We start from the raw sequence: 144,179 nt of genomic DNA, 5'->3' as shown, positions 1-144,179 counted from the left end.
CACGGATGCACACAACGGTCGTGTGCATGAGGCCTAAAAGCTTTTTCTGATCTAAGTTTTCACTTCGTGAAAACTCATTTCCGACAGTATATTCTAACACAGAAGCGTTCCCATGGTGATGGGGACGCTTCTAGTTAGAATACACTGCAAACTTTGTACAAGACTGCCCCCTGCTGCCTGGCAGCACCCGATCTCTTACAGGGGGATATGATAGCACAATTAACCCCTTCAGGTGCGGCACTTAAAGGGGTTAATTGTACTATCATATTCCCCTGTAAGAGATCAGGGCTGCCAGGCAGCAGGGGGCAGACCCCCCCCCCCTCCCCAGTTTGAATATCGTTGGTGGCACAGTGTGCCCCCACCATCGCCCCCCCTCCCTCCCTCTATTGTATTAAATCGTTGGTGGCACAGTGTGCCAACCACCATCGGCCCCCCTCCCTCCCTCTATTGTATTAAATCGTTGGTGGCACAGTGTGCCAACCACCATCTGCCCCCCTCCCATCCTCTATTGTATTAAATCGTTGGTGGCACAGTGTGCCAACCACCATCGGCCCCCCTCCCTCCCTCTATTGTATTAAATCGTTGGTGGCACAGTGTGCCAACCACCATCGCCCCCCCCCCTCCCTCTATAGCAGTAACATTGGTGACAGTGTGCGGTCTCAACAGTAGAAGATTCATACTTACCTGCTTGCTGCTGCGATGTCTGTGAACGGCCGGGAGCTCCTCCTACTGGTAAGTGACAGTTCTTTAGCAATGCGCCGCACAGACCTTTCACTTACCAGTAGGAGGAGCTCCTGGCCGGACACAGACATCGCAGCAGCAAGCAGGTAAGTATGAATCTTCTACTGTTGAGACCGCACACTGCCACCAATGTTACTGCTATAGAGGGAGGGGGGGGCGATGGTGGTTGGCACACTGTGCCACCAACGATTTAATACAATAGAGGGAGGGAGGGGGGCCGATGGTGGTTGGCACACTGCTGCCTGGCAGCCCTGATCTCTTACAGGGGAATATGATAGTACAATTAACCCCTTTAGGTGCCGCACCTAAAGGGGTTAATTGTGCTATCATATCCCCCAGTAAGAGATCGGGTGCTGCCAGGCAGCAGGGGGCAGTCTTGTACAAAGTTTGTAGTGTATTCTAACCTGAAGCGTCCCCATCACCATGGGAACGCCTCTGTGTTAGAATATACTGTCGGATCTGAGGTTCACGAAGTAGCTCATATCCGACAGTATATTCTAACATAGAGGCGTTCCCATGGTGATGGGGACGCTTCAAGTTAAAATATACCATCGGATTGGAGAAAACTCCAATCCGATGGTATAAAAGAACTCCAGACTTTACATTGAAAGTCAATGGGGACGGATCCGTTTGAAATGGCACCATATTGTGTCAACATCAAACGGATCTGTCCCCATTGACTTGCATTGTAATTCAGGACGGATCCGTTTGGCTCCGCACGGCCAGGCGGACACCAAAACGACTTTTTTTTTCATGTCCGTGGATCCTCCAAAAATCAAGGAAGTCCCACGGACGAAAAAACGGTCACGGATCACGGACCCACGGACCCCGTTTTTGCGGACCGTGAAAAAAAACTGTTGTGTGCATGAGGCCTATATCTGTATACTGTTCACTGCTCCATTACATATCTGTATACAACACTTCGTTATATATCTGTACACACCGCTCTATTATGTATCTGTATGCAGTAGACCGCACAAAATCCGGTACAATGTATCACCAGGTGTTATCCAAATCTAATCCACTTGTATCACAGATCTAAAGACATAATGGAGCGGTGTATACAGATATATTATAGAGCTGCATATGCAAATATATAGTCTAATATTCTAGATGTACTGAATCATAATTTTAATCGATACATAAATATATGAATGTATAGTTAGTCCATTGTACAGTAGTTTATTATTTTTTATTTATTCTTAACCCCTCGAGCCCTATTTTTAACCCTTCCAGCCCCTCCTCGCCCGTGTGAAAGGGGCCTTAGATCCTATTGTAGCCATACTGAGAGTGGGGGGTAGGAAAGTTATTAGAGAATGTCCCAATTTCAAGTAATAAGATAGTTTGCTTCAAGTCAGGCGCAGGCAGTGTAGTCAGCGATACTGAGGTATAATACTGCAATGTACACCATTAGTCGATCCTTTTGTATGTACTTGCAACCTTAATGAAGGTTCAGTGTTTAGGGGATAAGAAAGTTATTAGAGAATGTCCCAATTTCAAGAAATAAGATAGTTTGCTTCAAGTATGTCAGATACACAATCAATATTATTGCATTCATCTGTTTTTTTTTATCCTTTAAGTGTATATTGTTTTGTATCTTGATGGAGTTTTCCATATTTATTTTTATTTATTTGTTTTTCTCTGAAGTAGTGGATACAGAGTGTATTTATTAGCTATGTTCCTATAGTGGCTGAATGTTAATACAGTATTTATATTATATGTAAATTTACATACAGTATAATTAGTGTAATATTGTATAATTATTTATTCCATGATCCATATGAGGTATGGTGATTTAGATATAATGTATTGTACAGTATAATGGACATATATAGATAACCTCTGTATTAAAAAAAATAATTATACAATATTACACTAATTATACTATATGTAAATGTATATGTAATATAAATATATAAAATATATTTACATATAATAAATCAATATAGCAGCTAAAATAATGACCAGCAATAAAATATAGCAATGAATAAAAAATAGCAATAAATTTAAAATAGTGATAGATCCAGGAGCATACACAAACAAATAAATTAATATCCCATAAATATCATAGTTTATGTAGCAGAGTTAGATAGTTTTCCAATTCACAGAGGGGAATAAGACACTTCCATATTCTAATATAATTGTAGCAGCATAGAATAGGAGAATATATATATATATATATATATATATATATATATATGTATCAAAGTTCGCAGCAATTTGTTGCAGTACAGACAAGGTGTCAGTAGTTGGTAAGTAACAATCAATGTCAGTGCTTCGATCTTTTAATGGAATTTGCCATATAACAGAGACAGCAGGCAGTTAGTGAAGGACCTACAGTATTTATGGGATATTAATTTATTTGTTTGTGTATGCTCCTGGATCTATCACTTATTTATATGTATTGCTATTTTTTATTGCTGGTCATTATTTTAGCTATTGTCCTGATTTTAGTTAATAAACACGTACTCCACCAGAAGCGCAGTGAAAAGGTCTCCAGCCAGAAAATAACCTGCACTTTCAGCCTGCAGACAATACCCCCCTTCCCCCAAACAGGGAGTTCCTTTTGTCTATGGGCTTTCAGTGAATGGGAGGGCAGGGCATCAGTGTGTAGAAAGATGGCGTGCGATCTCATTCACAGACTGCCTGTAGGGGGAGGGGGTATGGGGTGCAACCTTATTCAGAGCCTCAGTAAAGTTCATTTGATATACATTTGCTAATATAAGCTTAAGTCCCCAGAAGTTTTTTGTTATATTTATATCCAGTGCAGCAGTATATTGTGTATATACATAGTTTCACTACCAATCGCAATGCATGACTGCATAGAAATGTAAATACTGATATTATTGATAACTAGCAATGCATTTTTTACAAATATAAAAATATATTACAAGTTATATTATAATATAAATAATAATTCTAATATATTTATATACACGCACATATACATGTATATAAATTATTCATTTTTATTCATAAAGTAAAGTAACACCATATGCAGTAATATATATTTGTACTGTATGTATTTTTATTTATTTAATTAGGGATTAGGCTATCTTTCTATGCAAATTTTTGTCTCACTCTGCCGATTTGGCTGCGTGCAGAGCAGTAGTTATGATAGCGATATTATGTCCAAGCTCTTCCCCCCCCCCCCCCCTCCACCCTGGTGTAACAATCTGAATATACAACTGGGACATAATATCGCAATCATAACTACTGCTCTGCACACAGCCGAATCGGCAGAGTGAGACGTGGAGCCGGACACTGCGCTGCAGTATGTGCCGGTAGTATATAAGTCTTTGTCTTTGCTGTGGATAGTAGGGTTAGGACGGGGAGGTGACTTGGATTGACAGCCTGGGGAAGCAGCCCTATGCTGGATGAAGGAGTGTGAGAGCGGAGGAATGTAATTACCTAGTTAGGTAGCGATGACACAACTGTATAGCATTACACTGGTTTACTATGGTTGGCTTCAATGGCTTGGTAGAATTAGCGAATATGACGAATATATTCGTTATATTCCACAAAACGAAGATAACGAATGTATTCGTCATATTCCACAAAACGAAGATAACAAAGTATTCTGCATCTTCGTTTTAGCTACCTATTCATCAACTTCGCTAATTCTAGCAATCATATAGGAAAGTTTACTATAGAGACAGCTAAGTTTAATTCACTATGCGATTATATTACTTTGCTTTTTTTTTATAAATAGAATAATTATAATAATTATCAGGTATTATAATTATTCTATTTGTTTTTTTTTTTTAAAAGCAGTCATATAATCGCATAGCGAATTAAACTTAGCTGTCTCTATAGTAAACTTTCCTATATGATTGCTAGAATTAGCAAAGTTGATGAATAGGTAGCTAAAACGAAGATGGAGAATATTTCGTTATCTTCGTTTTGTGGAATATAACGAATACATTCGCCATATTCGTTTTGTGGAATATAACAAATATATTCGTCATATTCGCTAATTCTACCAAGCCAACCATAGTAAACTAGGTCCAAGTTGAAATCGCAATTCGATTAATTCAAGTTATAATAATCGAATTTCGATTTTAACTTAGCACTGCTATATTCCATATTAGGCTAGAATTAACGAATATGGAATATAGCAGTGCTAAGTTAAAATCGAAATTCGATTATTATAACTTGAAATAATCGAATTGCGATTTCAACGTAATTCTCAAATCCGACAGTACATTCTAGTATATGGAGACGTTCCCATGGTGATGGGGACTCTCCATGAGCACGGAAGTCAGCAGAAACGGCAACGGGCACTGACAGGAGCAGCCAGGAAGCCAGGAATCCAAAGGACAGGTAAGAACAACTTTAGGGAAGTGGGAAAGAAAAAAATATTAAAAAAAAAACAAAAAAAATGAATATTCGAAATATCGAATTTATATCACTATATTCGAAATATTCGCGAATTAGCGAAGTGCTGATATTCGTGAAAAAAATTTGATATTCGAATATTCGCGCTCAACACTATTGTCTGATATAGCTGGTTATTAGATATACCATTGATTTTATATAAGCATTATTATGCCAATATATATTGTAGTATAATTTATAACATTGTTTATTTAGAAGCTACTCAAGATTTTATGTAATTGATTATACTGCACATTTTGCATATTTTTCATGGCATTTGATACTGTTAATTGATTGACATGCCGCCGGACAACGGAAGTCCGTTTTGGTTCTGGGGTAAAAGTTATTTTATACTCGTGTACTACGGCGGTGTTTGTACCGCAGCCCCTGAAGAAGCTAATTGCGAAACCCGGGTTGGGCATCCTTATGTGCATGTTAACATCGAGGGTACTGCACCATCTTTCTGTCCATTTGTGAAGGTATTTTGACCCGGTGGAATCAGCGGTCGGTGGCTCACGGCGGGATCTGAGGAACAGCTGGAGGTGTATAGCAGCTTCCCTGTATGTGAATAACGTACTTGTGACTGTTACTTCCGAAAGCTGGATGTGAATTCAGTTCCCCATCTTTACAGGATTCTGACAAACTACCAATACATAGCACGTTTCCCGTATTTACTGTTTTACTTTGTACTTGAATGTAGTCTTCCCTCCAAATGATCAGTGTCTGAAATATCTTCAGAGAGTAATCTTTCAGTTTAGTTGGAGCTCGAAAAAGGATAAATTGTACCTGCATTTCTTTTCCCTGTGCTTCAGGATGATTAAAAGAACTGAGAATTCCTAGTCTTTTTTCCTAAAGTATGCAGCAGGACATTTGTTTCGGAAACGCCAATGGATACAAATTCCTTTAACAGTGCCAGTGTTGCTTGTTCCACCAAGGCAATATGTATTAATTGAGAAGATCATTCGACAGTACTCCCTAGAGAATTGTGAAAGAGACTGTTTGGATAATGCAAAAATAATGCAACATCTGAATCTTATACACAAGTCTTTTGGAAGCTGTGTAATAGCGGTTACCTCTCGAACTGTTTAAAAGACTTAGCCTGGAAGGTAATGCAGCATTGTCTACCGACGAGAGCCTTTCAGCACAGGAGAGGACTGGTGTCAATGTGTCCAAGAAGTGTCCAAGAAGTGACTGCGTTATGGATGAAACCTCTCTGAAACCATGTTATGTGGAATTGTAAGTATGCACAGAACCTATGGAGGAGGGTGGGTATGTTGCTGAAGCATACTTGTGATCTGGGCTTCTTGAATCACAAACTGGTAATGTATGGACTTTGTACTGTGCTGCAGACAGGTAAGAAGCAGGTATTGTGAACTGCTTGAAAAATGCATTGTGGAAAGTTTGTAATATTTTGTTGTTTAGGAGAGACTTGATTGATGAAAAAGAATGCATCAAACGGAATGAGATTTATGTTTTCCATTTACATGATAGAAAATGTTTAGGTTTTAGAGCTGCTACATTGTGGAATATTAACATTTAGAATATGCTTCTTGAGTAACTTTTGATGAAATAGTTTTTTGTAAGTTTTTTTGTAAGGTGCTGCCATTGTAAGTTATGCTGACTGTACCTGTCTCATGGATAGGTTGTTGGCTTGCACATACCCGGCTTTTGGTATACAGCCTTTGTGTGATTGTCTGTTATATGCTATTAATTGTGAGTTATAGGTAATGATTTATTTTAAAAATAAAATATAGCATCTATAAAAAGAAATTGGACAGGTAGGAATAGGTATGGAAAATGGCATAATAAAGATTAAGAGAAGCTATATACAATAAGTGAGAAAAGATCATAGGTTTATCTAGTGATAAAAAAATATCTAGAAAATTCACTATTACAAAGATATTCGAGATAAAAATTCTCAATTAGAATATTCACGCTCAACACTACTGGCAACGGGAGTGCTGGTAGCTCTGTTTGCCCTGCTCTAGGCGTCCGAGCTCTCTTTGCTTCCTGTCTGCAGTCTTCTGTTCCTAACCTTTGGCTAGCCTTCAGAGGGTATTTAAGGTACCTTGCTCTATGGGGGGGCACCTAAAAAAGGGTTTCCTAGCTTGCTTAGTCCCTGTTAGTTTTTTTTTTTGTGTTTTCTGATATTCCATGCCTGACCTTTGCCTATTGATCATGTTGTATCTGTTCCACCTGCAGATTATACTGACCCTGTGCCTGCTGACTCCTCGCAAAATCCTTTAACCAATAGCCCCCGTGATTCTATGTTTAGGGCAGAATACATTAAAGTGTACTGCATCTTTGCAAGTGTTTCCTGTTATTTTCGTGCCATGTATTCTGTTGGATATTTCTTTGTCTTTCTATTTGTGATAAGCTGCTGCGTGAAAAAAGCTAATTGAAATAATACAGCATCGAAATACAATGACATCTTTAATGTATACAGCAATTGTAATAGGTCATTCCAGTCCCTCCATCACATAGATGCTACTAATGACATTATAAAACATCATAAAAATAGTTACTCTCACCACTTTGTTCTAGTATATCTATTTGGCTAGCACAAAAGGGTTGTCACTTCTGGGACATTTAATGGCTAAGTGCTGGCCCCACCTGTTGAATTTGCTGCCATCTCCATAACTGAACCTCTGCACATGCGTGGCTAACTTACATTCGCCACTCTGGGAGTTCTGAATATTGCTGAGCTCCTCTTGCTTTTCATTCACTGCCACAGGAGGTCCAAAAACAGCTGACCATGCTCGATCCTCTATTTTTGGAAGTTCCATAGCAGTGAATTGTGAGTGATAGGAGTGGGTTCCAAAGGTGACATTCACAACTATCTGACATTTATGGCGTATCCAAGTGATACTGTATGCTATAAATATGATACTATGCTGTTGCACAAACATTTGTCTGGAAAATAATTGTACCACTGATACAATTACACATGCACATTTTATAAGTCCATATTGGCTGTCCTACAATCTGGTCATACATGTACATTGACTCCAGGAGAAGGACAAAGGATCTTTCACTGGATGAATAATTTTATTAATAAAGCAGTCTTTCATATGTTGGATAGCATTTTTAAGCATGCTGGTAAACCTGTCATCAGTAGGCTAAAATGACCATTCAGCTTTACAGTTTCCACGAAAAAAGGTCAGTTTTAGTTGAAATCAACAACATGCTCCATCTAATTATAGCTATATACTGTATGTCAGTGTCACTTTGACATTAATAATGCTGCCTTGTCGTTAAAGATCTTGAAAGGGATTGAATATGGTCCTAGGAGACCCTAGAGCACGATTTTTCAGGGCAACTGGGGGACTTTCAATTTTGGTTAAATTGATTCAGACCCTATCAAATTTCCTGGCAGATTAGATTGGAATCATAATACGGGAACTTAACTGTTTACTTTCAGAGGCTAACAGGCTCAACACTGAGAAATTGCTGTAATTTTCATCTAGTCTAGGCAATCTTTTATGAGCTAGATATGTACAGTATTTTTTGAGCTAGATACAGTGCATTGTACTTACACTTAATTGTCAGAGTGCACATGCAGATGGAAACTTTGATGCAAACTTAATAGATAATGGGGTCATATTGCTTGCATTCACCAGGGTTGTGTTCTGGGACTAACTCCTATCTCCTGAATAGGGCCCCCGAGAGATTCTGCAGAACAGCTAATTAGACTTTTTTAAAGTCATTTTTCTTGTATTTCATTTAAACGCAAATGTATTTTAACACTAGTGCACTGGACTCAAACCTGCAAAAGTAGGAGCAACACTTCATCAGCTTCTGTTACAAATCATTCAAAAAGTTAAATAAATAAAAATTCTACCATAGATTTTTCTCAAACAGTGAATCTATGTTAATTAGAAAGGAGAGGCGTTTAGAAAGGAAGCAATAGCTTAAAGGGATTCTCTGCTTTGGACAGTTTCTAATTATTAGTTAAATTTGTAGACAGTGATAAAATTATAAATTCTTGGTGCAAGCTATCAGCTAAACATTATGGAGAAACTTAGCCAAAAGTGTTCTGTTTATCTGCAGCGCCACCAAATTGGAAACTAATCATTTATACACATTTTGTTCCATTCAATGTATTGTCTATGTAATGTAGGCTCTTGTAAGTGTGTATCAAAGGGGGGGGGGGGGGGGGGGGTAGAACGGAAAATTCTCCAAACCCCACAGTTTAACCACCTCAGCTCCCCTAGCTTAAACACCCTTAAATGACCAGACCACTTTTTACAATTCTGCACTACACTAATTTCACTGTTTATTGCTCGGTCAATAAACCGTCAATAAACCACCCAAATGAATTTTACCTCCTTTTCTTCTCACTAATAGAGATTTCATTTGGTGGTATTTCATTGCTGCTGACATTTTTACTTTTTGTTATTAATCGAAATTTATTAAAATTTTAGCAAAATAATGACATTTTTCACTTTCAGTTGTAATTTTTTTTTACAAAAACTAGATTTCTATATAAATTTTTCTCTAAATGTATTGACTACATGTCTTTGATAAAAAAAAAAGGTTTGGGTAAAAAAAAAAAGGTTTGGGTAAAAGTTATAGTGTAGCAAACTATGGTACAAAAATTTGAATTTCCGCATTTTGAAGCAGCTCTGACTTTCTGAGCACCTGTAATGTTTCCTAAAGTTCTACAATGGCCAGACAGTAGAAAAACCCCACAAATGACCCCATTTCGGAAAGTAGACACCCTAAGGTATTCACTGATGGGCATAGTGAGTTCATAGAACTTTTTAATTTTTGTCACAAGTTAGTGGAAAATGATGATTTTTTCTTTTTTTCTTTTCTTACAAAGTCTCATATTCCACTAACTTGTGACAAAAAATGAGAACTCCCATGAACTCACTATGCCCATCACCAAATACCTTGGGGTGTCTTCTTTCCAAAATGGGGTCACTTGTGGGGTAGTTATACTGCACTAGCATTTTAGGGGCCCTAATGCGTGAGAAGTAGTTTGAAATTCAAATGTGTAAAACATGTCCTGTGAAATCCTAAAGGTGCTCTTTAGAATTTGGGCCCCTTTGCCCACCTAGGCTGCAAAAAAGTGTCACACATGTGGTATCTCTAAAAGACAACTTTTTCCATTTTTTAATACAAAAGTTGTCAATTGACAGAGATATTTATCTCATCCAGCATGGTTATATGTAAAAAGACATCACAAAACACATAGCCCTACTTCTCCTGAGTACCTCGATACCACATGTGACACTTTTTTGCAGCCTAGGTGGGCAAAGGGGTCCACATTCCAAAGAACACCTTTAGGATTTCACAGGGCATTTTTAACACATTTGGATTTCAAACTACTTCTCACGCATTAGGGCCCCTAAAATGCCAGGGCAGTATAAATACCCCACAAGTGACCCCATTTTCAAAGGAAGACACCCCAAAGTATTCAGTGAGGGGCATGGCGAGTTCCTAGAATTTTTTTATTTTTTTGGCACAAGTTAGTGGAAAATGATGATTTATTTATATTTTTTTTTTCTCACAAAGTCTCATATTCCACTAATTTGTGACAAAAAATAAAAACTTCCATGAACTCACTATGCCCCTCACGAAATACCTTGGGGTGTCTCCTTTCCAAAATGGGGTCACTTGTGGTGTAGTTATACTGCACTGGCATTTTAGGTGCCCTAATGCGTGAGAAGTAGTTTGAAATCCAAATGTGTTAAAAATGCCCTGTGAAATCCTAAATGTGCTCATTAGAATTTGGGCCCCTTTGCCCACCTAGGCTGCAAAAAAGTGTCACACATGTGGTATCGCCATACTCAAGGGAAGTTGGGCAATGTGTTTTGGGGTGTCTTTTTAAATATACCCATGCTGGGTGAGAGAAATATCTCTCTAAACGACAACTTTTCTCATTTTTTTATACAAAGTTGCAATTATAGAGAGATATTTCTCTCACCCAGCATGGGTATATGTAAAAAGACACCCCAAAACACATTGCCCAACTTGTCCTGAGTACGGTGATACCACATGTGTGACACTTTTTTGCAGCCTAGGTGCGCAAAGGGGCCCAAATTCCTTTTAGGAGAGCATTTTTAGACATTTGGATTCCAGATGCCTTCTCACGCTTTAGGTCCCCTAAAATGCCAGGGCAGTATAAATACCCCACAAGTGACCCCATTTTGGAAAGAAGGTATTCAGAGAGGGGCATGGCGAGTTTTTTGTCACAAGTTAGCGGAAATTGATTTTTTATTTTTTTTCTCACAAAGTCTCCCTTTCCGCTAACTTGTGACAAAAAGTTTAATCTTTCATGGACTCAATATGCCCCTCAGCGAATACCTTGGGGTGTCTTCTTTCCGAAATGGGGTCACATGTGGAGCATTTATACTGCCCTGGCATTTTAGGGGCCCTAAAGCGTGAGAAGAAGTCTGGAATATAAAAAAATATAAAAAAAAATTATGCATTTGGATTCCGTGAGGGGTATGCTGAGTTCATGTGAGATTTTATTTTTGTCACAAGTTAGTGGAAAATGAGACTTTGTTAGAAAAAAATAAAAAATAAAATCAATTTCCGCTAACTTGTGCCCAAAAAATTAAAAATCTTCTATGAACTTGCAATGCCCCTCAAAAGTGATCTTTTTATAGCGCCACAGCGATTTTACGGTGTTTATTGCAGTGATCACGCAAGTGTGCGCACAAGATCAGGCCTGATCAGGCGAACACTGACTTTTTTGTAGAGCCTATAGAACATGTCCTATTCTTGTCCGCAATTGCGAACAAGAAAAGTCATTTTCTATATAGTTCTGGCAATGTGCGGATACGCAAAATGCGGAACGCACATTGCCGGTGTCCGTGTTTTGCGGATCCACGGATCCGCAAAACACATACGGACGTCTGAATGGAGCCTTACAGGGGGGTGATCAATGACAGGGGGGTGATCACCCCATATAGACTCCCTGATCACCCCCCTGTCATTGATCACCCCCTGTAAGGCTCCATTCAGACGTCCGTATGTGTTTTGCGGATCCAATCCATGGATCCGCAAAACACATACGGACCTCTGAATGGAGCCTTACAGGGGGGTGATCAATGACAGGGGGGTGATCAGGGAATTTATATGGGGTGATCACCCCCCTCTAAGGCTCCATTTAGACGTCCGTATGTGTTTTGAGGATCCGCGGATCCATGGATCGGATCCACAAAACACATACGGATGTCTGAATGGAGCCTTACAGGGGGGTGATCAATGACGGGGGTGATCAGGGAGTCTATATGGGGTGATCACCCCCCTGTCATTGATCACCCCCCTGTAAGGCTCCATTCAGACGTCCGTATGTGTTTTTCGGATTCGATCTGTGGATCCGCAAAACACATACGGACCTCTGAATGGAGCTTTACAGGGGGGTGATCAATGACAGGCGGCTGATCAGGGAGTCTATATGGGGTGATCATCCCTCTGTCATTGATCACCCCCTGTAAGGCTCCATTCAGACGTCCATATGTGTTTTGCGGATCCAATCCATGGATCCGCAAAACACAGGCTCCATTCAGACGTCCGTATGTGTTTTTCGGATTCGATCTGTGGATCAGCAAAACACATACGGACCTCTGAATGGAGCCTTACAGGGGGGTGATCAATGACAGGGGGGTGATCAGGGAGTCTATATGGGGTGATCACCCCCCTGTCATTGATCACCCCCTGTAAGGCTCCATTCAGACGTCCATATGTGTTTTGCAGATCCGCGGATCCATGGATCTGCAAAACGCGGACACCGCGGATCTGCAAAACACATACGGACATCTGAATGGAGCCTTCCAGGGGGTAATCAATGATAGGGGGGTGATCAATGACAGGGGGGTGATCATGGAGTCTATATGGGGTGATCAGGGGGTTAATAAGGGGTTAATAAGGGGTTAATAAGTGATGCACAGACTAGAAGAGGTATGTGTCTTGTACTGCATCGCTGACAGCAGAATGGAGATAAATATAGAGTTTATTATTTTTATTTGGCAGCATGGTGTTAGGCCACAGTGGTGTGGGGGTTATTATTTTGTAACTGAAGAAAGCACTATGGGGACATTGCGACTGTAAAAAGGAGCATTTTTGCACTGGCACACACTATAAGGGGGTTACTATGGGACAATCATTCTACTGGGGGCACTAAAAGGGGGTAGTTTTCTTGTACTGACCAAATGTTATAAGGGAACATTTTTTGTACTTAGCACACATTATAAGGGAACATTTTTGTACTGGCACCCATTCTAGGGTGGCCACTATAGGAACATTTATTCTACAGGGGACACTAAAAAGGTTTTCTTTTTGTACTCTGGCACATGCTATAATGGAGCATTTTTTTACTGTCACACATTGCAAGGGGAATTATTTTACTGTTACAGGAGGCCTAAGAGGGTATTTTATGTACAGGTTGTAATGCCGTGGTCTCCTATGACCAGTGTTGAAGAAAGCAGGGACACAACAAAGTCACTTCAATACGGTTTATTGCTTGATCCAGCCAACTTACAGTTTAGTATATCCGGATCGCAGCTGAGTCAGATAATCAGTGCATGACATCCAAAATAAAATAATGTAGGCTTTGGTCTCCTTTAGATCTGTCCACAGGCCAGTGTTTGTTTCACACTTGCCTTGCAGTCTGTGAACTTTAGCCTCTCACTCTAAGGCTGAATGCACATGGCCGTGTTCTGCGGCCATGAGCGGTCCGTGGCATGCCGGCCTGGATTCCTGCTGACAGCAGGAGCATACGGCGTCATTGGTTGCTATGTCGCCGTGCGCTTAATGCCACCGCCGCACTACAGTAATACACTTGTATAATCTCATAGACACAACCTGCTTCATGCTGCTGACTTTTAAACACAATCGTGGACATGGGCCACATATAAAACCTGGAGTGGATCGTGGGGAGTAAGCACCCACCCAGCTCTTTGCTTACTACCAGTAAAAGTCAGGTCCGGATTAGCTGAAACCAGCTATACTAGTTAACAAGTTCATCCACTATCTATCCTAGTGGACACATAGGCTAACGGCTTTTACACCATCAAGGCTGGGTACCTTGGTGGCATGTCTTAGATGCACCACAGTAAACCACAATATACATCTCTTTAATATGTTTCCTGCACCATTCTCAGAGATGCATACCATCCTTCATAAGGTACACAAGGTACACATTATAGGGGGAATTATTACTTCTGGGGGCAATATTACTTCTGGGGGCCAAATTATTATTATTACTACTGTTACCACATAGTTATTACTAATAGTGGGACTTTTGGGAGGACTGTTACATTAGCAGGCACCCATACACAGTATCAGCTTAGCACAATTATTTTTGGAGGACATTGTTTATGCCAATATATGTTTCAGGGACACTATTTGATGGGTAGATGTCACAAGGGTGTCACGACCTATCGCTGACCCTGTTGTGCCTGGGGTCAGAAGGTCTTAGTGGGTGGCTACTCATTTAGTTTCTCAAGAGATCACTCCATTACGAAGTGGTGGAAATGGAGTAGCTTCTGTAGCTTTTCCTTTCAGCTGTTCTCTGTCAGCCAGCTACTATATATTCTCCCTTTCTACTTCCCTTGTTGCTAGATATAGACCTTCTTTCCAGATCTTCTATGCTGACCTCTTGTGGAGTTGGATTTGCTGTGGAGGTGTTGGAACTGGTGCTGTCGGTTCTCCGGTTCTCTTTTGTTTGCTACCTCACTTCAGGGATTTTGTGGTGGTTGTGTTGTTTGTCCTTTCCCTGTTGTTACCATAGGTGTCAGTGGTGAGGACTAGTGCTCCCACCACCCTACTCACTACCTAGGGATTATTTCAGGGTAAGCCAGTAACGAGGCATGTGATCGGTGTACGGGTTAGCAGCACGTACAAGGCACCGTTAAAATAAATGAGCGCACCGCCAGCAATTCAGCCTGGTGGAGAAAAAGCACCATACAAGAGTTGCTCACACAGAGCTACAGGCAGCCAAGCTGGGCTTAGCTTTGGCATATTTTAGACCTAACCCACTCGCAGCATCAGTGGCATCACCATATCTAGAAGCAGATATGGCCCTGGCTGTTCTTTGGGAGGTATGTGGCCTCTGCTCTTCATTGCTGCCGCCACTGCTCTTCTCCAACGATATTAGCTCCTCCTCAGCCCCCCGATCCGGCTCCCAAGTCCTGTCCACCACACAGTTAACATCGGAGTGCTCACCCTCCCTGCCACTTTTATCAGACTGTGAGATATCATGGTAGGCTCCTGGGCTATCCTCCCCTGCTCTGCATTTCACAGACTGTCAATGATGCGGCACTCATCGCCAATGCTGTTGCTACAGGTACAACTCTTACCACCACCAACACAGGTATCCATGGGGTCCCTAGCCTCCTCCCCAACCTCCCCCTCAGGGCAGCCCAAACGGTGACAGCTCTCACAAAATTCATTAACAAGAAGACTCTCTTGACTATCTGCTATAGGTTGTGCTGGGGTTTTCATGCCATTTCTTAGGTAAATGTAAGCTACCCCACTAGAAATGAACAGTGCAGACTGATAGGGCTCCACTGAAAGCCTTCTCTGGGACTGAGAGGAGGAACAGAAGGAGAGCTGTGCCCTTGGCTCCATAGAACAGTGTCAGACTCCAAAGTCACCTCCACCTCCATCCTGTTATGACTGAGAGGACGAGTGAGCCATTCAATCCACAATCTCATCCTCTTTCTCCTCAACAATAGTATTGCCCCTTTCTGAAGCCAGCAGGGACAACTGTGGCCTACTACTACTGCTACTACTTCTGGCCAGATAGCTGGTGCTGCGACTACCCACATTATGGGTTTTTCATTTAGAACTTGTCCGCTGCCCTGGCATTTTTGGGCCTCTCAGATAATTTTGTACGTTATCCTGTGTATTGGTGTAGTAATCATGTATGTGTGTGTAATAAATCATGTATGTGTGTGTATAAAAAGTCTACACACCCCTGTTAAAATGTCAGGTTTCTGTGATAAAAAAAAAAGAGACAAAGATAAATCATTTCAGAACTTTTTCCACTTTTTAATGTGACCTATAAACTGTACAACTCAATTGAAAAACAAACTGAAATCTTTTAGGTAGAGGGAAGAAAAAATATAAAAATAAAACAATATGGTTGCATAAGTGTGCACACCCTAAAACTAATACTTTGTTGAAGCCCCTTTTGATTTTTTTTACAGCACTCAGTCTTTTTGGGTATGAGTCTATCAGCATGGCACATTTTGTCTTGGCAAGATTTGCCCACTCTTCTTTGCAAAAACACTCCTCCCACAGATTTTCAATCAGATTCAGGTCTGGGCTTTGGCTGGGCCTTTCCAAAACTTTAATCTTCTTCTGGTGAAGCCATTTCTTGATTTCGATGTATGCTTTGGGTCGTTGTCATGCTGAAAGATGAAGTTCCTCTTCATGTTCAGCTTTCTAGCAGAAGCCCGAAGGTTTTGTGCCAATATTGACTGGTATTTAGAACTGTTCATAATTCCCTCTAGCTTAACTAAGGCCCCAGTTCCAGCTGAAGAAAAACAGCCCCAAAGCATGATGGTGCCCCCACCATGATTCACTGTGGATATAGTGTTCTTTTGGTAATGTGCAGTGTTGTTTTTGTGCTAAACATATCTTTTGGAATTATGGCCAAAAAGTTAAACCTTGGTTTCATCAGACCAGAACACCTTTTCCCACATGCTTTTGGGAGACTTCAGATGTGTTTTTGCAAAATGTAGCCTGGCTTGGATGTTTTTCTTCGTAAGAAAAGACTTTCGTCTTGCCAGTCTACCCCATAGCCCAGATATATGAAGAATACGAGAGATTGTTGTCGAATGTACCACACAGCCAGTACTTGCCAGATATTCCTGCCGCTCCTTTAATGTTGCTGTAGGCCAGGATTTCTCAATTCCGGTCCTCGGGACCCACCTACCAGTCATGTTTTCAGGATTTCCTTAGTATTTAGCAGGTGATATAATTAGTGTCCATGCATCAGGACTTACCACAGGTATTTATTCTGTGGGATATTCTCAAATCCTGACCGGTAGGTGGGTCCCGAGGACCGGAGTTGAGAAACCCTGCTGTAGGCCTCTTGGTAGCCTCCCAGACCAGTTTTCTTCTCGTCTTTTCATCAATTTTGGAGGGACGTCCCGTTCTTGGTAATGTCACTGTTGTGCCATATTTTCTCCACTTGATGACTGTCTTCTATGTGTTCCATGGTATATCTAATGCCTTGGAAGTTATTTTGTACCCTTCTCCTGACTGATACATTTTAACAATGAGATCACTCTAATCCTGTGGAAGCTCTCTGTGGACCATGGCTTTGGCTGTGGGCTGCAACTAAGAAAATTTCAGGAAAGACCAACTGAAGCAGCTGAACTTTATTTGGGGTTAATCAGAGGCACTTTAAATGATGGCATGTGTATGCTGACATCCTATTTAACATGATTTTGAATGTGATTGGGGATATAGCTGTGTTCAGAATTAAGCAGTTATAAGAGAGTGTGCACACTTATGCAACCACATTATTTTATTAATGTTTTCTTCCCTCCGCCTAAAAGATTTCAGTTGTTTCTGAAATTATTTATCTTTGTCTCATTTTTTTTTACAGCACAGAAACCTGACATTTTAACAGGGGTGTGTAGAATTTTTATATGTATATGATTGATATATATATATATATATATATATGTGTAAAGCAATGCGTGCATTGCTGTATTTGTGCGGGGGGAGGCGGGGCCACATAGGGTTAAAAAGGCAGCAGCCGATACCTGCTGCACGTTCGCTCCTCCGCTGGCACGTCTGACGTCTGGGGTCATCAGTGAGGCGAGGCACTTCCGGGTCGTATCTTCACAGGCTGGGCAGCGTGAACGGTCGCAGCGTCGCGACTTCTAAGTAAGACGGGGGCGAGGGGGGATGGTTGCTGGACGTGGCGGCGATGCTAGCAGAGACCGGCGGCTCACGGCTCCACTCTCCTCGGCGGCGGGGGCGGCTGCATACCTCAGGTTGCAGTCCCCGGCCGCACCACTCAGCCGGCGAGTCGAACCACAGCGCCACCTGGTGGCCACTTGCATGGCAGCAGGCAGGGAACTGCCTTGTGCTACAGGGGTTGGAGGATCACAAATTGCTGGGTTCATTCATATCTTACAAGTCCATTCCAAAGAATGTCAAGTGATTACTGCATACTGGTAGTCTGGGTCCTCACATGCTGGGATATAGTACTGTTTCAACAGGAATGTTTTATGTTCACAGGAGTTTGCATCCGCAGGTTGTTCAAATGCATAAATGGTCACCGGAAAAAAAAAAAAAAAAAAAGGCGGTGGTACACACAGGGGTGGGATGTCGCAACCAAGGCAACAGTCATGCCACTTATTACGGGGGTCACACGCAGCCACTCGTCTGTTCACGCCTCTCGCAGGAACAGGCCACAATCAACAGTAAACATAGAATATGTCGGCAGATAAGAACCATGTGGCTCTTCTAGTCTGCCCAATATACTAAATACTGGGGAGAAAAAATAAAAATAAAAAAAAAAATTTTTCATGTTATGTTTTCACAGTTCGTGTCACCTTCCGTGGCACCTTAGGCAATAAACGGCAACAAGGTACGTATCAGCTTCCAGCGCAGCCACAAGCAGTCAGACATCCATGGCGCCACGCCGACGGTGGAAGGGTGCCCCACACCCCATAAAAAAAAAAAAAAAAGTCTGTCACGACCTCAGACTCACATAAGTCCTGTCACGACCACGGGCATTCATTCGCGTCTGTCACGTCTTCAGACTTGCTATACAATCCTGTCACGACTACAGGCATTCGATAAAGGAAAAAAAAAAAAAAAAGGCTGGGTAACAGTCCTGTCACGCCTACAGGCACACCACCTACGCATCCACATGTCCTCACGTCAGCACGAAGTCCTGTCACGACCACAGGCACACGTACCGGGATGTCATCTCAGTCAGGGTCACACCACAGGTGCCACCTGGTCAAATCTGTCACACCTACAGACACTGCTCCCACCAGGGGTCGGGCACTCGGGTAGAAGGTCACAGTTCACAGCTCGGGAATAGGGGGGGTATTAATGGCTCTCAATTAATGACCAGTAGGAAGATGTCGCAAGAATTTATGCCTGGAGGCTCTTCCGCGTCGCGGGATAGCGGGGACACCCAGTCGGAGCGAAGCGTGGGACCATCTTTACGTTCCTGGACCATCCCGAAGTTGTCCGCCGAGCTGCGCCGAAGGGGCATCCCCTTTCCAGCATCAGCAAGGAAAGCAGAATTGTATCGCCTGTTGATGGCAGACGTACCACCTGTAAGCCAGGACGAGGTGTCCATGGGTACCATCCAGACTTCACTCACCCAACTACACGCCATGATCAACAGCATGGCGTCATCCATGACGGACCTTCAGACCAGGATGGAATCAGTGGAAGCCAGGCCTGCGGCGGCAGCATTGACGGCACCAACACCCGCGTAACCTCCAGCAGGGCAATCCAGTGCTTCTGGTGGGTCATCCCAGTTTCCCACAATCGCCCCATCCCATTTCATTCCGGCCAATATCAGACAGGACATATTGGAAGGCAAAGATGTAAACCTAGCATCTCTGCTCATTGCTACACATGAGGCCCCGGACAATAGAACCATTGCATGTGGGGAGGTTTCGGTCATCCTGAAGTCTAAAGATGCCAGGCTTAACAGAAAACTGAACGTCACGGAATTTGTCCTAGCATTTAGCTTATACCGGGATGTGATTTGCACAGCCAACCCGCATAGGAGGGCCGAGCTAGACTTGTACATGTACAAGGTGGTCGAATTAGGATACAAATATGGCGGCACAGCATTCTTCGACTACCATCGTTCTTTTTCGGCCAAGGCAGCAGCTGCCCTGATACAGTGCCAGCACGTTCTGGATTGGTCCAACATAGACACGGAATTGTTCTGCCGCAATTTTGCAGGGCTAAAAGCCCCGACGTGCATGATCTGCAACTCCTACTCCCACACTACGGGTTGGTGTTCCAATACAGGCCACGTAGCAGATCCAGCACAACCTAATTCTGGCCCAGGTCCATCAAACATCAAACCAGCTTCCGGGGTCGACAAGCTAGGCCGTCCCATAAAATACCTTGGTCGAAGCCAGATATGCAACAATTACAACTACGCCATTTGTCATTACAATCAGTGCAGGCTACTACATCTGTGTGCGATCTGTTTCAGGGCCCATCCACGCGCAGCATGCCCTCAAAGGAACCAAGGCCCGGCGTGACTAAGCGTGATTGACGTGGATCTGCTGGCATTGTTCTTGTCTGAACATCCACACCCGGCCTGGGTGCAGTTCGTCATCCACGGCTTGACATACGGTTACCATACAGGGCTGCTCGCGCTCCCTCAAACCACATTCGAATGTGATAATTTGCAGTCGGCAGCCAGAGACCCAGAGGCGGTTACGCAGTTGATCCAGACCGAACTAGACCGGGGGTACTTAATAGGGCCGTTCAATCAACCTCCCTTCGCATGCTGGAGAGTCAATCCAGTTGGCATTGTGACTGGCAAATTCAACAATAAAAAACGCCTAATCTATGATTTGTCCGCCCCACATTCTTTACATATACCAAGCTTGAACTCCTTAATTCCATCCGAGGAGTTTTCCATGAGGTATGCGTCAATAGATGAGGCCATACAGGTCATCATCAAATTAGGCAAGGGCACCTTCCTGTCAAAAGCGGACATCACGGATGCTTTCAAATTACTACCCATCCATCCTGAGTTATGGCAGTGGCATGGCATGAAATGGCAGGGTGCTTATTATTTCGCCAGCAAGTTGACCTTCGGGTCAAAGTCCAGCCCCTGGTTGTTCGACCAACTGGCCAGCGCGCTGCATTGGGTTTTGACCAACACTTTCCGGGTAAATCACGTCATCCACTACCTGGATGACTTTCTCCTGCTAGAATCCCCAGATCAAGTGCCTCTAGATCTACAGGTCCTGCGCACGGCTTTTTCAGACCTCAAAGTTCCATTGGCCTCGCACAAGGTGGAGGGACCCAGCACAGAGATCACGTTTTTAGGCATTTGCTTGAACACAGTGGACATGAAGGCCAGTCTGCCTCCAGACAAGCTGGCCAGAATCAAGTCTGTTGTTCACAGACTAGCACAAGTGAGGGTGACCACCAGGGCAGACCTTCAGTCACTCCTTGGCATGCTGAACTTTGCTATGCGTATCATGCCACAGGGTAGGTCCTTCATATCAAGGCTCCTGGCACTTCTCCCACAAGCACCCTGCCAGGACAGCCCAGTCCAGCTGGACCAGAACGCAATTGCTGACTTGCTGATGTGGGACAACTTCCTCTCCCAATGGAATGGGGTCTCCCTGTTCATTCCAGTGGTATCCAGTGATTCCCCTGTGGTCCACACAGACGCCTCGCCCGCGGCCGGCTTTGCAGCCATACATGGCACCCATTGGTTCGCCCAACCATGGCCGGCAGACATCACCAGCATAACAGGCTTTTCAAGGAGTTCCTCACTCTTTGAAATATATCCCTTAGTGGCAGCGGCAGTAACATGGGGGGCTCGGTGGAGAAACCAGACAGTCCTGTTCCTCACAGACAATGAGGCTCTCGCTGACATCCTAATGAAGGGGAGGTCAGCCTCCAGGCACAGCATGGCGTTTGTGCGGAAGCTCGTGTGGCTGGCCCTGCAAAATAATTTCAATTTCATTTGCACACATATAAGTGGGCAACGTAACATCGCAGCCGATGCTCTATCTCGCTTTAACTTTCCCCTCTTCTTTCAGGTCTTTCCAGAGGCAGATCTCTCCCAGACACCCGCCCCGTCTCATGGCCAACTATTGATGGAGTAGCACCATTTCTCGAGATGGCCAAAAGTCTCATGTCTGATTTTCTGTCCAGCAACACACGAAAGGCGTACACGACGGCCTGGCGGTTGTTCAACAGATTCAAAGTCACATACCCTCCGGCTGGTGAAGGTCCTATCACATACCTGCTGGCGTTCACAGCTTTTTGCCACTCACAGCTAAATCTATCCTTCAGCACCATCAAGCTGTACCTCGCTGGCATACAGCATCATTGGTATGTGCAGTTTCCGGACCAACCATCACTGTTCATGGCTCATCCAATCAAATCCTTGTTGAGAGGCATCCAGAAACAGTCCATCAGAAGAAGACCCACTAGGCGTCCGTTCACCGGCAACATGGTTAGGACCGTGTCCGACGCTCTGGCTAATCACCCGTTCGGGCAGTACATCAGCTCTCTTGTCCGGGCGGCATTGTATCTGGCGTTCTACGGGTTCCTCAGGCCAGGCGAGTTCACCTGTGCTAAATCATCAAGCAAGTTCTTGCGGAGGAACCAATTGCGTTGGGACGGCACGCTGCTCACCCTCAGCTTGGACTCCAGCAAGACGGGCCGACCTGGGGAATCCGTGCAGGTGAGGTACTTTGTCACCAACAACAAATGGTGCCCAGTAATGGTCCTACGTGAGTGGTTGCAGTACACCGGGAACGGGCCCGCGGAATCCCCCCTGTTCCAATTGGATGGGTTTCCCTTGAACATCCAGACTTTCCTCAAGTACGTTCGCCTACTAGTCTCCTCTTCGGGGGTCAACCCATTAGCAATTACGGGGCATTCATTCCGCATAGGTGCCGCCTCCGCAGCCTCCAAAAATAATGTTCCGGCTCACGTCATCCAGAAATTGGGCAGATGGAAATCTGCATGCTACGCACGGTATGTTCCTGACCCGCAACAGGAAATGTCACTTGCATTCAATCAGCTGCTGTCATAAATATCACCTAGAATACACAGAGTTAAATCCTTCCCTGCATCCGCGTGGTTTTTGGCCCCTTCAGGCTACCCTTAAGACGGCAGTTCCGGCATAACTCTACTGCTTCAGGTAGGTACAGTTAGGTTGTTCTCCTGCAGCCGATCCTAGCACAAGTGTAAAGCAATGCGTGCATTGGTGTATTTGTGCGGGGGGGGGGGGGGGCACATAGGGTTAAAAAGGCAGCAGCCGATACCTGCTGCACGTTCGCTCCTCCGCTGGCACGTCTGCCCACCCCCCCCCCCCCCCTCTTCACATACAATCCTCACTGGGGTAGCCCCCTTCAGGCTACCCTTAAGACGGCAGTTCCGGCATAACTCTACTGCTTCAGGTAGGTACAGTTAGGTTGTTCTCCTGCAGCCGATCCTAGCACAAATATATATATATATACACACATATATATATATATATATATATATATATATATATATGAAAGCGGACAGCACATCCAGTAGAAAAATACAAAAAGTTTATTCAGCCACAGTGGCAGAGTTAGGCGACGTTTCGGCTCAAAACACAGAGCCTTTCTCAAGCTCTGTGTTGAGAAAGGCTCTGTGTTTTGAGACGAAACGTCACCTCACTGTGCCACTGTGGCTGAATAAACTTTTTGTATTTTTCTACTGGATGTGCTGTCCGCTTTCATCTACATGCTTTGGGTAAGCAGTGATAACCCTGGACATAGCACCCATTCTATCTCTTTTGTACTGGTGCTGCCACACTTTTTCCTTTATTTATATATATATGATCAGGCATCCATCTCGGCTCGCAGCTACCTCCGCCATATGGCTTTAGGACTTGATCAGAGAGATCAACTCCTCCCATATACCGATTGTAGTCGACGATACAATCGGGATTGAGGACCGTTGCCGCAGTCCCTTGCACAGGGACAGGGGTGATGCCGTACCGTGAATTGTGGACAGTACAAGGACATCCGTCTTGTCCTTATATCTGACCAGAAACAGGTTTCCACTGGTAAGGGCACGGGTTTCAACCCTGGGGATAGGTACCTGGAGGGGGTAGGTAGGGAGGCGGCGTTGATTTTTCCGCAAGGTCCCACAAGCGGACGTGAATCTGGCGGCGAGGGACTGGAACAAGGGGACACTAGTATACAAGTCATCCACGTACAGGTGTTAACCCTTAACTAGCAGTGGGTGCATAAGGCCCCACACAAGTTTCCCGCTAACACCCAGAGTGGGGGGACATTCTGGGGGTTGAATCCGGGAATCTCGCCCCTCGTACACACAAAACTTGTAAGTGTACCCTGAGGTACTCTCACAAAGTTTGTACAGCTTCACACCATACCTCGCCCGCTTAGAGGGAACATACTGGCGGAAAATGAGTTTCCTCTTGAAAGCAATGAGAGGCTCATCAACCGCGACCTCCCTTCCAAGTACATAGGCCTAAAAAAATTTGGCCCCAAAGTGATCAATGACCAGCCTGATTTTGTACAGGCGGTCATAGGCAGGATCACCTTGGGGGGGATATGCTGCATTAACTGCATAATGCAGGCATTTCCGGATGGCCTCAAACCGGGTACGTGTCATGGCCGTACTGTAAAGTGGGGTCTGGTAGAGGACGTCCCCACTCCAGTAATGCCTGACACTAGGTCTTTTGACTAGGCCCATGTGCAGCACGAGGCCCTAAAATGTCCTCATCTCGGCTGCACTGACCGAAGTCCAGCCACCAGCCCTAGCCAAAAAGGAGCCCTAGTGTTGAGCAACGAACTGTTGGGCAGACAGGTTTGTTTGCTCCACCATCAGATTTACAAAGTGGTCACTGAAAAAAAGACTAAAATAGTCATATTCAGTGAAGCCCACTGTGGAAATCTGGATTCCTGCATGGCCTACAAAATCAGGAATCGTGGGCTCAAAATGCTCTGGGGGTACACCAGACAAGTTCACCGGTAGGGGGCTCAGGTGGACTTATCTGGTGGGCCGCAAAACAAAAAAAAAGGTACGAGCCCCAGAACTGCTCGTACTAGTGTGGGCCACAGGGTCCCTATCATGTCGGTCCCCTTGCTCCTCCTGGCGGCATCTCCGCCGCCTTGGGGGCTCATCATCATTACTAGATGATGAGGAGGATGAGGATGACAAAAGGAAAGTGGGGTCATCCTCACTGGGGCTTTTGGACTCGGAGGCAACTGGGCGTATGCCTCCTCGGCTGAAAATATCCGGCGGGCCATAGGGGAGCGTGTGTGTGTGTGTGTGTGCGTGCATGTTAAGCTTTATTTGGTTTGTGTGTGTGTGGGGGCACGGGTGTTCACGAACTTACCCTAAACCTAACAGACCAAAAAAAAGGGCAAAATTTTTTTTTTATTTTTTTTTTATTCAAACTCGCTGATCAGCCGCCCAAAGCTTATCAGCGGTGGGGTGTGCGATGCGCTAAAAGTGGCCGGACGCTAAGAGTGATGGCCACAGTCAGCGTACGCAGAAAAAATAAAATAATAATGCAAGGAAGGGGGGGGTCTAGGGTCACACAGCTGTGCTGTGGACCCCCAGACATCCGATTTAGGGTGATGCAATCAAAAACGCTTTTATTTATTTTTTCTCACTAACTTTCCCTGAATATCCATGCCTAACCTAACCTGTCCCTAACCTTTCCCTAAATACCTTGGTGAAGGTGGTGCTGGGGCACAGATGGGGGTGCTGGCAATGACGATCCCTGCAGCTGGCTCTGGAGATCGTGCAGCGCTCCTGTCTCCTCGGCTCCCGGACTCAAAAGGAGGAAGAGAGGAGCGCTGCAGTAATTTGAATGGCCTGCCCGCCCCAGCTGACCAATCAGAGACGATCCTGAGAGATGATGTCACCATCACCTCTCAGGATCGCAGGATGGTGATTGGTGGTGTATTATCACACCACTGATCACCATTCTGTTCCGGGTTATCGGGTACCCAGAGACCCGAATAACCTGGAAACGCAGCAAACCGCAGGTCTGAATTGACCTGCGGTTTGCTGCGACCGCCGAACACACAGGCCCCCTCGCTGCATTGTCCCAGGGTGCCTGCTTAATGATTTGAGCAGGCACCCAGTTCCGATCACCGCCCTCCGCGCGGCGGTGATCGGAACTACACAGGACGTACAGGTACGCCCTGTATCCTTAAGTACCAGGACATCAGGGCGTACCTGTACGCCCTATAGCCGTAACAGGTTAAAGGGGTTGGCCACTCTGTTAGCACTTATTAAAACTGCATAGAAAGTAGGGAGATATTACACTTACAAATATATCTTCTTAAGCAGATCTGCATGATTTCCTTGCTATTGTAAGCCACGCCCCCTCCTGGCCTGCTCTCACGGTAGCCCCCCACCCCCACCCCTCCTTTTCCATCCCTTCAGGTGCCATGGAGGAGCTACCTCGTCCATGTCTGAAGCCTGTGCTGCTGACTGGGTCCTAGAAGCACCCTGCTTGTATCAGAGGTGCCTTCTGGCACTCCTGGCTGTGCAGAGCTGAAGGGGCTTAGGGTACTTTCACACTTGCAACAGGACGGATCCGACAGGCTGTTCACCCTGTCGGATCTGTCCTTCCGCTATTTTCGCCACGCCGCCGGACCGATGCTTCGTCCCTATTGACTATAATGGGGACAGGGCGGAGCTCCGGCGCAGTACGGCAGCTCGCGGTAAGAGGCCGCCGGACTAAAAAGTCGGACCTGCAGGACTTTTAGTCCAGCGGCCTTTCGCCGTGCACTGCCGTGCTGCGCCGGAGCTCCACCCCCATCCCCATTATAGTCAATAGGGACGAAGCATCGGTCCGGCGAAATAGCTAAAGGACAGATCCAAAAGGGTGAACAGCCTGTCGGATCCGTCATGCCGCAAGTGTGAAAGTAGCCTGAGCAGGAAGGAATGTTAAAAGCTGAGATAAAGCAACTTTTGCAGAAGGAAGGGGGACTGATATCAGCTCACTGACTGTAGACTCCACCCCCTCTGTGGTGGATACAGAATGCATAGTACAATAGGGCTGGAGGGGTTAAAAAATAATAATAATAATTTAACTCACCTTAATCCACTTACTCGCGCAGCCGGCATCTCTTCTGTCTTCACCTGTGAGCAATAGGACCTTTGATGACGTCACTACGCTCATCACGTGATGGATCATGTGATGGACCATGTGATGAACGCAGTGACGTCATCAAAGGTCCTATTGCTCACAGATGAAGACGGAAGAGAAGCCGGGCTGCGCGAACAAGTGGATTAAGGTGAGTTAAATATTTTTTTAACCCCTCCAGCCTTATTGTACTATGCATTCTGTATTCATAATGCTATTATTTTTCCTTATAACCATGTTATAAGGGAAAATAATACAATATACACTACAACTAACCCAAACCTGAACTTCTGTAAAGAAATTCGGGTCTGGGTACCACAGTCGTTTTTTTATCACGCGCGTGTAAAACACATTGCACCCACGCGATAAAAACTGAACATCGGAACGCAATCGCAGTCAAAACTGACTGCAATTGCGTTCCTACTCGCGTGGGTTTGCTGCAATGCACCGGGACGCATCCGGATCTAATCCGGACACGCCCGTGTGAAAGAGGCCTAAATGTGTGCCCTCTCCTTTCTGCATACTTTATATAGCGATATGTGACCCCCCCTTCCCCATACAGTGATATGTGACCCCCATTAATGTATAATGTATATAGAGATGTGTGACCCCCCTGTATACAGTGATATGACCCCCCACCCACCGTACACTGTATATAGAGATGCGAGACCCCCTGAACTGGAGGGTCACCTTATTATCATTATACACAGTATACAGGAAAGGCCGGTGTCACATCTCATACAGTGTACAGGTAGGAAACATACAACTATATACTGTTTATAAGGTACCCTAGTACACGGTAATGTTTGACCCCAACCACTGTATATAGAGATCCGTGACCTCCTGTACACTGTATACAGTGATGTTTGACTCCCTTTATACTGTATATACAGATGTGTAACTACACTGATTTCCCCAGGTGAAGAGTAGTCATATATTCATAGTTAATTTCCAGGCTGTCAGCTGGGAGCAGGTCGTGTGACGATTGATAGGAGGCTTCTCGCTATGTGAGCAGAACGATTTGTATAAATGTATTCATCACAGTTCTTCTCCTCGGCAACTCAAAATCGGAAACATTGGTGACCGACAATGGGAAGAAGGCGTCTGTGCTGCGTCAAGTAGGGCTGAGCCATGCACCCTGCATGACGCACATGTTCAATCTGGTTGTAAAGCAGTTCCTGAAGTCTTCACACCATCTGCAAGACATCCTGAAAATGGCCAGGAAACTTTGCATGCACTTCAGCCACTCGTACACCGCAAGGCACACCCTCCTTGAGCTGCAGTGGCAGAACGGCATCCCCCAATATAGGCTGATATGTGACATTTCCACTTATTTGAATTTCACCCTCCATATGTTGGACCGATTATATGAACAGAGAAAGGCCATAACCAATTTCTTGATGATACAGTTGGACAGAGGTACTCCCCTGTGTAACTTCAATGTTAGCCAGTGGCAGCTAATGCATGACACCTGCCGTTAGCTCGGGCCCTTTGAGGAAGCCACTTTATTTGTCAATCGCCAGGACTACGGGATGAACAACATCATTCCACTGATTCATTGACAGATGCTGCTAAATCTGGCTGGACAGGGGACAGGAGACTTGGCAAATACATCTCATGGCCACATGAGCCCTGTGGGGGCTGAACTAGAGGGGGAGGAGGAGGACATTCGAACACAAGCAATGTGTAGAGAAATGGCTGTTATTTCTATACAGGTGACAGGAGAGGAGGAGCAGGAGGAGCAAGAGCAGCTGGAGGAGCTACAGCGCAATGAGGAAGATGAGGCAGATGACCCAGACACTCCATGGCAGTATGCAGTGGAGATGGAGGCAGGGAGTCCCTCCGTGTCACTTGCGCAAATGACTTGATCATTGCTCGGTTGCTTGCATAGTAGCAGCTGAATTTTCACCATTCAGCAGAGTGATGACTACTGGCTCTCCATCATGTTAGACCCTCGCTACCGGTACAAAATGGGGGCCTTATTTACACCTGCTGAGAGGGAGGACAAACTGAACTACTATAGAGACATCCTATGCAGTCATCACCGATCCTCACGCTGGTCTGAATCCTCTGCACTCATGTTTCACTGCCATGGCTGCTGGGGGGGCAAGAGCAGTACCAGCTCAATCAGTAGCAACTTGAGTCTAGAGTCGCTGTTCAGCAGTTTTCTTCACCTGCCTACTGAAGAAACTACTCATCAGCAGCAGCAGCTAGACATAGAGATGAACCTGACCCAGCAGGTTGTGGCATACTTGGAGTGCACCCTGCCACCCCACATTGAATATCCCCTGGACTACTGGGCAGGGAAACTCAAAATGTTTAACTGGCAGAGTTTGCCCTGGACAATCTTTCCTACCCGGCCAGCAGTGTGGCATCAGAGCAGGTGTTTAGTGTGGCGGGTCAAGAGACCTGTTTCTTCTGATTACCTGCTTGAGCTACTATTCTGATGCTGCCAATCACCTGATGCCACACCTGCTACCAGGTGCTACTACTGGCACCCACCATCTTCAGCTGGTACTGGTATTGCCTCCCACCTCCCAACTCTGTTACTAGGCCACTCGGTGTTCTCCTCATGCTGCTGCCACCTCACCACTCTGTCACTGTACCACTCTGTGGTCTCCTCATGCTGCTGCCACCTTACCACTATGTCACTGGGCCACTCTGTGGTCTCCTCGTGCTGCTGCCACCTCAACACTCTGTGGTTTCTTCATGTTGCTGCCATGTCACCATTTTGTGTTCTCCTCATGCTGATTTGTAATAATGCAAAAAATGCGCAGTTGAAACGTTCTATAGTTGGTGAATAAATCTACTCATTTTTTAAGACAGTGAGTGCTGCAGTTATTTATCTACTCTCCTCATGCTGATGCCACCTCACCACTCTGTGGTCCTTATGCTGATGCTACCTAACCACTGTCACTTGGCCACTCTGTAGTCTCCTCATGCTACTGCCACCTCACTACTATGTTCCTGGGCCACTCTGTGGTCTCCTTATGCTGCTGCCACCTCTCCACTATGTCATTGGCCACTCTGTGGTCTCCTCATGCTGCTGCCACCTCACTACTCTGTCACTGGGCCACTCTGTGGTATCCTCATGCTGCTGCCACCTCAACACTATGTCACTGGGCCACTCTGTGGTATCCTCATGCTGCTGCCACCTAAACACTATGTCACTGGGCCACTTGGTGGTCTCATCATGCTGCTGCCACATCACCACTCTGTGGTCTCCTCATTCTGATGCCACATCACCACTATGTCGCTGGGCCAGTTTGTTGACTCCTCATGTTGCTGCCATCTCACCAGTCTGTCAATGGACCACTCTGTGGTCTACTCATGCTGCTGCCACTTCACCACTCTGTCACTGGGCCACTCTGTGGTCTCCTCATGCTGCTGCCAGGCCACCACTATTTCACTGGGCCATTCTGTGTTCTCATCATGCTGCTGCCACATCACCACTTTGTGGTTTTCTCATTCTGCTGCCACCTCACATCTCTGTCACTGGGCCACTTTGTGGTCTCCTCATGCTGCTGCCAGCTCACCACTATGTTACTGGGCCAGTTTGTGATCTTGTCATGCTGCTGCCACCTCACCACTCTATCACTGTGCCACTTTGTGGTCTCCTCATGCTGCAGCCACCCTTCCTACTCTGTCACTGTGCCACTCTGTTTTCTCCTCATGTTTCTGCTACCCTTCCCACTTCATGACTGGGCCACTATTTTTCCTTTTTGGCCTGGTTGACATTGTCATTTATTTGACCCCTCTTATGACCTGTCAGAAGGAAGGAAAAATGAGACGCACAATGGATCCTGACTATGTAGCAGCTATAATGCAATGCCTGCATGACATGGTCCCTATTTTGCCGGAGTGAGTACAAAACACAGAAGACATGCAAATATTCCATTCACGTGTCATCTCTGTTTTGGATCCACTTCTGTTTTGTTTTTTTGGCTTTAGCAATACTGATAGATTACTGACCAAATGCTGACCAAGTGAAAGTGGATGCTTAACAGACAGGATCCGTTTTTTTGGGGGTTATGGTTCTGACGGATCAGAGGAAGGGCAGATTAATCAGTGACATCAACACAAACTTACTGCTGACACCCTCTCCACTCTGTCAGGGGGGCTCTACTTGTATAGGCATTTAATAGAATAAGTTCTGTAGAAACCTACGTGGAATCAGCTGACGACTGTGTAAAAGGAATGCGCTCTTTCATGCTAATATAGGATCTTGGGCCTCTGCACGGTTCTTTATACTTGGCATTAACATTTACCTATAAGGCTGAGTTCACACATGAGTTATTTAATCAGTTTTGGCCACATAAATGTCCAAATAAGTGAAGTGTGCAGTAATTCTAAGAGCGATGCCTGTCATCTGCTTGTCATACTCACAGCATTGTTTTACTACCACAGCAGAATCCCTATGCATGTTCCTGCAAGTCACAGTGTTCTACAACACTATACAGGCTCACTGCAGCCAGGAAATAGCTGTTTTTTAAGGCGATTCGCCACAAATAAATTCTGATCGAATCTTTTGGAAAATTCAGAGAACCGACCAAATCAAATGTTTGAGAAATTCACTCATCTCTTATTTGAATATAAAATAAATTAAAACAGGCCTGATGTTCAATTTCACGTTAACACTCACAGGTAATTTTCTGCCCTAGCCTGTGTATTAGTGTACTGATCAACTATATGCTTGTTTTATTAAATTAAACAATCCAAATCTAGGCTGTCTGTCAGCCTGGAAGCCAGTCAGGGCAACCCCTCCCTCCCATTTCCTCTAGGGGTCATGTGAGAACACTTATTCTTCCTCCCTAGTGCTTTTTTCCATTGATGTGCACAAAAATAACTATACACCATTTTAGCTGATTCATTTGATACTAATCTGAAGATATTTGGGTTTGTCTGGCGTCCGAAAGGTTTGGTCCAAACTGGTTTGCTCATCCTTACTACAGAGTATCCAGTCTCTGCTAAAGGTACTTAAAGATGACTTGTCACCTCTCCAGACTGTAATTACTTGCATCCCCAATGTAATAAAAATTCTATGGCATCTATTTTTATGACTTTATGTTGTGCCATTCCATTATTATTCCTACTAGAAGTTATGAATGAATTGCTAGCAGCTTGCAGTAAAGGTACAGATGGGTGTTACCAGTTGGGAGTGTGTCCCTGTGCAGTCTGACAAGATGAGCATTGATTGGACAGAGTCAGACACATCAGCTACTGGTAACACTCAGCAGTACCTTTACTGTAGACTGCTGGCAATGTATTTGTAAACTTCTAACAGGAATAATACACGACTGGCACATCAGAGTCATAAGAATAGATGCTCCAGAATTGTTATTACATGGGAAATGCAAGTAGTTACTACAACTGACATATCAGGAGAAGTAACAGGTCCTCTTTAAATAAATCCAAAATAATATGCTCAAGTAACCAACCAATATCTGTCATTTTTTAATTGAAGACATTAATATAAAAAACATTCATGACTGATCATCTTGTTCTAGAAAACTGACCCATGACAATCCAAGGGAAATTATAGTTTTCAAAGAACATTCACACTACTCTGGATTTAATATTATAAATGAGTTCTGTAATAAGGTTTTAATTCATTATATAAGTCAATTTCTATAATATGTTAGTACTTTTCTAATAGCTCTAAAAGAAAAAAAGATGTCGACAAAAATTACAGCTAAATTCTTCATAACACATTTCAAAGGAGGAGAGTGATATAATCATTTGTAAAATGACCTATAATTACAGTATGTCCAGAAAGGACATCTTAGTATTCCATTAACAGTAATGAGAGAAGATAAGGGAAATGTATAAGTAATTTTTCATTTATGCATAAAATGCACAGCATCTTATTAATGCTCCCTGTGTGACTATTGTCATTGATGATGTTGTCAGGTTAATGGTCATCGTTTATGCACGAAAATGGAGGAATTATTAGTCAGCTCCACAAGTGAAAGATTACTTGGATAAGGAATGGAGATGTAAAACATTTTCTCCAATCAGACAGTCTTGATCCAAGAACACCATCCATGCACAGATAATGCCTAAAGTAGCACCAACCCATTAGGAAAATTATATGTATGCGGCATGCCAGGCATGCCAGCAGTGGAATATCTAAGATAGAGGCAGGGTATAGATCTACAGTACTATGGTGTCTGTGGTGATAGGGCCATGACAATAAACAAAGTTCCCTGTTCCGTGACATGTAAGTCATTTAGGCTCACTGAATGCAGATTTAAACAAATGTCATTGAGTTTAGAGTTAGCAATATAACTGTATATGCCATTAGCGCCTCCTAGTGGTAGCATTTATCAAGCAAAAAGTTATAAATAGATTTGACAGAAGAACACATTTTTTTCTATATAAATTTGATATTAATCAGCACAGATTTTGGATGTAAAATACTGACAGATGGACATTAGCATTAGGAAGGGTAGCGTACAATAAAATCATATAATAATTAATGTTGAGCGAGCATGCTCGGCTAAATACCAGTTCGGCTAGCGCATCGCTATGCTTGGCACATGGCGCTACTCGGCCAAGTACTGCATGTGCTCGAGCACAATGCTCGAGTCTCCTCCCTGCACGTTTCGCGGCTGCTAAGCAGCCAATAAACATGCAAGTAAGTACTGCCCTCACTGTAATGCCAGTAGCAATGTTGGCTACTGGCATTACAGTGATTGGCTGGCCGGAACGCATCATCGGGTGCTATATAGCACCCGATGACTTGTGTTCGGCTCATTCTAAGTCAGGGAGAGCTGAGCATAAGAAGGGACAGAGAGTGTAGGGAGTGTAATTGAATTTAATTTTTCTACAAAAACATTTCATAGACCCAAATGTCCTTTTAAGGAGTATTGTGTGTGACAACAGCAATATAGGTTTGTAGTGCAACCTGGGCTAAATTGCTCAGTGTTAGGACTCATGCACACGAGCGTGCCGTTTTTTTCGGTCCTCAAACCATGGCGCCCGTGTTGCCTTCTGCAATTTGTGGAAATTTTTTTGCACATACACTTACAAAACCTACGCTACTGTATGTGTGACATACTTTCAAGCATATATCACATTTAAAATGAAGAAGGCGAGCAGTAAGGGACGGGGAAGTGGCCGTGATGCTGATGGTGTACGCAGAGGCCGTGGACTTGGTCGTGGAGAAACAGTGCCTGCTGCCAGAGCACAAGAAAAACAATCATCCAAGATACCTAGCTTCATGTCCCAGTTTGCAGGGCGGCGCAGGACACCACTCTTGAAGACAGAGCAGTGCGACCAGGTGATCAGTTGGATTGCAGCAGATAATGCTTCCAGTCAGTTAAGCACCACCATGTCTTCCACAAAGTCCAATCTCAGTAGCCAGGAGTCTGGTCAACACAATCCTTACCCTGATCCTCCTTCCTTAGTCTGGCCAAACAAGTGATCCCACACTTGGATATTCCGAGGACCTCTTTTCATCACCATTTCTCATCTTGAGCCCTGATTCCCAACCTCTTGAACATCCACAGTCACAAGAACATGATGGCGGGGAATGGCAATTAGTGTTTAATAAGGAGAATGATGATGAGACACAGTTGCCAATGAGTCAACGGCAATTATTGTCTCAAGAGATTGATGAAGAGGATGAGACACAGTTGCCAATCACTGAGGTTGTGGTTAGGTCAACAAATCAGGAGGATGATCAGAGTGAGGAAGTGGAAGAGGAGGTGGTGGACAATGAGGTCACTGACACAACCTGGGAAGGTGGAAAGCCAAGCGAGGACAGCAATACAGAGGGGGAGGGATCTGCAGCACTGCAACAGTCTGGAAGAGACAGTTGGGTGGCAAAAGGGAGAAGGCAGGTCACACCACACAGGCCCGCAACTGTTCCACGGAGCAACCCCTTACGGAAATCTACCTTGCCAAGGAGTAGATGTTCCGCAATAAGGCGCTTTTTTTAGGAAAGTGCAGACGATAAAAGAATAGTAGTTTGCAACCTGTGCCATCCGAAAATGAGTCGGGGTGTGAACAATAGAAACCTCACCACCACCTGCATGATCCACCACATGGCATCCAAGCACCGTAATAAGTAGGATGAATGCCTGGGTCCACAATCTGTGTCTGCGGGTCACACAACTGCCTCCTCTTCCCCTGTGTTATGTGCGGGTCAATCCCCAGTTGAAGGCGCAGGTGTGGATGCATCCAGCCCTGCACTTGGACCTTCACAAGCACCATCAGCGACCACATTCACTTCCGTGTCCCAGAGCAGCGTACAAATGTCCTTACCCCAGGCATTTGAAATCAAGTGCAAATACCCAGCCATCCACCCACAGGCCATAGCACTAAATACACAACTTTCCTAATTACTGGCCCAGGAAATGTTGCCATTTTAGGCTTGTGGACACTGAGGACACAGACTGAGCTGTGGCTCTCGCCACTCAACCTAGAACCAGGCATGGTTGTGTCTGATAATGGCCGTAACTTGGTGGCGGCTTTGGAGCTCAGCAAGTTCAGACATATCCCATGCCTAGCCCACGTGTTAAACCTTGTGGTTCAGCAGTTTCTCAAAACCAATTTGCCTGAGCTACTGGTGAAGGTGTGCCACTTGTGTGCACATTTCAGCAAGTCACCGACAGCTTCAGCCGGTCTGTCAACGCTGCAGCAGCACTTGTAATTGCCAGCTCACTGGCTGTTGTGCGACATGACACGCACTGGAACTTGATGTCCCACATGTTGGCCAGGCTTTGTGAGCAGCAGAGGGCAGTAGTGGAATACCAGCTGCAACACGGTCGTCGCCTTTCCAGTCAGCTTCAGCTATTCACAAGCGAGGAGTGGGCATGGATGTCTGACATCAGTGAGGTTTAAAGAATCTTTGAGTAATTAACACAGATGGTGAGCGGCGATAACACTATTATCAGCGTAACCATCCCACTTCTGTGTCTACTCAAACGCTTGCTGCTCACAATTTAGGACGACGCTTTGCATGTGGACGTGGTGGAAATGGGGGAAGACATTACAGTTCATCTTCTCAGCGCAAATTGGACGATGAGGAGGAGCAGAAGATGGTTGTCTCCGCTACAGAGGGTAGTACCCATGGAAGTTTAACTAAAAATGCTGCCAGGTTGATTCTTATAAAAATTAACAAGGCCTGGCTTGACCATGACTTCTCTACTCCACCAGAGGAAAGTGGCTGAAAATAAAGGCACTTTAAATGTGTTGTTTATAATGTACTGAATACACTGTATTCCCATGCACCCTTTCCACCACAAGCAAGGGTATATGGTTGAATCTTGCTTTTCTCATCATCCTCCTCCTCCTCCATCATATCAACATGCTTATTCATCACATATAATGCCCTGGCATATATGCCCTTTGCATATAATGTTTTACAGGGTCAGCTCACATACAGGCCCTCGCATATAATTTTTTTAGAGGGTTAGCTCAGCTGAAGGCCCTTTCATATAATTTTTTTAAAGGGTAAGCTCAGCTGCAGGCCCTCGCATATAATTTATTAGAGCGTCAGCTCACCAGCAGTCCCTCACGCACAATATTTTACAGGGTCAGCTCACCTTCAGGTCATCGCATATAATATTTTAGAGGGTCAGCTTACCAGCAGGCCTTCACTACAATCTTTTACTAGGTCAGCTCACCAGCAAAGCCTGCACATAAAATCTTTTACATGGTCAGCTCACCAGCAGACCAGCACCTCAAATCTTTTACAGGTTCAGCTCACCAGCAGGCCCATGCCTCAAATCTTTTACAGAGTCAGCTCACCTACATGCCCTCGCATATAATGTTTTACAGGGTCAGCTCACCTGAAGACTCGCACTTAGAATCTTTTACAGGGTCAGCTCACCAGCAGGCCCTCGCATATAATTTTTTACAGGGTCAGCTCACTAGCAGGTCTTCACCTAAAATCTTTTACAGGGTCAGCTCACCTGCACTCCTGCACCTAATTATACCTAATAGTTAAATTGTGCGCATGCTGCCTTGCTTGGATGTGGTAGCCATAGCTGTTTCTCAGGCTCCCTCTCCGGAATGGAACCATAATTCCCCCGTTACCAATGGTCTACATGGTTTAGGCTGAAAATAACATTGAAAGTTGATATGGCAGACATCCGAATGTATTGTCGCCATCCATGGGATGTGCAATCGTCCCCAGGTTATGTAGCGTCACCAAAGCAGCAGCAGGCCCTTTGCCCATAATGTTTTAGATGATTAGATCAGCAGGCCCTTGCTACAAATGTTTTTGAGGGTCACCAGCAGGCCATCAATCATAATTTTTCAAGACTGTGTATGATGCCCTCCTTTATGTGTTGCAAATTGACGGTTACTTGTAATTTTTGTCAGCCCTTTCACTTAGTGCATACTGATTGTAGGAGTGCAACTACTTGAACAATTGTACCACAATGTTAACAAGGCCCTCTTTTATGTGATTTACAGGTTGTATTGGAATGCCTTTTCCTTGTAAGTTTTGGCAGAACTTGCACTTGATATACAAGTAAATATACAGGAAAATGTTTCCTATCAATTTTTCCTCTAAAATGGATTTATTTTTCTTCAGTTTTGTGCGTATTATTGTCAGTCTGTAAAAGTGGTGTACTATTCGGACAACATCGTTCCCAGCAGCAACCTGCGAGTACAAGATGCATCCAGACACCCTCCCCATGCTGTTCCTGAACCATTTCAGTGGTGTTTCTGACCTTTTCCTATGAACCAGGCACTCTCCCCTCTTCAGAGCAGGGGGTACCTGGTTTAATGCTCGGGTTCTCCCATTGACTTCCATTATACTCGGGTGCTCACATCCCGATGTGTTCTGCCTAAGCCCCCGAGCACCCGATCAACACTAATAATAATTTAGTATAATATAAATATATAAATAGGGTTACTCCAAATTAGATTTTATTTTTGAATCTATATCATGTATCAACCAGGGTTGCAAACCTAAAAATAAAAAAAATCTCTGGACAATTTCTCCAAAAATCATGGACAGCCAACATTTTTTAACGGACAAATTGGAAAACTATAACAAACTATAAAGATTATAAGTAATACATGTATATACTAATACTGAACAAATTAGCAGCATTTACTGTGAGATTGTAAATGCTACGAATAGAGTTGAACGGACACCTGGATGTTCGGGTTCGGCAGGTTCGGCCGAACGTGAAAAAAAAAAAGTCAATGGGGACCCGAACTTTTGAGCACTAAAATGGCTGTAAAAATGTCATGGAAAGAGCTAAAGGGCTGCAAAAGGCAGCAAAATGTGCTTAAGAGCATGGCAAATGCTCTGCAAACAATTGTGTATAGGGAAATGAATAAAAAAAACATAAAAGACCTTAAAATTTAAAATTAGGAATAATGTAGAAAGAAGAGGTTGAGGAGGCGGTGAATGGGTGGATGTGACCGTGTAGGCTCATGTGGCGGTCTAGGTGGAAGCGGCGGCGAAGGAGGAATAGGTAGCCAACACAGATGTGTGTTATTTAGCTTTTTTACATAGGGGTATCCCCCAAAATATTGGGACATATAAAAAAAAAAAAAAGGAATAAGTGCACTTGAGTACAAGGATGGATGGTTGAGGCTGTTAGAACTGTCTATTCTGCACAAGGTACAGACAAGTCCTGAGGGATCCAAGCCTGGTTCATTTTAATGAACGTGAGCTTGTCCACGTTGGCTGTGGACAGGCGGCTGCGTCTGTCTGTAATGACGCCTCCTGCCGTGCTAAATACACGTTCAGAGAATACACTGGCTGCAGGGCAGGCCAGCACCTCCAAAGCATACAGGGCAAGCTCTGGCCATGTGGACAATTTGGAGACCCAGAAGTTGAATCATCAGTCAGTACGTGTAGTCGTGTGCACAGGTACTGTTCCACCATGTTGTTGAAATGCTGCCTCCTGCTAACACGCTCCATATCAGCAGTTGGGGCCAGTTGTTGCGGCGAGGTGACAAAGCTTTTCCACATGTCAGCCATGCTAACCCTGCCTTCTGAGGTGCTGGCGCTGACACAGCTACGTTGGTGACCTCTTCCTCCTCCCCTGCCTTCGCCTTGTGCTTCCACTTGTCCCCCAGCGTCAGTCGGGAATGCTCTCAGGAGCGCGGCTACCAGCGTGCGCCTGTAGTTGCGCATCTTCCGATCACGCTCCAGTGAGGGAATTAAGGACGGCACATTTTCTAAAGGAGACATAGAAGTGGTATTGTTACGCTGATAATGGCGTCATCGCCACTGGCCATGTTGGTGGAGTACTCGAAACAGCGCAACAGTGCACACAGGTCTCGCATGGAGGCCCAATCATTGGTGGTGAAGTGGTGTTGTTCCGCAGTGCGACTGACCCGTGCGTGCTGCAGCTGAAACTCCACTATGGTCTGCTGCTGCTCGCACAGTCTCTCCAGCATGTGCAAGGTGGAGTTCCACCTGGTGGGCACAACGCAAGGCGGTGAGCGGGAAGACCGAAGTTATGCTGTAGAGCAGACAGCCAAGAGGCGGAAGGATAAGAATGCCGGAAGCGCGCACAGACAGCCCGCACTTTATGCAGCAGCTCAGACATGTCGGAGTAGTTGTGAATGAATTTCTGCACCACCAAATTCAGCACGTGCGCCAGGCAAAGGATGTGTGTCAAACCGGCTAGTCCCAGAGCTGCAACGAGATTTCGCCCATTATCACACACCACCAGGCTGGGCTTGAGGCTCACTGGCAGCAACCACTCGTCGGTCTGTTGCTCTATACCCCGCCACAACTCCTGCGCAGTGTGGGGCCTGTCCTCCAAACACATGAGTTTCAGAATGGCCTGTTGACGTTCACCCCTGGCTGTGCTGAAGTTGGTGGTGAAGGTCTGTCGCTGAGCGGATGAGGAGGTGGTAGAAGAGGAGGAGGAAGCCGAGTAGGAAGAGGAGGCAATAGGAGGCAAAGAATGATGCCCTGCGATCCTTGGCGGCGGAAGGACGTGCGCCAAACAGCTCTCCGCCTGGAGCCCAGCTGCCACTACATTTACCCAGTGTGCAGTTAGGGAGATATAGCAGTGCTTATTGGTCCACGTATCTGTGGTTAGGTGGACCTTGCCACAGATGGCAATGAGCAGTGCACACTTGATTTTATCTGATACTTGGTTGTGCAGGGAGGGCACGGCTCTCGTGGAGAAGTAGTGGCAGCTGGGAACGACATACTGTGGGACAGCAAGCGACATGAGCTGTTTTAAGCTGTCCATCTCCCCCAGCCTGAATGACAGCATTTCAAAGGCCAGCAGTTTTGAGGGTGGCTAGGTGGGAATTTACACTTTCTCTCAAAGGTTTGTGAGATGGAGAGCTGAACGCTTGCGTGTGACATGGTGGAGATGCTTGGTGACTGAGGTGGTGTTGTTGGGGGCACATCCTCTGTTTGCTGGACGGCAGGTGCCAACGTTCCTCCAGAGGCGGAGAAAGAGGCCGAGTCAGCAGCAGAAGAGGGAGCAGGAAGGGCCTGAGACCTTTCTGGGTTTTGAAGGTGCTTACTACACTGCAGCCCGTGTCTCGCATGTAGATGCCTGGTCATGCAGGTTGTGCTAAGGTTAAGAATGTTAATGCCTCGCTTCAGGCTCTGATGGCACAGCGTGCAAACCACTCGGGTCTTGTCGTCAGCATATTGTGTGAATAAGTGCCATGCCAGGGAACTCCTTGAAGCTGCCTTTGGTGTGCTCGGTCCCTGTTGACGGTGACCAATAGCAGGCAAACAGTTTTGGCGACGGCTGCTCTGCTTTTGCACCCAGCTCCCGTTTTTGCTACGCTGTTGGCTTGGTCTCGGCACTGCCTCTTGCTCCGAACTCTGAAAGTCAGTGGCACGACCTTCATTCCATGTGGGGTATAGGACCTCATCGTCCCCTGCATCGTCTTCCACCCAGTCTTCCTCCCTGACCTCCTTTTCGGTCGGTACACTGCAGAAAGACTCAGCAGTTGGCACCTGTGGTTCGTCATCATTAGAGACGTGCTTAGGTGGTATTCCCATGTCCTCATCAGGAAACATAAGTGGTTGTGCGTCAGTGAATTCAATGTCTTCCTCCCCTGGGGAAGGGCTAGGTGGATGCCCTTGGGAAACCCTGCCAGCAGAGTCTTCAAACAGCATAAGAGACTGCTGCATGACTTGAGGCTCAGACAGATTCCCCGATATGCACGGGGGTGATGTGACAGACTGATGGGCATGGGTTTCAGGCGCCACCTGTGCACTTTCTGCAGAAGACTGGGTGGGAGATAATGTGAACATGCTGGATCCACTGTCAGCCACCCAATTGACTAGCGCCTGTACTTGCTCAGGCCTTACCATCCTTAGAACGGCATTAGGCCCGACCAAATATCGCTGTAGATTCTGGCGGCTACTGGGACCTGAGGTATTAGGTTCAGTAGGACGTGTAGCTGTGGCAGAACGGCCACGTCCTCTCCCTGCACCAGAGGTTCCACCAACACCACGACCATGACCGCGTCCCTTATGAGATGTTTGCCAAATAGTTAGCGTTTACAAAGCAAAGTAAAAAGTGGTTAAGTCTGTTAAAAATAATTAACCACCAATAAAAACTCTAATGTACGGTATTGCACTCAAATTTTATTTTTTCAACTCTATATGACAGCGGTATTTGTATCCTAAATGTGACACTCACTTATACATGTCTTATCCCAGATATGCAGTATATCAGAGGTTTTTTTCACCCCAGTAGCCAAAAAGCCGTATTTCTGGCAAAAATGTGACAGTCACTTATGCACGACTAATCCCAGATGTGCAGTATATTAGAGGGTTTTTTCATCCCAGTAAGCAAAAAGATGAATTCTGGCCTAAATGTGACACTCATTTATGCACGTCTTATCCCAGATATGCAGTATATTAGAGGTTTTTTTCACCCCAGTAACCAAGAAGCCGCATTTCTGGCCTAAATGTGACAGTCACTTATGCATGTGTAATCCCAGATGTGCAATATATAGGAGGCTTTTTTCACCACAGTATGCCAAAGCCGTATTTCTGGCCTAAATGTGACAGTCGCTTATGCACGTCTTATCCATTTCTGGCCTAAATGTGACAGTCGCTTATGCAAGTCTTATTTCAGATGTGCAGTATATTAGAGTTTTTTTTCACCCCAGTAACCAAAAAGCCGTATTTCTGGCCTAAATGTGACAGTCACTTATGCTTGTCTAATCCCAGATGTGCAGTATATTAGAGGGTTTTTTCACCCCAGTAACCAAAAAGCTGTATTTTTGGCATAAATGTGACACTCACTTATGCATGTCTTATCCCAGCTGTGCAGTATATTAGAGGGTTTTTTCACCCCAGTAACCAAAAAGCCGTATTTCTGGCCTAAATGTGACAATCACTTATGCACGTGTAATCCCAGATATGCAGTATATTAGAGTGTTTTTTCACCCCAGGAAGCAAAAAGATGTATTTCTGGCCTAAATGTGACAGTCACTTATGCTTGTCTAATCCCAGATGTGCAGTATATTAGAGGTTTTTTTCACCCCAGTAACCAAAAAGCCGTATTTCTGGCCTAAATGTGACAGTCACTTATGCATGTGTAATCCCAGATATAGTTTCGTGCTCTCATTAAGAGAAACAAAATAAGAGTATTGCAGGTTTGATACCTGTCTCAAAAAACCCTTGGCCTGCTTCCATTTCATTGATGGCATCATAATAATCTGGACCGACTCTGAACATGAACTGATAAAATTTCATGAACAATTCAACAAATTCCATCCCATCATAAACCTGACCCTCAACTATTCTCACACAGAAGTCAGCTTTCTAGACACTATCATAAAACTTCAAGACAGCTCAATTCAGACATCCCTGTATCGGAAACCTATTGATCGGCCTACATACCTCAAATGGGACAGCGTCCACCCCAAACATATTAAAAAGTCCATCATCTATAGTCAAGCCGTCAGATATAACCGAATCTGCTCCAGCCCATTAGACAGGGATGAGCATTTACAATATCTGAAAAGGACATTTTTACACCAGGGCTATCATCCTGCTTCGATTGAAGATCAGATCACAAGAGCCACCAAGATCCCCAGAAGTCAAGTTCTCCAATACAATGAAAAGAAACAGAACCAGCGCATACCTCTGGTTGTGACCTACAACCCACAACTAGAGGTACTGAGGAAAACTGCCAAAAAATTGCATCATGTACTACGTAAGGATTAACAACTAAAAACAATCTTCCCAGACCCCCCTTACTAGCTTACCGACAACCTCCAAATCTAAGGAACATTCTGATCAGATCAAGTTCAAGGCCATGTACCACAGAAAAAGGAACCCATCCCTGTAATATAAGAAGATGCAAAACCTGTTCCCATATAATGACAACAGATAAGATCCGGATCCCCAACACACAGCAGGAATATAGGATCCCTGGGACATTCACATGTTCTACATCTAATGTTGTTTATCTGATTCTCTGCACTAAATGTCCTGTTAGAGGCCTCTACGTTGGAGAAACAGGACATAGAGACTCAATGCAAGGATGAGGTTCCACCGCCACACAATTAAAGAGAAGATGCTACACTTTCCTGTGGCTAAGCATTTCTGTAGCCCAGGACACAATGTAGAACACATGAAAGTTCTCATATTAAAAGGTAACTTCAAATCCCAAAAAGCTAGAAGAATTTGGGAATACAAATTTATAACACTGCTTGACACTTTGAATACTGGACTGAATTTGTCCCCAGGATTTATGAGACACTACAAGATCTAAAGAGTCTTCTATAGACATAGTCGGGGCACCAGGTGTCACGGACGGTGTACAGGAAACAAGACAAAGCAACATGCATATATGACTCACTGGATCCAAAGCTAAGGAACCAAAAGGGAGACCCCTGCACAAGACCTAGCACTTTCCCTGGCTGCTCAGCCTATGCAAAGATCCCAAAGGTGGATGGTTGCATATCCACGTACCTCGACTATATAACCCCTGAACACCCTACAATAGTGAGGGGACACGACCACCGGCTCCCTACACCAGACACGGTGGGAGTCAGGGTCACCTGGGATCCAGCAAACAGAAAATAACAGATAAAATGTACAGCACTTAACTTTGTAGCAGACTGGGAAACAGGATCAGCATGCACACACACTCCAGGAAGAAGTATAAGCCGCCCAGTAAAGCAATATGGGGAGGAATTTAAAGGGAAGCAATCAGTCCAACTACATGACAGCTGAGAGAGGCTAACGAGATGAGGAACTGAATACCACAACAAAGAAAACTCGAGGAGGTTCTGAAAGGCCTCTGTCAGAGCTTCTCAGCTGTCTGGTTGGGACACCAGGTCTCTGAGATAACATCAATTTAGAGGTTTTTTTTACCCCAGTAACCAAAAAGCTGTATTTCTGGCATAGATGTGACACTCACTTATGCATGTCTTATCCCAGATATGCAGTATATTAGAGGGTTTTTTCATCCCAGGAAGCAAAAGGATGCATTTCTGGCCTAAATGTGACAGTCACTTATGCTTGTCTAATCCCAGATGTGCAGTATATTAGAGGGTTTTTTCACCCCAGTAACCAAAAAGCCGTATTTTTGGCCTAAATGTTACACTCACTTATGCATGTCTTATCCCAGATGTGCAGTATATTAGAGGGTTTTTCACCCCAGTAAGCAAAAATATGTATTTCTGGCCTAAATGTGACAGTCACTTATGCACGTCTTATCCATTTCTGGCCTAAATGTGACACTCACTTATGCATGTCTTATCCCAGATGTGCAGTATATTAGAGTGTTTTTTCACCCCAGTAACCAAAAAGCCGTATTTCTGGCCTAAATGTGACAGTCACTTATGCAAGTGTAATCCCAGATGTGTAATATATAGAAGGCTTTTTTTCACCACAGTATGCCAAAGCCATATTTCTGGCCTATATGTGACAATCACTTATGCATGTGTAATCCCAGATGTGCAGTATATTAGAGGGTTTTTTCACCCCAGGAAGCAAAAAGCCGCATTTCTGGCCTAAATGTGACAGTCACTTATGCTTGTCTAATACCAGATGTGCAGTATGTTAGAGGCTTTTTTCACCCCAGTATGCCAAAGCCGTATTTCTAGCCTAAATGTGACAATCACTTATGCGCGTGTAATCCCAGATGTGCACTATATTTAAAAGATGTATTTGTTTAACCCCAGTAAGCAAAAGGCTGTATTTCTGGATTTGCAGACATGCAGATAGCCTGTGTTGGTGCACTATTGTTGCATAAAATGGATGCCGATTATGTATTGATATTGACTAACTGAAGAAAAAAAAAGTTTGTTTTCAGTAGTAGTTGGCTCAGTGCAGGCTTAAAACTATTGTGCACTGCACCCACAAAACACATTTGCTGTAGATCGCTGAGTACAAAAAACTGTTCTTGATAAGATTTCTCCCTGATCTCTCCCTCACAGCAGCTGCAGCCTCTCCCTACACTAACAGGCAGCGCTACGTGACTCCAGCTTAAATGGAGGCTGGGTCAAATGCTGCAGTTTGCCAATCACAGCCATGCTTTGCAGCCTTTCAAAAAGCGGCATAAAAATTGCCGAACACCGAACCCTAACTTTTACGCAAATGTTCGGGTTCGTGTCCAGGTGCCGAAAACCCTACAGTTCGGGTTTGCTCAACTCTAGCTACGAATTGCAATCAATGTGACCTGCTCAAGTACCACAAGCCTAAAAAAAAAAAAAGTGATGAATGCAAATAATTTTTTTTCACGGACATTGGAAAAATGTCCCCTATTTTATAGACTTCCAGGAATTTCTGGATGGTTGGCAAATCTGGTATTGACTGCTGTTCCTGTTCTTTTTCAATCATCTTCTAAGAGATACTTCTTATTGACCCAGCAAATATCTGGAGATTTCATTCAAACATATTAGGCTACTTTCACATTAGGGTTTTAAATTCCGCTTTTGAGATCCGTCATAGGATCGCAATAGCAGAAGAAAATGCTTCCGTTTTATTGCCAATGGGGGCAATACTGAACTGAACAGAATGGAATGCTCCAAAATGCATTCCGTTACATTTGGTAGCGTCCCCATTGCGTACAGGAAAATGCTGTCCGCGATGTGGTGCAGAGCAAGATGGATAAGTCCTGACACACAATGTAAGTCAATGGGGACAGATCCGTTTTCTCTGACTTTCAATGGTGTTCAAGACGGATCCGTCATGGCTATAGAAGACATAATACAATTGGATCAATTCATGACGGATCCGCAAAAAACGCTAATGTGAAAGTAGCCTTAGAGGATAGCCACTGTCCATGAGCTAAAAATGCTCTCCAAAGAAAAGAGAGACAATTTGAGATGGATACTTGAATCAGTGATGGTTGGCTTTAATTGCACCAAATGATGATACGATGTTATGAGGTGAAATGTATTGAACTAGTCTCATTATGGGACATATGGGACAGAGGGAGCTCTCTCAGAACCTCTACACCATCTATAGTTATGTCTCTGTACTAAGTTTTTCTGAAAGTTTAGAAAAGGATCGTCTAAAGTAATATTCTCAACAACATACCAAAATGTTTTTGAAACGTTCAGTAGACTAATTTTGATGCTAAACCAGTTGTTCAGTTTAGGCTACTTTCACACTAGCGTTCGTCGGTCCGCTCGTGAGCTCCGTTTGAAGGGGCTCACGAGCGGACCCGAACGCAGCCGTCCAGCCCTGATGCAGTCTGAATGGAGCGGATCCGCTCAGACTGCATCAGTCTGGCGGCGTTCAGCCTCCGCTCCGCTGGCCTCCGCACGGACAGGCGGACAGCTGAACGCTGCTTGCAGCGTTCGGGTGTCCGCCTGGCCGTGCGGAGGCGTGCGGATCCGTCCAGACTTACAATGTAAGTCAATGGGGACGGATCCGTTTGAAGATGCCACAATATGGCTCAATCTTCAGGCGGATCCGTCCCCCATTGACTTTACATTGAAAGTCTGGACGGATCCGTACGAGGCTATTTTCACACTTAGCTGTTATATGCTAAAATAATGCAGACGGATCCGTTCTGAACGGAGCCTCCGTCTGCATTATTATGATCGGATCCGTTCAGAACGGATCCGATCGAACGCTAGTGTGAAAGTAGCCTTAGTTAGTAATACGTTAAGTCACCATGTCTGGGTTTTGATGTTACTAGATAATTTTAGCACAGCTGATCATGCCCGCTGCTATCCCCCAGGTGAGCATGGGTGCCACCTTACTCATCCTGTGCAGCAGCCCAGACCCACTAGCCCTCCTCTTCCTCACCCACAGCGGTCCCAACTGCAGGTGTCTTGTTCCTCTCATGCAGGCCACAGCCTGTTCTTTTCTGTCCGGCCTGTTCTCCCAATCAGTAAAGTGTGGGTGCTTCCAGACTGTTAAAGCGGCCAGTGCACACATGCCCTAAATCTTCCCCAGGCTATGGTTGTCTGTCTGGGGGTACGAAAGTTTTAGGTTAACTAACTTGCTAGTTCCAATTGAAGGCATGTCATTTCTGTTTGTGTACCAACCTCTGCCTTTTTACCAACTCTGACAGTCCGCTGCCTGACATGACCACAGCCTGTTTACCGTATTAAAAATTTTCTTCCTGTTCTGACCTTTGATTAGTTTAATGGACTCTCACAAACTCTGCCTGCACTGATCTTTGCCTGTTTCCTGACTATGAGCATTGCCTGATCCTTCGCTATTTTGCACTGGTGTCTCTGACCCCCGTGGGTCAGCAGCAAACCACATCTGGACTATTCCAAGAGCTAGCAGCATGGTGGCTTCCCTGCAGTGAATTCTCGATCCTTGTACTGGAGTTAAAGGTTGAAAACCAGGGGACTGCCAGCATAGTGCCTTTAGAAATAGCCTAAAGTCAAACTAGTTGGCTTGTACAGTAGTTCCACAAACAGTGTCCAAAACAATGATGCCCAGGAATACAGCCAAAGTTCTAGGGGCTTTTTGGCTGAATTGTTGAAAGGTTTCATCTAATGGAAAGACTGCACAACATATCTTAAAAAATATTGTTAGTTAGGAAAAATGTTACAATGCAACTCCATGGAGTGCTGCTTCAACTTTTTCTTTTTGGATGTTGCATTTGGGATGAGTTGGACCCACATTTATATTTTTTCACATGGCCTACTTGGAGTGCCATTCATCCATTTAAAATGTTGACCCTTAAGAAGACAAAAAATAAAAATAGTAAATGGTGAAAAGATGTACAGCAAGCTTTATCTGATCTCTTTTCCAAGTCAGACATTTCTAGTACTACAAATAATCATGGCCCTACTAGCCTTAGTATTCAAATCTCAATCTGCAAATGTGTTTTCCTGTTGGGTTCATTGCATAATGGAATGCATGCTGAGATTCCCACACACTCATACAGTCATGTTAGGGTACTTTCACACTAGCGTTTTTCTTTTCCGGTGCCGAGTTCCGTCCTAGGGGCTCAAATCCAGAAAAGAACTGATCAGTTTTATCCTAATGCATTCTGAATGGAGCGTAATCCGTTCAGTATGCATCAGGATGTCTTCAGTTCAGTCTTTTTGACTGATCAGGCTTTTCAGAAAACCGTAGCATGTTGCATTTTTACCTCCGGCCAAAAATCCTGAACACCTTCACTGAACTCCGGCGGGCAGTTCAGGTGTCGGAATTGAACGCCGGATTTAAACGCTAGTGTGAAAGTAGCCTTACCCTGTCAAATCATCCCAATGCATTCACTACTGTATAAAATACCATATCCTGAGCTTTATACAATTCATTCTTAACCTTAAATATGCTATGTGAAAGCAGTAGATGCAAAAGCATGCAGGAAAACAAATAGCAACAATAGACAAATGTTTACACACAGATTTTTATTTTTATTTTTTATTTTATTTTTTATAGCAAATGAAGAATGACTAGAAAAGTGGGTTTTATCAACCTGCAAGTGTCTAACAGATGGACAGGGGCTGGTGGCATGGGCAGAGTAAATCAATTTATGCCCGAGTTCTATAGTAGAGATGAGTGAAATTCTTGATTCCCTTACGTCCTACCAGCAGCACAGACAGGGTTAACTGCCCCCTGTGGACTGGTAGGACCGGTGGAATTTTTAATGAGCCCAAGAACCAATAACAAAGTTTCCACTCCTTCAAAAGGAGGGAACTACCCCCTCCTTTTGAACAGGTGGACTGGCATGTAGCTCCCCCCTTTTATCTTTTTGTTTGGGGGGAGCAAATAATGGGGGGATATGGTTTCCTCATATATCTTTCCCCTTGTATTTATTTATCTTTAGGGCTTCTTTTTGCGATTGCCTGATTTTTCTTAATGTGGTGTATTGTTTCTTATTTGCTGAATAAGATTTTAATCCTCCTCTTTTTTTCGCAGTCATGTCTTCTCCGCGAGACTCTGAGCAGTGGAAATCCACCACCAAACGCAAGCACTTGGCCTGTTTCGAGTGTAATATCCCCTTAGACGACAACTGCCCGTATTCAAGATGTGACATGTGACAGCTGCCGTTCCCGTACCACTACTGAGCCCATGATGCAGGAATTTTATCAGTGGGCTAGGTGTAATGTGGATGACTCAATCAAGGGGGTAGTCAAGCTGTTGAATGAGAGGATGCCGGGACCCTCCCAAACCCCTATGGAGGTCACCGCACCAAGCGAGAGACCCGCTGTCTTTTCTGTGGGCTCATCATCCTCTGACGAAGAGGAATTAACCTCATGTTTATTCCCTCCAGAAAAAACTCAAAAACTTTTGAAGTCCATCAGGTCGGGGGACCATGATGTTGACGTTGGGGACTCCTCCGATCCCACCGGTCGGGCACAGCATGTCTTTAAGGCGGATGAGACCCTCCGTTCAGTCATGCATACTGAGTGGAAAAAAACGGAGAAAGGATCAGTCTTGACTCGCAAATTCAAGATGATGTTCCCGATGGCGAAACCCTTGGTGGAATCGTGGGGTTCCATTCCCAGGGTTGACATGGCCATAGCCAAATTGTCTAGACGCACTCTGGTGCCTGCAGATGATGGGTCGAGTCTGCAAGACCCTCTTGATAGAAGGGCGGAGTGCACATTAAGAAGAGGTTATTCAGCCGCAGCAGCTTCAGCATCCACTGCCAGCAGAATCCGAAGTGTCGTCCTTCTTGAGGAATAAGCTGAATCAGATCCAGACTGACGTGGATCAGAGTGTATCCTGTGATGACATCCTGGCTGCCTTTAAAACGGTGAATCTGGCTATGGACTTTCTATGTGATACTACGCAAGTACAGCTAAAACTTGCAGCCAAGACCATGGGCTTAGTCTCTGCAGCTCGTAGACTGTTATGGCTGAAACCTTGGAAGGCAGATAATGCCTCAAAATATAATTTGTGTGGGCTTCCGTTTGAGCCCGACCGGCTTTTCGGTTCCGAACTGGACAAGATCATGGAGGGCCTCTCCAGTAAGAAGTGCAAGAGTCTTCCTCAACAGCCCTTTCGAGGATGCTCCACACAGCATGGGAGGGGCAGACAGGGCCATCAGTCTACTTCCCGTAGAAACTGGGGGGGGGGGGCAGCGAAGATCTTCGAGGCACCCCGCAGACCCACTAAGGAGGCCAATCCCTCCTGACTACGGGCCTCCCAGATGCTCTTGCTTTCCCCCTGCTGTTCCTGCCGTCACGCCTCTGGCTTTTCCCGTACCCTCTCCCCAGATCCCCGTGGGGGGGCGTCTTTCCCATTTCAAGGAGGTTTGGACCCGGGAGATTGCGGATCTCTAGGTTCTAAGCATCGTTTCCTCTGGGTACCTTATAGATCTCGTCTCTCTCCCCCAAGAAAGATTCGTTATCAATCGAGGCTTTCAGCCTGCCAAACAGAGGCTTTTAGAATCCTACATCCAAGACTATATTTCAAAGGGTGCTCTGGAGGAAGTTCCGGCAGGGGAGCAGGGCCTAGGGATCTATTCTCCAGTTTTTCTGGTTCCCAAGAAAACAGGCGATCTCCGGATGATAATCGATTTGAGATTCCTCAAACGATTCATAAGAAGGCCAAGGTTTCGTATGGAAACCATAAGGTTAGTCAGCCACATCCTCAGACTTGGAGATGTGATGGCCACTCTGGATCTCAGGGATGCTTACCTCCATATTCCGATCCATCCCGTTTCTCGGAAATACCTCAGGATCGCGGTCCAGATTTCTAGGGTTCTCAGGCATTTTCAGTTTGCCGCCCTTCCCTTTGGAATCTCATCCGCCCCCCTTATCTTCACCAAGGTGGTGGTAGCAGCTCTGAGACTTCAAGGACTGACCATTGTCCCTTACCTGGACGACTGGCTCCTTTTGGCGGCCACCGTACCAGTTCTGACCCACCATCTTCATCTGGCAGTTTCCTTTCTGCTCTGCCTAGGGTGGATCATCAACTGGCAGAAGTCGAATGTAAGCCCTTCGACTTCAATACAGTATATAGGTTTCATAATCGACTCTGTGGAGATGTCCCTTCAGTTGACACCAGAGAGGAAAACCCGGGTACAAGACCTGGCAAGGTTCCTATCGGTACCACGACGAGTATCCATTCGGACTCTCATGAAGATGCTGGGGCTCATGTCAGCGGCTGCGGATGCAGTCCCTTGGGCATTATGGCACCTCCACCCTCTTCAAACAGAAGTTTTGAACAAGTGGGACGGCAGCCCTACGGGGCTAGATTCCCTATACTCTCTATCCTCCTAAACTCGGAATTCCCTGAGATGGTGGTTCCATCTCCCTGCAGGGAAGTCTATGACCCAACCATCTTGGCTCATATTGACAACAGATGCGTCCCTAGTAGGCTGGGGCGCTCATCTAGACTGTTCCACAGTTCGAGGAACTTTGTCTCCCATGGAGCGGCGTCTCTCCTCTAATCTCCGCAAGATGCAAGCTATCCAGCTGGCCCTCCTTCACTTCGCCCCTCAGATCCGGGGCAAAGCGGTGAAAATCATGATTGCAGATCGTCCAAGTCGCGGATTACCGACTATGGAGTGGTCTTTTGCATCCGGAGATCTTCAAGCAGATAGTCCTCAGATGGGGATTACCAAAGGTGGATCTCATGGCAACCAGGTTCAACGCCAAGGTACAGAGGTTCTGTTCTCTATACAGGGAGGACAACCCCCGGCGATAGATGCTCTGTCGATACCGTGGAGGTTCGGGCTGGCTTACATCTTCCCTCCCTTTTCCATGATACCGAGCGTATTGATGAAAATCTGTCAGGATCAGGCCTCGGTAATAGCCATCATTCCGTTCTGGCCCAAGAGATCCTGGTTTACCCAGCTCATTCAGATGAGTCGGGGACAATACTGGAGACTCCCCCGGAGCAGAACCAGGTGTCGTGGGACACACATCTCTTCCCAGATCTGCACAGATTCAACCTGAAAGCCTGGAGGTTGATCAGTCTCTTCCCAGAGTAGAAGGACTCTCTGAGGCAGTCCTGAGAACGTTATCACATTCAAGAGCGGAGTCCACTAAGAAGGCCTACTCCAGAGTGATGAGAATCTTCACCTAATGGTGTGATTCCAACCAGGTGGCGTCTGCAGATCCGCCACTTTCCGCCATACTACAGTTCCTTCAGGATGGGCTAGACAAGGGCCTTGCTCCGGCCACTTTGAAGGATCAGGTCTTTGCCATCTCGGCCTGTCTAAACAAGCCATATTCTCAGGATCCGCTCATCAAACGCTTCCTTAAAGGAGCCGAAAGATTGAAGCCTACAATACTGAGACCCATTTCTCAGTGGGACATTTCAGTAGTGCTCAATGGGTTAGCATCTCCTCCCTTTGAGCCATTGGAGTAGGTCGGTTTCAAGTTTGTCACCTTAAAGACTGTATTTTTGCTAGCTGTGACCTCAGCTAAGAGGGTTTCGGCGTTACAAGCCTTCTCGGCTCTGCATCCGTATATCACCTTTTTGCAGGACCGAGTCCTCTTAAGATTCTTACCCTACTTCAGACCTAAGGTTTTATCTTTTCAGAATATTAACCAGGTAATTTCTTTACCAGTTTTATTTTCTTCCGCCTCCTCCGCTGCTCCTATCAGACATTCTATGGACATATCGAGATGCCTCCAGATCTATGTGGATAGGTCCAAGGAGTTCAGGTTTGATGAGAATCTCTTCATCCTGTTTTCTGGTAAGTCTAAAGGCTGCAAAGCGTCTAACGTCTCCATTAGTCGCTGGATGAGAGAAGCCATTAGAGAATACTTTGTGTCTCAATCTTTGGACCCTCAGGAGTTTGTTAGGGCCTATTCTACTAGGGCCGTTTCAACCTCTGTGGTGGAAATAAATCATCTTCCCTTAGAGTTGATCTGTAAATCGGCATCCTGGAGCTCTGAATCGACCTTTATCTGGCACTACAGAGTTGGTGCTAAGTTTGCAGAGTTTTCGGCCTTTGGGCAGACGATTCTAAATTCTGCCAGGCAGGAAGGCCCTCCCTAGGGGTTTCTTCTTGTTATCTCCCCATCTGTGCTGCTGGTAGGACATAAGGGAATTGTTAATTTCTAACAATAATTTGTTTTCCCTTAGTCCTAATAGCAGCACACAAATTCCCCACCCTAAGTACGTATGCTTGCTGAAAACACGGTGGCTGGGGGGTAGTTCCCTCCTTTTGAGGGAGTGGAAACTTTGTTATTGATTCTTTGGCTCATTAAAAATTTTGCCGGTCCTACCAGTCCACAGGGGACAGTTAACCCCATCTGTGCTGCTGTTAGGACTAAGGGAAAACAAATTATCGTTAGAAATTAACGAAAAATAAGTACATGACCCTCTGAGGTCTCCTAGGAGATTTTTGGTAGTTAAGGGCCCTTTCACACTTGCGTTGTCCGGATCCGGCATAGAGTTCCGTCGTCGGGGCTCTATGCCAGAAGAATCCTGATCAGGATTATCCTAATGAATTCTGAATAGAGAGAAATCCGTTCAGGATGCATCAGGACGTCTTCAGTTCCGGAACGGAACGTTTTTTGGCCGGAGAAAATACCGCAGCATGCTGCGCTTTTTGCTCCGGCCAAAAATCCGGAACACTTGCCGCAAGGCCGGATCCGGAATTAATGCCCATTGAAAGGCATTGATCCGGATCTGGCCTTAAGCTAAACGTCGTTTCGGCGCATTGCCGGATCCGACGTTTAGCTTTTTTAGAGTGGTTACCATGGCTGCCGGGACGCTAAAGTCCTGGGTGCCATAGTAACACTGAACGCATTTTGAAGACGGTTCCGTCTTCAAATGCTTTCAGTACACTTGCGTTTTTCCGGATCCGGCGTGTAATTCCGGCAAGTGGAGTACACGCCGGATCCGGACAACGCAAGTGTGAAAGGGCCCTAACAGAAGTGCAGTTAAATGTGACCTGCTACAAACACACAGACGGATCTCCGTACAGCATTAAACTGAAATTTTGAGTGAAGCAACTTTGGAAACAAGATCTGAAGCTCACTTTGCTCATGGATAGATTATGCTGTGATGGGGTGGTTTGGACTATACAACTCAGCCTGTTTCCACTCAGTCAAGTATTAACGGTCCTTTAATTTGCATGCCACAGTATTCTTTTTATATATTTATATTATATTTGTATCTACTTTTATTGCATTCACTAAGGGGGAGTTCACATCAGCGTTTCATTTTCTGTTTTAACAATCCTTTCAAATGTGATTTTAAACAGAATTGCTAAAATGGAAAGCAAAACAGAACACTTTTAAAGGTGTTCCATTTTGATCCGTCTTCATAGTGTTCAATAGGGGAAAAAAAATGAAAAGCAGCATTCCATCAGATTTCCATTGTTTCGGATGGAAAAAAAGTCCTGCGCATATGCAGAGGTACAGTAAATGCTGCATGCACCTCCATTTGAGCCCTAGCATGTGTAAGAAAGGTTAACTATAAACAAAATGATTTTCCAGGACTTGTTTGGTGAAAATATAAAATCCACAATGTTTAATTCATTGATTTAAAAGCAGCAAAAAGCATACCCTAGGGAGGAAAAAAAGCTCTTATGCATTTCAAACTCTCCCCTCAGGGTTGTTAGTCATACCCTGATTCTCTCTTCCATGGGACTTCCAGTTAAACCACCTGGCTGCCAGTTACATGCAACTGCTATTCAGGAAAGATTATCTCCTTGTTATACACATGCCATTTTATCAGCTATGTGTCATACCATTTACATAAATCAAATATGGCTTCACAATGTGGATTAAAACAAATATAAATCCCATAGTAAACCAATTAACCAAATACTCTGACAATGCAATCAGTATATATATATATATATATACACATGAGGTCTGTCCTATGAATTAGTGCTATAGGAAATCAGATTTCTAATTTAAGAAGATATAGATATAGAAGCATTCTGAATCAGGCAAATGTTACCTGATGCATTTTCTGAACTGCCAGGTAATGTTGCCTGCATATTGTATCTGTTATAAAATGCAGTAAATGACATACACTTCAAGTATAGAGCTGCAGTGGGGGGGGCGGAGCTAGCGCTTGCAGTAGATGGCTGTGTGAAGCTGCTGCTCCTTGTATAAAATCACCCACTAAGCCTGTTCTTATTGCCTGGTGAACCCAAAATGGTAAAGATTGGAGGATCTAAAGCTGGAGACTCCTCTAGTCACCCTAAATCGTCCACTAACGGGGTGATATGGATAAATTCATCAAGAAAGCTGCCTCCGCCTATGTGGCACAAGAGACAAAGAGTCAATATCCGCAAACAGACTGAACTGTCGGATCAAGCACAAGGAGGTGAGGACGAGCCCGGTGATCTCCCCATATCTCGTACTTACTTGAAGGAGGCTCTGACTTCTTCCCTAGCCTCTGCACTCGAGCCGCTGAACTCTGATCTAGCGGCAATTAAACAAGATGTCCAACACATTGGGAGGAGGATAGAGTCCCTAGAGGAATCGCAATCTACCCTGATCCACCACTAAACCGCTGTGTCTCAGTGAATGAATACTATCCAGACCAACCTAAATTCACTATATTGTGCCCTGGAGGACCAGGAGAACCGCGGACGACGCAATAACTTACGCTTTAGAGGCATTCCTGAAACGGTGGCGGCAGGTGATATCTCTAACACAGTGGTCCAAATCTGCCTCTCTCTGCTGGGCCCGGACTCGGTCCACGAAGTGATCCTAGAGAGAGCTCATCGAGCCTTAAAACCTAAGCCAGCTAATAATGCCACACCTAGGGATGTAATATACAAGTTACTAAGCTTCCCTGTAAAAGAAGCTGTCACGGCTGTAAGTGAGCAACAAGAGCCTACACAGTGAAAAGCAACTGACCGGACCCAAACTAGGGAGGATAAAGGGTGACCCCTGTCAGACCCTAAAAGCTCTCCCTAACTTGCTCAGCCTATGCGAACACCCCAATGGTGGATGATCGCATATCCTCGTCCCTCGACTATATAACACCTGAACACTCTACAATAGTGAGGGGACACGACCACCGACTCCCTACACTAGATACAGAGGGAGTCAGGGTCACCTGGGATCCAGCAAACAGAAAATCACAAATGAATGTACACTTAACTGAAGGAGCTGCGGCTGCAGTGAAAACAGATCCAAAGTCAGCAGACAATATCCGAAGTACTTGCTTCAGCAGAACACAGATCCAGTGAAAAGATATCACACAGGTGAAGATACTCAAGCGAGAGATACAGCTCAAATGAAAAGTATAATCCGCACCTCTACAAAGGAGGAGGGGTGATTTAAAGGCAACAAAATCAAACACAGGAGTGACAGCTGGGAGGAAGGAAACAAAGTATAGACCTCATCACAGGGGCGGAGAAACAGGGCAGAGGGAACTCCTCCAAGCTCTAGTAGTGACATCATCACAGGGGTGGAGAAACAGAGCTGTGAGAACGTCTCAAAGCTCTGGTAGTGACAGAAGCCATATTATCCAAGGCAAAAGAAGCCAGCTCCATAATATGGGATGGACATGATATCTTAGTCTTTCAGGATTTGGCCCAATCCACAAAAAAAAAAAAAAAAAAGGAAAGCACTGAAACCTCTGACTGATTGGCTAAGGTCACATACACATGGTCTTTCCCCTTTGGCCTCTCCTTCATGTATGAAGGCCAGAGGATGTCCTTGAATACGCATCTGGACCTGGATCCAATATATGAACACCTACAAATTAAACCACTGGACATACAAAATTGGTATCCCATTCAACATTTCTCCCAGCACTTCCTCCATTTGAACCCTGGAATAGACAAACCACCCCACATAAACCAAGAAGAGGCAATATGGGAGCCACTCCTAAGAGACTACCCATGGGAGAGTGAGGAAAACCCTCGATTGTGTTCTCTTATGAATATGCCCCAGGGTATATAGTCTTGTTTTCAGCAGATCCTTTCTAACCTTCCCGCCAAGCCTTGATAGCGCTGTTAATATCTCACCTTTGCAAAACACAACTTATCCCTCCTGATTTCTATTCTTCTAATGGTTCATCACCTATGCAGGGTGATTAATCACACTATACTTACCCCTGTACTCTCTCTACCTATTCCACCTTGACGGCATAGATATGCCGTTACTACTTTCAACACCTACTCTGCATTTGTTGTTATGGGTTAAACATAAGTTTTATTGTTTTATGTTTAATGGGAAAGCCCCCTTACGGTACAGCTAAGGAATATTTATATCAAGATTGGAAAATTACCTCTATCATTATGATAGTTCTACCCAGGGCAAGCTTGGTATGTTACTTATAATAAGGGTTAGGGATGGCTAATTTACAGATAGCCTAATTTAATGTTAAGGGCTTTAAAGCTCCCTCTAAGAGATGTCAAATCTCTTAGACGCACTTTAAGTTTAATCAATACCCTAACCTTTCCCACTCACACTTCCCCTTATGGTATCACTGTGGGTCTAACTCTTCGGCCTCCAGGGGAGTGAGTGTGGGATTTTATAGAGGTACTCCATTCCAATACTGTGCACACTAACAAGATGTGGAGGGTAGATAATTTCTTCTCAAAGGTACTATAGCGAACCAAATGTACACGTTTATTAACATATATGCTGCTAATACCGCTAAGTTATATTTTTCTTGCCATAATACAAATTCTAACAGTCTATTCAGTAGGACTATCAGCTGTGTATCCACCTGACTTCTCCACAAGGCAACTGATGGTCATAACCCCATTTATAAGGCAAGAAATCCCACTTATTAAACCCGACAGGGCACACCTGTGAAGTGAAAACCATTTCAGGTGACTACCTCTTGAAGCTCATCAAGAGAATGCCAAGAGTGTGCAAAGCAGTAATCAAAGCAAAAGGTGGCTACTTTGAAGAACCTAGAATATGACATATTTTCAGTTGTTTCACACTTTTTTGTTATGTACCTAATTCCACATGTATTAATTCATAGTTTTGATGCCTTCAGTGTGAATCTACAATTTTCATAGTCATGGAAATAAAGAAAACTCCTTGAATGAGAAGGTGTGTCCAAACTTTTGGCCTGTACTGTATATCTACGCCTCGGAATCGGTGCTGGTGAATGACACTATCTCCAACCCATTTCTCATCAAAAATGGCACTAGACAGGGATGCTCTTTATCCCCTCTAATATTTGTAATGGTAATGGAGCCATTGCTTCAAAAAATCTGTCAAGATGATAATATAAAAGGTGTTAAGCTAGGTAACCAAGACCACAAGGTTGCAGCCTTCGCGGATGACCTTTAAATCCTCACAACTAATCCAACAAAATCTCTGCACCTCATCTATTAGAGAAATTTAGTCCCCTATCCAACTTTAAAATAAATATGAAAAAATCATATCATGAGTCTCGTAATTAAAACATCAATTAGACTTGAATTAGCTAAAACATCTCCATTTAACTGGGATGCCCCTTATATCACATATCTAGGTATTAAGATATGCCTGGATCTCTCTAAGCTCTTTGACTTGAATTATATACCACTATTACAGGCTATACAAGACCAAATGGAAGGTTTACACTCTCCCACACTGTGGCGGAACCTGCCTCGCCACTGGGCATTGGAGAGGCCTGGCTTCCCGCCTCCTACCTGCTGACTATGGCCCCTGGTAAATTTGTACGTTTAAATGCAATTTGGGCATGTGGTATTTTATATTGCTGCTACTGGCCCTTTAAGGACCATCCGTGGACATATTATGACTTTTAGGAACAATGCCCTTTAATACTGTGTAGCAGATTGCATTGAGGCTGTCTTAAATATTATGTATGTTATTATGGGTTCGGTTAAATTGTATTGCGATGTATTGTAAACTGTATATATCTAGCTCTTACTGTAATGTTTACTATGTTAAAGGCATTGCTGTTCTGTGCCTCTTCTCCTCCCCCTTTTTCCTGTCCCATTGTTTCCCCAGCAAGGTGTTGTCTCAGGGACACTGGGAGACCAGTTTAAACCAGCTGCTCTGTCCCTCCTCAATCTCCCATCAGCCCTTGCTATTGTCTGGCCCCACCCTTCCTTGTACCGTAGTCCTCCATGTGCCCTATTGTATTTAAATGAGGCTGTGGGGGGGGGGGGGGGGTTAAAGTAGGTGTGCTATGTCTAAATAAAGTCAGTTCCTGTTTTAATCCTCAAAGTGAAGTGTCGTCTCATTCTTGGGGGAGGATTTATGGTATGCTGTTCCAGTTTGACTGCTAGGAGCGTAAACCTATTCGTATGGTTTCCTATTCAACTGTCTACAGCATTCATATGCTTGAGAGCATTGAAGCTCTCAAGCATATGAGATTTATATGCTTCTTCGGTTCGGTGATGGTGGTGTCTGCCAGAGTCCTTGGAAACCTCAGGAAACGCTAGGAGCATCCATCAACGGAGGTACTCAGTCGGGGTGCCAGGTGATCCGTTACACACATTCTCCTGGTTTAGGCGCAAAAACCTGTTTACCTCACTAGTATTACCAAGACTAACCTATCTGCAACAAGTCTTACCCCTACCTGTCCCCATCTCTTATTTTTACAGGTTAGCCAAAAACATACGCTCCTTCATATGGGGAAAGAAAAAAGCATGTATTGCTCTAAACATACTACAAAGACCAAGGGCATTTGGAGGTATCGGCCTACCTGCCCCCATTCTATATAATAGAGCAATTTTACTTTCAAGGGCCATAGACTGGTTTAGACAGACACCGCATAGATCGTGGGCAGAGATGGAGTCCTCAATGTCGCAATCATCCTTCAGAGGCCCACTAGTGAAAACTTATAAAGCTTCCGGTACCACGAAGGCTACATGTCCAACAATTAAAGCCACTATTGACGCTTGGAGGTGCAACAGAGTCTCCCGACTTTAATACGTAAATCGGAAATACCTGTTATCTCCTTGTTTGATGATAGGGGAGTAATAAGGGACAATCAGTCCATTATCTCAGCAATACCTTGAGCTGACCTATACCCCAGTCTAACTTCTTTCATTCGCTCCTTTACTTTAAAACACATCCCTTTTCAATCACTTCTCAGACGACTCACATGGTTTGAAAGCTTAATAACTCAAACTAATCCCCCATGTAAATTGATCTCCCAGCGCTACAAAAAACTTAGCTCCCTTATCCTGATGCCGAAACCCTCCTTTATTGGTCATTGGGAAAGAGATCTACAAACCCAGTGTCACGGACGGTGTACAGGAAACAAGACAAAGCAACATGCATATATGACTCACTGGATCCAAAGCTAAGGAACCAAAAGGGAGACCCCTACACAAAACCTAGCACTTTCCCTGGCTGCTCAGCCTATGCAAAGATCCCAAAGGTGGATGTTGCATATCCACGTACCTCGACTATATAACCCCTGAACACCCTACAATAGTGAGGGGACACGACCACCGGCTCCCTACACCAGACACGGAGGGAGTCAGGGTCACCTGGGATCCAGAAAACAGAAAATAACAGATAAATGTACAGCACTTAACTTTGTAGCAGACTGGGAAACAGGATCAGCATGCACACACACTCCAGGAAGAAGTATAAGCCGCCCAGTAAAGCATTATGGGGAGGAATTTAAAGGGAAGCAATCAGTCCAACTACATGACAGCTGAGAGAGGCTAATGAGATGAGGAACTGAATACCACAACAAAGAAAACTCAAGGAGGAGGTTCTGAAAGGCCTCTGTCAGAGCTTCTCAGCTGTCTAGTTGTGACACCCAGTTCTCACTGGAAGACCTTTCCAAAGTACTCACAAACCCTCATACTTAATCAAGATCTGTTAGAGTACAAGAAATTGGTTATAAAGTGTTGACAAGGTGGTATAAGACTCCTGATAATACACAGATATGACAAGTCCAAGACAGACATGTGTTGGCGCTGAGGGGAGGAGAGGAGTACTTTCTACCATATATGGTGGCAGCTCACCTTCTACTACCGCGACACTGGTCGTCACCTGATCTCCCAGCAATTGATCACTGGATCAAGAAGATTGATTTCCTATATAGATTTGAAGAGATAGCTTCTATGGAAAGTCGCACACACTCCAAATTTAAAATTAAATGGAAAAACTGGGAACAATTTAGGAAAACCTAATTATGTTTTTAATCTGATATGTAATTTCACTGATATGTTAATCAAGATGTCACTTTCAAATCAAATGTACAGTCATGTTTAGAAAATGTATATGTACGGTTCTTTACCGTTGTTTACTGTACATAATACTTTCTGTATGTACACTGAAAAAAAAAGTATAGAGCTGCAGTCAATATGTTATACTGTTGCTGTGTAGGGTTGCTCATATATGGGCATGATCCACACCTTGATGTACCCTTGGTAGATAGCCACGTTTTATCTTGGTTTTACCTGATAGAATAATTGCTAGGAGGAGCTATATTTCCAATAGTTAATGGAATTTGTACCAAGTATGAAAGTTATCCCTTATTCAAAAGGACAAGGTATAACTAACTGGGAACATCACTAGGGTTGAGCGAACCTAAACTGTACATTTTTGACCCCGAACCTGAACATTTCTATAAAAGTTTGGGTTTGGGTTCGGTATTCTGTGATTTCTTGGTGCTTTTTGAAAGGCTGCAGAGCAGCCAATCAACAAGCGTTTAACTGTGTGCCTTTAGAAGCCATCACAGCCATGCCTACTAAAGGCATGGCTGTGATTGGCCAGTGCAGCATGTGACCCAGACTCTATATAAGCTGGAGTCACGTAGCTGCACGTCACTCTGCTGTGCTTAGTGTAGGGATAGGATGCTGCTGCTGTGAGGGAGAGAATAGGACAGAATCTTTAATCAGAACTCCTATTGAACTCAGCGATCTACATAGATTTAGTTGTGTGGGTGCACAGCACAATCTTTTACCCTGCCCTGAGCCCAGTGACAAAGAAAAAAAACTTTTATCCGTCTGTTAGGTGGGCGGCAGCGGCCATTTTGTGCAAGCTCAGAGCACCAGCACTGCATATGTGCTTTTGTGACATTCAAATCCAAGTTTGAAATACTGCAATAATAATCTGGTTTTAAAAAAAACAATATTGGCAATATACTACATCTGGTGCTTTTGCAGCATTAGTCAGTGTGCAAATTAAGCTAGAAATACAGCTATAATTTTATGTTTTTAAAAAAAACACCCCTTTGGGCAAAATATACAATTTTACAGCCCTTGCTGCATCTGCACGTGTGAAATTCAAGCGTTATATACTGCTTTCATATTCTGTTGGTAAATAAACACCCTTTTTGGGCAAAATACTTAATATTGCAGCCTTTGCTACATCTGTGAGTTAAAAACAAGCATGAAATACTTCTTCAATAATTTTCTGGCTTTGAAAAACGCCTATTTTTGGCACTAACCTTCATCTTGTGCCTCTGCCGCATTAGTCAGTGTGCATTTTAAGCTATAAATATAATTTTCTGGGTTTTAAAAAACACCCTTTTTGGCAAAATGCACAATTTTAAAGCCCTTGATGCATCTGCACATGTGAAATTCAAGCGTTATATACTGTCACATTCTGTTAGTAAAAAAAAAAACACCCTTTTTGGGCAAAATTCTTAATATTACAGCCTTTGCTGCATCTGTGACTGTTAAAATCAAGCTTGAAATACTTCAATCATTTTCTGGCTTTGAAAAAACAACTATTTTTGGCAATACCCTCCATCTGGGGCCTCTGCCGCCTTAGTCAGTGTGCATTTTAAACTATAAATACAGCTATAATTTTAGGGGTTTTAAAAAACACCCTTTTTGGGCAAAATATTACATTTTACAGCCCTTGATGCATCTGCATGTGTGAAATTCAAGCTTTACATACTGCTCTAATATTCTGTTAGTAAAAAATAAAAAATAAACTTTTTAGGAACAATACTTAATATTGCAGCCTTTGCTGTATCTGTTATTGTTAAAAACAAGCTTGAAATACTCCAATAATTTTCTGGCTTTGAAAAAACAACCAATTTTTGGCAATACCCTCCATCTGGGGCCTCTGCTGCATTAGTCAGTGTGCATTTTATACTATAAATACAGCTATAATTATTCTAGGTTTTAAAAAACACCCTTTTGGGGCAAAATAGACAATTTTCCAGCCCTTGCTGCATCTGCACATGTGAAATTCAAGTGTTATATACTGCTGTCATATTCTATTAGTAAAAAAAAAAAAAAAAACACCCTTTTTGGGCAAAATACTCCAGCCTTTGCTGCATCTGTGATTGTTAAAAACAAGCTTGAAATACAGATGTACCATGGTTAGCACTTCCGCTGTTAACTGACATTTCTTAACTCATTTCCTTATCTTGAGACAAGAGCCATTGAAAAGCAATTGAAGGTGTTTGCATAGATTAGAAAGCCAAACTCAGAAATCTCTGAAAAAAGGAGTGCTAACCATGTGACATCTGTACTTCAATAATTTTCAGGCTTTGAAAAAACACCCATTTTTGGCAATAACCTTCAACTTGGACCTCTGCCGCATTAGTCAATGTGCATTTTAAGCTATAAATACAGCTGCATCTGTGCGCGTGAAATACACCCTTTAGATACTGTTGTTTATTCTGCTATTAAAAAAAACACCCATTTAGGGCAAAAAACTTAATTTTGCAGCCTTTGCTGCATATGTCATTGTGAGATACACCCTTTAGATACGGTGGTTCTATTGTGCTATTATAAAAACACCCATTTAGGGCAAGATCCTAAATTTGAGAAATATGAGGAGAGCGTCAAGTAAGGCACATGGCCCCGGTCGTGGTGCTGTTGGTGGAGCTCCTGTTGCAGGGAGAGGACGTGGTCGATCTGTGTCAGCTACATGCACAAGTGAAACACCTTCCTCAGGTGCGAGTAGGTAACAGAACCTTCAACGGTTTTTGGTCGGGTCTAATGCGGCTCTACGAATGGTGAGGACAGAACAAGTACAGGCGATAGTAGATTGGGTTGCTGACAGTGCCTCTGGTTCCTTCACATTGTCTCCCAACCAGTCTCCTGCTGAAAAATCTGAGTTGGCACCTACAGCCGATGTCCATCAGTCTTTCACCTCACCCCCTTGCAAATCAGCCAAGCAGTCTGAGCCCCAAATCATGCAGCAGTCTCTTCTGCTTTTTGATGACTCTGTTAGCAGGGTTTCCCAGGGCCATCCACCTAGCCCTGCCCCAGAAGTGGAAGAGATTAAGTGCACCAATGCCCAATCACTTATGTTTCAAGATGAGTACATGGGAGAACAATCGCAGCACGTCTCGGATGATGACTAAACACAGGTGCCAACTGCTGGGGCTTTCGAAAGTGTGCAGACCGACAAGGAGGGCAGGGGTGAAGACTGGGTGGAAGATGATGTGGAGAACAATGAGGTCCTCGACTCCAAATGGAATCGAGGTCATGCGAGTGACCTGTGTAGTTCGGAGGAAGAGGCAGTGGTCGCACAGAGCCACCTGCACAGCAGAAGAGGGAGCAGGGTGCAAAAGCGGAGCGGCCGTCCCTTAGACAGTACGCCTGCTACTGCCCACCACAGCAAGGGACCGAGCACACCAAAGCCAGCTCCAAGGAGTTTCCTGGCGTGGCAGTTCTTCAGACAATGTGTTTTAAACGACAAGACACAAGTGTTTAGCATGCTGTGCTATCAGAGCTTGAAGCGAGGCATAAACGTTCTCAACCTGAGCACAACCTGCATGACCAGGCATCTAAGTGCAAAGCACGAGCTGCAGTGGAGTAGACCAAGAAAGGTCTCTGGCTCCTCCTGCTTCCTCTTCTGCTGCAGTCTCGGACTCTTCACCCACTTCTGGAGTGACAGTGCAACCTGCCACCCCGCAAACAGAGGATCTGCCAGCAACACCACCATCTGAGACACCAAGCATCTCCACAATGTCCCACGGAAGCGTTCAGCTCTCCATCTCCCAAATACTGGAGCGGAAGAGGAAGTACCCCCCTACCCACTAGAGCAGTGTTTCCCAACCAGTGTGCCTCCAGCTGTTGCAAAACTACAACTCCCAGCATGCCCGCACAGCCAAAGGCTTTCCAGGCATGCTGGGAGTTGTAGTTTTGCAACAGCTGGAGGCACACTGGTTGGGAAACACTGCACTAGAGATCCCTGGCCCTGAAAGCCAGCATTTCAAAATTACTGGCTTTTAAAATGCTGTCATTCCATCTGTCATTTTTTAGGCTTGCCATCCCTTCCCTGCACAACCAAGTGGGGGACAAAACTGCGCAACGTCATCTGTGACAAGGTGCACCTCACTACAGATACGTGGACCAGTAAGCAGAGTCAGGGACGTTATATCAAGTGGTCAGCGTAACACCTTCACCACCAACTTCAGCACAGCCAGGGGTAAATGATAGCTGGCAGTTTAAAAACGTATCTGTTTGGGGGACAAACCCCACACCGCGCAGGAGCTGTGGACGGGCCTTGAACAACAGAATGATGAGTGGTTGGTGCCAGTGAGCCTCAAGCTGGCCTGGTGGTGTGCAATAATGGGCGAAATCTCGTAGCAGCTCTGGGACTAGCCGGTTTGATGCACATCCCTTGCGTGGAGCATGTGCTGAATTTGGTGGTGCAGAGATTCCTTAAAAATTACCCCGATATGTCAGAGCTGCTGCATAAAGTGCGGCCGTCTGTGCGCGCTTTTAGCGTTCTCACCCTGCTGCTGCTCGCCTGTCAGCGCTGCAGCGTAACTTCGGCCTTACTGCTCACTGCCTCATATTTGACAAGCCCACAAGGTGGAACTCAACCTTGCACATGCTGGCCAGACTGTGCGAGCAGCAGTAGGCGATAGTGGAGTTTCGGTTGCAGCACGCATGAATGAGTCGCTTTGCGGAACAGCACCGCTTCACCACCAATGACTGCTGGCGATGATAAAAGAGGATGTGGCACAGGAGGAGGAGGAGGAGGAGGAAGAGGGATTATTTCGTAGGGTTTCCGGCCAGTCATTCACAAGTGGCTCCGTGGATGGGTTCCTGCACCCACAAACGCCAGGTACACAATTGTCCAGCCAGGGAACAGTTATGGTGGATGATGAGGTGGAGGATGAGGAGGAGGAGGAACCTTGTTCACAGCAGGGTGGACCCAGACCAGCTCATGGCCATCACTGGTGTGTGGCTGGGGGTATACAGAGGACACAGACGATGCACCTCCCACACAGGACAGCTTTTTGTTGACTCTGGGCAGCCTGGCACACATGAGCGATTACATGCTGCAGGGGCTCCGCAACGACCGCCGAGTTGCCCACATTCTAACTTGTGCTGATTACTGGGTGGCCACCCTACTAGATCCCCGTTACAAGGACAACGTACCGTCCTTAATTCCGTCACTGGAGCGTGATCGTAAGATGCGTGAGTACAAGCACACGCTGCTAGACACACTGCTGGTGGCATTCCCACCTGATAGTGAGGGCACAGTGTAAGCACAAGGCGAAGGCAGAGGAGTAGGAAGAGGTTGCCAACGTAGCTGGGGCACTGCCAGCACCTCAGAAGGCAGGGTTAGCATGGCCAAAATGTGAAAAAGCTTTGTCAGCACGCCACAACTACCAGCACCACCAGCTGATATGGAGGCAGCATTTCACCAACATGGGGGAGCAGTATGTGTCCACACGCCTACACATACTGAATGACGGGTCTGCCCCCTTCAACTTCTGGGTCTCCAAATACGGCACATGACCTGAGCTTGCCCTTTACGCCTTGGAGGTGCTGGCCTGCCCTGCAGCCAGTGTATTATCTGAACGTGTGTTTAGCACGGCAGGGGGCGCCATCACAGACAAGCGCAGCCGCTTGTCCACAGCCAATGTGGACAAGCTCACCTTCATTAAAATGAACCAGGCATGGATCCCACAGGACTTGTCCGCACCTCGGGCAGAATAGACACGTATACCGGCCTTAACCAGTCATTGTTATACTACCGCGCAATTGGTCATTCTTGTTTTTTGCTCATTAGAGTGTACCCAAATAATAAAATAAAACAAATTAAACCAAAAACCAGCGTTGGCTACCTCGTCCTCCTCCACTGCTGCTTCCACCTACACCTATCACGATCGGCGTAACTGTCACATACGTGACACGGAGGGAGGAACAGAGGGAGGCCCTGCCCTAGTGAGAGGGAAGGTGGTGACCCCTGACTCACCTTGCGTCTGGCACCTGGCTGCCCTGTCGTCCCTAGACGGGTTCCTCACCCGTACGCCGATCACGTGCCTAAAACCCTGGCTTTCCCTAGGATGAGCCCTAGATAGTGAACAGGGCGGTGGGAACACTAGTCCGCACCACTAGCTCTAGAGGAAAACACCAAGGGGAGGACAGACAATACAGACTAAACATATACTCCCAGGTGGGCGGCAACAGGAGACAACAAAAAGCCCAACAAGGATCCGGAGGGTAGCACTCTGGAACAACAACCAGGATTCACAGCTCCAGTGGGTCAGTATAGATGTCCAGGCAGGAAGCTCTATAACTGGCAACAAGAGAAGTGTGAGAGGAGAATATAAGGAGTTTGGGAGTGGCAGACAAGAAACAGCTGAGGAGGAGAAGCTACGGATCCCTGAGTGAGACAAAAAGGATAGCAAGGCAAACACAGAAAACAAACACTAAGAAACACCGTGATCTTTAGGCATAGAGCGCGCAGCCACCCGCTGCGACTTCCTGACCCCGGGTATAACGGAGTCAGACGTGGCTCTTGACACCCTCGTGACAGTACCCCCCCTTTCACGAGGGGCCTCCGGACACTCAGGACCAGGTCTCTCCGGATGAGAGACATGGAAAGCCTGAATCAACCTGTTGGCGTTTACCTCTGACGCTGGAACCCACATTCTTTCCTCGGGACCGTAACCCCTCCAATGCACCAGATACTGAAGAGAGCGGCGGACCCGACGAGAATCAACAATTCTGGATATTTGAAACTCCAGATTACCATCCACAACAACAGGAGGAGGTGGCAGCGGTGATGGTTCTAGAGGTGGAACATACTTCTTGAGCAACGACTTATGGAAGACGTTATGGATCTTAAAAGTCTGAGGTAGCTCCAGGCGAAAAGCCACAGGGTTAATGACGGCTACAATTTTATAAGGACCAATGAACCTAGGACCCAGTTTCCAAGAGGGAACCTTCAACTTAATATTCCTAGTAGACAACCACACATAGTCATTCACTCCTAGGTCCGGACCTGGCGACCGTTTCTTATCGGCCATGCATTTGTATTTACCACTCATATTTTTCAAGTTAGCTTGCACCTTCTGCCATACCGATGAAAGAGATGAAAAAAAACGTTCCTCTTCGGGAACCCCAGAAGACCCCCCCTCTTTGAAAGTACAAAATTGGGGATGAAAACCGTATGCACCAAGAAATGGTGACTTGCCAGTGGATTCCTGACGGCGATTATTTATGGCAAACTCGGCTAACGGTAAATATGATGACCACACCTCTTGGTTTTCAGACGCAAAACACCTTAAATATGTTTCTAGGTTTTGGTTGGTACGCTCAGTCTGTCCATTCGACTGAGGATGGAAAGCTGAGGAAAAGGATAAGTGTACCCCTAAACGGGTACAAAAAGCTTTCCAAAACTTAGAAATAAACTGGGTTCCCCGATCCGAAACCACATCGGAAGGGACCCCGTGAAGCTTCACGATTTCACTGATAAACACCTGAGCAAGAGTCTTAGCATTAGGAAGTGCGGGTAGCGCAATAAAGTGTACCATTTTGCTAAACCTGTCTACTACTACCAAGATAACTGTTTTACCCGCAGACAAAGGTAAGTCAGTGATGAAATCCATTGATAGATGTGTCCATGGTCTATTGGGGATGAAAAGTGGCAATAAAGACCCTGCTGGACGTGTATGAGAGACTTTCGCGCGTGCACAAGTAGAACAAGTAGACACGAAATCTATTACATCCTGACGCAACCTTGGCCACCAAAAACGACGAGACAATAGCTCCAAGGTTGCTTTACTACCTGGGTGCCCAGCAAGTGCCGAATTATGATGTTCCTTCAATAACTCAAGACGCAGGTTTAACGGTACAAACAATTTCTCTGAGGGGCAAGAGGCCGGGGCGTCCCCCTGGGCCTCTAACACCTTTCCCTCTAGAACAGAGTGTACAGCCGAGACAACCACTCCTCTTTGTAAAATAGGTACCGGATCACTAACATTACCCCCTCCAGGGAAACTACGAGACAATGCGTCTGCCTTGGTATTTTTTGCCCCAGGACGATAGGTGATTACAAAGTTAAATCTGGTAAAGAATAGCGACCACCTAGCTTGTCTAGGGGTGAGACGCTTAGCCGATTCTAGGTACAGAAGGTTTTTGTGATCCGTAATTACCGTGACGGGGTGGATTGCTCCCTCTAAGAAGTGACGCCACTCTTCAAACGCCAGTTTAATCGCCAACAGTTCCCTATTTCCAATATCATAGTTCTTTTCTGCTGCAGATAATTTTTTGGAAAAGAAAGCGCAAGGACGCCATTTGCCAGGAGACGGACCCTGAGACAATACAGCCCCCACTCCCACCTCCGACGCATCAACTTCAACAATAAAAGGCTGGGAGACATCAGGTTGAATTAGAACAGGTGCCGAGGTAAATCTCTCTTTTAGAGAGGAAAATGCAATTTTAGCGGCGTCAGACCATTTAAAAAAATCAGTCCCCTTCCTAGTCATGTCAGTAAGGGGTTTAACGATCACTGAATAATTTTTAATAAACTTTCTGTAGAAATTTGCGAAACCCAAAAACCGTTGTAGAGCTTTAAGGTTCTCAGGAAGATCCCAATCTAAAATTGCCTGGACCTTCCCAGGATCCATACGGAAACCTGAAGCAGATAATAGATATCCCAGGAATTGTATTTCCTGAACGGCGAAGACACATTTTTCAATTTTCGCATATAATTTATTCGTCCGTAGGACCTGCAGTACTTGCCTGACATGTACTTCATGTGTTTTCAGATCAGCCGAATAAATTAAGATATCATCTAGGTATATGACTACAAACCTGCCGATGAGATGACTAAAAATATCATTAACGAAATGTTGGAAGACAGCAGGGGCATTGGTCAGACCGAAAGGCATGACTAAATTTTCGTAATGCCCCTCAGGGGTGTTAAAAGCTGTCTTCCACTCATCCCCTTCCTTGATACGAATCAGATTGTAGGCCCCCCTAAGATCAAGTTTGGAGAACCACCTAGCACCCGCAATCTGATTAAAAAGGTCAGGAATGAGAGGAAGAGGGTATGGGTCTCGGACGGTTATCCGGTTTAGCTCACGGAAATCTAGGCAAGGACGCAGGCCCCCATCTTTCTTTTTAACAAAGAAAAACCCTGCAGCCACGGGTGAAGAAGAGGGTCTGATGTGTCCCTTGGCCAGACTCTCGGAGATATAATCTTTCATGGCTTGTCTCTCGGGACCCGAAAGATTATACAACCTGGACTTGGGTAATTTTGCACCGGGAATCAGGTTAACCGGGCAATCATAAGGACGATGAGGTGGTAGCTTCTGACAACCCTTTTCAGAAAAAACGTCCTCAAAGTCCGAAATAAATGTAGGCAGGGAAGCTATGGAGGCGATTAAGCAATTGTTATTTAAGCAATTCTCTCTGCAATGCTCACTCCACTCCAATATCTCCCTGGCCTGCCAATCCACCACTGGATTGTGCGCTACCAACCAGGGAAGACCCAATACCACAGGAGAGGGAAGGCCCTCCAGAACGTAACATGAAAGACGCTCCTTATGGTGGTCCCCTACCCGAAGATGTAAGTTATGGACAACGTGAGTGAGGTTTCTCTGAGACAGAGGAGCAGAGTCAATAGCGAATATGGGAATGGGTCTCTGCAGCGTACAGAGAGACAAACCCATAGTGCGGGCAAAATGGGCATCTATCAAATTTACCCCTGCACCACTGTCTAGAAAAAAAGAAATAGACTCCGTCTTAACACCAAAAACAATAACCGCTGGCAACACAAATTGAGATGTTCGTATGGAGGAAACGTATACCCCCCGGCTGACATCCTCCGCACAGCCTGGGGTTAGTAGTTCCGACGGTCTTTTGTTTTTGGGAAAGGAGGGACAGACATTAATGAAATGACCCTTCCCCCCACAGAAAAAACAAGCCCCCCACCTACGGCGAACCTCAGGAGGACGGACCTGACGAGAAGTTCCTCCTAGCTGCATAGGCTCATCCAAGTCCGTACAGACTAACTGCTGCTTGGGAGGGGTTACCGATTGCTCAGGAATTTTCGATCTCTCCCTAAGACGTCTATCTATCCTGATAGAGAGGGACATAACAGCATCAAGGGAAAGGGGGGTCTCATACAGCGCCAGCGCATCCTTAACCCTTTCAGATAACCCAGAGCAGAACTGACTCCTGAGAGCCGGGTCGTTCCACTGAGTATCCGTAGCCCACCTGCGGAACTCTGAGCAATATTCCTCTGCTGGCCGATCTCCTTGTAGGAGTCTCCGTAACTTCGACTCAGCCAGGGCGACACGGTCAGGGTCATCATATATGAGACCCAAAGCCCCAAAAAATCCCTCCACTGACCGGAGAGCCTGGGAACCAGGGGGTAACGAGAACGCCCAGGATTGCGGGTCCCCCTGAAGCAGGGAAATAACAATCCCCACCCGCTGTTCTTCATTACCTGAGGAGTAAGGGCGCAGCTTAAAATATAATTTGCAGGCCTCACGGAACAACACAAATTTGTCCCTTCCCCCAGAGAATCTGTCAGGAAGAACAACCTTGGGTTCTGTAACAACCTGGTTACCCATAGCAACCGCTGGGCTTACGGTCTGCTGCATTTGCTGCTGCTGTTGGAGGACAGACGCCTTCAATCCTGCCACCTCCAAAGACAGGCCTTGAAGCTGTTTTGCCAAAGCAGCAATAGGATCCATATTGGATTCTAAGTAGAGAAAAAAAAATTAAATAATTTTTATTTATTTTTTTCTCAAAAAATAAGGGCCAGTTATAATATCACGATCGGCGTAACTGTCACATACGTGACACGGAGGGAGGAACAGAGGGAGGCCCTGCCCTAGTGAGAGGGAAGGTGGTGACCCCTGACTCACCTTGCGTCTGGCACCTGGCTGCCCTGTCGTCCCTAGACGGGTTCCTCACCCGTACGCCGATCACGTGCCTAAAACCCTGGCTTTCCCTAGGATGAGCCCTAGATAGTGAACAGGGCGGTGGGAACACTAGTCCGCACCACTAGCTCTAGAGGAAAACACCAAGGGGAGGACAGACAATACAGACTAAACATATACTCCCAGGTGGGCGGCAACAGGAGACAACAAAAAGCCCAACAAGGATCCGGAGGGTAGCACTCTGGAACAACAACCAGGATTCACAGCTCCAGTGGGTCAGTATAGATGTCCAGGCAGGAAGCTCTATAACTGGCAACAAGAGAAGTGTGAGAGGAGAATATAAGGAGTTTGGGAGTGGCAGACAAGAAACAGCTGAGGAGGAGAAGCTACGGATCCCTGAGTGAGACAAAAAGGATAGCAAGGCAAACACAGAAAACAAACACTAAGAAACACCGTGATCTTTAGGCATAGAGCGCGCAGCCACCCGCTGCGACTTCCTGACCCCGGGTATAACGGAGTCAGACGTGGCTCTTGACACCCTCGTGACAACACCGCTACGTCCACCTGCTCCTCAAACTCTTACTCCATATGGACCTCCACCTCATAAATCAAATTTTTAATTTTTTTGTACGTATTTTATTTGATGTCATTTCACTACTTTGCCTGTTACATTTTTGGGTGAAATTCACAAATTTTTGGGTGTGATGTACCACTGCTATACCTAGTAGACAGGTTAAAAAAAAAAAAACACAAATTTGTCTGTTACATTTTTGTGTGAAATTCACCAATTTTTGCGTGTGATGTACCACTGCTAAACCTATTCACTAATTTTTGGGTGTGATGTATCACTGCTATACCTAGTAGACAGGTTAAAAAAAAATTCACAAATTTGTCCCACATTTCCGACGTTGACCTTCCTTGGATGAGGTCTCCCTTTCTCACGCTCCCTCTCCGGCGTGGCACCCTGATTCGCCGATAATCATGATCAACATAGTAGGCTCAGAACAGAACATCGAAAGTTGATGGAGAAGATATCCAAATGGATTGTGGATGTCACGGGTCACCTCTGCATAGGTGACATGAACATAAATCGTCTGTTACATTGTCAGGTGACATTTTACAAATTTTGCCGGATAGAAACCCCTGCTCTGCATAGGTGACAGGGAATAAAATTTTAGAAATTCATCTTTAATTGATGCGCACCACCTCCTTTTATTCAATGTTTTAACTTTAACAAGTTGTCCCACATTTGCTCTTCAATAATTTGTCCCACATTTGCGCTTGGATGTGGTCTCTTTTTCACGCTCAAGCGTGGAACCCTGATTCGCCGATAACAGTGATCAACATGGTAGGCTCAGAAAAGAACATCGAAAGTTGATAGAGAAGATATCCAAATGGATGGCGGACGTCACAGGGACGTGCAATCAGGCAGAAGTTATCTAGAGTCAACAAAACGGCAGCAGGGCCTCTCCTGGTTAACGTTTCCAAATCCAAAATACCCCAGTGACATTCCCTATAATTTTTTATTAATCATTCCAATAACACGGCATCTTAAGAGTCCTGTATTGTTATTTATCGTCACTACCTCCCCGAGTCGGGAGTGGGTAATTGCCGCGCGCCCCCTCCTTTCCTTCAATTCTTTTGTTTTAATAGCTTCTCCCACATTTCTGCTTGATCACAATTAAATTTCTTGCATTGATCTCCCTTGGATGTGGTCTCTCTTTCTTACACTCCCTCTCTGGGGTAGAACCCTGATTCGCTGCTAACCGTGATCAACATGGTAGGCACAGAAAAGATCATCGAAAGTTGATAGAGCAGATATCCAATTGGATCGTGAACATCACGGGGAAGTGTGACATGGTGGGGCAGTATGTTTGCACACGCCTACACGAACTGACTGATGGTTCTGCCCCCTGCAACTTCTGGGTCTCCAAATTGGGCACATGGCCTGTGCTTGCCCTTTAGGCCTTGGAGGTGCTGGCCTGCCCTGCATCCAGTGTATTGTTTGAACATGTGTTTAGCATGACTGGAGGGGGTTATCACTGGTTATATTTTCCAATGTTTTGGTGTCTACCCAAAATTAAAACAAAAATAATAATAAAATTAAAACCAAAATCAAAAACCAGTGTTGGCTACCTCCTCCACCACCTCTTCCACCTACACCGCCACATCCACCGCCTCCTCAACCTCCTACTCGATATGGACTTCATCCTCCTAGATCAAGATTTTATTTTATTTTTTTACGTATTTTATGTTATTTAAAGTAATTTCCCTAACCAATTTGTTTGCAGAGCACTTGGCATGCTCTTAACCACATTTTGCTGGCATTTCCAGCCCTCTAGCCCTTTCCATGACATTTTACAGCCATTTTAGTGCTCAAAAGTTCAGGTCCCCATTGACTTCAAAGGGGTTCGGGGTCAAGTTCGGGTCAAGTTCAGGTCCCGAACTCGAACTTTTTTGTGAAGTTCGCCGTACCCGTCGAACCCAAACATCCAGGTGTCCGCTCAACTCTGGCATTATCATAGCCCATTAGCCCATGAGGTTTATCTGAGGTATGATTATTGCTAGGTGTTTCAGTTTCATAGTGCACAATGCTGCTATTGTAAGGTATGCTGACTGTCCCTGTCTCATGGATAGGTTGTTGGCTTGCACATACTGTACCTGGCTTTTGGCATACAGTCTTTGTGTAAATGTCTGTTATATGTTGTTTATTGTATATTATATGTAATGATTTGATAATATAACATCTATAAAAATAAATTATTAATGATAGGTTAAAAAAAAACACTTCTAATAAAAGTTTATTAACCACTTTAGGACCACAGGTTTATACCCCCCTAGTGACCAGGCCCTTTTTTTACAAATCGGCACTTCACACTTCACAACGGTTTTTTGCTCGGTCATGCAACTTGGTACACAAATTAATTTTACCTCCTTTTCTTCTCACAAATAGAGATTTTTTTTTGTTGTATTCGATTGCTGCTGAGATTTTTTGTTTTTCTGATATCAAAATAGACCGCAATTTTCTCAAAAAAAGTGTACTTTTATCTTTCTCTGGTTAAATTGTTCAAATATAATTACATTTCTATACAAGTTTGTGTCAGAATATATTGTGCTACATGTCTTTGATAGTGGTGAGTTTATGTATGATTACATTTTTTTTTCACAAGTTAGCGGAAAATGACACTTTCTGAGAAAAAAAATATATAAAGTTTCCATTTCTGCTAACTTCTGGCAAAAAAAAAAAATCTCTCACGGACTCACTATGCCCCTCAGTGAATACCTTGGGGTGTCTACTTTCTGAAATGGGGTCATTTGTGGGGTGTGTTTACTGTTCTGGCATTTTGGGCGGGGCTAAATTGTGAGCAAACCTGTAAAGCATAAAGGTACTCGTTGGACTTTCGGCCCCTTTACGCACCTAGGCTGCAAAAAAGTGTCACACATATGGTATCGCCGTACTCAGAAGAAGTAGGGCAATGTGTTTTGGGGTGTATTTTTACATATACCCATGCTGGGTGAGAGAAATATCTCTGTAAATTGACAACTTTGTATAAAACATTTTTTAAAGTTGTCATTAAGGCCTCATGCACACGACAGTATTTTTTCACTGTCCGCAAAACGGGGTTCCAATGGTCCGTGATCCGTGACAGTTTTTTCGTCCGTGGGTCTTCCTTGATTTTTGGAGGATCCACGGACATGAAAAAAAAGTCGTTTTGGTGTCCGCCTGGCCGTGCAGAGCCAAACGGATCCATCCTGAATTACAATGCAAGTCAATGGGGACGGATCCGTTTGACGTTGACACAATATGGTGCAATTGCAAACGGATCCGTCCCCATTGACTTTCAATGTAAAGTCTGGAGTCCCTTTATACCATCTGATCGGAGTTTTCTCCAATCCGATGGTATATTTTAACTTGAAGCGTCCCCATCACCATGGGAACGCCTCTGTTAGAATATACTGTCGGATATGAGTTACATCGTGAAAACTCATATCCAACAGTATATTCTAACACAGAGGCGTTCCCATGGTGATGGGGACGCTTCTAGTTAGAATATACTGCAAACTGTGTACATGACTGCCCCCTGCTGCCTGGCAGCACCCGATCTCTTACAGGGGGCCGTGATCAGCACAATTAACCCCTCAGGTGCCGCTCCTGAAGGGGTTAATTGTGCGTATCATAGCCCCCTGTAAGGGATCAGGGGCTGCCAGGCAGCAGGAGGCAGACCCCCCCTCCACAGTTTGAATATCATTGGTGGCCAGTGCGGCCCCCCCCCGCCCCCCCTCCCTCCCTCTATTGTAATAATAGCATTGGTGGCCAGTGTGCGGCCTCCCTCCCTCTATTGTAATAATAGCATTGGTGGCAGTGTGCGCCCCCCCTCCCTCTATGGAATTAACATTGGTGGCAGTGTGCGCCCCCGCCCCTCCCCTTCCTCCCTCTATTGTTTTAATACATTGGTGGCAGTGTGCGGCCTCCCCTCTCCCCCCCCCCCCCGATCATTGGTGGCAGTGGAGTAGAAGCATCATACTTACCTGGCTGCTGGCTGCTGCGACCTCTGTGTCCAGCCGGGAGCTCCTCCTACTGGTAAGTGACAGGTCTGTGCGGCGCATTGCTGTCACTTACCAGTATGAGGAGCTCCCGGCCGGACGCAGACATCGCAGCAGCCAGAAGGTAAGTATGATGCTTCTACTATTGCTAAGGCTAAGTAACCATGGCAACCAGGACTGCAGTAGCATCCTCATTGCCATGGTTACCGATCGGAGCCCCAGCGATTAAACTGGGACTCCGATCGGAACTCCGCTGCCACCAATGATCTGGGGGGGGGGGGAGAGGGGAGGCCGCACACTGCCACCAATGTATTAAAAGAATAGAGGGAGGTAGGGGGGGTGGGGGGTGGGGGGAGGGCGCACACTGCCACCAATGTTAATGCAATAGAGGGAGGGAGGGGGGGCCGCACACTGTGCCACCAATGCTATTACAATAGAGGGAGTTTGGGGGGGGGGGGCCGGGGGGTGCACACTGTGCCACCAATGTTATTAATACAATCGAGGGGGGGGGGCGCACTGGCCACCAATGAAATTTAAACTGGGGAGGGAGGGGGGTCTGCCCCCTGCTGCCTGGCAGCCCCAGATCTCTTACAGGTGGCTATGATAGCACAATTAACCCCTTCAGGTGCAGCACCTGAGGGGTTAATTGTACGGATCACTGCCCCCTGTAAGAGATCGGGTGTTGCCAGGCAGCAGGGGGCAGTCATGTACACAGTTCGTAGTTTATTCTAACTAGAAGCGTCCCCATCACTATGGGAACGCCTCTGTGTTAGAATATACTGTCGGATCTGAGTTTTCACGAAGTGAAAACTCAGCTCTGAAAAAGCTTTTATGCAGATGGATCTTCGGATCCGTCTGTATGAAAGTAACCTACGGCCACGGATCACGTACGCCAATCTTGTGTGCATCCGTGTTCTTTCACGGACCCATTGACTTGAATGGGTCCGTGAACCGCTGTCCGTCAAAAAAATAGGACAGGTCATATTTTTTTGACCGACAGGATACACGGATCACGGTCTCGGCTGCAAAACGGTGCATTTTCCGATTTTTCCACGGACCCATTGAAAGTCAATGGGTCCACGAAAAAAAACGGAAAACGGCACAACGGCCACGGATGCACACAACGGTCGTGCGCATGAGGCCTTACAGAGATATTTCTCACACACAGTATGGGTATATGTACCGGCACTAATGATGTGCATATTTTTTGCGCACTACTTCACATTTTATCAGGTCTGAGTAGATATTACTGATTGTGACATCACAGCACTGTGTCTGTAGCATGTATGTATGGACAGCAGAGAAACAGTAATTCCTATCACACTACCTAACACCCTGCACTGGAACCTATCAGCTACACTATATCACTATCTAACCTACACTGACTATCTCCCACTAACTATCTGCATTATATATATATATGAGCTAACTAACTATCTAATGCAATTGGATAAATAATAGGATCCAGGTGAAAGCACAGAGCACAGCAATGTCACTGCTTTCTCTTTCATAACTACAAAAAAAAAACAGCAGAAAAAGGCTGCTGGGGAGTTTCTTATATAGTAAAGGGCAACTTTGCTATTGGTTGCAAGCGATGTTGCTAAGCACTTACAAAGATATTGCAGCCTTCTCATTGGCCCACAAGCAAGAACGGAGGTTACTGATGAAAAAAAAATAATAATCTAGAATATTCATGATTACAAATATATAGCACAATATTCTACAACTTCATGAATATTCGCGATCAACACTAATCAGTATCAGATCTGCGGGGATATGACACCTGGGACCCCCACCGATTATCTGTTAGAAGAGGCCATGAGCATGCAGCCTCTTCCTAGGCCTGTGACATCACTGTACATTAGTCCTATGACCTAGTTGCAGCTTAGCCGCATTCAAGTCAATGGGACTGAGCTCATAGGCGTGCGCAGCCTATTGCATTAGGGTGTGCACCCTAAAGTACAAACACACATGCCCCACGCATGTGTGCATGTGTATGTATATATGTATGTATATATGTGTATATATATATATATATATATATATATATATATATATATATATATATATATATATACATACACACACACACAAACAGGCCGGGCCTCACCCTAGCGTTGCCGTGACTCCACCTCTGCGCAGTGGCGACTCTAGGAACAATATATAGGGGGGGCACATAAGATACCACAGTCAAAAATGGGGGCGGGGGGGTCACTTTAAATTTTTTAACCACTTAATCATACTACTGAAAAAAAAAAAAAGAAATAAGTATATAAAAATAAGATTACAAAATACGAGAGTATTGCGGTATGCAGGGATATCTTTTTATTTTACTATCCTAATACTTAAAAGACAAGCTTTCAAGAGTTTTCCTTTCTTCCTCGGTATTGCTTCAGACCTGAGAAAGAGAGAAACACTCTCCAAAACTTTTCTTTAGAGTTTAAAGCAGTTTCAGCACTAAAATAAAATAATTTACTTACAAAAGAAGCTATTCAGTCTGCTGTGCTGTCCTCTGCTTGCTTCCACGGATCTTCCCCTGCTTTCAGTCTCTCCTCAGTGCGTAGGTGCACACACTGTTATGGGGGATTGGTGGATGACACACTGTTATGGGGGATCTGTGGATGACACACTGTTATGGGAGATCTGTGGATGACACACTGTTATGGGAGATCTGTGGATGACACACTGTTATGGGAGATCTGTGGATGACACACTGTTATGGGGGATCTGTGGATGGCACACTGTTATGGGGGATCTGTGGATGGCACACTGTTATGGGGGACCTGTGGATGACACACGGTTATGGGGGCATCTGTGGATGACACACTGTTATGGTCAATCTATGGATGACACTGTTATGGGGGCATCTGTGGATGACACTTATGGGGGCATCTGTGGATGACACTACACTGTTATGGGGGCATCAGTGGATGACACACGGTTATGGGGGCATCTGTTGATGATACTGTTATGGGGGCATCTGTGCACTGTTAAGGGGATATCTGTGGATGGCACTGTTATAGGGGCCATCTGTGGATGATGCACTGCTATTAACAGTGCATCATCCACAGATCCCCCCCCCCATAACAGTATCAGCCACAGATCCCCCCATAACAGTTTCATATTCCACACAGATGCCCCAATAACAGTGTCATCCACAGATCCCCCATAACAGTGTCATATTCCACAGATGCTCCCATAACAGTGTAATCCACAGACCACAGATATCCCCTTAACAGTCTACTAAGGGGATATCTGTGGGTGGCACTGTTATGGGGGGCCGGGGGGGAACTGTGGATGACACATATATAGCAGCATCTTCTACTATATATGTGTCCACAGATCCCCCCCCCCCCCATAACAGTGTCCCTGACAGTGATCCCCAAAAGGGGGGGTGGAGGCCTCAGGCCGGCAACTATAGACCCCGCCGCGTTCCTTTGGTAAAGTGTTGTAAACTTGTAGTTGTACTACTATTATTAACTTACTGGGACAGTGGCACTCCCTCCAGCTAGTATTCACACAGGCACTGGGCGGGCTCTCAAACACGTGCCTGCTCCTCCCACTTTATTAATGAAGCAGGCGGAGCAGGCGCGTGACGTCAGAGTGAGTGACGTTATGCAGCCGGTCGCCTGGACACGGAGCACAGGACTCCCCAGGAGCAGTCGAGCAGATGTCATTGAAGCTGTGCGAGTGTGCGGGGCGCCGGGGTTTAAGAGGCAGCTGCGCAGGCGGCGGTGAAGGAGAATAGAGGTGTGATTAGGGTGTGCCCAGGCACACCCCGCACACCCCGTGCGCACGCCTATGACTGAGCTGCAATACCAAGCACTGCCATTATATGATGTACAGGGCTGTCCTTGAAAAGCTGCCAGGAACCTGCATCGCTCACCATAGCTTCAGTGAGCGCAGGAGTTCCCTGAGACAGCTGATCAGCACGGATGCCAGGACTTGGACCCCTGCTGATTTAATGATGGCCTATCCTGAGGATAAGTGATCGTTTTCTTTTCCAGGATAACCCCTTTAATCTGGACTATGATAGTCTTCTTAAAAGGGAACCACTCCCATAACACTGCACTGCAGGTCTGTACAGAACAACCATGTTATGGCAGTTCAAATGGGACTTGGATCCAGTGTGAGGCACAGCCACTTATGTGCAAGAGCCATTGTGTATTGCATGTTGGGTGTTAGAACGGAAAAGCCCACTCAACAAACCTATATGGACGATTCTAATGATGGTCTATCAGTCGTCAAGTACTAGCTAACCCTTTTAAGAGGAAGTTCTGCTCTTCATATCTGTTTTGCTTCCATGAATAATCCATAATCTTACATGCTACATGAAATATTGCAGTAGTCAGATTACAGATAAACTTGGACAGTACATGATTTCCTTCTGAGATTTCATATGCACCGCTGCTTCTCACAACAAATGCACAAAACTGTTCATACTGTTCGACTACCGCTCACTTCATGCCTCTCTTTTTCACGCTCAAATCTCGCCCTCGGGCTCTGCAGCTGGCTCAAGGTTATTGCACTTGGGAATAACTGGTGATAGTATCTCTGTAATGAAAACAGCAAGCACATCCTTTATACACACAGCAACTCAGTGTCTTCTTTTATCCCTTATGGCAAGAACTAATTTAAGCGACAGTGTTCGAAATTCCCAAGAAGACTGCACTTTGTGCTGTTGTATTAGTGACATACAGCATAGTCCTTGTAATAGAAGGATGTTGAACATATAACATTGTTTGCCCTTCGGGATCTTGAGCATAACACACTACACATATTCTACATATCTGAATATTCTTCTAATACAGTTATACAGATATGGTGCCATAGCAACTGGCTCTACCTGACAAAGCTGTTTCTGGCAGCATATTTACAGAGGAATCAGTGTCCTCCCCATTACCACTCGATTAAGGTACTGCTATTAGTTTACTTATTCTTGACCTTGATTGTGACCTTGCCTCAGGATTCTGCTCCTGTGTTACTCCTTAAGATTTATCCCCTGGTACTTAAAGTCCAGTCTCCTGATTTTGACCTTTGCCCAACTTCTGATTAGGTTTTTATCTCATCCCGATTGTTTATGTCTGGTGATGACCCTTAGCTTCAGTACTGACTTTGCTGCTGGTTCTGTTCCTGACATTTCTAGCAGTGTGCCAACTGCTAATTGGTGACTACACTGCAAATCCATTTGGGAAGGTTAATACCTCCTTGTGGGGTATAAGGTGGAAGAGCAAGGAGTATCCTTAGACTGTGCACCACAGTGCCAAAACAATTGTGGTTCTGGGGTCCACTTCTCCAGTGAGAATCACCGTATGGAACAATCTGGCACAAGCAGCATGGGAGGGAGATACTAGAATGCTGCTTATGTTGTGCACCATCCTTACTGTGAACCCTCCCATTCCATTGACAGAATTAGGGTACCAGAACAGCTGGAATAAAGGATCAGCCAGAAGAGGTAAACAGTATAGATTCTGATGATTATTTTGGGGAACCCGTTAATAGTAAATTAATAGCAATTGCTGGATGCAATATATTGGATGTAAATATGAATTTACAGTATTACTGGTACAGGGATTTATAAATAAAAGGTCAACTAAGTATCTAATTAGGGGACAAACACAAGGAATATACAGATAAGGGGTAGGGAAGGAAGTGCCTAACTAACTATCTGTGTACAGTTTTATATATATACTAGCTGAAGGACCCGGCTTCGCTTGGGTATATTTCATTTAATGTTTGTGTGTGTCATAAAAAAAAAAAAAAAAGATATCGACAGTATCCCTCCATTAAAGTGACATTTACAGCAACCCACCACTTTAACAGTGACCTCCAAAGCCCCCCACCCCTTAACACTGCCCTCCCCCACAATTCCCCGTCTCCTTAAAATGGAACCTCCACAGCAGCTCACCACCTTCACAGCAGCATGCCCCTTTAACAATGAGTTTGACAGCACATCACCCCCTTGGAAATGACCTCCACAGGGGCCCGCCCCCTTAACTGTGGCCTTCATAGCAATCTGCCCCTTAACACTGACCTCCATAGCGGACCATCCCCTTAACTGTGACCTCCACAGCAGCCAGTCCCTAGGGTGGCCAAAGGTCCAGTTTTAGGCCGGACAGTCCGACTTTCAAACTCCATGTCCTCTGTCTGGCGCAGGGCCTGGACAGACACAGGGATGTTCTTTTGAATAGCTTACTCTCAGACAGCAGCACAGTGCTGTCTGAGCGTGAGCTGAAGGGAGAAAGTCACCCTCACTCCCACCCCTGCAGCTAACAGAAGTAGATATTTTTTGTAACTAAATTTTTTCAATCCCTGTCGGCTAAGGAGTGGAAGAGGACATGGCCTAACCGGATCGTAGGCGTGGCTTAATGGCACCTGAAGGCAGGGTTTTAAGTTCGTCTTTTCAGGGTGGTCTGAATGGCCACCCTACCTGCCCCCTGAATTGTGACTTCCATAGCACTCTGCTCACTTAACAGTGTTATCCACAACTCCCTGCCCCATTAAAACTGACCTGCAGAAGTGAAGAAAAATGGCTGTGTTGTTATGGAAACCTGGTGTAAAACTGTGTAAAACTGCAAGCTTCTATTGGCTAAGAGACATGTGACCGTATGTATGGCAGTTAGGATATGAAGTTGGGATCTGAAGAGAAAGACCTGCAGGCTTCTATTGGCTAATTAAGGTCATGTGATGTGCCATATTTGCATTTTTGGGGAATATCTCAGGAACAGTACGTGCTAGAGAGCTGAGACCCAGTCTAAAACCTTCCCGGACACCTGATCCCCTTATGTACCTGTGTGCTAAATTTCATGATTTATATATATATATATATATATATAGTGGGATGCGAAAGTTTGGGCAACCTTGTATAAATAGTTTGTGGTTACGATAAAAAATTTCAGTTAAATATATCATATAGGAGACACACACAGTTATTATATTTGAGAAGTTAAATTAAGTTTATTGGATTTGCAGAAAGTGTGCTATAACTGTTTAAACAAAATTAGGCAGGTGCATAAATGTGGGCACCACCAAAAAGCAATGAAATCAATATTTAGGTAGATCCTCCTTTTGCAGAAATGACGGCCTCTAAACGTTTCCTGTAGGCTCGAATGAGAGTCTGGATTCTGGTTGAAGGTATTTTGGACCATTCTTCTTTACAAAACATCTTTAGTTCATTCAGGTTTGATGGCTTCCAAGCATGGACAGCTCTCTTTAAGTCACACCACAGATTTTCAATTATATTCAGGTCTGGGGACTGAGATGGCCATTCCAGAACGTTGTACTTGTTCCTCTGCATAAATGCCTTAGTGGATTTTGAGCAGTGTTTAGGGTCGTTGTCTTGTTGAAAGATCTAGCCCCGGCGCAGCTTCAGCTTTGTCACTGATTCCTGGACATTGGTCTCCAGAATCTGCTGATACTGAGTGGAATCCATGCGTCCCTCAACTTTGACAAGATTCCCAGTCCCTGCACTGGCCACACAGCCCCACAGCATGATGGAACCACCACAATATTTGACTGTAGGTAGCAGGCGTTTTTCTTGGAATGCTGTGTTCTTTTTCCTCCATGCATAACGCCCCTTGTTATCCACAAATAACTCAATTTTAGTTTCATCAGTCCACAGCACCTTATTCCAAAATGAAGCTGGCTTGTCCAAATGTGCTTTAGCCCACCTCAAGCGGCACTTTTTGTGGTGTGGGCAGAGAAAAGGCTTCCTCTGCATCACTCTCGCATACAGCATCTCCTTGTGCAAAGTGCGCTGAATGGTTGAACGATGCACAGTGACTCCATCTGCAGCAAGATGATGTTGTAGGTCTTTGGTGCTGGTCTGTGGGTTGACTCTGACTGTTCTCACCATTCACCGCTTCTGTCTATCCGAGATTTTTCTTGGTCTGCCACTTCGAGCCTTAACTTGAACTGAGCCTGTGGTCTTCCGTTTCCTCAATATGTTCCTAACTGTGGAAACAGACAGCTGAAATCTCTGAGACAGCTTTCTGTATCCTTCCCCTAAACCATGATGGTGAACAATCTTTGTCTTCAGGTCATTTGAGTGTTGATTTGAGACCCCCATGTTGCTACTCTTCAGAGAAAATTAGAAGAGGAGGGAAACTTACAATTGACCCCCTTAAATACTCTTTCTCATAATTGGATTCACCTGTGTATGTAGGTCAGGGGTCACTGAGCTTACCAAGACAATTTGAGTTCCAATAATTAGTTCTAAAGGTTTTGGAATCAATAAAATGACAACAGTGCCCAAATTTATGCACCTGCCTAATGTTGTTTAAACAATTATAGCACACTTTCTGTAAATCCAATAAACTTAATTTCACTTCTCAAATATCACTGTGTGTGTCTCCTATATGATATATTTAACTGATATTTATCGTAACAACCAACGATTTATACAGGAAAATCATGACGAATAACAAGGTTGGTCAAACTTTCGCATCCCACTGTGTATATATATATATATATATATATATATATATATATATATATATATATATATATACACAGGTCCTTCTCAAAAAATTAGCATATTGTGATAAAGTTCATTATTTTCTGTAATGTACTGATAAACATTAGACTTTCATATATTTTAGATTCATTACACACCAACTGAAGTAGTTCAAGCCTTTTATTGTTTTAATATTGATGATTTTGGCATACAGCTCATGAAAACCCAAAATTCCTATCTCAAAAAATTAGCATATCATGAAAAGGTTCTCTAAACGAGCTATTAACGTAATCATCTGAATCAACTAATTAACTCTAAACACCTGCAAAAGATTCCTGAGGCTTTTAAAAACTCCCAGCCTGGTTCATTACTCAAAACCGCAATCATGGGTAAGACTGCCGACCTGACTGCTGTCCAGAAGGCCATCATTGACACCCTCAAGCAAGAGGGTAAGACACAGAAAGAAATGTCTGAACGAATCGGCTGTTCCCAGAGCGCTGTATCAAGGCACCTCAGTGGGAAGTCTGTGGGAAGTAAAAAGTGTGGCAGAAAACGCTGCACAACGAGAAGAGGTGACCGGACCCTGAGGAAGATTGTGGAGAAGGACCGATTCCAGACCTTGGGGGACCTGCGGAAGCAGTGGACAGAGCCACCGTGTACAGGCGTGTGCAGGAAATGGGCTACAGGTGCCGCATTCCCCAGGTCAAGCCACTTTTGAACCAGAAACAGCGGCAGAAGCGCCTGACCTGGGCTACAGAGAAGCAGCACTGGACTGTTGCTCAGTGGTCCAAAGTACTTTTTTCAGATGAAAGCAAATTTTGCATGTCATTCGAAAATCAAGGTGCCAGAGTCTGGAGGAAGACTGGGGAGAGGGAAATGCCAAAATGCCTGAAGTCCAGTGTCAAGTACCCACAGTCAGTGATGGTCTGGGGTGCCATGTCAGCTGCTGGTGTTGGTCCACTGTGTTTTATCAAGGACAGGGTCAATGCAGCTAGCTATCAGGAAATTTTGGAGCACTTCATGCTTCCATCTGCTGAAAAGCTTTATTGAGATGAAGATTTCATTTTTCAGCACGACCTGGCACCTGCTCAGTGCCAAAACCACTGGTAAATGGTTTACTGACCATGGTATTACTGTGCTCAATTGGCCTGCCAACTCTCCTGACCTGAACCCCATAGAGAATCTGTGGGATATTGGGAAGAGAAAGTTGAGAGACGCAAGACCCAACACTCTGGATGAGCTTAAGGCCGCTATCGAAGCATCCTGGGCCTCCATAACACCTCAGCAGTGCCACAGGCTGATTGCCTCCATGCCACGCCGCATTGAAGCAGTCATTTCTGCAAAAGGATTCCCCACCAAGTAATGAGTGCATAACTGAACATAATTATTTGAAGGTTGACTTTTTTTGTATTAAAAACACTTTTCTTTTATTGGTCGGATGAAATATGCTAATTTTTTTAGATAGGAAATGTGGGTTTTCATGAGCTGTATGCCAAAATCATCAATATTAAAACAATAAAAGGCTTGAACTACTTCCGTTGTGTGTAATGAATCTAAAATATATGAAAGTCTAATGTTTATCAGTACATTACAGAAAATAATGAACTTTATCACAATATGCTAATTTTTTGAGAAGGACCTGTATATATACAGTACAGACCAAAAGTTTGGACACACCTTCTCATTCAAAGAGTTTTCTTTATTTTCATGACTATGAAAATTGTACATTCACACTGAAGGCATCAAAACTATGAATTAACACATGTGGAATTATATACATAACAAAAAAGTGTGAAACAAATGAAAATATGTCATATTCTAGGTTCTTCAAGGTAGCCACATTTTGCTTTGATTAATGCTTGGCACACTCTTGGCATTCTCTTGTTGAGCTTCAAGAGGTAGTTGGACAGCACTCCAAGACTTGAAAAAACGTGATGTCTTTATTCACCCATGTGGAACAATTGCCAGTATAATATATACACTCACCTAAAGAATTATTAGGAACACCTGTTCTATTTCTCATTAATGCGATTATCTAGTCAACCAATCACATGGCAGTTGCTTCAATGCATGTAGGGTTGTGGTCCTGGTCAAGACAATCTCCTGAACTCCAAACTGAATGTCAGAATGGGAAAGAAAGGTGATTTAAGCAAAGTTGTTGGTGCCAGACGGGCTGGTCTGAGTATTTCACAATCTGCTCAGTTACTGGGATTTTCATGCACAACCATTTCTAGGGTTTACAAAGAATGGTGTGAAAAGGGAAAAACATCCAGTATGCGGCAGTCCTGTGGGCGAAAATGCCTTGTTGAAGCTAGAGGTCAGAGGAGAATGGGCCGACTGATTCAAGCTGATAGAAGAGCAATGTTGACTGTAATAACCACTCGTTACAACCGAGGTATGCAGCAAAGCATTTGTGAAGCCACAACATGCACAACCTTGAGGCGGATGGGCTACAACAGCAGAAGACCCCACCAGGTCCCACTCATCTCCACTACAAATAGGAAAAAGAGGCTACAATTTGCACAAGCTCACCAAAATTGGACTGTTGAAGACTGGAAAAATGTTGCCTGGTCTGATGAGTCTCGATTTCTGTTGAGACATTCAAATGGTAGAGTCCGAATTTGGCGTAAACAGAATAAGAACATGTATCCATCATGCCTTGTTACCACTGTGCAGGCTGGTGGTGGTGGTGTAATGGTGTGGGGGATGTTTTCTGGGCACACTTTAGGCCCCTTAGTGTCAATTGGCCATCGTTTAAATGCCACGGGCTACCTGAGCATTGTTTCTGACCATGTCCATCCCTTCATGACCACCATGTACCCATCCTCTGATGGCTGCTTCCAGCAGGATAATGCACCATGTCACAAAGCTCGAATCATTTCAAATTGGTTTCTTGAACATGACAATGAGTTCACTGTACTAAAATGGCCCCCACAGTCACCAGATCTCAACCCAATAGAGCATCTTTGGGATGTGGTGGAACGGGAGCTTTGTGCCCTGGATGTGCATCCCTTAAATCTCCATCAACTGCAAGATGCTATCCTATCAATATGGGCCAAAATTTCTAAAGAATGCTATCAGCACCTTGTTGAATCAATGCCATGTAGAATTAAGGCAGTTCTGAAGTCAAAAGGGGGTCCAACACCGTATTAGTATGGTGTTCCTAATAATTCTTTAGGCTAGTGTGTATATATATATATATATATATATATATATATATATATATATATTTAGTGGGGGTCAGCTCAATAGTAGTAGGCGCAACAGTCAGAGACAGTGACACAATGTCACAGTTCACACAGGGGTTTGCCTGTTTTCTTTATTCTCATCCATAAAAAAAAAATAAGGCCTTTACATTCAGGCAAAAATACAAAATAAATTCCTGCTCGGCTGAGCATTAACTAAACATAAAATCACCTTTTCTCTACGGGCGGCCTACTACTAGCCACACGACACAATTCAAAATAAACTCAGTGTCCTTTTTGTTGCTTTAGCAGACTTCTGCAGCAATGGTGAAAGCCAGTCAGTTCAACCAGTCCCCACCCAGACACGCTCATAGTGCAAACCTTTATAGCCCAGAAATGAGCTGATCTCCATCACCTGGCTGAGAGCTCTATATGAAACCTGTTCTGGACAGGAAGGGAATGAGGAGCCCCGCTACCATCCTGCATCCTCATTCCATTAGAATCCAGGCCCGACAACACCATTTACCAAAGTCCTCAGCAAACTATGCTTTGCTAAGGCAGACCATCTTTTCCTGGATTTCTTATGTCTCACCCAGGTTTCCTAGTTGAGATATCCACCTCCTGTAGCATAGTACATGGTATATGAAAGAAACCTAGGCGAAATATAACAATTCTCTACTACTTTTCCAGTCACTCTCTCACATACCCTCCCCCTTTGTTCGAACCTGTGGGGCCGAACACTTTTACTCACCAAACAGTGTGTTCTGGATAGGGCATCGGCATTCCCTTGCAGTTTGCCTGACCTGTGCTCAACCAAAAATTTAAAGTTTTGCAAAGTCAGAAACCACCTTGTGACTCTCGCGTTTTTCTCCTTGGCCTGACTCATCCATATAAGGGGGGAATGATCTGTCACCAACCTGAACTGTCGACCCAACAAGTAATATCTTAGATTCTCTAGAGCCCATTTAATTGCCAGACATTCCTGTTCGACAATACTATAAATTTTTCTCCGCAGGAGTACGTTTTCTACTCAGGTATGTAACGGGGTGTTCTTCTCCCCCAACTTCCTGTGACAGGACTGCCCCTAAACCAACATCAGAGGCATCAGTCTGTACAGTAAACACCTTTTTGAAATCTGGGGTCATCAACACTGGTTGTCTACAAAGGGCAGACTTTATCTCCTGAAATGCACTCTCAGCTTCTGTGCTCCATTTTACCATGGCTGACTTACTTCCCTTGGTGAGATCTGTCAAGGGTACTGCTACACTAGCAAAGTTTGGGATAAACCTACGGTAATACCCCACAATTCCCAAAAAGGCACTCACTGTTTTTTGGTTATGGGCCGGGGCCAATCTTGGATGGCTTCTACCTTATTCACTTGAGGTTTTATTACACCTCTCCCAATTATATACCCTAGATAACGTGCTTCCTCAAGACCTAAAGCACACTTCTTAGGGTTTGCTGTTAATCCGGCTGCCCGGAGGGAATCCAACACCGCCTCCACTTTTGGTAAATGACTTTCCCAGGCATCACTAAAAATGATGATATCATCTAGATAAGCAGAAGCATATCTACGATGGGGTTTAAGGATGACAACCATTAACCTTTGAAAGGTTGCTGGAGCCCCATGTAACCCAAAGGGCATGGTGACATACTGAACAAGGCCTTCTGGAACGACAAAAGCCGTTTTTTCTTTAGCACTGTCAGTAAGGGGCACTTGCCAGTACTCCTTGGTTAGGTCAAGGGTAGAGAAATACCTTGCATGGCCAAGTCTCTAAATTAATTCATCTACTCTTGGCATTTGGTATGCGTCAAACTTTGACACTTCATTTAATTTTCGGAAATCATTACAGAACCTCACTGTACCATCTGGCTTTGGGATTAGGACTTTGGGATTGGACCACTCACTTTGCGACTCTTCAATCACCCCAAGTTCTAACATCTTCTTTACTTCTTCAGCTATAGCTTGTCTCCGAGCTTCAGGTACCCTATATGGTTTCAAGTGAACTCGTACCTGCGGCTCTGTGACTATGTCATGTTTGGTAACTGAAGTGCGCCCAGGCAAATCTGAGAACACATCAGTGTTTCTTGAGACAAATTCTTTTGTCTCCTGCATTTGAAACTTGGACAAGGACTCTGAAATATGCACACCTACAGTATTATTACAAGGGTTGTTTATCTTATTTGCCGACAACTCTGGGGCAACACTGCCAGGGGAACTCACTGCTGACAGAGTCTCTCTGTCCTTCCAGGGTTTGAGCAAATTTATATGATACAACTGTTCAGGCTTTCTTTTACCAGGCTGGTAAACTTTATAATTTACCTCTCCCACTTTTTCTATTACCTCGTATGGCCCTTGCCACTTAGCCAGGAATTTACTTTCTACAGTGGGCACTAGCACCAACACTCGGTCACCGGGGTTAAAGGTTCCAACTTTAGCTGACCGGTTGTAGACACAACTTTGTGCCTCTTGAGCCTGCTCTAAGTGTTCTTTGAAGACGGGCATGACAGCAGCTATTCTGTCTTGCATGAGAGCAATATGCTCTATTACACTTCGGTACGGGGTGGGTTCCTGTTCCCAAGTTTCCTTAGCAATGTCAAGGAGACCACGTGGGTGTCTGCCATATAACAGCTCAAATGGGGAGAAACCTGTTGAGGACTGCGGTACTTCCCAAAATACAAACATCAACTAAGGTAATAAACAATCCCAGTCCTTTCCATCCTTGCTAACCACTTTTTTTTAACATGCCCTTCAGTGTCTTGTTAAATCTTTCAACTAGGCCATCAGTTTGAGGGTGATACACGGAAGTACACAGGTGTTTAATCTTCAAGAGCTTACACATTTCTTTAGTGACCTTGGACATGAAAGGAGTCCCCTGATCCATAAGGATCTCCTTTGGTATGCCTGTGCGAGAAAACATGTAAAAAAGCTCTTTGGCAATAAGCTTAGCAGAAGTGTTTCATAAGGGCACTGCCTCAGGATAACGTGTGGCGTAATCTAACACTGCAAGTATATGTTGATGTCCCCGTGCAGACTTTACAACAGGGCCTACCAAATCCATGGCCACCCTTTCAAATGGTACTTCTATAATGGGCAAGGGTACCAAAGGACTTCTAAAATGTGACACAGGAGAGGTTAGTTGACACTCTGGGCAGGATTCACAAAACCTCTGTACCTCTGAAAAAAATCCCTGCTCTAGCTAGAACGGCTAGAGTAAAATTATCAACTTCGTCAGTGGTCACCCCTACTGTGGGAACCTCAGAATCTGGTTCATATGGTTCAACGGTAACCTCAGTACACACATTATCAGTCAGACTTTCTCCACAGATTACATGTCTGCTCTGCCATAAGTCCCAGAATAGGGAAAAGTCTCTTCCCAGTATCACACTATGCATTAGTGATTTAACCACACCCACTTCATGACATGATACACCACATGGCGTTTCTATTGTGACCCGAGCAGTTGGGTACTCTCTGGTTTTTCCATGTATGCATAGTACCCCAACAGTATGTCCACTGTATGTCCCAGGGTTTACCAGAGAGCCATGTACCAAGGTCACCAAGCTTCGAGAGTCTAACAGCACCTCAGCTGTACAACCTCCTATGGACACAGAACACATTTGAGGTTCTAACTTAGACACAGTTTCTGCAGAATACACAGGTTGTGCAAACAGAGAAATACATCTGGACATATTGCAATCCATTGGCTCAAGCATTTCTCACGTCTCTAGCAATTGGTACAGTCTTACCAGTAGACGTCGGTGACCTGCTGTCCCTGGGGCTGGCATACCTGGAAGATGCTTGGGGAGGGTCCTCTGTTGCACTGTACTGCTCCACAATACTCACCAATTGGTCAGCAGTTGTAGGTCCTCCTTGTCCAACCCAGCACTGGATCTTGAGAGGTACTGACCTGATGAACTTATCCAGGACAAATTTCTCCACAATTTGACCTGGGGTACTTTCCTCAGTCTGCAGCCATTTCCTCACAACATGGATCAGATCGTGCATCTGAACGGGGTGGCAAGCTCTCAGAGAAAGTCCAGTTGTGCACATGGCCTGCACGCACATGCATGTTTACTCCAAGTCAAGCAAGTATCTCACCCTTAAGTTTTGCATAATTTCTCGAATCTGGCTCACCCAAATCATAGTAGGCCTTCTGCGGTTCCCCAGTTAAGAAAGGCGCCACGATATCCGCCCACTGATCGACTGGTAACTTTTCACGCTCTGCTACTCTCTCAAAGACCATGAGATAAGCTTCCATGGCATCTGTAGGCGTCATCTTTTGGAGTGAACTTTGTACCGCAGCCCGTGCTGTTGATAACGCTCCCCGGCTTCCTGGCACGGCAGCATTTTCACCGGTAAGTCGCAAAGCCGCCATTGCCTCACTCAGCACCGCCATTTTCTCCATTAATTGGCGATTCATATCATCCTGCCTGGCCTGTGCCTGGTGCAAAGGTTTGCTGCTGCTGCAAAATCAGCTGTTGCTGTTGAAGAATGGCTTGTCCAAACTGTTTGCCAAAGTCCTCCATTACACCAGCCGTGAAGTGAACTGGCAGGTCTGTGCAACAAACTTTTTAGGTGTCTGTCTCTTTAAGACTGCATTTTTGGATCCAACTGCCCGCATCCGACACCATATGTGGGGGTCAGCTCAATAGTAGTAGACACAGCAGTCAGAGACAGTGACACAATGGCACAGTTCACACAGGGGTTTGCCTGTTTTCTTTATTCTCATCCACAAACAAAATATAAGGACTTTACATTCAGGCAAAGATACAAAATAAATTCCTGCTCAGCTGAGCATTAACTAAACATAAAATCACCCTTTCTATACGGGCAGCCTACTACCAGCCACACAACACAATTCAAAATAAACTCACAGTGTACTTTTTGTTGCTTTAGCGGACTTCTGCAGCAATGGTGAAAGCCAGTCAGTTCAACCAGTCCCCACCCAGACATGCTCACAGTGCAAACTTTTATAGCCCAGAAATGAGTTGAGCTCCATCACCTGGCTGAGAGCTCTATATGAAACCTGTTCTGGACAGGAAGGGAATGAGGAGCCCCACTACCAACCTGCATCCTCATTCCATTAAAATCCAGGCCCAACAACACAATTTACCAAAGTCCTCAGCAAACTATGCTTTACTAAGGCAGACCATCTTTTCCTGGATTTCTGATATCTCACCCAGGTTTCCTAGTTGAGATATCCACCTCCTGTAGCATAGTACATGGTAAATGAAAGAAACCTAGGCGAAATATAACAATTCTCTACTACTTTTCCAGTCACTCTCTCACAATATATATATTAGCAGAAGAAGCCAGCTTTGCACGGGTATATTTCATCTATTTTATTTAATGTTTGTGTGTGTCGTTAAAAGATATTGACAGTATCCACTATAACAGTGACATCTACAGTACCTCCCCTTTAACAGTGACCTCCACAGTGGTTTTTCCCCTTAACAGTAACATCCACAGTGCCCTCCCCTTTAACAGTGACCTCCACAGTACCTAGTCTCATTAACAGTAATTTCCACAATAACCCGCACCCCTAACAGTGACCTCCACAAAGCTCCATTTCCTTAAAATGTGACCTCCACAACACTCCACCCCTTAACAGTGACCTCTACAGCACCATATCCATTAACACTCACTTCCACAGTGGACCATCCCTTTAACTGTCACCTCCACCATTCCCATCCCCCTTCACAGAGACCTCCACAGTGCCTGCCCCTTTAACAATTACCTTCATAAAATCCCGTCTCCTTAACAGTGACCTCCACAGCAGCCTGTCCCTTTAACAGTGACCTCCAAAGCATACCGTCCCCTTAACAGTGACCTCCACAGCAGCCCGCCCCTTTAACAGTGACCTATACAGCGGCCAGCACTTTATTAGCTACCTCCACCCACAGTACCCCATCTCCTTAACAATGATTTCCACAACACCCCATACCTTTAATAGCAACACCCCATCCCCTTTAAAGTGGCCTCTACAGCGATCTGCCCCTTAACACTGACCAACATAGCAGACCGTCCCCTTAACTGTGACCTCCACAGCAGCCTGCCCCTAGGGTGACCAGAGGTCCAGTTTTAGGCCGTACAGTCTGGCTTTCATACTCCCTGTCCTCTGTCCAGCATAGGGCCTGGACAGACACAGGGATGTCCATTTGAACAGCTCACTCTCAACCAGCAGCCCTTATATGTTAGCCATCAGCAGGGCCGTCTTTAATGTTGATTGGACCCTGGGCAAAACTTTACTTGGGCCCCCTGGATCCTGCCTTCCCACACCTTAGCATGCAATCACGCCTTCCACCACAACACACACACAAAAAATCCACACACCTGGTAGAGTACAGTGATATAAATACTTCCAGTTCTGAAGACTCCAGCGGCTCAGGATCAGTGCTCTGGGCAGCTGGGCACCGCTCTGCAGGAAGGAGACCAGGGCTCGGCTCACCCTAGTGTTACAGTGCACCCTAGCACCCCACAGTATGCAGTATAGCACCCTATAGTATACAGCACCACACAGTATGCAGTATAGCACCCCACACTATACAGTACCCCACAGAATATAGTAGAACAGTATAGCAGCCCACAGTATAAATCACCCCACAGTATACAACACCTCACAGTATACAGTAGAGCAGTATAGCACCTCACCGTATACAACACCCCAAACTATACAGGATACAGCCCCCCACACGATACAGTACAGCAGTATAGCACTCCACACTATACACCACCCACAGTATACAGGCCCCCCACAGTATACAGGCTCCCCACAGTATACAGGCCCCCCCACAGTATACAGGCCCCCCACAGTATACAGGCCCCCCCACAGTATACAGTCCCACACAGTATACAGCCCTCCCACAGTATACAGGCCCCCCACAGTATGTAGTAGTCCCACACAGTATACAGTCCCACACAGTATACAGGCCCCCCACACAGTATACAGGCCCCCCACACAGTATACAGCCCCCCTCACAGTATACAGCCCCCCACACTATACAGGCCCCCACACTATACAGGCCCCCCACAGTATACAGGCCCCCCACAGTATACAGTCCCCACACAGTATACAGACCCCACACAGTATACAGCCCCCCCACAGTATACAGGCCCCCCACAGTATACAGTCCCCCCACAGTATACAGGCCCCCCACAGTATACAGGCCCCACAGTATACAGACCCCCACACAGTATACAGCACCCCACTATACAGTAGTTTACAGTATATTAACATAACAGCCCGTCACCTTTTTCTGATGTAATCTTCACACAAAAAAGCGCCACAGTTAACTTCTGCAACACTCCTGCTAGGACCTGTGATGACCTCATAGCCATGTGACCAGTAATATTGCTAGGTTACTGGTCACATGGTGATGATGACATCTAAGGTCCTAGATCACATTCACAGCTCTAACACAGTACGATGCCTGGACTCAGTGCCGGCAGGCATGGCATGGCAGCACCCCCTGTGTAGCTGACAGCCTGACACCCGAAGCAGTGGCTAGCAGGGCTCAAGAGGCAGCTGCCTTGGGCCCCCCAGGAGAAACTGGGCCCGGGGCAGCTGCCCCTTTTGCCCCTTGGTAAAGACGGCCCTGGCCATCAGCCCCTATATGTCAGCCATCAGCCCCATATATCAACTCCTATATGTCAGCCATCAGCCCCCAGTGCAAATAAAATAAAATAAAAACTCACTCACCTCTCCTGCTCCTTGACGCCACCACTCCTCACCATGGTGATCCTCTTCATCCTGCTGTGTATTGCAGTGCACAGTTTGAGGTCACAAAGCACCCTCACGCTGTATGCAGCCATGCACATCCGATAGCCGATCGGAGGACCACTTGGGGGGGGGGGGGGGAAGGAGTGTGTCTTATGGGGTGAAAAATACAGTATATATATTTTTTAGTTTTTCTACTTAGTTTTGCTACTGCCACAATAAAAGCATAAAAAAAAATTTATCACTATTTACTGGTCGTCATTTGTTTTATTTTTCTGGCGATAGTCTATTGTGAGGGCTTATTTTTTGCGGAGTAAGGTGACTTTTTCATTGGTACTATTTTGGGGGACATAAGATTTTTGATAGCTTGATATTATGTTCTTTGGCAGGCAAGGTGGCAAAAAAAAGTCTGTTCTGGCATAGTTTTTTTTTTTTGTGGCATTCCCCTGACGGTAGTTTTCGTGTGATATCTTTATATAGCAGGTCGTTATGGATGTCACAATACCAGATATGTCTATTTTTTTTCTTCTTTTTCTATTTTTACAATGATAAATGGCTTCATGAGGGGAAGGGGGCTTATGTTTTTTATAAAATACTTTTAAATTTCTTTTTTATTTCTTATGCCTCCATAAGGTTATATAAGATATTTGGGTGCATCATTTAAATTTTTATTTTTTTGTAATAGTAGCCCCATTTACAGTGAATCACAGCCCCCATAGAGGTTGTACAAGCCTATACAGTGCTTTGCAGTCTCACTACAGAGCTAATCAGACAGACTCCAGTTACCCTACAACATGGATGTCAAACTCGTGGCCCTCCAGCTGTTGCAAAACTACAACTCCCATCATGCCTGGGCATACTACAGCTATCAGGGAATGATGGGAGTTGTAGTTTTGCAACATCTGGAGGGCCATGAGTTTGACATCCATGCCCTACAATCACATTACTGCTGGGGCCAGAACAGGAAGCAGCATAGTGCTTACTGATTTGTATACACATATACTTGTTCAACACTATGTATACAATTATAGGGAGGGCAAGGACAGTGAAAAACCATCTCTGCCTTCTCTATGGGGAGCCCTGATGTCACTGACCACAGGCCCACACTCAGCAGCTATACGATTAGCCTGCAGCTACAATCTCTGAATAGCTGTTTTAAAAAGTCTGTTCAGAAGTTGGTCCAGACCACCAGAAGTTTTAGTCTATGGGCAGTCAGGCACTGGTTAATAATGTGTCAAGACTTCGAGGGAGAGTTACACAACTGGTGCAAAGAAAAACTGGCTTAGTTGCCCATCACACACTATCTTATTGATCCTTTCATTTTCAAAAGGCACTCTGGAAAAAGAGAGCTGGGATCTGATGTGTTGAAAGCCAGTTTTCCTTTACACCAGTACACTTTACAGCGTTCACATACACCATACTCACAATGTACAGCCAATAACTCATTTACTTCTATGGGAGAGTTTTCTAGACATTATGTGAACTGTAGAGAGTAGGAAGTAGATATGTTGTGACATCACCTGTCTTGAATGCTGGATCCTGTGTTAACTATATATACATTTTAGCGTATATTCTAATCTTGCCTGTGATGATAATGGGATGACTTCTGAAAAGTGATCTCTACAGAAAAGGAAGTCTCAATGTATTATTAGGGTTAGTAGTCAGTGTGAAAATTGCATGATTTTTATATTTAAAAAAAAAAAGGAAAATAAACATGATTTAAACTATAGGTCATTTTATGAAGACCCATTCCCTTTAAACTAAAATCTTTCCAAACTATTCCACGTTTATAACTAATTGCTCATCACCTACAACCAACTATTTTGATGAAGCTTCTCTGAGGCGAAGAAGCCATGAATGCAAAACCCAGGGTCAGACAATATTCAGCGAGTTGCTGACAAATGCTGGAAGGGTGTTAGGCGAATGATATGAGTGGCCTTCTGAGTATAATAAAATTGTCATTTTCTAAATTATAAGGTGATGTTACACAGTCCTTGGCAGATTCAACTGCAGATATACCATCTTGTGCTGCGGAAATACTGTGATATAGGAGTTTGTGGAGTTTTATAAAATTGGATGCTGCTTCTTGGATTATTCAGATTAACACTTCACATACCTGATGACTTGGTAAAAAAAAAAATTGGCACTATACTCCACCTTATAGAGATGGTGAGGCCCCACTATGACTTTATAAAGAGGAAAACTTACCTAATTTTCTGCCAAGAAAGTTATTTGACTGACCACAGATCATTTCTTTTAAAGGGAATCTGTCACACTGATTTTAGATTATCATCTACAGAAGGGATGTATTAAGGCTACTTTCACACTAGCGTTCGGGCGGATCCGTTCTGAACGGATCCGCTCATAATAATGCAGACGGAGGCTCCGTTCAGAACGGATCCGTCTGCATTATTTTTAGCATAGAACAGCTAAGTGTGAAAATAGCCTAGTACGGATCCGTCCAGACTTTCAATGTAAAGTCAATGGGGGACGGATCCGCTTGAAGATTGAGCCACATTGTGGCATCTTCAAACGGATCCGTCCCCATTGACTTACATTGTAAGTCTGGACGGATCCGCACGCCTCCGCACGGCCAGGCGGACACCCGAACGCTGCAAGCAGCGTTCAGCTGTCCGCCTGTCCGTGCGGAGGCGAGCGGAGCGGAGGCTGAACGCCGCCAGACTGATGCAGTCTGAGCGGATCCGCCTCCATTCAGACTGCATCAGGGCTGGACGGCTGCGTTCGGGTCCGCTCGTGAGCTCCTTCAAACGGAGCTCACGAGCGGACCAGCGAACGCTAGTGTGAAAGCAGCCTAACTAGTTCATGATTCGGGCTGAACTTCTCAAAAAGCTGTCTTTTCCTCAACAATATATGCATTGTCTAAGGATTACTCTTTCTCATTATGGAGAGACCCTAGTATGCCAAGTATGAGCGCACAGTATTGTAGTATTTTAGTGATGCGTTTTTTGGAAAGATATTTAAATTAGCTTTCCTAAACATATCTGATTCTGGTAGTTGTTAAACATGATAATTTGCATATATTTCCCCAGAAATCAAGAGGAGTGTTGCCTAGCCGTGTTGCCTAGCCTTCAATAGTCATCACAGATATCAACTGGTCTCCTTAATAGAAATAGTAGCCACCAAAATGTTCCACCTAAGGCCTTGCAACTAGACAAGCTGTTCTCATCAGCTTTTCTCTGATGAAAAACTTTTGTTCACTTTTGTTTAGCTAGGTTTTTGCTTTACTGCATACAGTATGCCTGTTTAAAAAAGAGAGAGACATATGTGCTATGTCAAAATAATACAGCTGCTCATGTACAATACTCATGTTGCTGCTATGTTCTTTTTACTGTTTACTTACTTGCTGTGCTGCAACAAGTAGGCATAATTATAGCTTCTGCTGTCTCACTTCAATTGGATGGCTTCTTTTTATTCACTTGATACAGTACATCATCTGTATAGCAAGAACAGACATCACCTTTAGCAATTTTACTTCACCATTTTTTTTTTTATCAACTTCACATGGACCAGAAAAACCTCCAAAGTAAGATTCAACTGAAAGTATGACAAAAGAACTACAACATCACACAAAACTTACACCTCTCTCAATGAAACATACAAGATGTCGACAGAATTTAGTTTTACATCCAGCATAATGGAAACCAGATGGATCCGTTATGCTTGCCCATATACTTCTATTATGATGGATAGAGTTGAGCGGACACCTGGATGTTCGGGTTTGACGGGTTTGGCCGAACTTCACAAAAAAGTTAGAGTTCGGGACCCGAACTTGACCCCGAACCCCATTGAAGTCAATGGGGACCCAAACTTTTGAGCACTAAAATGTCTGTAAAAATGTCATGAAAAGGGCTAGGGGCTGCAAATAGCATCAAAATGTGGTTAAGAGCATGGCAAGTGCTCTGCAAACAAATGTGGCTAGCAAAATGACTTTAACTAACATAAAATACGTACAAATTTAAAATAATAATCTTGATCTAGGAGGACGAGGTCCATATGAAGTAGGAGGTTGAGGAGGTGGTGGATATGGCGGTGTAGGTGGAAGCGGCGGTGGAGGAGGAGGAAGTAGCCAACACTGGTTTTTGGTTTTGATTTAATAAAAAAAAAATTTTGTTTAAATTCGGGTACACCCCAAAACATTGGGAAATGTAACCTGTGATAACTCCCTCCAGTCGTGCTAAACACATATTCAGACAATACACTGGCTGAAGGGCAGGCCAGCACCTACAAGGGGTAAAGGGCAAGCTCAGGCCATGTGCCCAATTTGGAGACCCAGAAGTTGCAGGGGCTGACCCCTGTCAGTCAGTTCGTGTAGGCATGGGCACACATACTGCCCCACCATGTCGCACGTCCCTGTGATGCTCATGATTCAATTTGATATTTGCTCTATCAACTTTCGATGTTCTTTTCTGCGCCTACCATGGTGATCACGGGTGGCAAGGAATCAGGGTTCCAGGTCGGAGAGGGAGCCTGAGAAAAGCATACCACATGCAAGGGAGGTCAATGGATGAAATTGAATGTAATCGAGCAGAAATGTGGGACAAAGTATTGAAGCATAAGCTTCCAAGTTAAGGAGGGGGCGTGCAGCAATTACCCACTCACGACTCGGGGAGGTAGTGATGATAAATAACAAAATAGGACTCTTAAGATGCCCAGTTATTGGAATGATTATTAAAAAATAATAGGGAATGTCACTGAGGTATTTTGGATTTGGAAATGTTAGCCAGCAGAGGCCCTGCTGCCTCTTTGTTGACTCTAGATAACTTCTGCCTGATTGCATGGCCCGGTGACGTCCACCATCCATTTGGATATCGTGTCTATCAACTTTTGATGTTCTTTTCTGAAACTACCATGTTGATCACAGTTATCGGCGAATCAGGGTTCCACCCCGGAGAGAGAGCCTGAGAAAGAGAGACTACATCCAAGGGAGACAAATGGATGCAATTTTATTTTGATCGAGCGGCAATATGGTAAAAGTTATTGAAGTGCAAATGTGGGAAAAATTATTGAAGCGCAAATGTGGGAAAAGTTATTGAAGAGCAAATGTGGGACAAATTATTAAAGAGCAAATGTGGGACAACTTGTTAAAGTTTAAGCATTGAATGAAAGGAGGTGACGCACATCAATTAAAGAGGAATTTCTGACATTTTATTCCCTGTCACCTATGCAGAGCAGGGGTTTCTATCCGGCAAAATTTGTAAAATGTCACCTGACAATGTAACAGATGATTTTTATTTATTTATGTTCATGTCACCTAGGCAGAGGTGCCCCCGTGACGTCCACCATCCATTTGGATATCTTCTCTATCAACTTTTGATGTTCTTTTCTGGGCCTACCATGTTGATCACGGTTAACGGCGAATCAGGGTTCTACGCCGGAGAGGGAGCGTGAGAAAGAGAGACCACATCCAAGGGAGATAAATGGATAAAATTTTATTTTGATTGAGCGAAAATATGGTAAAAGTTATTGAAGTGCAACTGTGGGACAAATTATTGAAGAGCAAATGGTATAGCTAATGGTATAGCAGTGGCATATCACACCCAAAAAATGGTGAATTTTACCCAAAAATGTAACAGACAAATTAGTGAATTTTTTTTAACCTGTCTACTAGGTATAGCAGTGGTACATCACACCCAAAAATTTGTGAATTTCACCCGAAAATGTAACAGACAAATTTGTGAATTTTTTTAACCTGCCTTAAAGGTATAGCAGTGGTATATCACACCCAAAAATTGGTGAATTTCACCAGAAAATGTAACAGATACATTTGTGAATATTTTTTAACCTGTCGACTCGGTATAGCTGTGGTATAGCACACCTAAAAATTGGTGAATTTTACCCAAAAATGCATCAGACAAATTAGTGATTTTTTTTCAACCTGTCTTCTAGGTATAGCAGTGGTACATTACACCCAAAATTTTTTGAATTTCACCAGAAAATGTAACAGATACATTTGTGAATATTTTTTACTTGTCTACTAGGTATAGCAGTGGTATATCACACCCAAAAATTGGTGAATTTCACCCTAAAATGTAACAGACAAATTTGTGATTTTTTTTTACTTGTCTACTAGGTATAGCAGTGGTACATCACACCCAAAAATTGGAGAATTTCGCCCAAAAATTAGTGAACTTTTTTTTAACCTGTCTACTAGGTATAGCAGTGGTACATCACACCCAAAACATGGTAAATTTAACCCGAAAATGTAACAGACAAATTTGTGATTTTTTGTAACTTGTCTACTAGGTATAGCAGTGGTACATCTACATCACACCCACAAATTGGTGAATTTCAACCAAAAATGTAACAGACAAATTTGTGAATTTTTTTAACCTGTCTACTAGGTATAGCAGTGGTACATCACACCCCAAAATTTGTGAATTTCACCCAAAAATGTAACGGACAAATTAGTGATTTTTTTTTAAACTTGTTCTCTAGGTATAGCAGTGGTACATCACACCCAAAAATTGGTGAATTTCACCTTAAAATGTAACAGACAAATTTGTGAATATTTTTAACCCATCTACTAAGTATAGAAGTGGTATATCACACCCCAAAATTTGTGAATTTCACCCAAAAATGTAACAGACAAATTTGTGAATTTTTTTAACTTGTCTACTTGGTATAGCACTAGTACATCATACCCAAAAATTGGTGAATTTCACCTGAAAATGTAACAGACAAATTTGTGAATTTTTTTTAACTTGTCTACTAGGTATAGCAGAAAATGTAATAGACAAAGTAGTGAAATTACATAAAATAAAAAACGTACAAATCAAAAAACAAAATTGATTTATGATGTGGAGGTCCATATGGAATAGGAGTTTAAGGAGGCAGTGGATGTAGCGGTGTAGGTTGAATCAGCATTGGAGGAGGATGTGGTAGCCAACACTGGTTTTTGGTTTTATAAAAATAGTGTACACTCCAAAAGAGTGAAATTTTAATGAACTTTAGCTTGTCCAACTTGGCTATGGACAGGCGGCTGCACTTGTCTGTAATACACTGGATGCAGGGCAGGCCAGCACCTCCAAGGCATAAAGGGCAACCTCAGGCCATGTGCCCAATTTGAAGACCCAGAGGTTGAAGGGGGCACACCCGTCATTCAGTACGTGTAGGCGTGTGCACACATACTGCTCCACCATGTTGCTAAAAATGCTCCCTTCTGCTAAGACGTTCCATATCAGCTAGTGGTGATGGTTGTTGTGGTGTGCTGACAAAGCTTTTCCACATATCGGCCATGCTAAACCTGCCATCTAAGGTGCTGACGGTGCCCCAGCTGTGTTGTCGACCTCGTACTCTTACTCAGCCTTCGCTTTGTGCTTCCACTGTGCTCCCGCTGTCAGGTGGGAATGCCACAAGCAGTGCGTCTACCAGCGTGCGCTTGTACTTGCGCATGTTACGATCACGCTACAGTGACGGAATTAAGGACGGTACGTTGTCCTTGTAATGGGGATCCAGCAGCGTGGCCACCCAGCAATCAGCACAAATTAGAATGTGGGCAACTTGGTGGTCTTTGCGGAGATACTGCAGCATGTAATCGCTCATGTGTGCCAGACTGCCAGAGGCAACGAAAAGCTGTCCTCTGTGGGAGGTGTATCGTCTGTGTCCTCTGTATCCCCCAGCCACACACCAGTGATGGCCATGAGCTGGTCTGGGTGCCACCCTGCTGTGAACAAGGTTCCTCCTCCTCCATCTTCTCCTTCTCATCCTTCATCTCATCATTCTCCAGAACTGTGCCCTGGCTGGACAATTGTGTACCTGGCGTTTGTTGGTGCAGAAACCCACCCTCGGAGCCACTTGTGCATGACTGGCCAGAAACCCTATGAAATGATCCCTCTTCCTCCTCCTGTGCCACATCCTCTTCCATCATCGCCAGCAGCGTTTTTTCAAGGAGGTATATAAGTGGGATAGTAACGCTGAGAATGGCGTTATCAGCACTGGCCATATTGGTGGAGTACTTGAAACAACGCAACAAGGAACACAGGTCTTGTATGGAGGCCCAGTCATTGGTGGTGAAGTGGTGCTGTTCCGAAGAGCCACTCACCGATGCGTGCAGCAGCTGAAACTCCACTCTCGCCTGCTGCTGCTCGCACAGTCTGGCCAGCATGTGCAAGGTGGAGTTCCACCTTGTGGGCATGTCGCATATGAGGCGATGAGCGGGAAGACCAAAGTACCGCTGCAGCGCTGACAGGCGAGTGTCACGACCATGTTTATGGCCGTGACTCCTTGGGAGCCGCATACAGTTGCCCGCGGTTTGGGTTGTAGTGTCAACCGCAGCAGGAGGCATATTAAGTGTGGTTGCCGCGGACAACAGCTATGTGTGCGGTTTCCTTGGAGTTGTGTGCGTGTTTGTATGCACTTTGGTATGTCTGTGTGCACTCTGTGTTATGTGTGGTGTGCACTCACATCTTCCCCTCACTGTGGTTGCCCGTGGCAACGTTTGGTCGTTGTGTACATGTGGTGGCAGTGTCCCGGCCTTCGGGCTGACTCCCAGGACATGAGTGCCACCCATGTCCTTGCCGGCGGCCACAGCCACAGTGTGTGCTGGTTTTGGACACTTCCCCTTTAAGTTGTGTTTTCCCTTCTGTGGTATTGGAAGGGTTAACTCCCTTTCTGTGTTTGTGAGTCACGGGGTGTGTCTGACCGTTGGGTCTGGCCTCTTGGCCCTATAAAGCCTCAGTTGTAGGCAGTAGCCAGAGAGGGTGCTTCAGCTATGCTGGCTGGAGACATCCTCCTTGTTACTTACCAACTGCCAGTGGGGGCCATCCTTCTGGTCATAGCAAATATAATGTTGTTTGGTGTCTAGAAGATGTGTTTGGTTTTATGCTTGTTTATTGCACCTATGGTCCTGGGTTCCCGTGTGGTGTGTGTGCGATGAGTCCTTTTGTTTGTGGACAGCAGTACTTCCACATGGGTTCCAGGCTTTGTGTCTGTGGCAGGTGAGTGTTATGTTTGTGGCAAGTACCTGCCATTGCCATAGGTTGTACTTGTTCTCCCTTCCTTGCAGCTTGGCCAGTGAGACTCCTGTTCCTCCGTATCCAGAAGGAACAGGTTGTCTTACCCTGACTCCTAGTCCAGGGATCGGTCGGAGGGTGAGTTAGGGCTCCGAGGTTCCTGAACATGGGTCCTCCTACCTTAAAGGTCGGTTCATGCAGCTAGGAGTTAGGGTCAGGTTAGGGACGCGATAGGAGGTGACCTGCTCCCTAATCCTGTCGTCCTGGTCAAGCAGCGACCATCTTCCATCATCGCACGGCTGAGGGTTTCCCCCATCCTCAGCCGTGACAGCGAGCAGCAGCAGGGTGAGAACACCGATAGTGCGCACTGACGGCCTACACTTTAAGCAGCAGCTCTGAAATGTCAGGGTAATTTTTAAGGAATCTCTGCACCACCAAATTCAGCACATGCAAGAGATGTGCATCAAACCGGCTAGTCCCAGAGCTGCTATGAGATTTCGCCCATTATCGCACACCACCAGGCCGAGCTTTAGGCTCACTGGCACCAACCACTCATCGGTCTGTTGTTCAAGGCCCGTCCACAGCTCCTGCGCGGTGTGGGGTTTGTCCCCCAAACAGATAAGTTTTAAAACTGCCTGCTGTTGTTTACCCCTGGCTGTGCTGAAGTTGGTGGTGAAGGTGTTACGCTGACCGGATGACGAGGCGGTAGAGGAAAAGGAAGCAGAGTAGGAGGAGGAAGCAACAGGAGGCAACTGAAGAGCCCTGCAATCCTCGGTGGTGGAAGGACATGTGGCAAACTGCCATCCGCCTCAGGCCCATCCGCCACTGCATTTAACCAGCATGCTGTTATGGAGATACAACGTCCCTGACCGTGCTCACTTGTCCATGTATCCGTAGTGAGGTGCACCTTGCCACAGATGGTGTTGTGCAGTGCACACCTGATTTTGTCCCCCACTTGGTTGTGCAGGGGAGGGATGGCTCGCTTGGAAAAGTAGTGGCGGCTGGGCACGACGTATTGTTGAACAGCCACCGCCATAAGGCCTTTAACACTCTCTGTCTTCACCAGACGGAATGATAGCATTTCAAAGACCAGTCATTTTGAAATGCTGGCCTTTAGGGCCAGGGATCGTGGTTGGGTAGGGGGGTACTTCCTCTTCCGCTCCAGTATTTGGGAGATGGAGAGCTGAATGCTTCCGTGGGACATTGTGGAGATGCTTGTTGACCCAGATGGTGGTGTTGCTGGCAGATCCTCTGTTTGCGGGGTTGCAGATGGCACTGTCACTCCACAGGTGGATGAAGAGGCAGAGACTGCAGCAGAAGAGGAAGCAAGAGGAGCGAGGCACCTTTCTTGGTTTTTGAGGTGTCTACTTCACTGCAGCTTGTGCTTTGCACTTAGATGCCTGGTCATGCAGGTTGTGCTCAAGTTGAGAACATTTATGCCTCGCTTCAGGCTCTGATTGCACAGCATGCACCACTCGTGTCTTCTCGTCAGCACTTTGTCTGAAGAACTGCCATGCTGGGGAACTCCTTGGAGCTGGCTTTAGTGTGCACATTCCCTTGCTGCGGTGGGCAGTAGCAGGCGTACTGTCTAGGAGACGGCCGCTCTGCTTTTGCACCCGGCTCCTTCTTCTGCTTTGCTGGTGGCTCTGTGCGACCACTGCCTCTTCCTCCGAACTACACAGGTCACTCACATGACCTTGATTCCATGTGGGGTCGAGGACCTCATCGTCCTCCACATCATCTTCCACCCAGTCTTCACCCCTGCCCTCCTTGTCGGTCTGCACACTTTCGAAAGCCCCAGCAGTTGGCACCTGTGTCTCGTCATCATCCGAGACGTGCTGCGATTGTTCTCCCATGTACTCATCTTGAAACATAAGTGGTTGGGCATCGGTGCAATCAATCTCTTCCACTTTTGAGGCAGGGATAGGTGGATGGCCCTGGGAAACCCTGCTAACAGAGTCATCAAAAAGCAGAAGAGACTGCTGCATGACTTGGGGCTCAGAATGCTTGGCTGATTTGCAAGGGAGTGAGGTGAAAGACTGATGGACATCGGCTGCATGTGCCAACTCTGATCTTTCAGCAGGAGACTGGGTGGGAGACAATGTGAAGGAACTGGAGGCAATGTCAGCAACCCAATCTACTATCGCCTGTACTTGTTCAGGCCTCACCATTCGTAGAGCCGCATTAGGCCTGACCAAATACCGCTGCAGGTTCTGTCGCCTACTCACACCTGTGTGTAGCTGGCACAGATTGATCACGTCCTCTCCCTGCAACAGGAGCTCCACCAGCAGCACCACGACCTGGGCCACGTCCCTTATTTGACGCTCTCCTCACATTTCTCAAATTTAGGATCTTGCCCTAAATGCGTGTTTTATTAATAGTAGAATTAAACCACAGTATGTAAAGGGTGTATCTCACATGTACAAATCCAGAATAGACCAAAATTAAAGATTTTTGTCAAAAAGGGGTGTTTTATTAATAGCAGAATAGAACCACAGTATCTAAAGGGTGTACCTCACAATGACATATGCAGCAAAGACTGCAAAATTAAGTTTTTGGGCCAAAATGGGTGTTTTTTAATAGCATAATAGAACCTTAGTATCTAAAAGTGTATCTCACACCTACAGATGTAGACTAGGCCGCAATTTAAGATTTTTGCCCAAATTGTGTGTTTAATTAATAGCAAAATAGAACGACAGTATGTAAAGGGTATATCTCACACGTATAGATCCAGACTAGGCCGAAATTAAAGATTTTTGCCCAAAAGGGGTGTTTTATTAATAGCAGAATAGAAACACAGTATCCAAAGGGTGCATCTCACAATGACATATGCAGCAAAGGCTGCAAAATTAATTTTTTTGCCAAAAATTGGTGTTTTATTAATAGCAGAATACAATCACAGTATCTAAAGGGTTTATCTCAAAATGACATATGCAGCAAAAGGCTGCAAAAGAAAAAAAATTGCCCAAAATGGGTGTTTTTTTTTTTTAAACAGAATATGACAGCAGTATATAATGCTTGAATTTCACATGTGCAGATGCAGCAAGGGCTGTAAAATTGTGTATTTTGCCCAATAAGTGTGTTTTATTAATAGCAGAATAGAACCACAGTATATAAAGTGTGTATCTCACACGTACAGATGAAGACTAGGCCGCAATTAAAGATTTTGCCTAAAATGGGTGTTTTCTTAATAGCAGAATAGAACCACAGTATCTAAACGGTGTATCTCACAATGACATATGCAGCAAAGGCTGCAAAAAATTTTTTTTTGCCCAAAATGGTTGTTTTTTAATAACATAATATGACAGCAGTATATACCGGTAACGCTTGAATTTCACACGTGCAGATGCAGCAAGGGCTGTAAAATTGTGTATTTTGCCCAAAAATTTTGTTTTTTTAAAACCCCAAAAATTATAGCACAAATTGCACACTGACTAATGCGGCAGAGGCCCAAAATGAAGGTTATTTCCAAAAATGGGTGTTTTTTCAAAGCCACAAAATGATTAAAGTATTTCAAATTTATTTTTTTGCCCAAAATGGGTGTTTTTTAATAACAGAACATGACAGCAGTATATAACGCTTGAATTTCACACGTGCAGAAGCAGTAAGGGCTGTAAAATTGTGTATTTTGCCCAAAAAGGGTGTTTTTCAAAACCCAGAAAATTATAGCTGTATTTCTAGCTTAAATTGCACACTGACTAATGCTGCAAAGGCACCAGATGTAGGATATTGCCAAAAAAGGGTGTTTTTTTAAAACCAGATTATTATTGCAGTATTTCATGGTTGGATTTGAATGTCACAAAAGCACAGATGCAGTGCTGGTGCACTGAGCTTGCATAAAATGGACGCCTCTGCCACCCACCTAATTAACAGACGGATAAAAGTTATTTTTCTCTGTCGCTGGGCTCAGGGCAGGGTAAAAAGATTGTGCACTGCACCCACACAACTAAATATATGTAGATTGCTGAGTTCACTTGGAGTTCTGATTAAAGAATCTGTCCTATTCTCTCCCTCAAAGCAGCAGCATCCTCTCACTAGACAAAGCACAGCAGAGTGACGTCCAGCGCTACGTGACTCCAGCTTATATAGAGGCTGGGTAAAATGCTACACTGGTTAATCACAGCCATGCCATTAGTAGGCATGGCTGTGATGGCTTCTAAGGTCACACAGTTAAAGGCTTGTTGATTGGCTGCTCTGCTGCCTTTCAAAAAGCGTTAAGAAATCGCCGAACACCGAATCCAAACTTTTACTGAAATGTTCGGGTTCGGGGTCCAAAAATCCTAAAGTTCGGTACGAACCCGAACTTTAAAGTTCGGGTTCGCTCAACCCTAGTCATAAGGTCACTCCACTCACAGCTACTTACCCCCACTGTCTCCCTTCATACAAATACACAGCTTTTCTGTAACTCAACAATCCATTCACACACAAATATTCAGGGAGAAAGAAACATATTAAAAACGTAATTTCTGGATAATAATGAGCATTCTTCTTATCTTCCCTCTTACAAACAGAAACATAAAACAGATACAAATCAAATCATTCAAGACAAAACCTTAAAAAAATGCATATAACAGGATAAACAAAATTAATACAATGCCACATGGACTTACTGATATATATACACTCACCTAAAGAATTATTAGGAACACCTGTTCTATTTCTCATTAATGCGATTATCTAGTCAACCAATCACATGGCAGTTGCTTCAATGCATGTAGGGTTGTGGTCCTGGTCAAGACAATCTCCTGAACTCCAAACTGAATGCCAGAATGGGAAAGAAAGGTGATTTAAGCAATTTTGAGCGTGGCATGGTTGTTGGTGCCAGACGGGCCGGTCTGAGTATTTCACAATGGGCTCAGTTACTGGGATTTTCACACACAACCATTTCTAGGATTTACAAAGAATGGTGTGAAAAGGGAAAAACATCCAGTATGCGGCAGTTCTGTGGGCGAAAATGCCTTGTTGATGCTAGAGGTCAGAGGAGAATGGGCCGACTGATTCAAGCTGATAGAAGAGCAACGTTGACTGAAATAACCACTCGTTACAACCGAGGTATGCAGAAAAGCATTTGTGAAGCCACAACACGCACAACCTTGAGGCGGATGGACTACAACAGCAGAAGACCCCACCGGGTACTACTCATCTCCACTACAAATAGGAAAAAGAGGCTACAATTTGCACAAGCTCACCAAAATTGGACTGTTGAAGACTGGAAAAATGTTGCCTGTTCTGATGAGTCTCGATTTCTTTTGAGACATTTAAATGGTAGAGTCCGAATTTGGCGTAAACAGAAGGAGAACATGTATCCATCATGCCTTGTTACCACTGTGCAGGCTGGTGGTGGTGGTGTAATTGTGTGGGGGATATTTTCTGGGCACACTTTAGGTCCCTTAGTGCCAATTGGCCATCGTTTTAATGCCACAGGCTACCTGAGTAGTTCTGAAGGCAAAAGGGGGTCCAACACTGTATTAGTATGGTGTTCCTAATAATTCTTTAGGTGAGTGTGTATATATATATATATATATATATATATATGGGATATCCCAAACTATATGCAAACATCATCATTAAAATTACTTATTAGTTAGGTATACATATAAAAGTACAGTTGTCTTTTTTTTTTTTTTTTCACATGTTGCACATTCCCCTTAAAAAGAATTAGAAATTAGGAAAGAAATTATCAATCTCTACTCTGATTCTTGTTTACACTCTATAGTAAACAATTCTAAGACAATTCATAGCCATCACTTCAAGCCTCAGTTTAGTTATTTCATTCAGTATACATACATCCACCTTTCCTACTCTCTGTTAATATTTTGTCTGGCAATATAACTCTTTTGATCCCTGGACACTTCCTGTTCTGTCTCAGTCCAATCCCAGGATTTGGGTCTGGCTTACAAGGCACTTTAACACCCCAAATCCTAAATTACATCACTTGCCGGCCGGGCTTCCCCTAGGTCCTCCTCCCTTGGATTATAATCCTTCTGGTATACCTAGTCAAGATGTACTCTAGGTCCTCCTCCCTCACAGTCCTTCTGGTACACTTAGTCAGGACTTACTCACAGACTACTTTGGGGGACCCACCAGGTCTCTTAACTTCAGTAGGGGGTGTCCCTTTAATTTTTCCAGCCAAACAACAAAATTATCAGTACATACTATACTATAGTGACTGTCTATACTTCCTCTATTACTATTTCAGACTTACTCCTATCCTTACTTCTATCCTTCCCTAGATCTTTTCTATATCTTCCTGGGGATGTTTTATAATCTACAGTTGTCTTACAGTTTTGCTCTCTGATTTGGGAATCCCTCTCTTTACCAAACAGACACTCAGGCCGCACAACTCTCAATCCTATTCTTTCGGATTGTCCCTAACTGCTATGCTGGATCCTTTCATTCATGTGCCACTGATGAGTCTATGGTGTGTTCATGATAAAATCTCTTTTGACACCCTTCTTCGTGGAAGGTTCCCTTATCAATTTCCAACAACTTCACCACATCCCCAGTGTACTTTCTCACCATGGAAATTTCCTACTGGTTATATTTCTCACACACATCCCTCTCCTTCTGTCTCCTAAGTGAGACAGACTCATTTTGTCACATAGAAGACGTCACACCTACTGGAATCCCTCATCACTCAAGAACATACTCTTTTGTCCCTCATAGATCATTCACACCTTCTCATTTAGGGATTCTCATAACACACCATGCAGTCTATATCTTTTCAAATGGAGATTAATAGTGTTGATTGCAAATATTCTAATCGCGAATATCTAGAATATAGTGCTATATCTTCGTAATCACAAATATTTTAGATTTCTTTTCATCAGTACCCATGATCTCTCACTGCTTATTGCACGTGGGCCAATGAGAAGGCTGCAATATTATTGACTTTAGGAGTAGTGTTGATCGCAAATTTTTATTGCAAATGTTTTATCGCAAACTTTCCGATTGCTGATTTTTGCAATCAAGAAAATAATGACTGGAGATCACAAATTCGCAATTTGCGAAAATATGACGAATATTCACCCAATTATTCTTGAAATATAGCAAATTTGAATATTGCCCCTGCGCCTCATCACTTAAGATTGCCTGACTTTATAGATTTCTTTACCACTATTACATTGCAACCCACTAACAAGATAAAGAATTCCTATTTACATTACAATGTAGAGCTCTAACTGATGTCTTACAAAACTGACAGCAATATACAATGTATACAGCTGGATTGTTAATTCTGTTATTAGGCTACAATGCTTGCTGGACTCTGGGAACGCCCAGAGTCACTTACCAAAATGTAGCCATGAGACACGCAGACCAGTTGCCCGTGACAAACCCTGGTCTGTGGAGACTGTCTCAACTCCACATTGGCAGCATAGCATCACAGTTCTTTGGGCAGGACAATTATAACATGTAAGGCTCACCCAGATATTAGCAGTCAACACAGGGAGGGACAGAGGGTCATTTTGTAAGAAAAAAAATTCTTACCGTGTAGCTGCTTTATGGTCTATCCATTCCAGTGGAGCACATGCCATTGTTGATCCGAACGAATTGCCTTACTAGATGTCCTGTCCCTGTATGGGCGCCAATTTCTGTTGTCGCAAACCGACATTTCTGATGTGATGCAGTGTCCTAATTTTTCTGAAATTGACTGAGTCGGCTTTAGGTCAAAACATAAAGACACAGCAATCTGTGTTTCTCATAATGGCCTCTTTATTGAAATGAGCAGTGCACATATTTATAGACATACCGACACATTAGAAACGCTCCTATTGTTCACAAGCTTTAAGTTTCTATGTTTGGTTTCAGATAAAAAAAGAATGGTCAGCACAGGGGGAGTAGAGGCCCACTGTGGAATTTGTACTCTTGCCTCCCAAGACTAAATCCCCCTCTTTGTAAGTGCAGGTTTAACATAGATATAAAATCAATATCTATACAAAATGGACACCTTATAATTTCCACACTGATGAATAGCTTTCTTCACCCGCATAGTGAAGAAACTACTCACCATCGGCAGCAGGTAGTGGTGGTGGCATACTTGGACAGCACCCTGCCAACCCACATTAAAGATCTGCTGGACTACTGGGCAGCCAAACTGGATTTGTGGCTGCAACTAGCAGAGTTTGCCCTGGAAAAGCTGTCCTGCCCGGCCAGTAGTGTGGCATCAGAGTGGGTGTTTAGTGCGGCGGGGGCCATAGTTACCCCAATGAGAACTTGCCTGTCCAAAATGTGGAGAGACTGACTTTTGTCAAGATGAATCAGGCGTGGATCAGTCGGAATTTCCAACCACCAATTCCTGAAGCATCAGACTAGATCATCCATGGTGCCACACCAACACTTTGATAAAAGAGACCAGTTTATTCTGACTACCCACCTCAGCTACTACTCTGATGCTGCCACTCGCCTGATGCCACACATCTGATGCCAAGTGCTCCTTCTTTCAGCCACCTTCATCAGCGGGTACTGGTATTGACACCCACCACCCCACTCTGTCACCGGGTCACTTTGTGGTCTCCTGATGCAGCTGCTGCTGCGATCTCCACACTATGTCACCTTGCCACTCTGTGGTATCCTGATGCTGCTACTGCCACTGCTGCTATATCCACACTATGTCACCCTGCTGCTCTGTGGTCTCCTGATGCTGCTACCATTTCTACACTGTCACCTTGCCACTCTGTGGTCTCCTGATGCTGCTGCTATCTCCACACTATGTCACTTTGTGGTCTCCTGATGCTGCTGTCATATCTACACTATGTCACCTTGCCACTCTATGGTATCCTGATGCTGCAGCTGCTGCTACTGCCACTGCCATCTCCACACTATGTCACCTTGTCACTCTGTGGTATCCTTATGCTGTTACTGCTACTGCCATATCCATACTATGTCATCTTGCCACTCTGTGGTATCCTGCTGCTGCTGCCATCTCCACATTATGTCACCTTGCCACTCTGTGGTATCCTGCTGCTGCCATCTCCACACTATGTCACCTTGCCACTCTGTGGTATCTTGATGCTGCTGCTGCTGCTGCTACTGTCATCTCTACACTGTCACCATGCCACTCTGTGGTATCCTCCTGCTGCTGCTGCCATCTCCATACTATGTCACCTTGCCACTCTGTGGTATCCTAAAGCTGCTGCTGCTACTGCCATCGCCACACTATGTCACCTTCCCACTCTGTGGTACCCTCCTGCTGCTGCCATATCCACACTATGTCACCTTGCCACTCTGTGGCCTCCTGCTGCTGCCGCCATCTCCACACTATGTCACCTTGCCATTCTGTGGTATCCTGATGCTGTTGCTGCTACTGCCATCTCCACACTATGTCACCTTGCCACTCTGTGGTCTCCTGATGCTGCTGCCATCTCCACACTATGTCCCCTTGCTACTCTGTGGTCTCCTGATGCTACTGCCATCTCCACACTATGTCCACTTGTCACTTTGCCACTCTGTGGTATGCTTATGCTGCTGCCATCTCCACACTATGTCACCTTGCCACTCTGTGGTATCCTGATGCTGCTTCCACCTCATCAATATGTGGACTTCTCATGCTGTTCCCACCCTCCCCTCTTCATGACTGGGCCACTATTTTGCCTTTTGGCCTGGCTGACATCATGATTTATTTGACCTTTTTTCTGATCTGTCAGAAGGTAGGAAAAATGGGACGCACAATGGATCCGGTCAGAATTGGCGTATGATTTGGTAGCCAAAAGCAGGTGTGGGTACAAAACACAGAAGACATGTAAATATTCCATTCATTGCTCAATCATCTCTGTTTTACATCCACTCCTGTTTTTTTTTTTTTAGCATTAGCAATACTGATGGATTATTGAGCAAATGCTGACCGAGTGCAGGCATATGTTCCATAGACAAGATCCTTTTTTTGTGGGTTATTGTTATGACGGATCAGAGGATTGGCAAACTAATCAGTGACATCAACAGAAACTTACTGCTGACACCGTCTCCACTCTGTCGGGAGGACACTACTTCTATACGCGTTTAATAGAAAAGGTTCTGTAGACATCTACGGTATATGGAATCAGCTGGCGACGGTGTAAAAGGAGTGTGCTTCTTCTTGACCCTAACATCAACCTGTAAGGCTAAGTTCATACTTGAGTTATTTGGTCAGTTTTGGCCCCGTGACTGCCCTAATAACTGAAGTGTGCAGTTATTATAGGAGCGGCACCTGTCATCTGCATGTTATACGGACTCACAGTATAATTTCACTACCAAAGCAGACCCCTATAAATAGCCATTTTTTAGCGTAATTCGCTGCCAATATATTCGGATCAAACCAAATTTTTCCTGAAAATAATCTTTAATTATAACCATGTTATAACAGAAAGCCATAACGGAATACATAGCGGTGATGTGAACAAGCCCTAACTAGTTCTATCAGGATTAATACTCTGTATCAGAGAAAAGCAGATAAGGGTGAGTTCACATTACAGTTATTTGGTCAGTTATTTCCATCAGTTATTGTAAGACTACTTTCACTCTGGCGTTTTGGTTTTCGTTTGTGAGATCTGTTCAGGGATCTCACAAGTGGTCCAAAACGGATCAGTTTTACCGTTAATGCATTCTGAATAGATAAGGATCCGCTCAGAATACATCAGTTTGGCTCTGTTCTGCCTCCATTCTGTTTTGGTGTCCGTCTGACGAAACTGAGCCAAACTGATCTGCCCTGACACACAATGTAAATCAATGGGGACGGACCCATTTTCACTGACACAATATGACACAATATGAACGGATGTGTTTGTGCAGATACATGACGGATCTGCACCGAGTGTGAAAGTAGCCGAAATCATAACTAGACACATATCTAAAACACAGAACAAGTGAATATTAGTGATAAGCGAGCACCAAAGTATTTGTGTGCTCAGCCGAGCACCTGAGTATAATGGAAGTCAATGGGAGACAACCAGGTACCCCCTGCTCGGAAGAGAAGAGAAGAGACTGTCTGGTTCATAAAAGAAGGGTTAGAAATTGATGGAAACCCCATCAAAATGGTTTGGAAACAGCATTAAGAGGATAGCTGGATGCGTCTTAGACTCTTATTATGTACAACATACAATAGACAACCGCACAAAGGCTGTATGCCAAAAGCCAGGTATGTGCAAGCCATCAATCTATCCATGAGACAGATGACAGGCTTAGTCAGCATACTTTGAAATGGCAGCCTTGTGCACTATGAGATATTCCAAACCAACTCTCATCTGACTGAGAATCAGTAAACCTCAAAGGTATTTTGCATTTGTTGGATGGCTTGGGTGGACCGGCACACCTAGATCAATATCATTCTGGAGACAAAAAGTTTTCTGATTGTCCTAACATAATATTCAATAACCTTTCTATACAGTTTTGTTATGTAAAAATTAATTTTCATAAAAATGGGAATATGGGAAAGACATGCAAATTAGCAGAATCTGCCTTGTTTTTCAGCTGTCATAAGACTATGAAAACCAATAGATGGCGCTATTGAGTTATGAACAGTGCCCTCTAATAGTTTCACAGTCTTATGACAAGCCAAATATTCTTGTCAGAAGACTATGAAACCAATAGAGGGCGTTATTGAGTTATAACAGCGCCCTCTATTAGTTTCACAGTCTTATGACAAGTCAAATATTCTTGTCAGAAGACTATGAAACCAATAGATGGCGCTGTTCATAACGCAATAGCGCCATCTATTGGTTTCATAGTCTTCTGACAAGAATATTAGACTGAGTCTTATGACTAACTTATTAGTGTAGCCTTTTGCATGGAAAATTTGCGATAAAATTTGCGATTAGAATATTCGCGATCTACACTAGGATGATATCTGACACTGAGAAAGCTGGGTAATAACTCAGTGATAAAATCTTACACTGGGAAAGCTGGGTAATAACTCGCGATCTACACTGAGTTATTACCCAGCTTTTCCAGTGTCAGATATTATCAATGACTTACTACTTATTTATTACATAATATTCGCTGTATTCGTTTTTTAGAACATTCCGAGCAGGGGGTGCCTGGGGTTCTCCCATTGACTTCCATTGTATTAAATTGTATTCGAGCATCCAAGCTGTTTGGCCGAGCATGCTTACTCGTCACTATTAAATATCTTTCTATTCTACCTTATCTCTGAGTAGGCTTCACTATTGGGTTTTGCTCACAATAACGGATGGCAATAACTGACCAAATAAGTGTGAACTTAGACTAATAACAGCATTACTAGTTGCAAGGCCTTAGTGGAACCTCTGTGTGGGTACTACTTCTATTATGAAGACAAGTGAAAATATATGCATATATATGCATTTCTGGGAAAATATATGCAAATTATCATGTCTAACATCTGCTTGCATCAACCAAATTAGGAAAGCTAATTTAAATATAGTTCCAAGATACTCACACAATACTGTGCACACGTAATAGGCATAATAGGGGCTCTTCATAAAAAGAAAGAGTACCCCTTAGACAACGCATATATGCTAGAGATCAGCGAATTTCCAAAAAATTTGATTTAGTCGGTTCGCCAAATTTTCCGAAATGATTCAATTTGAATTAATCTGTGGTGAATCGCTTTAAAACAGCTATTTCCTGACTGCAGAGAGCCTATATAGTGGTGGAGAACACTGTACCTTGCAGCAACACACATAGAGAGTCTGCTGTGGTAGTGAAACAATACAGGGAGTGCAGAATTATTAGGCAAATGAGTATTTTGACCACATCATCCTCTTTATGCATGTTGTCTTACTCCAAGCTGTATAGGCTCGAAAGCCTACTACCAATTAATCATATTAGGTGATGTGCATCTCTGTAATGAGAAGGGGTGTGGTCTAATGACATCAACACCCTATATCAGGTGTGCATAATTATTAGGCAACTTCCTTTCCTTTGGCAAAATGGGTCAAAAGAAGGACTTGACAGGCTCAGAAAAGTCAAAAATAGTGAGATATCTTGCAGAGGGATGCAGCACTCCTAAAATTGCAAAGCTTCTGAAGCGTGATCATCGAACAATCAAGCGTTTCATTCAAAATAGTCAACAGGGTCGCAAGAAGCGTGTGGAAAAACCAAGGCGCAAAATAACTGCCCATGAACTGAGAAAAGTCAAGCGTGCAGCTGCCAAGATGCCACTTGCCACCAGTTTGGCCATATTTCAGAGCTGCAACATCACTGGAGTGCCCAAAAGCACAAGGTGTGCAATACTCAGAGACATGGCCAAGGTAAGAAATGCTGAAAGACGACCACCACTGAACAAGACACACAAGCTGAAACGTCAAGACTGAGCCAAGAAATATCTCAAGACTGATTTTTCTAAGGTTTTATGGACTGATAATATGAGAGTGAGTCTTGATGGGCCAGATGGATGGGCCCGTGGCTGGATTGGTAAAGGGCAGAGATCTCCAGTCCGACTCAGACGCCAGCAAGGTGGAGGTGGAGTACTGGTTTGGGCTGGTATCAAAGATGAGCTTGTGGGGCCTTTTCGGGTTGAGGATGGAGTCAAGCTCAACTCCCAGCCCTACTGCCAGTTTCTGGAAGACACCTTCTTCAAGCAGTGGTACAGGAAGAAGTCTGCATCCTTCAAGAAAAACATGATTTTCATGCAGGACGATGCTCCATCACACGCGTCCAAGTACTCCACAGCGTGGCTGGCAAGAAAGGGTATAAAAGAAGAAAATCTAATGACATGGCCTCCTTGTTCACCTGATCTGAACCCCATTGAGAACCTGTGGTCCATCATCAAATGTGAGATTTACAAGGAGGGAAAACAGTACACCTCTCTGAACAGTGTCTGGGAGCCTGTGGTTGCTGCTGCACGCAATGTTGATGGTGAACAGATCAAAACACTGACAGAATCCATGGATGGCAGGCTTTTGAGTGTCCTTGCAAAGAAAGGTGGCTATATTGGTCACTGATTTGTTTTTGTTTTGTTTTTGAATGTCAGAAATGTATATTTGTGAATGTTGAGAAGTTATATTGGTTTCACTGGTAAAAATAAATAATTGAAATGGGTATATATTTGTTTTTTGTTAAGTTGCCTAATAATTATGCACAGTAATAGTCACCTGCACACACAGATATCCCCCTAAAATAGCTAAAACTAAAAACAAACTAAAAACTACTTCCAAAAATATTCAGCTTTGATATTAATGAGTTTTTTGGGTTCATTGAGAACATGGTTGTTGTTCAATAATAAAATTAATACTCAAAAATACAACTTGCCTAATAATTCTGCACTCCCTGTACTGTGAGTCAGTATGACACGAAGATGACAGTCGTCGTTCTTAGAATCACTGCACACTTCACTTCTTTGGGCAGTCACGGGGCCAAAACTGATCAAATAACTCAAGTGTGAACTCAGCCTCAGGTGGATGTTAGCATCAGGTATAAAGAACTGTGCAGAGGACCAAGATCCTACTATAGCATGAAAGAGCACACTTTACAACGTCAGCTGATTCCACATAGATGTCTACAGAACCTGTTCTATTAAATGTTTATACGAGTGGAGCCCCCCCACCTGAGAGAGTGGAGAGGGTGTCAGCAGTAAGTTTGTGTTGATGTCACTGATTAGTTTGGCAATTCTCTGATCCGTCAGAACAATAACCCCCAAAAAACTGATCCTATCTGTTGAGCGTCCACCTTCACTCGGTCAGAATTTGGTCAGTAATTTCTCAGTATTGCTAATGCAAAAAATAAATAAAAGAGTGGATCCAAATGGAATATTTGCATGTCTTCTGTGTTTTCTACCCACTCCTGCTTTTGGCCACCAAATTATAAGCCAATTCTGATGGGACCATACAGGCCTCACAGCTGCTACACAGTCAGGATCCGTTGTGTGTCTCATTTTTCTTTACTTCTGACAGATCATAAGAAAGGTCAAATAAATGATGATGTCAACCAGACCAAAAAGGCTAAATATTGGTCCAGTGGGGAGGGTGGGAACAGCATGAGAAGTCCACAGAGTAGACCAATGACATAGTGTGGAGATGGCAACAGCATCAGGAAACGACAAAGTGGCAAGGTGACCTAGTTTGAAGGTGGCAGCAGTATCAGGAGACCACAAAGTGGCAAGGTGACATAGTGTGGAGGTAGCAGCAGCATCAGGAGGCCACAAAGTGGCACAATGACAGAGTGTAGAGGGGGCAGCAACAGCATGAGGAAGCCACAGAGTGGCAAGGTGACATAGTGTTGAGGTATCAGCAGCATCAGGAGACTACAAAATGGCAAGGTGACATAGTGTGGAGGTGGCAGCATCATCAGGAGACCACAGAATGGCAAGGTGACATAGTGTGGAGGTGGCAACAGCATCGGGAGACCAGAGAGTGGCAAGGTAATATAGTGTTGAGGAAGCAGCAGCATCAAGAGACCACACAGTGGCAAGGTGACATAGTATGGAGGTGGCAGCAGCATGAGAAGGCCACAGAGTGGCAAGGTGACATCATGTTGAGGAAGCAACAGCACCAGGAGACTGCAGAGTGAAAAGGTGACATAGTGTGGAGGTGGCAGCAGCATCACGAGACCACAGAGTGGCAAGGTGATATAGTGTGGAGGTAGCAGCATCAGGATACCACAGAGTGACACAATGACAGAGTGTGGAGGTGGCAGCAGCAGCATTAGGAGGCCACAGAGTGGCAAGGTGACATAGTGATGAGGAAGCAGCAGCACAAGGAGACCACAAAGTGGCAAGGTGACATAGTGTGGAGGTGGTAGCATCATCAGGAGACCACAGAGTGGCAAGGTGACATAGTGTGGAGGTGGCAGCAGCATCGGGAGACCATAGAGTGGCAAGGTGACATAGTGTTGAGGAAGCAGCAGCATCAGGAGACCACAGAGTGGCAAGGTGACATAGTGTTGAGGTGGCAGCAGCACTCTGTGGGATCCTCATGCTGTTGCTGCCCCCTCTACACTCTGTCATTGTGCAACTCTGTCACCTCCACACCATGTGTGGAGGTGGCAGCAGAATCAGGAGACCACAGAGTGGCAAAGTGACATAGTGTGGAGGTCGCAGCAGCATCGGGAGACCACAGAGTGATCCGTGACAGAGTGGGGAGGTGGGTGGCAATACAAATACCAGCTGAATATGGTGGGTGAAAGAAGGAGCACTTGGCATCAGATTTGTGGCAAGGTGATATAGTGTGGAGGTAACAGCAGCATCAGGAAACCATGGAGTGGCACAGTGACAGAATGTGGAGGTGGCAGCAGCAGCATGAGAAGGCCACAGAGTTGCAAGGTGACATAGTATTGAGGTAGCAGCATCATCAGGAGACAACAAAGTGGCAAGGTGACCTAGTGTGGAGATGGCAGCAGCATCAGGAGACCACAAAGTGGCAAGGTGACATAGTGTGGAGGTAGCAGCAGCATCAGGAGGCCACAGAGTTGCACAATGACAGAGTTACACAATGAGTGTAGAGGGGGCAGCAACAGCATGAGGAGGCCACAGAGTGGCAAGGTGACATAGTGTGGAGGTGGCAACAGCATCAGGAGCATAAACAACATAAAAAACATTGCCTCATGTGCGATATAGTCTTAGTGACAGTATAGGTATATGGTGCTTATTGCACTTACCGGATACTGTTGTGAGGAGTCACAACAGCTATATAAGCCTTGCTGGTATCTGGCCCCACCAGCATCGGGAAATGCCTTGCTGCTGCCCGGTCTCTTCCTGTTTAGATTCCACGAGCTCCAGGAGAATTATTAGCAGGATGAAAAGTAAAAAGTGAGAGACCACTTCTTCGGCGCTGCTGGCATAAAGAGAAGTCTTCAGGATAATTCAATATTCTTTTATTAAGTATCAGTCAAAGCGTTTCAAGGGCAGAACGCCCTGTTCATCAGGACAATTTACAGAATAAAAGTTTGTTACATGTTGTGCAATTTAAATAGCAGTTTTGACGGGCTTATTAGGGGGAAAGTTTCAGGGGCAGGAGCAGGCGTGTTTATCATAATGAGGCTTCTTATCAGTGAACCTCTTTCTCAAAAACACACCGCTGCTGCTCTGTTCTCATCTGTTACGTTGCTTATATGGTTAAGGACACAACTGACACTGTGGGCATCAGTTTGATACATAGTATTCTATTGTAATTGGGGCTGATATATTCTTCATAGCGCTGTCTTATTTAGCGCTGTTAGATATCCTACCTCGCAGCATCGTCACGCTTTACTCACAGCCGGCGAACACTCCCACGTTTGGGGAGTGCTGGAGCTGCCATTTACAGATCCCTTCTACCTCTGTAGGTGTGTACATAGCGGTCCCGTAAGATACAGGATCACCCCTATAAGCCTGTCCTTGCCAAAGGGTAGAGCTTTGGAGCAGTGGCCCCCGAACTGTAAGACTTGGCCTCATGTCCATTTTGTGTGAGGGCATTTTAGAGATATAACCATTAGAATCTATACCTTACTCTCTGTATGGCTTGCTTAAGAGCATATAACAGATATAAGAATAGATAAAAAAAATATATATTAAAATAAAAGTGGACAAACAATAAATACATCAAATAACCCCCCCCCCCCCCCCCCCCGACAATGGACAAAAATGATCACGTTACCAAATATGCCTTTGTACCATTCTTGAATCAAGCCCGGATATATCTACGGTTCCTTTTTTAGAGGAAATAAAACACATCTCCTTCCCACCACTGAAACTAAATTCACAAATCACCCATTTATTTCCCTACAACAAAAATTAAATTAGAACACGAGTAAGGATGGGGGGAAACACCAAAAAAGGAAGAATAGTAGCAATAAAAATGAACCCAATATCTCTACTCAAACCAAGGAAACATCCACAGTGAAAATATTTAATTTATCTACACATATGCTATTGGTCCACAAAACTAGTCTTCTACAAAAAGGACTATCCTTTTTTCCCCAGAACAAGGTTTATACTCTGGGGTTGTTTATAGACGTCCAAAAATTTAGACGCAACCTTACAATAAAAAGGCATTTTGACATAGAAAAAAAAAATACACACACGAAGCTGAAAAAAAGAAAAAATCATCAAAACCAATGAAGAGGAAAGAAATACCATTGGAATCAATGGAGAAACACCAACTATAAACAGTGAAATTTCAAACATATAGATGTCCGTCCCAAATCCATTTTTGGCAATTACAAAGCCAGGGACTAGTGATGATCAAACACCAAAGTATTCGGGTGTTCGGCCCGAACACATTGCTATATTCATGTGCTCGACCGAGCACCCGAGTATAATGGAAGTCAATGGGAGACAACCAGGCACCCGCTGCTCTGAAGAGAGGAGGGTGCCTGGTCCATTGGAAAAGGTCAGAAAGTTACAGAAAAAACACCGAAATGGATCGGGAACAGCATGGGGGTGATGTCTGGATGCATCTTGGACTCCCAGATCGCTGCTGGGAACCATGTTGTCGAGTTGTACGCCACTTTTACAGACTGACAAAAATACACACAAAACCCCCCAAAAAAACAATTTTACAGGAAATATTGTTAGGAAACATTCTTTCCTGTATATTCAATTGTATATAAAGTGCAAGTGCTGCAAAAATTACAAGTTTACAAGTAAGAGGCACTCCGAAACAGCCTGTAAATCACATAAAGGAGGGCCTCATTAACATTGTGGCATAATTGTTCAGGTAGTGGGACTCCACAGAACACCACAGATTATGGACACTATATTGGCCCAGATTATTGGAATTTGCAGTACAGACACAGTTTTCGGATGCAGGACAGTATATGTCACAGAAACCCACAGAATATGGACACTATATTAGGCCTAGATTATTGGAATTTGCAATACAGACACTGTTTGCAGATGTAGTTAAATTTTTTTTTACACAAAGGCGCACACTATGGACACTAGATGTGGCCCAGATTATTGAAGACACTGTCTGCGGATGATGTGCAGTATATGTCACTAATAGGTATAAAATAAAAATATATTTTTCCTGTCAAACACACACAGTAGTCCTTAAAAGGACTTTGGGGTCTTTGAAAAGCTTTAGTAGTAAAAACAGCAAATTTCTCTCCCTGCACTATCTGTCCCTTCCTCAGCACTGTTCCTGAGACTGCAGGCAGATTGCTGCTCTAAAATGACTTTTGGGTCTTGGAAAAGCTTTCTTAGAATAAAAACTGTTAAATTTGCTCCCTACTCTGTCTTTCCCTTCCTACGCTCTGCTCTCTCTGTCTACGTCTGAGCCGAACATGCGTCATCAGATGCTATATAGCACCCGATGACGCGTTCTGGCCAGACAATCACTGTAATGCCAGCAGACAACATGGCTACTGGCATTACAGTGAGGGCAGTACTTTCCTGCACCTTTTTTGGCTGGTTAAAACCCGCGAAACTTTCGGGGAGGAGACTCGAGCTTTGCTCTTGAGCACATGCGGTAGTCGATCGAGTATCGCCATGTGCCGAGCATAGCAAAGCTCGAGCCGAACAAATATTCGGCCGAGCATGCTCGCTCATCACTACCAGGGACACTGTATCCCTACTTTTTTTGATCTGCTGTCCACTGATCAGAAGAAGATTGTCAAAGAACCCCAAATCCGTTCACAGAAAGAGAATCTCACGAATCAAGAACGTAAGGCACTAGATGCATGGAAAAATCATAAGGACATAATCATTCGTCCTACAGATAAGGGAGGGGGAGTGGTCATCCAGAACTATGAGGATTACGAAAGAGAGGCCCAGAACATCTTCAGCGATAGGACCTACTATGAAAAAATTGTACACGACCCATTTCCCGAAATTACAAAAATAACTAAACGATCTGGTCAAAAATGCATATGAAAAACAGTATATAAACAAAAAAGAACAGAATTTTCTACTTCCCAAGACCCTGTGTACTCCATATTTTTAGCACCTACCTAAAATTCATAAAAACATTAAACACCCTCATTGTATTCAACACATAATGTGCTACCAGTAACCTGTCACAATTCATGGATGTGTATTTACAACATTATGTGAAAAGCCTCCCAAGTTATCTTCATGACTCGAGCCAGTTAATCCGAGAACTAAAAACAATAGACTGGAAGGACACATACGCACTATTAACAATGGATGTCACATCCCTCTATTCCAACATCTAACATGACCTAAGAATAAAGTGTGTTAAAACAGCCTTAGAAAATGATGCCACATTAAAACCCCCACAAACTAAATTTCTTCTCGAGAGTCTACGCTTTATCCTCGAGAATATTTATTTTATATATAATAATATGTTTTATCACCAGTGCAAAGGGACTGCCATGGGGACACGAGTAGCGCCGGCCTTTGCAAATATATTTATGGGAAAATTTGAAGAGAGATTAATTCTGAATCACCCCACTTTCAAAAAACAAAATAAAATATTACAAAAGGTATATCGATAACCTGTTTTTAATCTGGGATGGCAACAAGGAAACGGCTAAGATCTTCTGTGAGTCACTAAACAAAACTGATTGTTAATTTCACCCTGAATTTTAATAAAGTTAAAATAGAATTTTTAGAAATTGTCATTTTCTGCCAAAACAACCAGCTTGCCACGAAAACATATTTTAAAACAGTAGATACCAACAGCTACATCCATTATTCAAGCTATTTCCACAAAAAGTGGTTCAAAAATATACCTTACAGTCAATGCAAAAGGATTAGATAGAATTGCACCGATAATGAGGACTTTAAATTACACACAAAGATCTTGGAAAAAAGATTTAAAGATAAAGGCTATCCCAAACAACTTGTAAAAAATGCCATAAAAAAGAGCGGCTCACAGTTACAGGATGAATGCCTAGCAATAACTACCAACCTCCAACAAATAATAAAAGAAGTTAGGTTCATCACTCAGTACAATACATCTAATAGATAGATACAAAAGAGTCTTGAGAAATATTGACATGTCCTTTTACAGGACCCATACCTAGCCAAACATCTCCCCAGTACTCCAAAAATCAAATATAGATGCGCACCTACTATCAAAAGTATACTACCCCCTAGTAAACCAAAACAACATACTCAAACAAAAGGGGAAAGTATACATAATCGCTGTACAAAAAAAGGGACCTATAAATGTGGAGCAAAACAAACATCATTCACTTCTAATCAATTCATATCTGCACAATATTCCCAATAAAACACCACCTGACATGCCACTCCACTTATATGATATACCTTATCTAATGTGGATGTGGCCTACAATATGTAGGCCACAATACACAAGCTCTCCACTGTCATGTTCATCAACACAGATGCAATATCCGAAGACAGTATTTAAGCATAGTGTCTCCAGACATTGCGCGTCCACCCCAGAAAAAGATAAACACGAGAGAAAAATCACCCCCATTGACTTCATACCAGAGAAACAAAAAAGAGAAGTCTATTGGATATACCAATTAGATACGCTTAGCCCACAGGGACTTAATTAAATCTGCTAGACTATTTTATGATAATAAACAATATATCCGGCACATCCCATTTTAGTTATTTCACTTATATATGAGCAATCTTTTATATATAGAGATATACGTATATAGATAGACACATATATATATATATATAATTTTATATATATATATATATATATATATATATATAGTATATTAAAATGACACTTTTTACAGACAGATTCATTTTATTTTTTATTTATATAAAAACTAGTGTTGACCGAGCACCGTAATGCTCGGGTGGTCCGGGAGCTCGGGCCGAACCCCCTGCTCTAATGAGGGGAGGGTGCCTGGTTCATAGGAAAATGTCAGAAATTGATGGAAACACGACCGAAATGGTTCTGGAAAAGATGTCTGGATGCATCTTGTACTAGCAGGTCGCTGCTGTGAACAATGTTGTCCGAATAGTAGGCAACTTTTACAGACTGACAATAATACACACAAAACCAAAGAAAAAATAAATTTTAGAGGAAAAATTTAAAGGAAACATTCTTTCCTGTATATTTACTTGTATATAAAGTGCAAGTGCTGCCAAAAATTACAAGGAAGAGGCACTCCGATACAACCTGTATAGCACATAAAGGAGGGCCTCATTGACATTGTGGTACAATTGTTCATGTAGTGGGACTCCTACACTCATAAAGCCTATGCACTAAGTGAAAGGGCTGCCAAAAATTACAAGGAACCGGCACTCTTTGTTACACATAAAGGAGGGCATCATACACAGCTTTGAAAAATGATTGATGGCCTGCTGGTGAACCTCAAAAACATTTGGAGCAAGGACCTGCTGATCTGACCATCTAAAACATTATTAGCAAGGGCCTGCTGACGCTTTGGTGACTCTAGATAACCTGGGGACAATCGTACATCCCCGTGACGGCGACGATCCATTCGGATGTCTGCCCACTTTATGAACTTTCGATGTTATTTTCAGCCCAAACCATGTAGACCATGGGTAACGGGGAAATCATGGTTCGATTCCGGAGAGGGAGCCTGAGAAACAGCTACGGCTACCACATCCAAGCAAGGCAGCTGACCCTGTAAAAGATCAGTGTGGGTCTGCAGGTGAGCTGACCCTGTAAAAGATTGTAGGTGAAGGCCTGCAGGTGAGCTGACCCTGTAAAAGATTTTAAGTGCAGGCCTGCTGGTGAGCTGACCCTGTAAAAGATTTTAGGTGCGGGCCTGCTGGTGAGCTGACCTTCTAAAACATTATATGCGAGGGTCTTCAGGTGAGCTGACCCTGTAAAACATTATATGCGAGGGTCTTCAGGTGAGCTGACCCTGTAAAACATTATATGCAAGGACATGCAGGTGAGCTGACCCTCTAAAAAATTAAATGTGAGGGCCTTCAGGTGAGCTGACCCTGTAAAAGATTTTAGGTGCGGGCCTGCTGGTGAGCTGACCCTGTAAATTGATTTGAGGTGTGTGCCTGATGGTGAGCTGACCCAGTAAAAGATTGTAGGTGAAGGCCTACTGGTGAGCTGACCCTCTAAAAAAAATGTAAGTATACCTTAACATATACCCTTGTTTGTGGTGGAAGGGGTGCATGGGAATACAGTGTATTCAGTACATTATAAGCAACACATTTAAAGTGCCTTTATGTTCAGCCGCTTTGCTCTGGTGGAGTCGAGAAGTCATGGTCATGTCAGGCCTTATTCATTTTCAAGAGTTAACCTGTCAGAATTTTTAGTTGACAGGCAGATACCCTTATCTGTTATAATGCCATCAGCAGCACTAAATACCCTCTCAGACAAAACGCTGGCGGCAGGGCTGGCCAGCACCTCCAAGGCGTAGAGCGTCAGTTTGTGCCAGGTGTCCAGCTTGGACACCCAGTAGTTGTAAGGCCCAGAGGCATCATTGAGGACGCTGGCACGGTCTGCTATGTACTCCTGCACCATCTTCCATAATTTTTCCCTCCTTGTGACACTATTATATGAAACAAAAAATATCAGCCGAATCTGCTATATCTCTAGGCCAGGGGTGCACAACCTTTTGTGGTTGGGGGCCACATTGTCAACCTGAACCAATTCCAAGGGCCGAAAATAAACTTTAAAGGGGTATTATCAAGTGAAATACTATATTTATGGCATATTGAACATACAGTATATATTATAAATGTCTAGTTACACTTCTAGTACTCCCATATAATGGGACAGTACATGAAAGATTCATGTGAACAGCCACAAGACATAGACATACTTGTCTGCTACCAGATGGCTGGGGGCCGCATAGAATGGTATTGATGGCCGGATGTGGCCCCTGGGCCACAGGTTGTGCACCCCTGCTCTAGGCTAATTGATATAGTCCGGATTATATAATTCATATATAACAAAATGAACAGGATTTCAAACAAGCCCATGGTTTTATAACTTGGAAAGTAATAACCACATATACAGAAACTAGCATGAATATAAATAGATACATGTCTCTGTATGCATATACTTAAATTCATCAATTGATCTTATTCATTTATCTAATTTAATTTGTACTATAGATTGGTTTTTATATAATTTTATGTATCCCCTTTTAGTTATGCTTCTATGAATTTATTGTTTGTCCACTTTTATTTTAATTTATTTTATTTATCTATTCTTGTATCTGTTATATGCTTTTAAACTAGACATACAGAGAGTAAGCAGATTCTAATGGTTATATCTATATAACACACAAAATGGATAGTATAACATGTGAAATTCATGAGGCCAAGTCTTACAGTTCGGAGGCCACTGCTCCAAAGCCCCACCATCGCTGGAGGTATGAGCTCTACCCTCTGGCCAGGACAGGTTCACAGGGGTGGTCCTGTATCTTACGAGACCGCTATTTACACACCAACACAGGTAGAAGGGATCTGTAAATGGCAGCTCCAGTGCTCCATAAACCTGGGAGCACTCGATGGATGTGAGTAAAGCGCGATGATGCTGCGAGGCAGGATATCTCACATTGCTAAATAAGACAGCGCTGTGAAGAATATATCATCTCCAATAGATAGGCAAATGTGGACAGGGAGCGCCCGATGTACAGTAACACTCTTGCTGCAACAATTACAATGGAATACTATGTATCAAACTGATGTCCACAATTGTGTCCTTAACCATATAAGCAACATAACAGATGAGAATAGAGCAGCAGCAGTGTGTTTTTGAGAAGAAGGTTCACTGATAAGGAGCCTCATTATGCTAAACACGCCCGCTCCTGCCCCTGAACCTTCCCCCCAGATGAGGCCGCCAAAACTGCACAGCATACAACAAACTTTTATTCTGTAAATTGTCCTGATGTAGAGGGCGTTCTGCACTTGAAACGCGTCGACTGATACTTAATAACATTTCCTGAAGACTTTTCTATATGCCAGCAGTGCCGAAGAAGTGGTCTCTCACTTATTACTTTTCATCCTGCTAGCAGCATCAGGAGACCACAGAGTGGAAAGGTGATATAGTGTGGAGGTAGCATCAGCATCAGGATACCACAGAGTGGCACAATGACAGAGTGTGGAGGTGGCAGCAACAGCATGATGAGGCCACAGAGCGACAAGGTGGCATCGTGTAAGAAAACCAGCCATTTTTCTACAAATTGCTTGTGCTCCAATGTCCACCTCCTCCAGTTCAGCCCCCACAAGGCTTATGTGTCCGTGAGATGTAGGCGCCATGTCTCCCGTTCCCTGACCACCCAGAATTACCAGCATATTTTTTAGGATATGAATCAGTGGAATCATGCTGTTCACCCCGTAGTCATGGTGACTGACAAATAAAGTGGCCTCCTCAAAGGGCACAAGCAAATCACAGGTGTCACGCATGAGCTGCCACTGGCTAACATCAAAGTTACACAGGGGAGTACCTCTGTCTGCCTATATCATCAAGAAATCGTTTATGGCCTTTCTCTGTTCGCACAGTTGGTCCACAATATGGAGGGTGGAATACCAACAGGTGGAAACGTCACATATCAGCCTATGTTAGGGGACGCCGTTCTGCCTCTGTAGCTCAAGGAGGATGTGCTTGGTGGTGTACAAGTGGCTGAAGCGCATGTAAAGTTTACTGGCCATTTTTAGGATGTCTTGCAGATGGGTGGAAGACTTCAGGAAACGCTTGACAACCAGATTGACGCAACGCCAACAACAAGTTCTTTCTATTTTTGGTCACCATGGTTTAAAATTTGAGTTCTCTCAGAGAAAGACAGGATTCGATTTCTTGATGAAGGATGCGGACCAGTTCCTCCCCTATTGACTCCGTTCACCCAGGCAAACCAGGTGCAGAACAGCGTGATACCGCCGTGCCCTGCACATGTGGTATGCTGGTGGGGCGCTGTGAATTGTCCCTGCAGTGGAGGCTGAGGACACAGCAAGGATGAGGAGGCAGAGGCAGACTTTGTTGCAAGGACCAATGGCATAAGAACGTGGAGGTGGAAGCGGCGTCACCTCGCCATTGCTGGTTTGGCTGGGCAGGAAACACATTTGCCCAGATGGGCCATAAAGGACATATATTGTCATTGACCGTACTTACAGCTCCACACATCGGAAAGGGAGGGACTGCAGCACCAGCAACTTGGCCAGGAGCACATTCAGCTTTTGTACCGTTGGATCAGTAAACGCATACTGTTGTCTCTTGGCAATCACTTCGGTGATCAATTGTTGATGGAATGACTAACGAGGAGGAGAAGCAGGAGCATAAGGACCAACAGATGATGGGAAGGACAGACAGCTCCCTTTGGCTGAGATGGTGGAGCCTTGACTGCCTGAAATCGTGTGCACGCCACTGGGTGATGCAGCAGTTGCCGCGTCAGGCTGGACCACCACATCGGAGCCACAGTTCTCCCAGGCCACTTTATGATGACGCTGCATATGTTGATGCAGGGCCATGGTGCCAACATTGCCACCCTGGCCACGCTTCACCTTCTGCCCACAGATTCTACAAATGGCCATGTTCACCTCCTCCGGCGGCTTAACAAAAAACTGCCACACCGCCGAGCAGGTGATTTTACACTCAGCACTCTGCACTGACTGACTGCTACTGCTGCTGCTTCCGTGAACCCCTGCACCACTACTTCCAGTGCAGGTAGGCTCCTGCGAAGCAGGTGGTCTACCCCAGGCACATTTGGCTCCCGACCTCCCACTGCTCCCACCCTGCTGACTCCCGGCCATGCTACAGACTTGCTGGCTCCACCGCTGCCTCACACGCAAGCTGCCACTCTCTTCTCCTGATGATGATGAAGCCCCTTTGTCACCCGGCTCCCAATTGGTATCAGCTACATCATCATCAAACACTGTCTGCACATCACCGTTGTCCTCCTCAACGTTCTCTAAGCCAGGAGCCTGACTGCTCGCAACACCATCTCCCATGCCACTCTCATCACTACTTGCCCACCTACCGGAGGAAGCGGCTGATGTCATCTCCGGATCTTGGCTGGGCAGTAGCTGCTGACTGTCCTCTAGTAGCTCGTCCTCACTATATAGTGGAGCTGAGCCCACAGCGTATAGTACTTCTCTGGCTGAAGGAACAGAAAAAGACACAGGCAGGTTGAGGACAGGTGAGGGCACAGGGCCTGCTCCCGGGCCACACCAACCCACTGACTCTTGGCTGGGGGTATCTGATGTCACTTGTGACGAAGTTGAAGATCGAGTCAACCATTCAAGAACCGCTGGGTTACTAGTCAAGACATGAACACTAGCTGACACTAGCTGCTCAGGCCTCTCGAAGTGATCCCTGCTGCCACGCCCCTTTACTCTGCTGCAACCTGTGCCTGCACTAGAAACATTTAGGCCTGTTGCCCTCCTTTGTGCAGGGCCTATCACTTCTCTGTCTGACATACTGTTAGATCAAATAAGTAAATAAAAAGGAAATTAATACACGCCAAAAAGGGCTTTAATTTTCTCACTTCACAACAACTAATAAACCCTTTTTCTTTTTCCCCACTAATACACGACAAAAAAAGGCTTTAGAACATATAACTGCGGCTGTGAACGGCAAATAATATTTTTTTATTGCCACTAATACACGCCAAAAAGGGCTGCTATTTTCTTACTTCAACACACAACGGCTAATAAGCCCCTTCCCCCCCCCCCCCCCCCACTAATACACAACAAAAAAAGGCTTTTGAACATATATATATAACTGCACCGCACAAGGGCTAATAAGACCCCAATAACAAGAACGGTTTCCTGGAATTACAGAGGTATTGCAAACCCAAAATGAGCAGCAGTATAATGGCAATTTGGATCCGCAGTCAGTGCAGCAAGGTGTAATAGGATTGTTCTGCTTCAATACTGTGGAATAATTCCTCCCTATGCAGCATACTGGTCCCCAGGGGAGAACGCGTGAGGTTCACCATGGCCGACGGGTGCAACAGTTCATCGGTACGCACGGTTAGCAGATGCCTCCCTGGGCCAGCAGTGCAGTGAAGGGGAGAACCTCACACTCTATTACAGGGGACACCGGCCAGGTGGTGATCAAGGTGCCCTTGATGGTGATTGGCTTTTCTGGGTGCTTGTGCGGCTGGGCCCCTGAATTAAGGTAATGTGCAAAATTATGAGAGTCGTTGTAGTATGAAGATAGAAGAACGGGGCAGGGTTTAAATCCAACTATGAACTTTACTGTAACCAAGTTCTTGTCAGCTAACAATTTTACATCCAGTTATAAAACAGTCTCTGATAAACATGTAGGTTGGATTTGGCAAATCCAAGTAACAGACTGTGTATGTGGCTATGTCTCAGGCTATAGTAGGAAGTTGTGCACTCACTGGTATTCAGCTCTTTGCCTTTCTCCAATCTCAGTAAATGTGGTTCAAGTCCTTATCTTCTACACACAAGTGATGCGACAGATGGCATATCTGTCCTTGAAGTAACGGTGAGGCTGCCGGCAGATAATAAACCTTCACCTTATTACAAAGGCGCCTAGAGCCTAGAATAATGGCTATTGTCCTTCCTTTGTCTTTCCACAATAAACTTAGTAAAACAGGGATCTTTATACATAAGTGCAATACAACATGATACAACATACATCCTAACAAGATTTGTAGTGCCCACGTACAGGCGTGGGATGCTGCACCTATCCTTTCCCTACACTTCTAATGCTCTTTCTCTGAACTTCTATTGAGCAAAATATAAATTTTCAGGTCTTTCCTAGCACTATCCCTAGTGCCTGCTAACGTCTCTCCCTGCATTAAGTACATCACAGGGCTGACTGCTGAATGGCTGCATGCATGGCATTGTGGGTGATCCCTCGTTCCCAGAGTTCCTTACTCCATATTCTAGCGTGCAGCAGCCATTTTAGGAAAAAATGCGATTCTTTACCATGAAGCGTGAGGAAATTTTAATAATTCCTGAAATTCGGATCGAATCTCTAATACAAAAGTTTAGGAACACTTGAAAAATGGCAAAAAATCATATTTTACATTGTTGGATCTTAACAAGGTTCCAAGTAGAGCTTCAACATGCAACAAGAAGAAATGGGAGTGAGACAAAACATTTTTTGAGCATTCAATTAATTTAAAATAACGATTAAACTGAAACAGGCTGTTTTTCAGCTGATCCAAATTTTAGGACCACATGCCTTTAAAAGGCCAAATCTGTGCAAAGATGTGGATTCATTGTCATTTTCTGTCAGGTAGTCACACGTTCTGATGGCAAAAGCAAAAAAACTCTCCCTTTTTTAATGTGGTCGGGTTATTGATCTGCATAAGCAGGGTCTCTCACAGTGCACCATCGCTGCTGAGGTGGGACACAGTAAGACAGTCATTTGGAATTTCTTAAATGATCCTGAGGGTTATGGAACAAAAAAGTAAAGTGGAAGACCCCAAAAAATGTAATCAGCACTGAGCCGGAGGATCCAATTGACTGTCAATCAAGATACTGGAAGGCCCTTACTGGTGCTGACTGCAGCCTCATAACCATCAGATGGCATCTGAGACTAAAGGGCTTCAAAAACAAAAAACGTCTTCAAAGACCTTGTCTCCTTGAACGCAACAGAACTGCTCGTTTGGACTTTGCAAGAGAGCACCAAACATGGGACATTCAAAGGTGGAAGAAAGTTTTATTCTCTGATGAGAAAAAATGTAACCTTGATGGTCCTGATGGTTTCCAACGTTACTGGCATGACAAGCAGATCCCACCTGAGATGTTTTCTACGCGCCACAGTGGAGGGGTGCTATAATGGTATGGGCTGCTTTTTCCTTCAGTGGAACAATGGAACTTCAGGAAGTGCAAGGGCGTCAAACGGCCGCTGGCTGTGTCCAGATGTTGCAGAGAGCATTCCTCATGACTGAGGGGCCTCGTCTGTGTGGTAACCGGGTTTTTCAACAGGACAACGCTACAGTACACAATGCCCGCAGGACAAGGGACTTCTTCCAGGAGAATAACATCACTCTTTTGGCCCATCCTGCGTGTTCCCCTGATCTAAATCCAATTGAGAACCTTTGGGGATGGATGGCAAGGGAAGTTTACAAAAATGGACAATAGTTCCAGACAGTAGATGGCCTTTGTGCGGCCGTCTTCACCACTTGGAGAAATGTTCCCACTCACCTCATGGAAACGCTTGCATCAAGCATGCCAAAATGAATTTTGGAAGAGATAAACAATAACGGCGGAGCTACTCATTACTGAGTTCATGTTTGGAAGTTGGATTTCTGTTTTGGGGCGGTTTAGTTTTTTTTGGACGTGTGGTCCTAAACTTTTGACCAGCTGAAAAACAGCCTGCTTCAGTTTATTCCTTGTTTTCATTAAATTGAATGCTCAAATTTTTTTTTGTCTCACTCCCATTTCTTCTTGTTGCATGTACTGTATATGTGTCCTCCATTTATGATCTATTCCTGGCTTTAGATTCAAAAACGGTGTTACAAAATCTGAAAAGTACCTGTACAGGTGCAGCCTGGCAAGTTGTGGTAATCCACATGTGGCCTGGTTTCACCGGGTACAGTCACCAAGAAAACATATTTCCATATGTCTTAATAGTGCATAGGGAAATCATTAAGGGGATCCTTTCTACATGCCAAAGAAAGTGGTATAAATGACTTTGGTGGATTCAATTAATTTGAGTCGCCACCTGTAAAAGTACATTTCTCCTATAGTGGCCACTGGCATGGAAGCTGATGGTAACAACAAATCAACTGATGATAAATCAAGGTATATTGTTACATCTAAAGACATTTTAAAAAGAGCCAATGATGTGAAATTTTAGCACAAAACCATGCAATCAATTGCTGAAACTCCTGTGAAATATATTCACATAACAGGTATTATTAGACTTGATCTTGCTATAAAACGTCATGTGGAGATGTCCCTCAGGATGCTTTATTTCAATTCTTTGGTTTTGCTGAAAGAAATATCAGATTTATTCCTTAATTTTGCTAGCTTTTTATTCACTGTCATTGGCATAGCACCAAGAGAACAAGGCACCATGTAATTCAGTGAAGAATCTGTTACAGAAAATAGCTCTACAGATGATAAAATGACTTCTGCTGCAGCCAAGCTACTTTCTGGACCAATGCTTTTTATGGTAATTAACCTGCAGTGCACTGACTGTGGCCTCTCGATAGTAATACCAGACAGGCCAGTGGATTACCAGCCAGGTAGCAACCAAACAGGGCATAGTGATAGAACAAGAAGAGTTCTCAACTCAAAATGTAGTATTGTCCTGTTTTATAGGGGTTGCTCAGGCAGTATATATTGATGACCTATCCTCAGGATAGGTGATCAATATCTGATTGGCAGGGGTCCAACACTGGCCACGTTCCCGATCAGGTGTTTGAAAAGGAGGCAGTGTTTCATGCGAGCACTGCTTCCTCTTCATTACACAACACTGCGTTTCCCTTGCAGCGGCAGTGCAGTGTAATTATAACTACTCGCTCCAGTCAAGTGAATGGAGCGCAGGGGCGGACTGGAAACTTAAAGTGGCCCTGGAAAAAAAAAGCTAGAAGTGACTCCATGTTGTAGGTGGGTCCACATTGACAGAAGGCGAGCATCACAAGTAAGCAGGCCCAATACAAGTAGGCGGGCCAGCAAGACTGTAGTGCAGCACAAAATACTGCCTCAGCAGAACTGAATACCACAGTGCAGCACAAAATACTACTATCCCCACCATAGCATTCAACTGTATCATCGTCCTGAGGACAACTATACAATTTAATTAATGTCACTGGCCAGATACATAAGTACCTAATGCTCCTAGCATTAATTGCAGGCGTGGGGAGGGCTTAGGTGACCCCTGGGCATCGACCCACTGGGAAATTCCCTGTGGGGTCTATAGCCGGTAGTGTTGAGCGTGAATATTCGAATCGCGAATTTTAATTGCAAATATCGGCACTTTGAGAATTCGCTAATATTTCGAATATAGTGATATATATTTGTAATTTCGAATATTCTAGATTTTTTTTTTAAAGTACACATGATCCCTCCCTGCTACTAGTTTGTGGGCCAATGAGAAGGCTGCAATATCTCTGTCATAGCTTAGCAACATCCCTAGCAACCAATAGGAAAGTTGCCTACCCCTTACTATATAAGAAAATTTCCAGCAGCCATTTTGTGCTGTTTCTTGCAGTTGTGAGAGAGAGAGAGGACTGTGCTAAATGGGCTGTACCAAATTGCTGATTTATAATACTTCTGATACCCAGGGCCGGTTCTAGGTGAAATGGGGCCCTGGGGCAAAAAACAATAAGGACCCCCCCCCCCCCTACATAACACTTGCTGACTTTAATGCCCTCCCCCATCACTACTAAAATACAGCGCCCCATACCTCTTACATTCAGTGACGTCTCCTTTGATGTAGATGTTCTGTCCCCATCTTCTCCTTTCATACCTTCAGATCAGACCACCATTTTGTCACCATTTTCTGTCTCTGCAGTTTGACAACAAAAAAAATATCTTAGTTTACTACTTTTCCATCATCCTCCCATCTTCTGGACAAATCATCCTACTTCCCCCAATACTGTGCCACTGTGCTCCCCAATACTATACTGCAGAAACAGATACTAGTACCACACAGAGCCCCCCATATAAAATACCCCTTCTTTGTGGCCTCAGTAGAAGCCCCCATAGTGCCCCATAATAATGTGCCAGTATCAAGTGCCTCTCTTCCACCCCCATGTGCCAGTAACAAGTGTCTCTCCATGCCCCCCCATGTGCCAGTAACAAGTGCCAAACCCATCTCATGTGCCAGTAACAAGTGCCAACCCCCTCCCATGTTTCAGTATCAAGTGCCAACCCCCATGTGCCAGTATCAAGTGCCAACCCCCATGTGCCAGTATCAAGTGCCAACCCCCCATGTGCCAGTATCAAGTGCCAACCCCCCATGTGCCAGTATCAAGTGCCAACCCCCCATGTGCCAGTATCAAGTGCCAACCCCCCCATGTGCCAGTATCAAGTGCCAGCCCCCCCATGACCGAACATTTTTCCCCCTCCATGGGCCAGTGGCAGCAGCACATCTCTCCTTCCCCCCCAACCCCCCAATGATGGCACATTTCTCCCCCATGGGGCAGTGGCAGCAGCACATCTCTACCCCCCCAGCACCCCCCCCATAATGGCACATTTCTCCCCCTCCATGGGCCAGTGGCAGCAGCACATCTCTCCTCCACCCCAGCCCCCCCCATGATGGCACATTTCTCCCCCTCCATGGGCCAGTGGCAGCAGCACATCTCTCTTCCCCCCACCATGGCACATTTTTCCAGCACATGCACATTTCTCCAGGCTAGCACATCTCATCTCTACTCCTACTGCCACTGGGACGGGTGAGATCCAGTTTATTTGTACCTGTTGGCTGTGTGTGGCCCTTCCCTGACAGTAGCTGGCTGGTGCTCTCTCCTTCTTCTTCTCTGGGGGCAGAGCTGGCACTGGCAATGTCACAGATGCGAAGACGTGCCTGTGCAGCGGCACGCTCCAGCAGCCACTGCTCTCTGCCGTGTATAGTTAGTTGCGGGTCTGCGCCGGGGGCCTCTAAGGACTCGGGGGCCCGGGGGCAATTGCCCCCCTTGCCTATATGGAAGCGCTGGCCCTGCTGATACCTCATATATAATCCAGATATTTAGTGGTAGATAGTGTAGGTTACTTAAGGAATAGATTAGCTGATTAGGTTCCAGTGTAGGGTGTTATGTACATTAGTTAGGTAGCTCACTCAGTATTATAGATAATCCAGATAGTTAGTGGTGGATAGTGTAGGTTAGTTAGTGCAGCTGATTCCAGTGTAGGGTACATTAATTAGTTAGCTCAGTCATATATATATATATATATATATATATATATATATATATATAATCCAGATAGTTAGTGTGAGATAGCATAGGTTAGTTAGTTAAAAGTGTAGCTGATAGGGTTTAGTGCAGGGTGTAGTTTAGGTTAGATAAAGTTATAGTATAGAGTGGCCTTTTGCTGTCTGTTTAGTCTGTGAAAAGAAAAGTCTTTTGCTATGTTTTAAGTTTTTGTGTGCTAGGATTGTCTGTGTCTTTTGTCTGTTAAAAAACAAACAAAAGAAAAACAAAAAAAGTATTTGCCTCTGTTTTAGTGTAACAGTTTTAGGGTTTTGATTGTTAGGGAGGGATTATTGTCTGCGTCTTTTGTCTGGGAAAAAAAATAAAAAGTCTTTGCCTTTGTTTTAGTGTAACAGTTTTAGGGTTTCGTTGGTTAGGGAGGGATTATTGCCTGCATCTTTTGTCTATAAAAACAAAAAAACAAAAAAAAAGTATTTGCCAATGTTTTAGTGTAACAGTTTTAGGGTTTCGTTTGTTAGGGAGGGATTATTGTCTGTGTCTTTTGTCTGTAAAAACAAAAAAACAAAAAAAGTCTTTGCCTATGTTTTAGTGTTACTGTTTTAGGGTTTTTCGTTAGTTAGGTAGGGATTATTGTCTTGATCTTTTGTCTATGAGAAAAATAAAAAATAAAATAAAAAATATTTGTGTTTTAGTGTTACTGTTTTAGGGTTTCTTGTACTAGTGAGGGCTTATTGTCTGCATGTTTTGTCATTGAAAAAAAAAAAAAAAAAAAAAATTGCCCATGATTTAGAGTTTGTGTCTATTTTATTTAAGTTTTGCCCCATTGTTCCAACCCAATAAAGTTTGCCCAAATTCCCTCATTATTTTCTTTATTTATTTTGTGTTGTTTAAAAACTTTTTGGTTTATTGTAAATTATTAGCCAAAATCATGAGTTGCTATGGTCGTTTTGGCAGCTATGGTCGTGGTAGGGCAGTTGGTTCCAGGGCTGGACTGATGGCAGCACGGGGCCGCTCCTCTACCCACGGAGGGGCGGGCTCAGGTGGCAGGGGCGTCCGCCTGATCCATGAATTCATTTCATCTCAGGACGCCAAGCCAGTGGCACGGAGTCCTCTGCCCCGGCTCTGAGCAGCAGCAGCTATTCACCTCCTGCAGGACCAGCCCCCAGCTCCCAGCCCCCAAGAATCGACCCTAATGCTGTTTGACAGCGACAGTGAGAGGGACATCTTGGGGGTGGTAATGCTGGAGAGTTAGCTATAGCTTGGTACGGATCGTCAGGACCTTTTGGAAGGGATAGAGGAGGAGGAGGTGTACCACCCATCAGTACCCCAGTGACATCCCTTCCAACTGGTGTTGGTGGTTTCAGCGTAGTCAGACCCAGGCGTCAGCGAGGGAACAGCGGAGCCAGGTCAGTCAACCACTGGTCAACCTTGGGTCTGACATTACAGGCGATGATGAGGAGGGTGATTTTTAATGGATGCCCCCTCCCTTGTCAGGTGACAGCAGCACTGATGAGGAGGGTAGGTACCCGAGGCAAACTGTGCACCGGGTCACCAGGGAGCCCAGTGGCAGGGGCTCCACTGGTAATGGCAGCAGGAAGCAGCAGCAGCAGGTGCCGGCTCCACCTGTGTGCACCGAGCCTGAACAGGCTCAAGCCAGCACCACCCCATCTGACAGGAGGTCAGTGTGTAAGTCACCTGTTTGGACTTTCTTCACCCTGGCAGCAGACAATGTGACAATTGCTATCTGTCAGCTATGCCATGCCAGAGTGAGGAGAGGGAAATCTGTTGCTCGGCTTTGTACCACTGCCCTTACTCAGAGTCAACCATTGACGGGAGTGAGAACAGATGCAGGGTGGTCGTAGCAGCACCAGCAGCAGTGCACAGGGGACAGCAGCTCCTGCCACTGTCCTGCAGCCACCCCACCCCCTTCCAACACTGCATTCCCACTTCCCCACTCCCTCTCCTAGAGGTACTGGTACCGGCAGCCAGACCTCTGCCTCCTCTTCACCCTCCTCTATCGCCTCCACTGCCATCCGGCGCCAGCGGCGGTTGAGAACGCATTTGAATGCACTGCGCCCTACGCCCCCAGGGACCGATGCGTGCATTCACTCAATGGACTCCTGGCAAGGGTTATCACCCAACATCTGCTGCCCTTCAATATTGTGGACTGCAATCCATTCTGGCAGATGTGGAGCAAGCCCAACCCAGATGGTGTGTCCCCAGCCGCCATTTCTATGCAAGGACCGGCGTCCCTGCCCTACACCAGCACATTGTGCAGAATGTATCCCTGTCGCTGGATCACGCTGTCAGCAACAGGGTACATCTGACAATAGATGTCTGGACCAGCAGGCATTGGCAGGGATGATACATAAGCTTTACAGCCCATTGGGTGTATCTCCGTGGCGCCGGGGAGGGATTATCAGATGTTGCGGAATCTTAGTTTGTGGTGCCGCCCTGGGGTGTACAGGGGAGAACTGCTGCTCTTCATCAAGCCACTGTCTCCACTGCTGCTGATCCCCCCAGCAAACGTCCCCATAGCTATGCAAGTGTGGGGCACGTCTTCTGCCAGGCCGTGCTCCAGCTTGTGAGCTTAGGGGAACAGAGACACACTGGACCTGATGTTCTGGCTGCCCTTCAGGCTCAGGTACACAAGTGGCTGACACCCCAAAGGCTGCAGGCAGGTATGGTCTGAGACAATGGCAGCAACCTCCTCGCCATCCTCAATGCTGGCAGTCTCACACACATGCCCTGCATGGCATATGTCCTCAACCTTGTGGTACAGAAGTTCCTACGCACATACCCAAGGTTGACATCGTGCCAAAGGTAGGTAGGATTGCCAGCCACTTCCGATGCTCCTGAACCGCCACCACGTCTCTGTCCAAATTGCAGCAGGACAACAGTCTGCCACCTCACAGGCTGATTGTAAACTCCACCTTCCACATGCTGGAGGGGGTGTAAGAGCAGCGAAGGGCGGTGAAAGAATACCTGCTGGACCAAGGCACTTCCGGGCCATCACACCCACTCCCCTACATCACCAATGCGAAGTGGGGGCAGATACACCAGGTCTTCCACATGTTGGCCCCATTTGAATAGGCAACCAAGATGGTCAGCGGGGAGCAAGTCGGCCTCAATTACGCGGTCTCAATAGTGTTCCTGCTGGACAGGACACTAGATCGCCTGCTCGAGGCTGGGGATTGTGCCTTGGTGGAGCAAGAAGAGGCAACAATGCTCCACCAAGACCAGGCCCAGGATGAGAAGGAGGAGGAAGAAGAATTTGTTGAGGAGTTTGCCGGTGTCCAAAAGTCTGAGCCTGGTCAGGAGGGAGAGCTGGTGCAAGGGACACCGTTAGTCCGGGGGTGGGGCGGCTCCCACAGGGAGCAGCAGCAGCAGAAGGACCGAGATGTCATGGTCCTGGGCAGCCAAGAAGAGTCACAGCGGGCTGTCCTCTTCTCCATGGCTGCCCACATGCTGCGATGCCTCAGGAGGGACCCCCGGATCAGAAAAATTAAGGAGAGGGATGCGTTTTGGTTGCCCACTCTTTTAGACCCTTGCTGCAAGGGGAAACTGGAGCAGTTTATTCGAGCCAGCTGGATGGAGGCCCGTATGCCAAACCTCTGGCTGGAGCAAGCAAACCCTCAGCCATGCGCTCCAATTCTCCCCGGCCATCTCACCCAGCAGGTGGCTGGCCCAATCAGCTCCAGCCGAGCAGGTGATCTTATGGGTGAGATGAGGTTGTTCTACCACTCTGCGCAATTCAATAGCATCAGCAGTCATCACCAGCGGCTGGCCTGCATGGCGGCAGAGTACAAGGGGTCCGTCGGTACTTCCGACAGCATGAGCACCAACGACCCCATGGAGTACTGGGTTGCCAGGCTTGACACCTGCCGTAAGCTCGCTCAGTATGCGCTGAAAAAACTGTCTTGCCCCCCTCCAGCGCACTGTCTGAAAGGACATTCAGCGCGGCAGGTAGGGTAATCACCGACAAGCGGACCCATTTGTCCACTCACTCCTTGGACAGACTGACATTTGTCAAAATGAACGTATCTTGGATCAGCAGCGACTTCTTGGTCCCCGCTGTCCGTTCCAGGTGTTGAAGGGTCCCTTGTCAAGCCTTCTTCTTGACTCTCCCTCCCAAACTACATTGTTTTTTAAGTTCTGTATATATTTCTTGATGATTTTAATTATTTATTTATTTTTGTATGGATGATTTTTTTTTAAATATTTATTTATTTATTGATAACTTTATTTATATATTTCTGTGTTGATGAATTTCTTTATGTATTTATTGATGAATTTATTTATGGATTTATTTATTGATGACTTTATTTATATATTTCTCTATTGTTGAATTATTATTATTTTTTTTTTTTAATTCTTTCTGTTTATTTATCTTTTTTCATTAATTTATCAAACCTCTTATTTATTTATTCATTCATTTAACTAATTGTTGAAATATATATATATATATATATATATATATATATATACACACAGTGGATATCAAAAGTCTACACACCCCTGTTAAATCATTTCAGAACTTTTTCTACCTTTAATGTGACCTATAAACTGTACTACTCAGTTGAAAAACAAACTGAAATCTTTTAGGTGGAGGGAAGAAAACAATAATGTAGTTGCACACGCTATTATAACTAGGGATGTAGCTGTGTTCAGAATTAAGCAATCACATTCAAAATCATGTCAAATAGGAGTCAGCATACACCTGCCATCATTTAAAGTGCCTCTGAGTAACCCCAAATAAAGTTCAGCTGCTCTAGTTGGTCTTTCCTGAAATTTTCTTAGTCACATCCCACAGAAAAAGCCATGATCCACAGAGCGCTTCCAAAGCATCAGGGGGATCTCATTGTTAAAAGGCATCAGTCAGGAGAAGGGTGCAAAAGAATTTCCAAGGCATCAGATATACCATGGAACACAGTGAAGACAGTTATCTTCAAGTGGAGAAAATATGGCACAACAGTGACATTACCAAGAACTGGACGTCCATCCAAAATTGATAAAAAGACGAGAAGAAAACTGGTCTGGGAGGCTACCAAGAGGCCTACAGCAACATTAAAGGAGCTGCAGGAATATCTGGCAAGTACTGGCTGTGTGGTACATGTGACAACAATCTCCCGTATTCTTCATATGCCTGGGCTATGGGGTAGAGTGGCAAGACGAAAGCCTTTTCTTACGAATAAAAACATCCAAGCCAGGCTACATTTTGCAAAAACACATCTGAAGTCTCCCAAAAGCATGTGGGAAAAGGTGTTATGGCCTGTTGAAACCAAGGTTGAACTTTTTGGCTATAATTCCAAAAGATATGTTTGGTGCAAAAACAACACTGCACATCACCAAAAGAATACCATATCCACAGTGAAGCATGGTGGTGGCAGCATCATGCTTTGGGGCTGTTTCTTCTCCAGCTGGAACTGGAGTTAAGCTGGAGGGAATTATGAACAGTTCCAAATACCAGTCAATATTGGCACAAAACCTTCAGGTTTCTGCTAGAAAGCTGAACATGAAGAGGAACTTCATCT

Source organism: Bufo gargarizans, chromosome 2 (genome assembly GCF_014858855.1).
Source record: "Bufo gargarizans isolate SCDJY-AF-19 chromosome 2, ASM1485885v1, whole genome shotgun sequence".
In the NCBI taxonomy this organism is placed as follows: Eukaryota; Metazoa; Chordata; class Amphibia; order Anura; family Bufonidae; genus Bufo; species Bufo gargarizans.
The sequence above is the reverse complement of the archived record's forward strand: the minus strand, read 5'-3'. Positions refer to the sequence as shown.